Below are 139539 nucleotides of genomic sequence, written 5' to 3' on the forward strand. Positions count from 1 at the left end.
AGCAGTTAAGAGCTGTGGCCATGCAGTTGGGCAGGATAAGGAGTCTGGGATTAAATGCTGAGCCCACCACTCCTTATATGCGAGCTCATTCTCCAGCTAGTTAACCTCTCCCTAAGCATGTTTGGTTTGCATGAGCATAAACGTTATGGGGCTATTTATGTCATAGGGTTGTTGAAGCGGTTTTGTCCATGTAGAGCGCTCAGTCATGTCTGCCACCGAGAAAGTTCTCAATAAATACAAATGAGTGGGCCAAGTGTAAATTTGAGAAAGGGCTGCGCTTCTCCCTCCTGCTCCCATCCCTCAATGCCTATCACACTGCCTGGAACGCAGTTAGGGGACTCAGTAAATGACTGTTGAATGGATAGTTTTGCTATGAAGCTTGTTGTCAGTCCACGTGGGAGACAGACCCTGGCCAGGACTACAGAAGACTGAAAGAGCCACGCAGCAAGAGGGACGCCAGGGGGAGCCAGAACCTATGCTCGCCAGATATCGCGAGAGTTCCCGCGGCGTCGTGCGTTCCGTTCTTGGCGGAAGCACAGGGCGGGAAGGAGAAGCTACCCTAGAGCGTGCGACCTCGCTTGTGGTGTGGCTGTTGCTTCCGGGTTGTGCTCCCGGAAGCAGGAAATTGGCCCATCCTCCACGCCCGGCGGCTGATGTCCCCGAGGCGGGAGGAGCCCGAGGGGGCGAGGGCCCGCATGTGAGTCGCTGGGGCCCGAGGCCGGGAGGGGGGGAGGCGGCCGTGCGGGTCTGTGACATCCTCGCGCAGCCCCTCCCGCGCCGCTGCTGCTGCCACCTTTCACCCCAGTGTCGGTCCCTTTTCTTTTGAGTCGCGTTTTGCTGACTGACAGCTTTCCCGGACAGTCCCCGCAGGGTTGACTCCCTTAAGACGGCTCTTTCCTTGACCCTGCCGAGGAGAAAGGAGGGTGACCCCGTTTGAGCGCTTCGCAGGCGTCAGAGTGCCCAAGACGAGCGGTGCCTGCCGAGTTTAGATTCTACTGCCCTTTTGACGGATTTCTTGTTTTCATAAATACAGTATAGTGAAAGCAGATCCCCCGCTCCCCGAAACGTCTTTTCCTAATAGTTGCTACGGGGAAAATACTTTTAAAAAAATGTGGACTTGTTATGTGATAAGCCTGGCATGTTGGATTTTACCAAGGAATAGGTGTTGGTGCATGGACACGAGTAACCCAAGTGTTTGTGATCACCTCCATACTAGTATGAGGAAATTGAGTGTCATAGTATTTTAAGACTTAACCCGCAAGACCACAGTTTCTCGGGGCTAAGAGCCCACGTGGGCATGGTATTTGAGAATGTTTCTTTGAAAGTAGTCGTCAGTCACCTTTATAATAGAGACTACTCCCATGTTCTTAGTATTCCGATCTTTGCAATTGCTCATTTGGTAGTTCCCATGGTGGAATTTTCTAGACATCTCTCCCATTATAGAATCATTTATTTGAATTTGAGTTCTTAGCTTCCCTTTAAGGAACAACATGCCTTAAAACAAAACAAAACAAGTTCACCAGGTGTGGTGGAGCACACCTGTAATCCCAGAAACTCTGGAGGCAGGAGGATTGCAAGCTCAAAGCCAGCCTCAGCAATTTAAGGAGACTTGTCTCAAAATGAAAAACTAAAGAGGGCTATGGATGTGGCTCAGAGGTTAAGTGCCCCTGGGTTCAATCCCTGGTACAAAAGCAAACAGACAAAAAAACAAAAAACAAGTTCAATTTTGCCACTTTGTAGTTTTGACTGAAAGTTCACATAGCCCAACATGCATACCAGAAAGCAGAAAGAGACCCTATTAAGCCTTTTTTGCCTTAAACTAAAACTTTTCAAGATCCAGTTTGAATTCCTATTCCTTTACAGCTACTGTGAAACAAAAAGGAAGTCTAAGGTTCCTAATCTGCTCACTTAAACCCTTGTCAGACTGATGCATTACAAGAAGAAGAAGGAAAAAAGTATTTTAAAAAACCTGTTAGTTACATTTGGTTAGTTTGGGAACAGAATGCTTTCTTTAGGTCCTTTCCATAAATTTGCTCAACAATAATAAGGTTCAATGTCTGAGGTGAATTTTAGTGTCCATTCTTAGTGTTTTTGTGTAGTTGTTTTCTCCCATTTAGTACTGCTTTCAAGGAACTCATAATTTAGTGTAGGAGGTAGACAGGGAAATAGATGTAATACAAAGTGACAGTTGCATAAGGATCAAAGGGCAAAATTAATGTTGGAGTCTTGGAGTTCACTTATTGGACAAAGCACTGGGGGCTTGGTTTTTAAGGCAGAGGAAACTATAAAAGCAAAAAGATGTGAAATAGCACAGTAGTGTAGTATATGAGGAAGGGTTAACAGAAATGAGACTCAGCAGGTAGACAGTGACCAGATCATAAAGGGGTATTGTGAGTAATTTGGACTTCATCTTAAAACAATTATTACTGAGTTTGTCTGGAACAGATGTTTTACTTATATCATTTGTAGTCTTAACATTGTGGGGTAGACATAATTATCCCCGTTTTATAAATGAAAGCTGAAAGGCTTAAAGAGGATAAGTAGTGTCTCCTGCCTATACGGTAGGTGGAAAAACCTAGCATTTGCATCTAGTTTTTATTTTCCAACTCCAGTCCCTGTGTCCTTAACCACCATGCTAAACTGTGCCTGATAAGGACTCTGGAAGGTGTTTGACATGAGCCAGTATGTGTTTCAAGGAAAGAACGTGCACAGGAGAGAGGATAGACTGGAAAGGAGGACTGGAAATATAGAAATTAACATGGTTTTGGTCTGGGGCTGTGGCTCAGTGAGTGGTAGAGTGCTTGCCTGGCACATGTGAGGCACTGGGTCGATCCTCGGCACCACATGAAAATAAATAAAAATAAAATAAAGATGTCCATCTACAACTAAAAAAAATGTTAAAAAAAAAGAAATTAACATCGTTTTTATGATGTCCATAGAAAAGGTATTGAGGGCCTGGCCTGTGCCATTAATGTGGAGCTAAAGAAAAGGTGATGATATGAAATTATACAGGGGGTTGAATCAAGAGGAATTAATGATAGTTTGGTGAGAATGAGGTATGAAGAGGATAATTATTTTTTTTTAATTTGGAAGACTAGTTTTTCTATTAAGGAAAGGAAGATAGTGGGAAGAAAGTGTTGAAGGGGAAATATTATGGACACATTACATATAGGAAACTATGGGAATTTGGGTCTGGATGGCTGGTAGGTAGTTAAATAAATGGGTGGGTCTTGAACTGTGGAGAGAGTTCTAGATTGGAGAAGAGATTTGGAAATCATTAATAGCTGGTGGTTGAAGCTGTGGAGGCAATAAGACAAAGGTCAAGGACAACTATGGTGTCCTGGCCAGTCTTAGCCAGAGAACAAGAGTTATGCCAAGGTTTTAGAACATGTGAGGAAGAAAATGGGTAGCCATAACAGCTGCTGCAGAGAGGTTGCATAAATGTCCTTTAGACTTGACATTTAGAAAGCCACTGGCAACCTTAGAGCAGGATCAGTAGAGTGAGGCGGGCAGAAATGTGATTTCAGCAGGTTAATGAACAAACAGACTTGAGGAAGAAGAAATAAATGAAGTGTCCCTTATGCCCCAGGAGCTTATCTGTGGTGAGAGAAAGTTCTGAGAGTACTGGAATTCTAGAGGGGAAGGATTTTTTTTTTTTTTTAAAGTACTAGAAACTGGAAAAAACAAGGAAGGGAGCAGGTGGAGGTAAGTTTAAAAATGTGGCAGCTTCTGCTTCAAATATGTCAATGACATAAAGGACCAAATAATAATAATTCTCAGAATTTACTATAGATTAAATACATCAGACACAATAGCCAGATGATATATGTGATTATTGGTTGGATCTTGGATTGATTTTTTTTTTTTTTTTTTTTTTTTTTTTGCAGTGCTGGGAATCAAACCCAGAGCCTTTCACATGTTAGGTAAGTGCTCTACCACTGAACTACACCTTCAGCCCCTGGATCTTGGATTTTTTAAAAAGCTATAAGGTTGCTGGTAAGATAATATATGCCTATAATCTCAGAAATTTGGAAGGCTGAGGCAGGAGGATTGCAAATTAAAAACCAGCTTCAGCAATATACTTAGGTTCTAAGTAACTTAGTAAGAACTGGTCTCAAAACAAAAAAATTAGGGACCGGGGTTATGGCTCAGTGGTAGAGCGCTTACCTAGCATGTGTGAAGCACTGGGTTCAATCCCTGGAACCACATAAAAATAAATAAAATAAAGGTATTGTGTCCATCTACAACTAAAAAAATATTTAAATAAAAAATTTAAAAAGGATGGGGGGCTGGTCATGGTGGTACGTGCCTGTAATCTCAGTGGCTCAGGCAGGAGGATCACAAGTTCAAAGCCAGCCTCTTAGTGAGGCCCTAAGCAACTCAGCAAGATACTGTCTTCAAATAAAATATAAAATGGGCTGGGCATGTGGCTCAGGGGTAAAGTGCCCCTGGGTTCAATCCCTGGTATAAAAAGAAAAAGCTATAAGGTCTTTGTCTGAGGGGTAGGGGAGGCAATGGGAGGATATGACTATAGGTAGAATACTAGGTAATATTAGAGAATTTATTAATTTTATTGGGTATGATAATAATGCCAGTGGTTATATAGAATAATATCCTTAGTAGGAGATGCATGCTGAAATATATAGAACTGATTTCATAATGTGTTAACAATTAACTCTTAAATAATTCTGGTTAAAAACAGAAAAAACAGATATGGACAAATGTTACAAACTGATAAATGTAACTGAAAGAAAGATGTTCATTTTACTATTTCTGTTTTTCTGGAAGGTTGAAATGTTCAAAATAAAAAGTTTGGAAAGAAATACAGAATTGAGGATGAGTTCATGTGAAGGCTGTTTTCTCTGAACCAGGAAGGGGCATATTTTCAGAGTTAAGAAAGAACTAGGACTGTGGATGTTGCTCAGTGGTAGAGCAGTGGCCTAACATACATGAGGTCCTGGGTTCAATTGCTGGTATTGCAAAAAAAAAAAAAGTAGGGTGCAATGAGGCAGGACTGCAATCTCAGTGACTTGGGAGTCTGAAATAGGAGGATCACAAGTTCAAGGCCATGCTGGGCAACTTAGCAAGACCCTGCCACAAAATAAAAAGAACTGGGGATATTGGTCAGTGGTAGAGAACCCCTGAGTTCAGTCCCTAGTATTGGGGAAAGAAAAGAGGAAGAAAGAAAAAGAACAAATGAAAGAAATATTCAAGTCTCACTGAGCAGAGGTATCCCAAAAGGGGGCCATTAGATTGAAATGTTAAGAAAGTAGAATTCCTTTGGATCATATTTTTAAAAAATGTTCAACTATGTTATTGAGATAAAATTGACATACAAAAAGCTGTATATACTTAATGTATATAACTTTTATGAGTTTGAAGATAAATATACACCAGTGAAACCATCACCATGGTTTGTACCATCAACCTGGGTATTCACCTGCAAAAGTTTTCTCCTGCCTCCTTATTTATTATTATGATTAAGACCATTTAAGATTTACCTTGTTAGCATAAGAGTACAATATTGTTAACTTGAGCTCTGTGCTATACAGTATGTCTCTAGAACTAATTCACCTTGTATAACTAAAACTTTGTTATCTTCAGTTTCTCCTGTCTCCAGCCCTGGAAACCACTGTGCCTCTTTGGTTCTGTGTTTAAACATGTTAGATTAATTATATAAGTTGTATTAATTAATTATTAATCAATATTATATAATGTTGTATTTGTTTTTCTGTGCCTCGTTTATTTCACTAAACAGTGTCTTGCAGGTTCATTCATGCTGTCACAAATGGCCATGTTTCTTTCTTTTAAAAGGCTAAATAATAGAGCTGGGGTTGAGGCTCAGCGGTAGAGCACTCACCTACCAAGTATGAGGCCCTGGGTTCGATACTCGGCACCACATAAAAATAAATAAAATAAAGGTATTGTGTCCAGCTACAACAAAAAAATAAATATTAAAAAAGGCTAAGTAATATTTCATGTATTTACATATCACATTTTCTTTATTCATTAATCCATCAGTGGACATTTAGGTTGCTTCCAGTCTTGACCAGTGTGAATAATGCTGCAGTGAATATGGTGTATAGATATCCTGAGATCTAGATTTTATTTCCTTTGGATGTGTACCTTCCAGTTGATTTGCTGGATCATATAGTAGTTCTAATTTTAATTTTTGGGGAGTGAGAGGGTGATGGGGATTGAACCTAAGGCCTTATGCATGTGAGGCAAGCATTCTACCAACTGATCTATATCCCCAGCCCTCTATTTTTAATTTTTTAAGGAACTTCCATACTATTTTCCAGAGTAGCTGTACCAGTTTACATTCCCACTCACAATGTACCTTGATTGTAAATTTTAAGCACTCAGTACTGTTTTAAATTATTACTCTTTTAAATCATATTAATCATTTAAAAATTGTATCAATTAGTTTTCCTCTAAATATGGTGGATTTTTCTTAATAGTTTTTATTTCAATCCAAGGAACATATTTGTTCCTTAGACTATATCTTCAATTAATGGAAATCATGAGAAAAATACAGTGGAATATATTCATAACCCTAAAGAATGCTCACAATGCTGTGTAATTAGTTGGACACTAAAGACCCAAGTAGGTGAAAAGATCATTTACTGTTACTCTGGTTATGAGAGTAGATTGTTGAAGTTTGGGATATATTTATATGAGCTTTAAAACTTTCTTAACTGTATTGTTTCCCCTTCTGTGCTTTAAAGAATGAGTCAGTACTGTAACTGAGAGTTGCCTCGCTGGCATAGCTGTCCCAAAATTGAGACCCTCCAGGGTAATGTCATATCAATGTTCCAGACATATTAATCGTATCAATAGAAAGAAGTATTTATTCTCTATTAAACAGTGCAAAGGTGAAATTTGATCTCCTAGTCTGATTTCTGCTTTAAATACACTTTTTTTTAAATCAGTAAGTTCTATGAGTTATTATCGGGGGGTTGTCCGTCAGCATCTCACTGGGGGTTCTTCTTCCTGCCTAGGAGGAAGCCTAAGCCACCCTAAAACTTAAAATCTCAAATAATTAGTGAATAACAAAACACAAATACTCAGAAATATATTTACAAAAGGTGAAGCCCCTGATAGATCTAGTGCACATAGGTTCTGGAACTAGAACAACAACAACAACAAAAAAGGCTCCGGTCGTTTATATAAGGGGGTACATCAAAGGCAGGAATAAGGTTTCAAGGGCAGAGTCTTCCTTCCTGCAGTTTTGCAGTCAGCTGGTTGATTGACATCTTGGCTGGTCACACCCATCTCAGGTGCTGTTTGGGCCACCAAAGAGCAGGATAAAGATTCACATTGTCCCTGGACAGTTGACCAGAGAAAATATCCACTGGTCCTTCCCAGACACTAGATGTCTCTATCTACAAGGCTTCCAAAGCTCCTGACAAGTAATTCTGTTAGATTTGCCCCTACCCTGTTTCTTCATAGACGAAACCAGAAGGCATTGAGTAGGACATCTCATTGAAATGTTCATTGTTCCCTCCTATTCCTGAAATACTCCTTTAGAAGTGAAGCAGCTCTCTGGCTTACCTCCCACAGGCCTCTTTGGGTTTTGTTTATTTATTTTATTTTGTTTTTGAGGTACTGGGAATTGAACCCAGGGCCTCTTGCATGCCAGGCAAGTCTACCACTGAGCTGCATCACCAGACCTTCACAGGCCTCTCTTGAAAGCAAGATTTTTCAACCTCAGCTTTTTTTTTTTTTTTTTAACATTTTCAGCAGGACAGCTTTTTGTTGGGTGAGGGTTAGGGGTGACTTTCCTGTGCATTGTATGATGTTTAATCTTTATCCACTGGATACCACTCCTCCAGTGTTGACAGAATATTTCCAGACATCACCCAATGTCCCCTGATGAGCAGAATCACTCCTAGTTGAAAACTACTGTTCTAAAACAGTACTGTACCATTAATCAGTGAGGAAGAGGCTTAAAAGCTTCTGTGCCTGAGTCTACTAATGGAGGAACTGGCAGTTCAGTATAATAGTCCCTGTTCTGGCAAGTTCAGTTACTTGTGATCTGAAAATATTAAGTGGAAAATTTCAGAAATAAATAGTTTATGTTTTAAATTGTGTGCTGTTCTAAGTGCTGTCCTAGCCAGAGTGTCAGTCGTCTCTTGTTTAGTATATCTAATCTGCACATGCTACCTGTCACCTACCACCTGCCCATTGGTTACTTGGTAACCATGTAGGTTATCAGATTGTTGCAGTATGGCAGTGCTTGTGATCAAGCAGCTTATATAGTAGCCTAATGCTATGTTACAGTGCCTGTGTTCATTCTCACTTAATCTCATCATGTAGACATGTATCATTCACATCACCACCAGAAGGGTGAGAATAATCCAATAAGATGTTTTAAGAAAGAACTCATTCGTGTAACTTTTATCACAGTTTTTTGTTATAATTGTTCTATTTTAATATTAGTTATTATTGTTAATATCTTACTGTGCTTGATTTGTAAGTTAAACGTTATCATAGGGGAAAACATGATATATATAAGGTTTGGTACTATCCATGGTTTTAGGCATCCACAGGGGGTCTTGAAGTGGATTCCCCACAATTTAGGCAGAACTTCTGTGTGTCCAGGATGATGCGTGATACCTTGAATTCGTAACTCCACTAGTGATCATGCCTGTGCCCTTTCAGGTTTAAGCCACTGTTAAGAATCAAGCTCACTCTACTGAACTTCCCTCTGTGGCAAAGCTTACTTCTGCCATAGTTGGACCTTCTTTCTGGAGGTAAATGGACTTCCATTAAGCCTCAGCTGATTTCATTCAGTCCTCTCATGCTTGATGCTTAGCCATGATTTTGTGTTGTTGTTTAATAAAAGAGACAAAAGATTTTGTTGTTTAATTAACATCACATCCTACAAAATGCCAATAGCATCCTTCTGGATGACAGTCAGAAATGTCTCCAGTTTTATGTAGAGGTGTGACTCAGTGGTGGAGCACTTGCTTAGGGTATGTGATATTCTGAGTTCAATCCCTAGCACTTGGGGGGGGGAATCCCCAGTTTAAACAAACAAACAAAAAAAATGCTGCCTCTGGGATCACTGGTCACAAAACCAAGATGTGAAAAATACTGTAATGATTTATCACTTTACTCTTTTTGCGGGAATCTTTGTAGCAACATATAGCCCCACAACTGTCTGTTGTCAATCTCTGACTCACTTTGTGCCCAGTGATGTTCTTTAAGAGTAGCTGTGGTGTTTTTTTTGGTTATAAAATTAATACAGGAAGTTTAGAAAATATGAAAAAGCACCCAAAAAAATCAGCTATAATCTCATCTCCCAGAGATCTTCTCCTGACTTATTAATTGGATATATATTAATTTCTGGGGTGTTTTGATTGGTGGTGGTGTTGGTATGACTCTTAATGCTTTGCCATCCCTTCTGACTGCTAATCCAGAATAGCTTAGTGAAAAGAATGTAAGGTCCTGTTGCAGCTCAGGTGACAGCTAACTGGATGGTCTCAGATAAGTTACTCCCCCAACCTCAAAATCAAGATATTGGAACCTAAAGTGATTATCTAACAAAATAGTTAACAGTTGCAATCGACAGTTGTTAAGCATATGCATTAAGAAACTTTCTATTGGGGGAAAAAAACTCTAATAGATGGATTTCTAAATCCTTTGTAGCAGTTTCACCATCCTCTACCCATTTTTTTTTTTGTTATCTTTATCAACAAGTATATGCAAATACCTTTTTTATTCAAGACAATTACCATAGTAAGGATACATGAGCTATTTCCTGCTTTCATAGACCTTAGAATCTAGTGGCTGGACAATGGGTGGGTAGAACATAGGAAAATAGTAGTGTTATAAATGTTGCAGTAGGGATAGATTCAAATTCTATAAGTACACATTTTTAAAGCATATTTTTTGAGATGTAATTTATATGTCACAAAATTCACCCATTTAAAATGTATAATTCAGTGACTTTTAATATATATAGAAAGTTGCGTAGTCATCAATGCAATTTAAGTTTAGAAACATTTTTGTAACTCTGGAAAGAAACCCTGTGCCTATTACCAGTCATTCTCCATTCTCTCCACTATTTTCCCCTAGGCAACTATTTATTAATCTTTTTTTGGAGTACCAGGGATTGAACTCAGGGGCACTTGGCCACTGAGCCCCATACCCAGCCCTATTTTGTATTTTATTTAGAGACAGGGTCTCACTGAGTTGCTTAGTGCCTCATGTTGCTGAGGCTGGCTTTGAACTCTGAGATCTTCCTGCCTTAGCCTCCAAAGCCACTGGGATTACAGGCATGCGCCACCACGCCTGGTTTATTAATCTGTTTCTACATTGATTGCCTATTTTTAATTTTCCATATAAATGTAGTTGTACAATAAATGGTCTTTTGTGACTGTATTCTTTCACTTAGCATACTGTGGTTTTTTTAAAGAGAATTTTAATATTTATTTTAGGTTTTTTTTTTTTTAAAGAGAGTGAGAGAGGGGGGAGAGAGAGATTTTTTTTTTTTAAGAGAGATTGTGAGAGAGGAGAGAGAGAGAGAGAGAGAATTTTTTTTTTTAATATTTATTTTTTAGTTCTCGGTGGACACAACATCTTTGTTGGTATATGGGTGCTGAGGATCGAACCCGGGCCGCACGCATGCCAGGCAAGCGCGCTACCGCTTGAGCCACATCCCCAGCCCGAGAGAGAATTTTTTTTAATATTTATTTTTTAGTTCTAGGCGGACACAACATCTTTGTTGGTATGTGGTGCTGAGGATCGAACCCGGGCCGCACGCATGCCAGGCGAGCGCGCTACTGCTTGAGCCACATCCCCAGCCCCTATTTTAGTTTTTTTGGCAGACACAACATCTTTGTTGGTATGTGGTGCTGAGGATTGAACCCAGGCCGCACGCATGCCAGGCGAGTGCGCTACCGCTTGAGCCACATCCCCAGCCCTAGCATACTGTTTTTGTTGTATACACTGGTACTTAATCCTTTTTTTTTGGGGGGGGGTAGTTGTAGATGGACAGAATGCCTTTATTTCATTTGTTTATTTTAATTTTTCTTATGTGGTGCTGAGGATTGAACCCAGTGCTTCATGCATGCCAGGTAAGCGCTATGCCACTGAGCTACAGCCCCAGCCCACTTAATCACATTTTGTTTATCCATTCATTGACATTAGGTTTGCTTTTGTTTTGGAAATAATGCTGCTATTCATGCAATATTTTTTTTGTGTATGTGGTACTGGGGATTTAATCCAGGGATACTTTACCACTGAGCTACATTCCCAGACCTATTATTATTATTATTGTCATTATCATTTTTAAAAATTTTTATACCTTTATTTTTTATTTATTGATTTTTTTTAATGTGGTGCTGAGGATCCAACCCAGGGCCTCGCACATGCTAGGCGAATGCTCTACTGCTGAGCCACAACTTCAGCCTCTGTCATTATCATTTTATTTTATTTTTATCCAAATGTTATCTCACTAAGTTGCTGAGGCTGGCCTCAAACTTGCCATCCTCCTGCCTTTGCCTTCTGAATTTCTGGGATTATACATGTGTGGATTATAGACATGTGCCACTGTGTCCAGTTTTCTTTCTTTCTTTTTTTTTTTTAGTTTTGGTGGTACTGGGGATTGAATGCAGGCCAGGCAAGTGCTCTACCCCTGAACCACATCCCCAGCCCCACACAGGTACAAGTTTATGTGGGCATATTTCAGTTTCTTCAGGTGTATACCTAGGAAGTAGAATGGCTAGGTCATATGTTAATTCTGTGTTTAACTTTTTGAGAAATTCCGATTGTTTTCTGTAGCAGCTATATTGTTTTACATTTCTACAACAGTGTACTGTCCACTCACATCACATATTTCATACCAGAAACCTGAAAAAGCACTGACATGGTACACGTGTATTTTTTCAGTAAGGTGTCATCATCTGTAAGGTAGAGGACAACAATCGTGTTGCTCCAAGAGAGAAAGGGAGGCCTGAAATGTCACAGCTCAGCACCCATCAGTGTATCTCCTGTTCCAGCAGAGCATCTCTCAAAGACCCGTTCTGTTTGGTCCCCTTTATGCCTTTAAACGTTTGGTTTGGGTCTTAACTTGGCCTGCACATTAAAGAGCTTTAATAAATGCTCATACCTGCCCATACCACTTAAATCAGAATTGCTGTACTAATGATAGACTAACAGGCATGTAATCTAGACTTGCATGCAAGTTCCTGTCGCTCCATGTCCTCACCAACACTTAGCTGATTTTTTTTTTTATCATAGCCATTCTGAAGTGGTATCCCATTGTGATTTACAAATACTTTTTCCCAATATGTGGTTGTCATTTCACTTTCTTCTTTTCCTTTTCTTTTCTTTTGATGGTGCTGGAGATTGAACCCAAGGCCTCACACATACTAAGCACTTGCTAAGCACTGAGCTATACCCGAGCCCCATTTCATTTCTATGATGTTATCATTTGCAGCATAGACATTTTTAATTTTTTTGTTGAAATCCAGTTTCTTTTTTCTTTTTTTCTTAATATTTTTTTAAAGAGAGAGAAATTTTTTAATGTTTATTTTTTAGTTTTCGATGGACACAACATCTTTATCTTATTTGTATTTGGTGCTGAGGATCGAACCCAGCTACGGCTTGAGACACATCCCCAGCCCCTTATTGTTTCTTTTGCTGCTTAGTATGCTTTTGGTGTCATACCTAAGAAACCAATATCTAATTCAATATCATGAAGGGTTTCCCCTATGTTTTCTTCTCAGAGTTTTATTGTTTTGGCTTATGAATTTAGGACTTTGATCTATTTTGAGTTAATTTTTGTTTATAGTATAAAGACGGATCTAACTTCATTCTTTTACATGTAGCTGTCCACTGGTTCCGGCACCATTTGTTGAAGATGCACTCTTTCTTCTTTTGGTTCTGGAATTGAACCCAGGACCTCATGTATGCTAGGCAAATGCTTTTCCACTAAGCTACATTCCCAACCTTTTTTATTTTTTTATTTTGAGGCAAATTGTCTAGGCTTACCTCAAATTTCCAATCCTCTTCCCTCAGCCTCCTGAGAAGCTGGGATTACAGGCTTATGCCAGCATGCCTGGCCAAAGATACACATTTTTAAATAGCATCCAAAATGTCTTTTATGCAAATGTTAAAATGAAGGCATAAATGGTCTGGAGGGAAAAAAAAAAGAACTTTGTGCTGAGGCTATAGTTCAGTGGCAGAATGCTTGCCTAGTATGTGTGAGGCACTGGGTTTAATCCTCACTACCACATAAAAATAAATATATAAAATAAAGGCATTCTCTTCATACACAACTCCAAAAAATTTAAAATAAAACACTTTAAGCAAAAGCAAAGTTGTTGTGAGGCACTCAGCTAGAACACAGGATGCCTGATGTATGTCCAGGGTTGTGAGATTTCAGGCCTCCTTTTCTCTGCTGAAGCAACTATACTGTTGTCCTCTACCCTACAGGTGGCAGCATCTTCTTACTGAAAGAATGCATGTGTGTCATGTCAGAGCTTTTTGAGGTTAGAAGCACTTTGGGAACGAAGTATGTGAAACACAACAAGAATCTAATTTCACTTTTCAAATGGTACAGAGAGGTTTTACCATTTATTGTATGGCCACTGAACAATCTGGCTTTAAAATAGTACAAATCAAAATTTGAAATTAGTGAAAACCTTAGATTTTTTTAAGTAAAGTACAAATGAAATGCCATATATTGTCTAAAATCCTGTTTATGGAATGCCACAGGCCTGAAGCTGCAAGATGTGAACAGCTCCCATGCCATGGATTTTGGTTGTCTGAAACCCTTGCTCGGTTTTCAGATCAGTTCCTCCTCTTGTGTTGCTTAAAGATCAGCCTGGTGGAATTGTATAGAAATAACTGATCAACATCATTGTCCGTATTCCATTTATGTTTATTTTGGTAAACAACCAGTAGGATATCTTCTGGGATTTGTTTCAGAAATCTTTTAGGATGTCATCGTGCTTCAGGGTCCCATTAGGGATTTATTATGCTCCAAACCAGTGCTCCTTAAAGTGTTTGAAAGCTAGTGAAATTGTTTGAGAGAGATGCTGCTATGTAGGATGTTACTAGCCCACAGTTGAATAACATTGAAAAACTTGCAAAAAGCCAGGTGCAGTGGTGCATGTGTATACTTCCAGCTACTGGGGAGGCTGAGACAGGAGGATCACCTGATTCCAAGAATTCAAGATAATCCTGGAAAGCATAATGAAATCCCATCTTAAACAAACAAATAAATGTAATAGTTTGACATTGTCTCATCTTTCTTACTATGTTTAATAAGAGTATCTATAGTAGATTGGGAATAACATAAAGCTGGTCCTTTATCTCAGAGGGTGAAGAAACACTGCTCTAAAGGAAGTAGCCTTGAGGAGGAGTACTTTAATGAAGCCACCTTTATTTTACATTTATTTTTCTATTTCTCAGGGATTTTGTATTGGAAGACATGGATCTTGCTGCTAATGAGCTCAGCATTTATGACAAACTTTCAGAGACTGTTGATTTGGTGAGACAGACAGGCCATCAATGTGGCATGTCAGAGAAGGCAATCGAAAAATTTATCAGACAGCTGCTGGAAAAGAATGAACCTCAGAGAGGGCCACCCCAGTATCCTCTCCTTATAGCTGTGTATAAGGTAAAAATAAAATCACTTCGAGTTTGATTCTACCATTTGAAACTTGATTTTTCTATGAATAAATTGGCCTTTGCTCTTGTTGTTTTGTTACTGGAAAATTTGACTATGTTGTTCATCATCACAGATGAAAACTGTATGTTTATAGTGAAACTATTTGTGTATATTTTTTAGTGGTAGACATAACCTCTGATTGTATGATAGGAACTTGGTGAGCCTTCGGATCCTCCTAGTTCTCAAACTTTAAATGCTTTCAGAAATGAAAGTAAATGGCTTGTTTATGAAAGCAGATTTATTCTTCTGGAAGTATCAGAAAAGGACTGTGTTTTTTCTTGGCCTTAAGGTATTTTGTTGTTGGGACAATTATTAATCTTTTTCTAATCTTTCCTTGTAGGTCCTTGTAACTCTGGGATTAATCTTGCTCACTGCCTACTTTGTGATTCAACCTTTCAGCCCATTAGCACCAGAACCAGTGCTTTCTGGCGCTCATACCTGGCGCTCACTCATCCATCACATTCGGCTGATGTCCTTGCCCATTACCAAGAAATATATGCCAGAAAATAAGGGAGTTTCTCTGCGTGGGGGTGATGAAGACAGACCCTTTCCAGGTAGAATGCTGCATCTACCTATGTAGATAGTTTTCCTGACAGTATTTGATGGGAAAGGAAGTAACATTTATTGAAACCTAATGAGTGACATCTTTCCTATATTGTCTTATTTAATTCAGTCCCCACTAAAACTCTATAGGATGGTGTTTTAGTCAGTTTATTCTCTTCTGTGACTAAAAGAACTGACCAGAACAATTTTAGGGAAGGAAAAGTTTATATGAGGGCTCACAAGTTTCAGAGGTCTAAATTCATAGAGAGTAGACTCCATTCCTTGGGGCTCCACGAGGGGCAGAACATCATGGCAGAGAGTGTGGCAGAGGGAATCAGCTCACATGATGACCAGGAATCGGAGAGAGAGATGTCCCCTTGGATACCAATAAATACCCCAAAGCCATACCCCACGTCCTCCAGCCACACCCCACCTGCCTCTAGTTACCACTCAGTCGATCCTATTGGGGATTAATTTGCTGATTGGTTTAAGGCTCTCATAACCTGATCAGTTCCCCTCTGAACCCTCTTGCATTGTCTCACTGTGAGTTTTTGGGGGACACCTCACATTCAAACCATAACAGATGGGTTTTGTTATCTCTGTTTTGCAGATGGATAAACTGAGGCTCAGAGAAATTAAGAAACTTACCAGAGAAACACATCTATGTGGTGTGTTTTCACTAGAAAACACACATCTTGAGAATGAATGTTTATGAAGGATTTGACTGATTTTTTTCCCCTGCTTTCTGTCCTATGGTCCCTATCCATAATGGATGTTTAATATACAACTATTAATTTACTGAAAGTGTCAGAGTTCAGCTTGTTTTTTTCTTTTAAATTTTTTTTGTAGTTGTAGATGGACAGAATGCCTTTATTTTGTTTATTTTTATGTGGTGCTGAGAATCAAACCCAGTGCCTCACACATGCTAAGCAAGTGCTCTACCACTGAGCTACAACCCCAGCCCCAAGTGTATCAATTTTGATACAATCAAGTTTAAGAAACACTTAAATTTAGAAACAGTGCATCAATGACAGTGTAGGAATTTCTAGTCTGACAGGACCATTTGAAGGGTTTCTTTTTGAGATAGTGAACATGTGATAAGACTTAAAATTTATTTTTTGAGAAAGAATAGAGGGATCTTGGGAATTTTTTCAGTACCAAAGTTCAAGCCCAGAGCATTGTGCACACCAGGCAAGAACTCCACTACATTGAGCTACACCCTCAGCCCCTTCCTCCTTTTTTGTGTTTTTTTTTTTTTTATATTATTTGGATATATAGGAAATGTGTACATTAATATCACAAATGTAGGATTTTTTTGTGTGTAACTGTTTTGAAACCTGTAGGATTTAGGATAACTTTTAGGAAATATGTTTTCAGGAAAAAAAATTATTAGTTTAAGCCAAGCTTTCTAATTATAATACCATTCTTTAAGCCAAAACCTAATCAGTCATAAAAATTATCTCTTGAATTGGGTTTCCTTTAAAAGCTATTTTTGTACATTTGAGGAAGTCATGAAAAGATTTCCAAAATTAATCAAAATCAGAGGAAGGAGCCAGGTGTGGTGGTACATGCCTGTTATCCCAGCTTCTCAGGAGGCTGAAACAAGAGGAGCATAAGTTTGAGGATCACAAGTTCAGTAACTTAGTGAGACCCTGACTCAGAATAAAAAAGGACTGGGAATGTAGCTGAGTGGTAGAATGCCTCTGGATTCAATCCCCAGAACCATGAAAAATAAGTAAAAATACAAAATTAGGGGCGGGCCACTGGCGCTGTAGCTCAGTGGTTAGAGTGCTTGCCTTGCTTAGGTGAGGCATTGGGTTCTATCCTGAGCACCACATAAAGATAGATAAATGAATAAAGGTATTGTGTCCATCTACAACTAAAAAAAAAAAATTTTGAAAAAATACCAAACCAGAGGAAGGGAACATTGTAAGATAAAAAAGTGTCTTGGGTTTTTGTTTTTTTCCTTTTAAGTCAACAGCTCACATATTTAGTTTTTAAATTCTAGATATAACTTTCTTATATTTATTGGGAAGATTATTTTTGAATGTCATCAATATAACTCAAAAATTAAGTTTCCAATTTCTGTCAGGAAGGTCCAGGGCATCTGGAGAAAAGAACCAGAGAACCTTGTCAGATAGCCCAGACACATCCTTCTCCTTTGTTGACGGTCTTCCCCTCACAGCCTCCGCAGAGGTAGCGTCTGCTCTTTGGCACGTGGGATGAAGTAAACAGGGCCTGGTTGATGGTTCTTTCTCCTGCTTCATTAGAGAAAGTCTTCATAGACAAGCTAAAAAATGAGAATTGATCAAGGGACAATGATTGCTCCTTCTCTAAATTATAGTTTAAAAGTTTAAGAAACTTCAGTGTCTTGTCAGAAATCCTAATTATTTGGTCCATTTAAAACTAAAAAAAAAAAATCTATTTTTTTTAGTTTTAGGTGGACACAATATCTCTATTTTATTTTTATGTGGTGCTGAGGATCAAACCCAGGGCCTCATGCGTGGTGCAAGGATTGAACCCAGTGCCTCACGCATGCTAGGCGAGCACTCTACCACTGAGCCACAACCCCAGCCCCCATTTAAAATTAATATTTTGCCCTGCAGATTGAAATCCAGTGAGTCCATGGAAGTATATGGTTTTAGCTCATTAATGTTGTTGATTCTATAAAAGTACTGACTTGACTTAGAAGTGTAGATACTGACTCACCATATTTTCCTGTGTGGTAGTTCTGCAAAGTTGTAAACATTAAAACAACAGTGTTTTGCAGGATATTTAGAAGGAAAGTTAAGATGGCATAATAATATGAGGGGTAAATAGAATTGGGTGTGAGAAGTAGGAACCCCTGGGCCTTTAGGAGGGCTGGAAAAGTAAAACTATAATTCTTAAAGTCTGGCTAAAAAAAAAACAAAAAGGGAAAACAACCAACAACTGTTTTCAGCTAAGGATCGCTAGCAGTACCTTTGAAATAAAGGCAGTAGGAGAATGCTCTGGCAGATTTCCCCAAGGAAACCCTGTGAGCATATTGTTTCTTTAAGCACGGCTTGTCTGATGCTCCCAGGGTCAGCTGGTGCTCCTTGCAGTGGCACCTTGGGAACGAGGCACGACCACCACCAATGGTAAGAGGTTTCCTCCTGAGCTCTGGTGGGTTTTCCTCCTGACTCCACCCAGGGAACAAAAAGCCAACAGAAGTGGGGTTCTCTTTCTAGGTTTCAGCCTTGGGTAGGAAATCCCACCCTCCTCCTACCTCTTGATGAGGAAGATGGAAGTGACTTTGTAGTGAGTCATGGGAACAATACACTCCACAGCAGAAAATAAGTAAAGAAGCTGCTGGTTATTTAGTACTCACCAAATGCCAGTCCAGTTTAACAGTATTTCCATATGTTGGCTCATTTAATCTTTACAACATCTTTATGAGGTAGATTCAGGTTTTATGCCCATTTTACAGATGAAGTCACAGTAAGATGAGGTCATTTGCTCAAGATTCTAAGACTATTGTTTTGGAGCCAAGATTTGAACCCAGGCAGCCTGTCGTCCATCTGGGTTCTTAACCTCTGATGTGAATAGTTCATAACTGTACAGGATGACTGAGGAGTCTAGTTTTCAGTTTGATTTTGGAAAGTTCTTTCTTCTTCAAGTCTCCAAATGCTTTCTCTCTCAGCTCTCAAGTCCTTGAAGAAACAGGGTTCTTTCTGACTGATACTGCAATTCAATGATAAATGATCTTTTAAATTATTGACCCGTTAGAAGTTTCCTGCACTGGTGTTTTCCTAGGCTTTCAGCCCAGCTTATCCTCCCAGTCTGTACCGTTATGGATAATGTTTGACTTAATATTTTCTCTTATTAATCCATAGTTTTCTCTTCATATTTACATTCTGTTCTTTTTTTTCCTCCCAGACTCATAATTTTTATGTCTCCTTTGCTTCTGCCCATTATCCTCGTGACTTTCATCATTTTCATTGAATCATTGAGTCTTTTTAAAATTTGTATTTATTGGTGGTACTGGGGATTGCATCCAGGGCCTTGTGAGTGCTAGGCAAGCAAGTGCTGTTCCACTGTGCTGTGTCTGCAACTCAAATCATTGACCCTGAGAGTTAAAAAAGGAACTTTAGAGTTAGTCTAGTATATACCCCTATTTTATAAAAGAGGCCAGGAGAGGCGAAGGAACTTGTTTACCCATCTAAATGTGGCAAGCTAGCCGGGTGTGATGTGGCAAACTAGCTGGGTGTGGTGTCATATACCTATAATTCCAGATACCTGGGAGACTGAGGCAGGAGGATTTCAAGTTCATGGCCAGCCTCAACAATTTATTGAGGCCCTAAGCAGTAGTGAGACCCTGTCTCAAAAATAAAAAATATAAAGGGCTGGGTATGTGGCTCAATGGTAAAGCTCCCCAGGGTTAAAAAAAAAAAAAAAAAGTGGCAAACTAGCTCTTGAACACTAGTTCTTAACACTATTCTATCATTCTGCTCATTATACCACTCTTTATCTGCCATCTCTGGTCTCACTAAGCCAAATTCCAAGGTTATATGCCCAGTTATTTTGTTTACTTCAGGCATTTTCTGGCCAATTTTAAATTAAAACATCCATTTATGCTGAGGAGACCTGGATAGCCTCACATATGGTGAGACGCTGTGTCTGCACTGCACAGCAAGAACACTATGTATATATATATATAGGGGCTGGGGTTGTGGCTCAGAAGTAGAATGCTCACCTAGCACATGCAAGGCACTGGGTTCAATCCTCAGCACCACATAACAATAAATAAATAAAGGTATTGTGTCCAACTACAACTAAAAAAATATTTAAAAAATAACTTAAAAAGAAAGAATAGAAATCTAGCATTAAAAATCCTGAGGATATATTTATTGTATGTATATATTTTAATTGATACTAGGGATTGAACCCAGGACCTTTTTGTTTTATTTTAACATGGTCTCATTAAGTAAGCAGGCTGTCCTTGAAGTTGTGATCTTCCTGCCCCAGCCTCCCAAGTAGCTGGGATTATAAATTGGTGCCACCACATGTGGCATTTAATCCTTATTTTGAGGTTTCTGTGGATTCACACTGCTCATTTGATTTTCCTCTCCATGGACTTAATCTTATTGTTAAAGTTTCTGAAAAGTCAGGAGTGGCCTCCCTCCCTTCTGTTTCTAGAAACCCTACTATGTGCCAGGCACTGCTTTCGACAGAGCAGTGAACAAAACAGACTCTCTGCTCTTGCACAGCTAGGATTAGCTTTGGGCCTTTCTTTCTACTTCACTATCCTTGTTACCCAGAGGAAGAATTTTGTCCAAAAAGATTTTTTTTTCTTTTGCCAGGTTAATAATCTGTGTGAAAGGAGTCTCCCTACTGCGAATTCCAGGGTATGCTGTGGTTGTTCGCAGTAAACCAGCCTACATGAGTATTCTTTGTCAGTCACTCTCAGGCACCAGAAAGCCTTTTGACAGTCAGATCTTGACCACCCAGTTTTCTGCAGAAGGTCCAACTTGTAGAAAAGAGTGGGAGGTTACAGTTTCTGTACCTAGACTTCAAGGCTATGTTTGGTCTAGGAGATTGTTTTTGACTTTCAAACAGGGAAATAATTCCAAATCATGGTGAGAATTTGGACTGCAGGTCGTGACTTTTATTAAACTCATATATGTACACAGAGTTTCTCTTTTCCTCCCTGCTTTTTTTTTCTTCTCTGTAAATAACTGATATGGGAGCATATCCGGAGTAAAACTATTATTGGCATTGTACTTTTCTTCCTTATCTTTGTTACCTAGAGGAAATTTTGAAAGAAAAATGGGCAGTTACTATGTTCCTTCCACTGGCCTTTCTGTCTGGTGCTGTAGAAAGAATGAGTAGAAACAGGGACAGAAAGAAGCAAGTTGCAGCAACTCTATATAATTGAAAAAGTGTTGTGAGCTTGGGTTCCATGGGATGGTCTGTCTGTGTGCCCTTGACTGTTTCCCAGGATGGAGTTTTGCTCATTTTGTGGCATGATGGCTCCTGCCATATGTAGAGAAAATATCACATGAAACGTTTGCAGGTAGACGCACAAAAGCCCACTGTAATCTGGTCACATCTCTGTTTCGGGGGATTCTGTAGAAGGGGAGGAAGAGCCTACACTGTTCCCCCACCCCATCCCCAAATAGTCCTCTGCCTGCCCATTCCTTATGCTCTTTCCATTAAATACAAGCACATACTTTATCCATCTTGGTGATCTCAAGGCTAAGAAAGCAAAAGTAGCTCTTGAAATTTGGATGGCATAGGCTAGCCCATTCCAGTGATCCTTCTCCCTCATTTCCCCTTTTCCTTTGCTGGCACCCTCCTTGCCACATGCTTCTGCTCCTCTTGGGTGCCTCTTCAGGGGACTGATGCTGCCTCCTCCTTCTTTTTTTTTTTTTTTAAGATTTTTTTTAGTTGTCAATGGACCTTTATTTTATTTATTTCTACGTGGTGCTGAGGATCAAACCCAGTGCCTCACACATGCCAGGAGAGTGCTCTACCAGCCCGGGACTGCCTTCTGATATGACTCAGTTCCACATTTCAAACTTGATATTCTTGGCTTAAGTTTTCATGATCTCCAAAGACATTTTTTACTCGGAAGATACATAAAACAACACATACATACAAAGAAAATAAAGTGGCATAATGTTTTGGTTCAAAAAAAATTATTTTTGAGGGGTATTGGGGATGAACCCAAGATCTCTCACATGCTAAGCACACACTCTACCACTAAGCTACACCCCCAGCCTTATGTACTTTATACACACAAACACTTTTTTGCTTCACAGTCACATAAAGGGGCTTATGTAGGTATTATTTTTGGTTAGACTCATGGAATTACTTTCTTAGGCTGCTAAACCAAAGTACCACAGGTTGGGTAGCTTAAGACAACATAATCTGTTCTCTCAGTTCTAGAGACTGGAAGTCTGAAATCAGGGTATTGGTAGGGCTGTGCTTCCTCCTGAAGGTCTTCAGCTCCTGGTGGTTGCCAACAACCCTTGGTGTGCCTTGGCTGGGGCTCCAGTCTCTGCTTTTATCTTCACATGGCTGTCTTCCCTTGTGTGCATATCTTTTGTGTCCTCTACTCCTCCTCTTCTTTTTATTTTAAATATTTTTTTGATCGTCAATGGACCTTTATTTGTTTATTTATTTATTTGCTTCTTTGTTTGTTTATTTATTTATTTATTTATATGCAGGGCTGAGGATTGACCCCAGGGCACACCTCCTCAAGCCATCCTGCACACCTTCAGTTACCACTCAGTTAATCCCATCAGGTGATTAATTCACTGATTGGGTTAAGGTTCTCATAACCCAATCGTTTCCCCTCTAAACCTTCTTGAATTGTCTCACAAATGAGCTTTTGGAGGACACCTCACATCCAAACCATAACAAAGACACCATTCAGATTGGATTAAGGGCCTATACATCAGTATGACCCCATCTTAACTAATTGCATCTGCAGAGAACTTATTTCTGTGTAAGGTCACATTTTGAAGTCCAGAAAGGTCATAAATTTTGGATACTATTTAACCCAGTATATAATTTGGGGGAATTTTATACTCTATTCTGAGAATAGTCCATAATTTAACAAGTTTTGCTTTCCTATTATAAAAAATATACCTGACATATTTATAAACATGTATTTTGAATACATGTACTGTATTTCTATAAGATATACATATGTGTGTGTATTTATTTATTTATTTTGTACCAGGTGTTAAGGTTAAGGTTAGAGTTAGGGTTATACATATTAGATCTATTTCTACATTCTTTTTTCTGTTTTCTTAAGCTTTTTGCATATATATATATATATATATATATATATATATATATAATGTTTTTCCTCTGTGCAGAGGAAGCACATATAGCTTCCTCTATCTGTACACAGTTGATTTTCATTATTTATTGTAGTTAATGTCTAGGGTCTGAAGTTTCTGAGAACACTAGATTAATGATTGCTAGATTACTGCCTTTACAGGAAATACAGGTTAGGTACCTGCAAGCCTCTCCCACAGTTTTCTAATCAGTGCACACTTTGTTTTGTATATGTTTCTGTTTAAAGGCCCCTTGTTGAATATATATTGTTGCTTCATTAACATTAAATTCATAGTCAACATCATTATAATTTATGAACAAATGCATATTTTTTCTGCAAGGCACATCACAGCCTTCTGGCACTAAAGAAGACCAGGTAGCACTTTAGCATTATACTTGAGAACTTTTTTTTTTTCTTTTCATTAATTAACTTCATTTTTTAGAGCAGTTTTGAATTCACATCAAAATTGGGGAAGTACAGAGAGGTTGCATATGCCCTTTGACCCCATACATGCACTGTCTCTTTTAGGGGTCCTTTTAAATACAAAATCACTCAACGAAAAGCACAAAAATGCCAAAAAACGTGGCATTAAAATAGGTTATGAGGGGCTGGGGTTGTGGCTCAGTGGTAGAGTGCAAGACTAGCATGCTTGAGGCACTGAGTTTGATCCTCCACACCACATAAATGTGAAATAAAGATATTGTGTCCAATTAAAAAACTAAAAAATAAATATTAAAAAAATAAAAATAAAATAGATTATGAATAGGATGCTTGTTTATAATATTGGAAATGGGGAAAAAACAGTAAAAGATGTTACTATGTTCTACCTCAGCTGGGATTTGCTGCTCTGCAAATGATGCAAAAAGTATCTTGGGTATTGATTTTAGAGTATTAATTTAGGGAGTAGAGGAATTTGAAAATAGGAATTCTAATAATGAGGATTAACTTTACTATTTTAATTATTGTAACAATATAGAATGCTCTAATGTCTGGTGAACTAAATCCCTCATTTCGTTTTCAAGAATTTATTGTTAACTGGGTAAGGTGGTTCATTTGTGTAATCCCAGCTATTCAGAAGGCTGAAACAAGAGGATCATAGGTTTGAGACCATATTCAGCAATTTAGTGAGTGTGCAGGGTTTAGTACTGGGTTCAATCCCCCATACTAAAACAAAAAGAATTTCTTGTTTATACCTCTTAAAATCTAGTTCTAGAATAGGACAACCAATGAAAAATTAGCAAGGAATTTGAATAGACATTTCTTTAAAAATATACAGATGGCCTGTATATACATGAAAAGATCCTCAATATCATTAGGCATCAGGAAAATACAAATCAAACCACAATGAGATGCTACTTCATACCCATGAAAACGGCTGTAATTTAAAAAAAAAAAAGAAAAAAACAGACGTTTAACAAGTGTTTGCTTGAACATGAAGAAATTGGAACTTAATCTGTGCTGATGGGAATGTCAAATAGTGTGGCAGTTCCTCAAAAAGTTAAAACAGAGTTACTATGTGACCTAGTAATTCCATTCCTGGATAGATACTCAAGAGAGGTAAAAACATATGTCCACACAAAAGATGTAATAGAAGCATGAGTCATAGTAACCCCAAAATAGAAACCACTAAAATTTTCACCAACTGATGAGCATGTAGACAAATGTGGCATACCCATGCAATGAAATATTACTTTACATTAATTAAGTGCAACTGGCGGAAACCCAGGGACATTGACAATTCGGTGTGGAGAAGATTCAAGGGCCAGATCTTGATGCCCAACATTAGTTATAGGAGCAACAAGAAAACAAAGCACACGCTGCCTAGTGGCTTCCGGAAGTTCCTGGTTCACAGTGTCAAGAAGTGGAAGTGCTGCTCATGTGTAACAAACCTTACTGTGCTGAGATTGCTCACAACGATTCCTCCAAGAACCACAAAGCCATCCTGGAAAGAGCAGCCCAGCTCACCAGTTTCAACACCAAGGCTGAGCAGTGAAGAAAATGAAAAGATAGTTGATGTGCACGTTTTTTGTGTGCTTAATCACAAAAACTGCCAAAAAAAAAAAATGAATGAAGTATGGATACATGCTACAACAAAGACAAGCCTTGAAGACCTATGCAAGCTGGGCATGGTGGCACACACCTGTAATCCCAGTGGCTCGGGAAGCTGAGGTTCAGGAGGCTGAGGCAGGATTGCGAGTTTGAAGCCAGCCTCAACAATTTAGCAAGGCACTAAGCACCTCATGGAAGCTAGGTCTCTAAAATATTTTAAAAGGTTGGGGAGGGGCTAGGGATGTGATGCTCAGTGGTTAAGTGCTCCTGGGTTCAGTCCCTGGTTACCAAGAAGAAAACTTATGCAGAATGAAAGAAGCTAGATATAAAAGGCCACATATAGTATGATTCCACTTATGTTGTTCAGGGTTGGACGGAGGTGGCAGGGGATTGGACATCCGTGACTGCTGATTGATACAGAGTTTGTTTTTAGAATGTTGAAAATATTTTTAAATTAGTAATGAGAGTTACACAACTAGGAATTCACTAATATTCAGTGAATAATATGTTTAAACTTTTTAAATTTGTTTTTCTGGATGAATAGTCTATCTTCTGATAAATTATACACTTTAAATGCATACATTTTATAGTATATAAATTTTATCTTAGTAAAGCTTTAAAAAAGAAATGTATTGACAACTACTTAGAGAAAGCAAAATCATGTTCTGCCCTTCCAGTCCTACCCACCTCTACCCAGGTAGATACAGGCTCGAGCCTGTTAATAACCCATGGGCAGTCAGAGGTGGGGGTCTTTAAGTCGGTCATTTGCCCAGTGTCTGTCACATAACTGTGTTCTAACTGTTCCTGTGCCTGAGGGGAGTGTCCTCCATCGATTTTAGCCAATGTCCATACTTGGGAAGTCATTATGTTGTCCAGGATGGTTGGGAGGCTGGATTACTGATTCCTGCGTCTTGCTATTCCACACATGCACTTTATAGGTGAACTTTAGAACCCTGTTGTGACAGCTTCATCCCACCCCTGCCTTCACTAGTAAGAAACCTGATGTGATTCTGTCCAAGTTATATTAAATTTGTATGTATGGTTTTGGGACACTCGACATCTTGTGTGTGTGTGTGTTACTGAGGATAGAACCCAGAGCTTCCCACATGCTAGGCAAACACTCTACCACTGAGCATCCTTAGCCCGAGATTTGACAAGTTTATATCTAGTCTCCCTACCCAGGACTATAGTACATGGTTTCTTTCTTTGTTTTGAGATCTTATTTTTAAAAATATTTTTATTTGTAGATGGACATGATACCTTTATTTTATTTATTTCTATGTGGTGCCAGGGATTGAACCCAGTGCCTCACACATGCTAGGCAAGCGCTCTACCACAGAGCCACAACCCCTCTATTTTTATTCATTTACTTTTATGTGGTGCTGAGGATCAAACCTCACTTATGCTAGGCAAGTGTTGTACCACTGAGCCAGAACCTTAGCCCTTGGGATCTTATTTTTATGTCCTTTAATAAGGTTCTATAGTTTTGGCCTTTTTTTTTATGGCGGTGGTGGTACTGGAGATTGAACCTAGGGGTTCCCTACCATTGAGTTACATCCCTTAGTACTTTTTTTTTTTTTTTTAATTTTGAGACAGGGTCTCATTAAGTTGCAGCTTGCCTTGAACTGGTGATCCTCTTGCTTCTGCCTCCCAAGGAAGGAGGTGCCACTCACCCAGCTCCTAGTTTTACCTTTCTTATTAAATTTATTTCTAGTTTTTATGAATTGGATCATTTTTAATTTCAGTTTTTAACTAGTTAGAGTAATAAAGCTATTGCTTTTTACATATCAAGGTATCTGCATCTTACATTATTTCATCTTATATTATTCCTTTAGTACTAGCATTTGTTTACATGTGTTTCTTGGACTTTCAGGGAAAGTCACCCCTAAGTTTTTCTCTTATTTCCCAAGATACTGTCCTATTCTTGCTTTCTTTTCCTTTCTTGATTTTCCTTTACTGGGTCTTCTTCTTGCACCTGTGTTTCAAGGAATCTCCTCCTGGAAATACCAAGAATATCTAAAGCTCATAATAAAATTAAACAAGTTACACTTAAACCCTTCAGAGCTGCTTGCTGCTAGACAATGTAGCACATTTGTACAGATTAGAGGACGGCTCCCCTTTGTGTTGATGCTTTACTCTCACCTCTTGGGAAGACTATCTTAATTAACTGATTCTGTTGAAATATGATACATCACTGCAGAAAATATCATAACAAGTCTGCGGCTATCCAGGGTCTCGCAGGTTGGTGCTCTTTAGATGAGGAGTCCTGCGGGGTGTCATCCAGCCAAACATTCACAGCAGTGCCGCCCCCGTCTATGAATTTGCCATTAGTCTCATTGTTTCACATCTCTTCACAGGACCCCAAAAGGGGAAAGTCAGAATATAACTAGGTCTTCCTCTTCCCAGTCTCTCTTAGGGCGCTCTCATCCCAACTCAGAATAATGTCCCTAGAACATCAGGAAACCCCTGCTGAAAAGCCTCATTGATGGATCAAAATGATGGTTCCTCATTTTGCTCTCGAGTCAGATGCGCTTCAAGCCCTGGAAGCCCTATGGCAGCGTTCCCTTGAGCCCCTTGCCCGGCGTCTCCTATCACACTCTTAACTTTTAGTTTTTATCTGTAAGGTCAAAGTAATGAGGCCTCCTCCGCAACCACATGATACACATCAAACAGTATAGTACGCAGAAATGGCACATGCAGGGCCAGGCTCTTGTTGCATTAGCTTCCTTTTCTTCCCAACTACTTTGGAAACTGAAACGTGGTGTGTAATGGTAACGTGTTGGTATAATTATTTGTGCTTCATGGTGTGTCCATTATGTGGAGTTCTTGTATTTTGGCAAGAATTCATTATTTTTGACTCCTAATAAGGAACATTTGAAAATATTCCAGAAGGAAAAAAGTGTACACTTTGCAACCTTAGTGTATCACAGAAACAGGTGACACTATAAGTTTATTCCACTGGCCCTGGAGGCCCCTGGTGAGCCCTGTGGGAGGAGAGGCCCCCTTGCACCTGTAGTTGTCTGGTTGATAGATTGACCAGGAGGAGAGCTCCTTGAGGATGCCCAGTGCTATCTGTGAGTGATGTGCTAGTCACAGACCTTCCCTAGTGGGGATTCCCCGTCCCTCTGCTACTGCCTTAACGAACACCAAGATGAAGTGTTTACTACTGATTACAGGAAATGTTTGGTGAGGGCTGGGGTTGTGACTCAGCGGTGGAGCATTCACCTAGCACATGCAAGGCCCTAGGCTCAGCACCACATAAAAATAAATAAATAAAATAAAGGTATATAAAAAAAGAAAGAAAATATTTTGTGAATAAGGGTCAGTTTCTAAATGAGTTTATTAGTTTAAAAAATTCGGTTCACCTCACACAGTAGGGCACACCTGTAATCCCAGCAACTTGGGAGGCTGAGGTAGGAAGATTGCAAGTTCTAGGTGAGCCTGGACAACTTAGTGAGACCCTTTCTCAAAGTAAAATGGTTGAGGCTATAACTGAGAAGTAAGGTGCCCCTGAGTTCAATCTCCAGTACCTAAATAAATGAGTTCATTCCAGCCACATTTGGTTGTCTCTTGCTTTTTGTTCTAGGCTCTCTCTGGATTCATTTCTACTAGGTTTTAATCAGAACCATGTTGTGAAACATTTTGGATTCAAATTAGAGTTCAAAACAAACAACTCTGAGAGAATACAGATGAAACCCAGAACAGAAGATAAACAAGAAATAACATAATAGCATTGTGAAAAGGATTCTGTCAGAGGGAAGGGACAGGAAGAAGCTGGGGAGGTTATATAGAAACAGCCCCCTCAGAGAAGGAGCCAGCCAGGGAAAGGTTTCAGGCAGCCAGTGAGTACTCATATCAGGGTCTGGGTTGGGGTCCTTCCACTTCTGACCAACCTGTGGTCCAGAAACAAGGGTTAGTAGTGGCCCTGCCTCTTGTGAGATAGGGTGGAATAGTTCTTATGGGCAGATGCAATTCACTGTATGCCAAAAGGGCCCCTAGGAAGTGCTGTCTCTCCTCTGCATCCCTTCTGTTTTCTGTGCCCTTTCCTCACTCTTCCTTCCCAGAGTTGTCCTGGCCCCCACTTGTTCTTGAGAGCCAGAGGTCTAGATGCTCAGAGTGTGCGAGAAGACATGTATCAGGGGTATGAGGCCACCCTTTCCATCTGCCCTCCCCGTGTGCTGTAGACATTTCAGACAAGTGGTCATGGGTTAGAAAATGTTGAGAATGTTTTTGCCAACTGTTATGTTTAATTTATTGATTTGATTTAGGAAATATATGTACATGTTAAAAGACATTTTTCATAAAGTGTAAGAAAGTATACAGAGAAAAGTATCCTTCCCATCCCTGTCCCCTGGACCCTCTACTCGTCCTCAGAGGGTACTTACTTCACATGTCTCTCTTCAGAGGTCTTGTGCTTATCATTGTTTCCTTTGAAAATTATGTTCCTTTCACTTTCGTTCCCAGAGTACTGGATCTACAGCTGTGTTATTCCTGTGTCTAACTCTTTCTCCATATCTCTACCCCTCTCAGATTTTGACCCCTGGTGGACAAATGACTGTGAGCAGAATGAGTCAGAGCTCATCCCTCCCAACTGCACTGGCTGTGCTCAGAAATTACCCCTCAAGGTAATACTCCTGGAAGATACCCCCAAGGAGTTCGAGAGACTCCATCCTCTGGTGATCAAGGTAAGAAGACTGAATCTCAGTCTGGGGTTGTGGCTCAGTGGTAGAGCGCTTGTCTAGCATGTGTGAGGCGCTGGGTCCAATCCTCAGCACCACGTATAAATAAATAAGTAAAATAAAGGTACTGTGTCCCTCTATAACTAAAAAAACTGAAAAAAAAAATCCTGATTCTCCCACTGAGTGATGGTTTGCTTTCTGTCTCACCAAGTCTGGACAGCCCCTGTTGTCTGAGGAGATTCAACATTTTCTGTGCCAGTATCCTGAGATGACAGAAGGCTTCACTGAAGGGTTTTTCGCCAAGTGGTGGCGTTGCTTTCCTGAGCGATGGTTCCCCTTTCCTTATCCATGGTGAGTATGGAAGGGCACTTAGCTTGTGTGTGGGGAAGAGGTGGGCTAGATGTCCGAACAGTGGGAGCCACTGAGCCCCTGCCACGTGTCAGCACCGAGTACTCACTTGACAGCATACAGCCAAGGGAGAGGAGTTCTCTGATAAACTAACCAAATGGAGCATGGTCAAAAGAAGGGCACCACCATGGGGTGCCTAATAGAATCATGATTTATTTCTAAGTATGTGTTAATAGAGACGTGTCTGGAGGATGGGTCCTGAGCACCGGGGCCAAGGAAAGAGCGTGAGGAGCAGGAGGAGAACTGCATTTCCTGGCACTTGCTTGTTCTAGGCAGAGTGTTTTGGTGCTTAGTGTCTGTTGCTCATTAGTGACACAATAGCTCTGGGAAAAAGAAATTATCATTGTCATTTTTCAGATCAGAAGAGTGGCAATCAGAGAGGCTCAGTAACTTGCCCAAGCACACCCCATCAGGACTGACACCCATGTTGGTTTCCCTATTTCTTTCTGTGTCCTACAGAAGACACTTCATGGCTTCCAGTCCTGAAGATAGGCTGGCTGGCCCAGTCGGGTCCATTCCTTGGGTCTAAGGTTGCTCTCTAACAAGAAAACAAAAGCTGGTTTCTATCCTAGAACTGTTTCAAAGGAGAATTAAAATAGCTTTCTCAGAATTCTTCCGGATAATTTCTAAATACATCCTCCTAACTTTATTTATTTATTTTTTTTAAAAGAGAGAGTGATAGAGGGAGAGAGAGAGAGAGAGAATTTTTCAATATTTATTTTTTAGTTATCGGCGGACACAACATCGTTGTTTGTATGTGGTGCTGAGGATCGAACCCGGGCCGCACGCATGCCAGACGAGCGCAATACCGCTTGAGCCACATCCCCAGCCCCCATCCTCCTAACTTTAAATTTGCCATCTATTTTTGAGATAGAATGCCCAGTTTAACAAGCTCATCAGGCCTCCCACTCTGCACTGAGAAGAAGGGTCATGCTTTTTTATCCCCTCCTCTCTTCTTCCCTCCCCCACGTGGCCTGCTATTTTCGTGATCTCTTTACAAGGTAGAATGAATAGATCCTTTCTTTTCTTCGTCTATACATTGTTTTAACTGGACTTTCTAGACATACCACCCACTCATAGAAACCATGGCCATAGGGTTTATGCGTGTGTGTGCATGTTATAATTCATTTTTTCAGCTTGACTCTTCTTCATGGACCTAGAACTTAAGATATTATACTGTTTTCTTTTCCTCTTTACCTACCACCCAGTTCCCCACCCTTGCTTAGTCCTCTGTTAGTAGATAGGCTGGATGGCCCAGTCTGATGATGTTTTTCTGTTACAAACTTTTACAGGAGAAGACCTCTGAATAGGTCACAAATTTTACGGGAGCTTTTTCCTGTTTTTATCCACCTGCCATTTCCAAAAGATGCCTCCTTAAAAAAGTGCTTCCTTCTTCACCCGGAACCTGTTGTGGGGAGCAAGGTAGGAAATTTTGAGAGGACTTGGATCTAGAACATTCTTCATTTGGGATCTGGATTGGTGTCATAATCAAGGCCTTTCTGGTATATTGACTTAGAGGGTGAATTGAGGGAACACCTACATAATCCAAAGGTCTCCCTTCTGCTGCTAGTCAAGAGACCTACAGTGTCCCACCCTGTTATAAAGGCATGTTTCCAGAAAGTTTAGGTATCTTAAAAGCCTGTTTCCTGTCCTTAACATGTAGGGGCAAGCTACTTTTCTATATTGAAGGGAGTAGAATTGTAAATTTTGAAGGGACTTGAATGTGCAGTGAGTCTGACTTCTCTACCCCAAATTATAAAGTAGGCAAGCCATAGATGAATAGTATATAAATGAATAGTCCAGTGTTTCCATTTTGTAAATAAGGAAACTGAGTCCCAGAGAGATTTTAAGTGATCTGTCCAAGGTCGTGGAGCAGATTAACAGGAGGATTCCTTCAACCCCCGACTCCCAGGATAGCTGGCTTTCCCCAGAAATAAATAAGAAAGCCAGGCATCATAGTTTATGCCTATAATCCCAGCTACTTAGGAGGCTGAGGCAGGAGGATGGCAAATTCAAGGCCAGACTGGACAACTTAGCAAGACCCTGTCTCAAAATACAATAAAACGAATGGGAAAGTAGCTCAGAGACAGAACATTAGAACATTCCTGAGCTCAACTTCCAGTACCACCAAAATAAAATAAAAACAAATGAGAACATTCAAGCCGGGTGTGGTGGCACACACCTGTAATCCCAGCAGTTCAGGAGACTGAGACACGAGTTCAAAGCCAACTTCAGCAACAGTGAGGCCCTAAGCAACTCAGTCCTGTCTCTAAATAAAATACAAAATAGGGCTGGGAATGTGGCTTAGTGGTTGAGTGCCTCTGAGTTCAACCCCTAGGATGTTCCTCCCCCACACAAAAAAAGAACATTTAGGTAGAGAACTGGAAAGGCAAAAGCTTGGGAGCCTGGGGAGGATCTGCTAGAAACTTGGAGAAAGTAAGTGTCCCACTCAGGGTGGAAAGGCCCACTCTGCACCCAGTGTTTCCCACCTTGGTCCCTAGCCAGTAGACTGGGAGAAGGTATTCTGTGTTTGTGTCTATTTACTTTTCTCTGAATTGTTCTTTTATTGAGTTTCATTCCTAAGGAAGATTTTGAGCCTTTATTGATTTGGAAGAATTAAAAGAATGAATTTTGTAAAAAAAAAATTAGGGATGGGGGTACATCCCCAAGGTAAAGCTGAGCTTAGCATGCTTGAGGCCCTGGGTTCAAACCCCAACACCACTTAAAAAAAAATAACACAAAATTTAAATATCCCAAACTGTGACTACCTATCAACTCTTGGTTGTGTCTTCAACCTCCTGATACTCTTGTTTGGCTCCAGATTTGCTGAATTGTGTTGGAAAATTTTAAAAACCTATAAAAACAATCATTTTGTCTAGAATAAGAACTTTTGTCTGCCAGCAGTGGGGAGGTGCTGGGCTCTTGCCTCAGACTTTACCGGAGTTTATCCTGCTGTCCTTGACTAGAACTTTGGCCATAGGATGATTTCATCTTCATAATTATGATTTAATTCTGGGCGAGGGCCTTTATCTCAATTTTCCCACTTGAATATTGAAGATAATTTCACCAGCCTGCTTAGCACCAAGGAGCCCAGCCAACCAAGTAACTTGAGTTACTCAAATGGCTATTGAAATCATCTTATTGTGGTTCACAAGGATGTTTTGGGAAGGGGAGTGGCCCCAAAAGGCAAAAGTCCTGAGTCTGGTTTCTTGGAGTATCTGTTTTCCCACCCTGGCCCAAGCTTTCCTTTTTCCCAGCCTTGTTACTCCACCCAGTTCTCCACATCCCTGTTCCTGGGCTCTGGTAAAGTCAAGGTCTGCGCCCAGCATCCCAAAGCAGGCTTAGGATAGAAGAGGGGATCTGGTTCTTAGAGTCACTAGGGGAAGAGATTAAGTCTAGCTCCACCCACTCCACAGTGCTACCTGAGGCTGGCCTGCATCTCCTGTCTCTCTGTTTCCACTCTAGGTGTGAAGGAACATGACCCCACCCCTCTCAGGCCTATGAAAGAAGACTACACCCACTTGCTTTAGGTCTTTGGGATTTTTTTTGTAGACTACAGATATCAGGGCTTCTGTGGTGTTAGCACCAGTCAACTGCAGGCCAGCTCAAGGTACCAAGCTCCCTCCTGTCACTACACCATCTCACTGAAATGGCTCTAATATGTCTTAGAAACAAAATCATAGCCAGGGTTGGACCCAGAAGAAGATGAGACCCAAACCTAGAGTCCTGGAATGGAAAAGAAAAACCAAATCCAGGGAATCCAGCTTGTGCCATCTGTTTTATGTAGGCAGGAGCTCTACTCTGAAGGGCAAGAGCTTCAGTTGGGGAGGCGAGGAAGAGGAAGCTCTAGGGGTTTTTTTGGAGCTAGGGAGAAAAACCAGAGTAAGTCCCACCTCTCCATGTCCCTATTCCCTGCCCATCCACGGGCTTCACAACTCCTTGCCTGGAACACAGCAGGTTGTACTTAGTGCATATTGCTGACAGTAGTTACCTCTGCAGGTACATATCTTGATTGTCTCTCATTTTCAAAATCAGAGGCCAGGCTAATTGTCATTAGGTTTAATTAGTAACATGGCATATCTGCTTACCTGGGTCTTGCCAGATAATTTGAACTTGCTGCTATGCAATTTTTATCAGAATCCTAATAGTAAGAAATGAGAGGGCTGGGGATGTGACTCAAGCGGTAGCGCACTCGCCTGGCATGCGTGTGGCCCGGGTTCAATCCTCAGCACCACATACAAACAAAGATGTTGTGTCCACCGAAAACTAAAAAATAAATATTAAAAATTCTCTCTCTCTCTCTCTCTCTTTAAAAAAAAAAAAAAGAAATGAGAGTCCATAGAAGAGTGCCTAAAGGATATGCATACCTGTTTATCTAAAATATCTGGATTAAATAGTACCCTTAGAAGATTGTATACTTAAACCACCACAGGTGGGCCTCAGACAGAGCCACTTTAAAAAAAAAAAAATATATATATATATATATATATATATATATATATATATATATATATATATTTTAGCTGTAGATGGACACAATATCTTTATTTTTATTTCTTTATATGCTGTGTTGAGGATCAAACCCAGTGCCTCACACATGCGAGGCAAGCGCTTTACCACTGAGCTACATAACCCCAGCTCAGAACCACATTTGTTAAATTGTGGTAAGAAGATAGAGGATGTAGCTGAGTGATACAGGGCTTGCCTAGCATGTGCAAGGCCTTAGGTTTGATCCCCAACTCCTATCTATATTTATATCTTTATGGATATCTGTATATGTATATGTGTGTGTGTATGTGTGTGTGTATGTGTGTGTGTGTGTGTGTGTGTGTGTGTGTGTGTGTATATATATATATATATATATATATATATATGGCAAGAAGATATTTTGCCTTTGACCTACTTTGAAACTGTGGATCAAAATAGTTGCAAATTGTGAAGCTCATTGTTTTAGTCAGCTTTTTCACAAACAAACAATTAGAGTAGGAAAAGTTTCTTTGGGGCTCACAGTTTCAGAGGTTTCAGTCCATAAAACAGCCAGTTCCATTCCTCGGGGCTTGAGTGAGGCTTAGCATCATGATGGAAGAGTGTGGCAGAGGAAAGTGCTTCAGACATGGCCTCTGAGAAACAGCTCTGCTCGACAAAAGGCAAAATATATACCGGAAAGGCATAGCCCCAGTGACCCACCTCCTCCAGCCAAACCCACCTCCCTTCAGTTACCATTCAGTTAATCCCTATGAAGGGATTAATTCAGTGATTGGGTTAAGGCTCTCATAAGCCAATCATTTCACCTCTAAACCTTGCATTGTCTTCTTACACGTGAACTTTTGGAGGACACATGTCTACGTCATAGCACTCATTCAGCAACTGCTCTGGGCTGTCATTGAGGGTGTTGCTGAGTAAATTACATAGTGTCTCTTTAGAAGAACCCATAGAAGACATTTTATCCTGGTTTCAGTACCAGGATATGCCATGCATAGGAGAAACTGTTTTGTCTTTTGGGCATAATTATGAATTTTTTGTTGGTTCTCTTTTCCTCTTTGCTTAGGCTGCTAGGAAACTCAAGCCATATGTGTGAGGATTTTCATGTTCTAATCCTCAGGTTTTGTTTTCTTTCCCTCCCTGCTCTTTCCTCCAGATGCATACGGTGCATGACCTATTTACCATTGGCAGCGGTGAGGCCATGTTGCAGCTCATCCCTCCCTTCCAGTGCCGAAGACACTGTCAGTCTGTGGCCATGCCAATAGAGCCAGGGGATATCGGTATGTAGGGTCTCAGGAGGGTAGGATCAACTGAGGAATCTTTAATTTTTAACTCAGAAAAAAAGAGTTAAAATATTCTAAGTATCAAATACTGCCTTCCCAAAGTTTTTATTAAGTAGAGTCAAAAATAACATTCTTTTATTAACAGAGTCAATATGTTTTAGAAATAAACTTATGTAGCAGAGAGAAATGTCTTCTACATACCGTACTTAGAATGCACATGTCGATTGGTCATAGAACCTTCCAGTTAGAAAGAATTCTGGAAAATGTTTAGATCAATCCCTCATTTTACAGATGAGGAGGTTGAGACCCAGAGAGGACGCCCCACTAGAGTCAAGCAGAGCATCAATTCTTACATGTCATTTCAGGTGCAGGCAAATTCTAGGGAGGGACAATTCAAGATGCCAGGAAACTATATACCTATTTTGCAAATAAAACAATGCAAAGCAGTATACAAGGGTCACACACTCCTGTGTGGGTTCCATAGCCAAGTCACAGACTCACACCAGTGACTCACTCTTGACTCTGGCTTCATGTTTTCCCAGATGAGACTTATCCTGTGCCTTATATTCTAAAAATCTATTCCAAAGAAACAGGTTTGCATCAACTACTGTCAGTAGCAATTAGTGTGAGAGCAGTCTTGTTGGCAGAAGCCACTAAAACAGCAAGTGTCATCATTGACCTCTTTGTTTTTCCTGCCTCACAAAACCTGGGTGAGGCCAGCAGTCCTCGACAGAGCCCAGACTAGTTTTCCAGTTGATTTCATTTTATTCATTCAGAAAACCTCAAATTCCTACAAACATCCCACCTCATTTGTGGGGAGCAAACTATACCAAGCTTTACTCCAAGTTACATAACCCTTATTTTAGTTTAGACATGGAAAATAACTAAAATGTACAAATTAAGCATCAACTAATAATGGAGCACAGCTGGCCTGGTGCTTGGGAAATGCTTACAAAAAAAGAGGATTCCTGAATGAAAATTGTTCTGAACCTATTTCCTATACTACAGTGACCCTTACACTAAGGGTGATTATTGCAGAAATCTGTGTATTGTGTTTGGAGTTGGTGTTTGTGCTTGAATAGGTGTCTTATGTTCTACAAAGGCCTAGCAGTTGAGACAACTATAGAAACCCCTTAGTTATCCACATTCCAGATTTTCAACTCCCACAAGCATCCAGAGTGCCAGTTATAGAATTAATTTTCAAGGGGGGAATAAGGTATCTAGAAATAATCAAAGAGACTTTGAGCATCAAATGCTGCTGGTGCAGATAGACCAGAATAGCCTAAAACCAGAACAGTTCACCTTCCAAGTTGTGATAGGCCAGTTTGTAAACCAGAGGGAAAGGAACCTTGTGGTTGACTGTGTCTGTAAAAGGTCATCCACATGACTGGGACATGGAAAAGGCACAGGAGACTGAGGAGAAAAACAAGCTTGGGAGAAGAAGGACGGGAACAAGGTAGGGAGGACAATGAGTATCTGAGATATGGCAAGAATAGAAGCAATGGCTACAGCTGCCACCATTCAAAATAAGGACAGAAAAGCAGCCCTGACAAGGGAGAATAATTCAATGGTTGTAGGATAGTGTCAACTTCAGTCCCTTATAAATTCCAAAGAACGGTACTATAACAAGAAAGTTCTTTGATTTTTTGACAAAATATTGTCCTATGGAGATGGGCGGGAATTAGGTCACCAGTCACCACAAAACCTTGACTTGGAGGCATTTTCCAGGATGACACACAGATCAGGCACAGCATTCGCAGTCACTGTATATAGTACAGCTCATTGTGATCTTTACTGAGTCATCAAGTGTAGATTAAATTCTATTCCGTTTTCTTAAAGATGAGTAGGAACCGTACTCTAGAAAATTCTTCATCAATAAGGTTTTTTGCTTGTTTCTTCATGTTATTGTATTATGGTAAAAAGAATTAACATGAGATCTAACCTCTTAAATTTTTAATTGTAAAAGACTGTCATCTTAATCATAGACACAGTGATGTTGGCATCATCAGATTATCAAAGTGTCAAAGGTCTTAAGTTTGCCTTCCTCATCCACTCAAACAACATGGGTTCATGTGTCTTTGGATTGCTCCTGACTCCAGCAATGGGAATGGCAGTTCCTGGGGAAGGCCCTTGGCAAATAGGGTTTTTGAGTCAGTAGAGTCCACATGCAGTATACATCAGTGTACCAAAGACTGAAAAGCCTTGGAGGAATCTGCTGTTCCTCAAACTTACTTGACTGTGGAACCCAGTTTCTTTGGAGTGTCTTATAAGACATTACTGTTTACAGAATACAATTTGGGAAATGCTGATTTAGGGTAATCTGGACATGCTATGATGTAATCATGTCATAGATGGCCTGAGAAAAACTGAATAGTTAGGTCCTGCCCCCTCTCAGACCCATCCTATCTTGCTAAGAAAGCTTGAGCTCAATCTGAGGCTGAGAATTGATTGCCCAGGGGAGGGTGGGGAGAGAAAGCCTTTTGGTTCAAAGTAGCACCTGTTGGATGTCAGGTTACAGCGAGGAGCGAACAATACTTACACTAGGAAGAGTTAAAGATCTTCAGTGTAAGATCCCCGTGGACTCTGCAGGTGGCCCGCCTGGCTCTGCCTGTAGGTGCGCTGGTCTGCTGATATTCACGCTGGTCTGCTGATATTCACGTGCTTTCTTGTTGCTGTTTCCCTTCAAGGCTATGCTGGTGCCACCCACTGGAAGGTCAACATTATAGCCAGAGGGGTGCAGCCTTTGGTCGTCTGTGATGGAACCACTCTTTCAGAACTATAGGAAACAGAACTATATACAGGAACAGCTCTGAGAGCTGAAAGTGGGGGGAATAAAAACAAAAACGATGAAACCACTTTCCAGGGGCTGGTTACTTAGTTCCTGGCCCTTTGCATGCACATGCTAGTCACTGCTGTGCTGGAGACCAAGGCCAGGGCCTGACCTTCTGGACTCACCCAGATGGCTTAGGAAGGACTCCAGCCTGGCTTCTTTGCCTGGACTTTGCCAGTACCCATCTGTGAGAGACTGGCTTTTCCAGGCCTGGAGGCTCCCTCACAGGCAAGAAGTAGGGCTGCTGCCTCCCTCCATTTGTGTGGACACGGTCCCCTCTGCTGGCTCCGGGCAATGGAGAGGGCAGCCAGTGGGTCCTGACATCAGAGCCATTCTTCACCAGGTGGGCCTGCTCGTCTGCTGACTGCCCGGCTACATTAGCCTGAACATCTTTTGGAAAGCCATGGCTGATTAAAGAAATTGCTGCAGTTTCTCAAGCAAAATAGAACTTAGAACCAATGAAAAAAAGGTCAGATAATACCAAATTACATTTACGAAGAGCATCTCTTTCCCAGTCTGCATGGATCTGGACGTCTCAGAGGTGCCAGGCTGCATTATGATTAAAATTCCAAATGAGTATTCCTAAGGTGATACTTTTCTCCATTTTATCAGGTTGTTATCCTACCCCACCTTGCCCATCTGGATGGTTTCTCAGAAGTTGGGCTCCTAGTCCCCTCCCTTGGCTGGGCCAGAGCCCTTCCTGCTGATGCAGCACTGCCCCTGTTGATTGTTGCTTTTACCAAGTGTCTTCAGAGGGGAATGAGTTAGAGTCGCTGGCCTGGGAGAGGGTGCCTCCCTGGGTTTGATCTTTAGGATCTGACTTTGTACAGAGATGTTTTGCAGATGCGTCAAAGCTGATGTTGTAATGTGGTCGGGGAAGGAACTCGAGACCCAAAGTGTTTGCCAGCTGGGCTGCAACTGATTTTGTGATCCTTGGTCCTAAAATGAGCTCCCTTTGTACTGGGAGACAAGGTGAGATGTTATTTTTTGTAATGCTATAAAGCTGTGTTCTCATTGGATGATTTGCTGTGCTCATTGTTTTCCGCCAAGTGCTTTTGGTATGTGTTAATCAAATAGTATAAATAAGGACACTTTTCTTGTTTCCTTTTCCCCCTTATTATTCCTTTATTGACATTGCTAGATCCCTGGCCACTGGTCACACCTCCTCAATGACAAAAAACAAACCACACTAAATTGCAGAAATCAAGTGGATGCACAGTAGATGTCTGTCACAGAGTTATGGACTTGAGGCAGATGGAGATGGTGGAAAGCAATTGTGCCCCTTTCTGGGATCCTCCTCATCCTTGGAAGACTCCTGCACCTCAACTCCCAGGCCCCCTTTCCTGCACATTCCATGAATTCTGAGCCCTTGAATGGCCTCTGTGTCAGTGGTTTTGTAAAGGACGAGCAGAGTTCACAGAGCTTTGGATGGAAACACTGGGAGCCTCCTCCATGGGTTTAAATGAAACCAGGATGAGCTCTATGTACCTGGGGGAATTTTTCCTTAAAAGAATTATCCCCTTGTGTGGGTGAAGACAGGGAAAACAAACCTTTTTGTACATATAAAAGTCAAAGACTGCTAAACAGTTATGATTTAAGAGATTTTAAATGAGGGATCATCTAGAGGCCAGCTTGGTGCAAGCCCTCCGAGCTTCTGCAGGGTCCCCACCCCTGCTGCACATGGTGCATGATTATATATAAACAGGTTCTCAGAGGCCTCTCAGAAAATTCTTAAATTAGACCCTTTGAGTTAACAAAAGAGAGTTCCTTAGGAGGGAGCAGAGGGATGGTTTTGATGATTGAGACCTGTGTTGTTCTTATTAATTATCTTGTGTTTTATTACTCATTTTATTTCTGCCTTTCATATCTTAAATATCAATAAAATACACACTTCAGCTCAAACTTTGATAACTAAGAAACCCTTGCACATGTTGATGTTGGAAGGCATCCCCTGAGCTGTTCTTCAGTACAACAAAGAATGATTATAGCCGAAGACAAGCAGCAGCTTTATGCATGTACCACTCGTTCCACTCATTTTCAGCCAAGACCTTGAATATCGATTTGTGTTAAGTGAGAAATTCTCCAAAGAGGATTTTCTGCTCTTAATTACTGGGTACATTGAAGTAATTCACTTTCTTGTCAAGGTAATTCTCATAAGTAGAATCTACTAAGCTGCCAGCCCTACAGGAATGGTGGGGTTGCCAGCCAGCCGCTTCCTTGTTATTCACGGCTTTGTGTAGGATGCCATGGGATTTCCCCACCAGTTAGCGCTCAGCCACTAGACAGAACTAGCAAAAGCCCCTCTGCATGACCCAGTATGGAAAGGAGGCTCCTCAACATGAGAAAGTGGGGATAGAGGGACAGGGTAGGACCACTTAACCCACGCCCCACCACCCCAATCACAATTTTAAAAAACTCAGAACTCCAAAAACAGAGACTTGTTCACAGGTTTGTCAGGTGTTTACTGGGAGGTGACTCTGCACTGGGTCGGGTTCACTTTGATGTAGGTTCCCAGCACAGAAATGTGGTCCTAGGAATTGGCTCTCTGGGGAGGCAGGCTGCTTTGGTGCCATTTTGAAGCACTTGTGTCCATATGTCCTGAGCCTTTCACCAGTTAATGAGTGGACTACACACCTATTCTGGTTTATGAAAAAAGGCAGAGCCTGGGGCTGGGGATGTGGCTCAAGCGGTAGCGCGCTCGCCTGGCATGCATGCGGCCCGGGTTCGATCCTCAGCACCACATACCAACAAAGATGTTGTGTCCGCCAAATACTAAAAAATAAATATTAAAATTCTCTCTCTCACTCTCTCTCCTCTCTTACTCTCTCTTAAAAAAAAAAAAGAAATATTAAAAAAAAAAAGGCAGAGCCATCCTCCATTTTATCAGGGAAGGGAGGATGTAAAATAGTAACTGTTTATAGAAACAGAAGTCTACCTATTTGGTGAAATACAAAGCAGTCCGAATCAAAGGGGCAGATTTGGGCTTATTTTCTCAGAGAAAGGACTCCTAATACTTGTCCTAGTCCACTCCAGCTTACAGGGTGCCTCTAGATACATAATCTCCTTTCTTCGCTCAGTCCTATAAAATGGATAGTAGATACTTCTTCTACAAGTAAAGAAATTTGGGTGTTAACTGCTGGTAGGTAGGTAGGTGGGTGCTTGTGCAGCACATTATTTTTCTGCTGCATCGTAGTGTGGTGCCCAAGAAGAGAACTGTGAGTTCCATTGACTCCAGTGTGCCCCATCGGGGTGATCCTGAGGATGAGATTCAGCAAGCAGGAACCCTGCAGGGTTTGTTTAAAAACTCTTTTGGACAGAAATGGAAAAGAGAAGAATCTAACCATGTGATTTTTATAAAAATCCTTGCACTTTTTCCCTTCCCACTTGAAAACTCTTTAAAAAGAGTGAGTTGTAGCTGGAACACAACTATGTCCAGCCATTTTCCTGTCACCACGTGTTTCCAGATGTGTGACCAGGGGAGGCACTCTGCCCAATTCCAGTTGTGGCTCCCCTTGGAGTTACATCACTTGTTTTTCAGTTCTCAGTTTTCTATTCCCTTCTTCTAAAATCCAGCATAGGCCTCAGTGTAGGAGCAGCTATTCTAAGGTAGTCTGGATGAGTCTGTTCACTCCTCAGTTGCTCCCACAGTCAGTGTTCAAACCCCAAAGCAAATGGCCACTTCTCATTATCTCCAGCAGGAGGACATATGATAGAGGGAGAGGGAAAGCCACCTGGTGCAGGGGGGAGGGTGACTTTGTTCATCTTTTTCAGGTGTTCAACAGAAGGGTCTTGTAGGCTTTTGAGTTCTTCCAGCAATGGAAGGAACTCCCAAGAACACAGTTCCTCATTACCTTTCAGTGGTGACCTGTCCCTCAACAAAATTGGTTGAAAGAAGAGAGTGTTGGAGATGGACTTTAAAATAGTGCTTCAGGCTGAGATTCTCCCCGTGCTTGCACCTGCAGATGTTGTGTGCAGAGACCCTGTGTATCAGGACCAGGAGGTTAGGAAGGTGAAGGCATGTACAAAGGAGGCCTCGTAGCCAACGAAAAGTAGGGTGCACTAGGAAAGTGCCAGGTCCCCAGGGCACATAGAGCCTTGTCCTCCTCACCACCAGCCTCCAGATATCCAGCAACAACTTCCAAAAAAGCACCTCAGGGAGCCAGACAGGTGCTCTTCCCCGGCTGCACCACATCCAAGCCTGCAGCCCTGGGTGCGGTGCCACTTTAAATGCGGGTGTGCAGGAGAAAGCCTCCAGCCGGCTTGTCTGCTGGCCAGGTCCCTCGGTGTCTGGTTTCTCTGCCCTGCATAATTTAAGCATTAGAGCTAAATACATCTGTCATTCTCCTCTCCCTGGAGACCGTGAAATGTCCAGACTTTTTCAGACTAGTGCGGAGAAGGAATGTTATGTAACTAAGCAGAGGCCTGGAGCTGTGGAGAGGCACCAGGGCGGGCAGGAGACCCTTCCCTCACCACTGAGTGTGTTCGTCACTTAAGCAGCTATCACCAATCAAGAGTGAACCTCGGTTCTAGCACCAGTGCAGAGAAGTGGGCCTAGCTGAGTTTTGAGTTCCAAGCAGAAATGGGACACCTGCTTTGTGCCAGGCTCCATTTACCTCATGACAGCCCACAACAGCTGGGTAGGTGGGGGTCATCCTGGGCAGCCATCTTGCCTCACAGCTTAGCTGCAGCTCTGCAGAGCACTTTTGACCCTTTTTAAGAAAAACTCTCGGTCTGGGGATGTGGCTCAAGCGGTAGCGCGCTCGCCTGGCATGCGTGCGGCCCAGGTTCGATCCTCAGCACCACATACCAACAAAGATGTTGTGTCCGCCGAGAACTAAAAAATAAATATTAAAAATTCTCTCTCTCTCTCTCTCTCTCCCTCCCTCCCTCCCTCCCTCCTCTCTCACTCTCTCTTTAAAAAAAAAAAAAAAGAAAAGAAAGAAAAACTCTCACCTGTCTATGAGAATTGGTGACAAGAACTGTCAGACACCTGGCACTAGCAGGTGTCTCATCATAGGCAATGTTCTCCTTCACCCTTCTTTCTGCAGTTCTACTCAGAAAAATGCTGCCTGTATGCTTCTCCTCCTCTCCTCCCCCCACAGGAGAGGCGTGGGCAGGCCAGGACTCAGGCAGGACTCAGTGCCAGCCTCTCCCTGCCAGCCTTGGGGACAGGGGCTGGGAACCAGCACAGTTCATCTTCAGGGAACCAGGTTGTGGTGGGTTCGGGTGGCCCCAGTGAGCAGAAGTAGACACCTGTCCCAGGTATGGGTGGTCAAAATGGTCTGAGCTGTTTATGTGTGTCAAGTGCAGAATGTGGACAGTAATTCGATATACTGTGAACTCGTAAAGACCTCACCATGTAAAGAATGTATGTAAATTAAAGTTTTATGTGATGAAAGTTTTTACTTTTTGTAATTAAAAGTGTGTATGTTGGTTGGTAAGAACTCTCCTGTTCTTGGTGTCATTCTTTATTTTTTTTTTTAAAGAGAGAGTGAGAGAGGAGAGAGAGAGAGAGAGAGAGAGAGGGAGAGAGAATTTTTTTAATATTTATTTTTTAGTTCTCGGCGGACACAACATCTTTGTATGTGGTGCTGAGGATCGAACCCGGGCAGCACGCATGCCAGGCAAGCGCGCTACCGCTTGAGCCACATCCCCAGCCCTTAGTGTCATTCTTTAATTTCCTATTTTCTCTTGTTTCCTCTTCTCCCATAACTTGGGAGATTTACAACCACATCCTTCTCGTGAGGCAGGTCTGTGGGGCTCTTCTGTGGGCCTCACCAGGGTCACCTGCCTCCATCTGGCTTTGGTCTTCTCTAACAGTCTCACCCACACTGTATTTGGTGACATTCACAGCCTCTTTATTCCCATTCCAGCCTTTTGCCCCAAATGGCTTCTGATCTGTGAATTCCTGCAAATTCCCGAGGCTCAGGTCTCCTGCAAATACCCTCCCCCATCCATGCACTTTGCCCACAAGTCATAAGCCCCCAGGAGCCTTTTTCTTTCTCACTAGCTTCACAGAACTGTGCCCAGATGCCCTTACAGTGGCATCTCACCCATGGGTGTTCTCACAGGGGGACAGCCAGGCTCAGATGGAGGACTCCAGACCCCCTGCTGGCTCACCCCAGCTGCCACCAGACAACAGGCCACTCTCAGCATTCAATTAATTCAGTGTGGATTTAAGTTAAACTGTTTTTACGTGTTCATCTTGTTTCTCATTTTTACATATAGTTTTATATAAATGCATAAACATGACCATTTCTTCCTTTTTTTTTTTAGTTGTAGATGAACACAGTACCTTTATTTTGTTTAGTTTTTTTTTTTTTTTTTAACGTGGGCTGGGGATTGATCCCAGTGCCTCACGCATGCTAGGCAAGTGCTCCACCACTGAGCCACAACCCCAGCCCCACATGACCATTTCTTATATGCTATTTAGTGGCCTATTTCATTTTCCTTTATTGCTTGTGTGCCTCTCCCTCTTTCCCACATTATCCTCTCCTTTCCCTAGTCAGGTAAATGCTGTAGGTACACAGCCATACCTACCATGGGTCATTCCTTAATGTCCTCCATGTTCTCTCATCATAAACAAGTTCTTTGTCATCGCTTTCCCAAAAACGAGCCCTTATTATAGGCACTTTCTGCATTTTGTTTTTCTTACTCAGTGCATAGCTCCACGTCATTCTTTTAAGAGTTAATATTCTTATGTAAGAAAAAAGAATATCGGAAATATTTAGTTATTTGCAATTTATAAGTTTACTATTATTAAAACTCAATAAAATACATGAGAAATGTTAAAAAAAATAAAGAGTTAATATTCTTTGGCATAGATATGCCATCATTCACTTCCTTTCTCCTTGTGACTTCTCCATTAACTATTATTAATTGTAGGTCACATCCCACAAAATGATTTTTTTGGATTATAAGCTGAGAACTCAAGTTCACTTTTAAAATACTTGATTTTACAAAATGTGTGTTCTTGCTTGTGACAATCCTAATGTGTGTTCTTTGGGAATCATTCAACTCCGTAATTATATTTACCTGCTTGAAAATGACTTCAATCCCACCCTCCCCCTAATTTATGTCCACGTTCAAAGGTGGTACAGTTTTCGGTCCTCTTCTTTCTCAGCCCCTCAATTTTTTAGCATTTGATACTGACTTGTGGAGAGTTCCCTCTTCCTCTGTCACCTGTGATCCTTACTACTCCCTGCCTGAACCTGTTTCCACTTCCTCTTTTTTTTTTGGGGGGGGGGTGGGGGAGGCACCAGGAATTGAACCCAAGGGCACTGAACCACTGAGCCACATCCTCAGCCCTTGTTGTATTTTATTTAGAGACAGGGTCTTGCCAAGTTGTTTAGGGCCGCAGTAGATTGCTAAGGCTGGCTTTGAACTTGCAGTCCTCCTGCTTCAGCCTCCAAGCCACTGGGATTAAGGACGTGGGCCACCGCACCAGCTCCTTCATCATTTGCCTGTCTTTGAAATTCAGGTCTCCCTGTAGATTCTGTTAGGGCTCTTCTCAGCTTTGTGCTTCGCCTTCCACTCATGGGGAGGTCATCTCCAGTCTGCATGCCTGGCTATGCCTCTCACCTGAGGGCTGGCCCTGTGTATGCAGCTGTGGAAAGGTCATCTCCACCAGCTCTGAAGCCCCTCTGACTCAAAATGCCCAGACTGACTGTGCAGCCTCTAGGGGCTCTTTTCTCTCAGCCTCTACTTCTGATCAGGACCACACCCTGGAGAATCCTGCCTCCTTGTCACATAACCAGTCCATGGCGATTGTCTTTATTCAGGGCCTTGCTCTTTCTCTCTTAAGATTCTGCTGTCATTGCCTAATTTGTTATTCTGTGCACTTCCCACCATCCCTCCATGTAGCACATGTGATCTTTCTAAAGCACAAGTCTGGTCATTTGTTTCCTTTCTCTGTGTGAGTTCTCCCAGAAGCCCCTGGCCACCCCTCCACCCTCATTTCACTCCTGACCTTCACTTCCTTCTCATCTACTATGCTCACCTCTCCTGGGCATGCATTTCCTTTCATTTAGGTGGCAGTTGCTGTAGTCTGAGGAGTTTCGTAGGAAACCATCCAGTCACATTGCACGTGGCTATTCCGCTCTGCATCCTTGCCAGCCCGTAGTGTCAGTGTTTTGGATTTTGGCCATTCTAACAGGTGTGCAGTGATGTTGTTTTAATCTGTAATTCCCTGATGACATAAGATGTGGAACATTTTTCTCGTCTGACATCTGTGTATCTTCAGTGAGGAGTCTCTTCAGGTCTTCTGCCCATTTTCTAATGGGATTGCTTGTTTTCCTGTGGAGTTTAAAGAGTTCTTTGTGTATTTTGGATAATAAACCTTTATCACATGTGTCTTCTGTAAATATTTCCCTTTGACTTGTCTTCTTGTTCTCTCGACAGTGTCTTTTGCAGAGCACAGGTTTTTCATTTGAAGGAAGCTCTGCTTTTCAGTTCTTTCTTTAACAGTTTGTGCTCTGATGTCGTATCTAAAAAGTCATCTCTGTGCCAGGGTCACTAGGTTTTCTGCCGTGTTATCTCTTAGGAGTTTTGTGCCTTTTCGTTTTACATTTACATTTAAATCCATTCTGAGTTAATTTAGGGGAAGGGTATAAGGTCTGTGTTTCGATTCACTTTTTGGCCCGTCAGTTTCTAGTTGTCCCAGTACCCTTTGTTGGAATGCTGTCTTTGCTCTTTGGAGCTCCTTTGTTGAACACCACTTGACCCTATTTATGTGGATCTATTTCTGGGCTTTCTTTTGTGTTCCATGGATCTATTCATTTATGCTTTAGCCAGTATGATAACATCTTGATTACTTAGTCTTTTTTTTTTTAGTTGTAGATGGACACAATATCTTTATTTTATTTATTTATTTTTATGTGGTGCTGAGGATCAAACCCAGGGCCTCACATGTGCCAGGCAAGCGCTCTGCAACTGAGCCACAACTGTAGCCCAACTTATTAAATCTCTGGAGAGTGGGTACCAGGGATTGAATTCAGGGGCATTCAACCCCTGAGCCACATCCCCAGCCCAATTTTGTATTTTATTTAGAGACAGGGTATCACCAAGTTGCTTAGCGCCTTGCTGTTACTGAAATGGGCTTTGACCTTGTAATCCTCCTGCCCCAGCCTCCTGAGCTGCTAGGATTACAAGCGTGAGCCACCACACCTGGCTCCAGTTTATTAAGTCTTGACGTCAGGTAATAAAATCAGTCTTCCACCTTTGTTCTCCTTCAGTGTTGAGTTGGGTGTTCTGGACCTTTTGCCCCTCCGTGTAAACTTTACTCATTTATTTATTATTAATATTTACTTTTTAGTTATAGGTGGATACAATATCTTTATTTTTATTTTTTATGTGGTGCTGAGGAATGAACCCAGTGCCTCACGCATGCTAGGCGAGTGCTCTACCTCTGAGCCACAAACCACAACCCCAGTCCCCTCCGTGTAAATTTTAGAATCAGTTTGTTGATATCCACACAATAAGTTACTGAGGTTTTGTTTGGAATTACATTGAATCTATAGCTCAAGTTGGATCTGGGTTGTTTTTTTAAAAAAGTTCATTTTTTTATTTTGTTTGTATGTGAGCTGCTGGACCTTGCACATGCCAGGCAGGTGCTCAGCCACTGAGCTACACCCCCCAGCCCCCAGGCTATTTTAATTACAAGTTGTAATTCCTGTCTTATGATAATATTTTTGAACTTTATTATGTCCTTTTGCCTAGTTTAAATTCCGTCTTCTTACTGCACATTCCTCTGACATGACACGTCCTTTAGGCTTTCCTAATAAATCAAACTGACAAACCTCTAGATACCATGCTGAAGACAGATATTTCACCAATCTTATTTTTTTTCATAATAATGACTTTATTTTTGTAAAAATGATATGCTCTTATTATGAAAAACTGAAGGCAGTTTGTGCAATCTAATGAAAACCTCCACCCAGAAATAACTACTAACATTAGGTGAAATGTGTTCTAGAAATCTGTAGGGTACATCTAGCTGTCCTTTTCTCCTCATTCTCTATGACTCTCATGCCTACCTTCTATTTCCACTTGTTTTCTAGCCATATCTATTCAGTGTCTTGCTGTTTCTCTTAGTTCCTTTTTCCTTTTTTATTTCATTGTTTCATCTTTGCTTACTTTCTTGAGTTCACATTATTAAATTTTTCTATAACTCAGAATACTACAGGGAATTTTATTTTGTTTCTCAGATTACATTTTACGTTAGGCTTGGTTGTCATCAGTCAGCAGGTTTCTTTCTTTTGTGTGTTTGTGGTTCCCATGCCATTTCTTTTGGACTGGACCCAGGGCCTCATGCATGCTCCACCTGCTCCACCACTGAGCTGTGCCCCACCCCTGGGCTAGTAGCTCCTTTTGGGGTCTTATGGTTGACGTGGCAACCCTGACCAGACTTTTTTTTTCTTTTTTTGTCTTCTGTATAATCTGAGTATGTTCTCAATTTGAACGGTATCTGTACCCATCACTCAGATTTAACCAGTGTTAACATTTTACAGTATTAAAAAAAGTCCCGGGGGCTTGCTGTGGTGACACATGCCTGTAATCCCAGCAACTCAGGAGACTGAGGCAGGAGGATTGCAAGTTCAAGATGAATCCGGGCGATTTAGCAAAATCCTGTCACAAAATAAAATAAAAAGGGCTGGCAGGGGGCGGGGAGATGTTGTCCATGGTAGAAGTCCCTGGGTTCAATTCAGAAAAAAAATTTTTTAAAGTATTGGTCAACATGACCCATTTTAGTACTTGTCACAAAACTCCATCTGTGTTCTTCACTAAGGAGCCTCCTCACCAGGTAGAGAACCCAGCCTCCCCTTCCCTTCCTGAGCTCACTTTCCCTTTCTTCACTCTGTTCTACTCGGGAGCTAAGGTTTTCTTAACTACCTGCCGTTTCTGTCTTTTGTTTAAAAAAAAAAATCCTTATTCCTGCCCCGACTATGAAAAAGTGCTGAAAACCAAATTTGTCCAAAGACAAATTAGCAAAAAATAAAGTAAGCAAGATAGCATTCATCTAAAAACCAGTGCAGTGACCCCTTCCTTCCAGCCCCTCAGGCACATCCATCACCCGGGACCACCATGCCCCTCGGGAGCACAGCCACCAAAGTCAGGGCCTTGGTACAAGTCCCAGTCCTGGTTTCCTGGGAAAGTGACTTTGGAAAGTGACTGCCATCCTCTCTGGTCCCTGGTTTCCTCATCCCTAATCAGTGTGGCTAACGCTGTCCTCAGGGGTCAGCCCAGAGGCCATGAGGCCATGTGTGGCGAGTGCTTCCCATGTGTGAGTACTGTCCCCTGTCCCTCACCATCAGCCCATCTCCCCTCAGAGCTTGCTTCTGCTGTCCTCTGTCAACAGGCTCCTCCAGCCTCCAGAGCCATCCTTGGAACCACCAAGGCAGAGCTGGACCAGACCCAAAGATGACCTCCCCTCTCCTTCTTTATGAAGAGATGAGAAAGCCGAGACCTGTAGTGGCCACTGAATCAGGAGGGGAACTTTCGCAGTCTCTTAAGTTCATGGAGATGCTGCGCTTCCTCTGCCTGCTCCTGAGGGAGCTGTCTCCTTTGCTCTGCTGGCCCAGTCCCTTCCTGGAGCCTCTGTAGAACTTACTGGAAGGCTGTCCACAGTTCGCTCAGAGCCCCGCACAGGCTCCACCTTCGTGTCCTGTGCTGACCCCCAGCACTGAATGCTTTCCTTCCCTCTTGGGCCTGGGTTTGAGGGGTGAGGCTAAAGCTCCTTCTTTCCAGTGAACTCACCCCCTGGTCCTTCCAGGGCCCAGGCCCTGCATCGCTCTGTGGAGGCCCCTCTGCTTCTCTGCTGCCCTCTCATCAAGCTGCAAGGAGAATGCAGGCAGCCGGGGACTGCGGCAGGCTGGGGCGGCCAGCGAAGGCGGGCTGCAAGCTCCACGGGCAGAGGCTCTGTCTGTCTTGCCCAGCACCACCCGGGGCCAGCCCGCGTAGGTTCTTATGAGTGATTTCTAAATGGATGCTGCAGAGTGACAAGCGGCCCGAGAGGATCCAGAACCCAGAGATCGTAACGGGTTTGAGGAAGAGAAGCAAGGAGACGACCATTCCAGAATGAGGGGGCAGGCTGCTTTCCATGGAGAATGAAGGCACGGGGTCGTCAGCATGACCCGCACAGGGGCCTGCAAAGAGTCGGCCCAGCAGGGCGGGGGACATCGGAGAGCACGGGGAGGAGTAGGGTAGGAGAGATAGTGGGGCCTGGGCTCAGGTGAGGGGCTGGGCTCAGGCGGAACAGGAGCGGGAGCCATTCTGGGTTCCTGGGAAGGAAGGATGTAATCCTGGCTGGGTGGACTGATGGACTCCAGGAGAGGAGTGGGCGTGTGGAGGGGAAGAGACCAGGTAGGCAGGCAGCCAGGAGGCTTCCAAGTGACCCAGGCCTGTGGTCATAGCCCACCATGGTGTGCACTGGAAATGAAGAAATTAGGAAGACACATGGAGATATGTACAAGGATTACTTGAAAGCACCATTTGTAATAGCAAAATAAAAAAAGAAAAAAAATGGAAATAGCCAAATGTCCATCAGTAGGAAACTGGGTAAATAGATGGCTATGTATTCATGTAATGGAATATTATACAGCAGGAAAAATGAGCATCGTAGATCTACACACCCTGACATCAACAAATCTCAAAAAAGAACAAAGCCTTTAGAAGGATCTAGATTGTGCTCTTCAATGTGGTAGCCACTAGCCACATGGGGCTTTTAAATCTCAATGAACTAAAATTAAAAATGTGATTCCTCAGTCATGCTAGCTAGCCACACTTCAAGTGCTTATAACCACATGAAGTTAGTGGCTACCGTACTGGCCCACTCTGATACAGAGCATGTCCACCACCACAGAGAGTTCTCTCAGACAGCTCTGGTGTTTCAAGACATGAAATGCAGGGTCACGTATTGCATATGACACAGAATGTCTAGTGAAATAGAGATCATAGTAGAGATCACGCAGACGACAAACCAGAGACTCAGACGGTGGCTACCTCTGCCAGGGGAGTGTGTTCAGGACCAGAGAAGGAGTGCTGGGCCCTAAGCTGAGTGTGGGCACGTGGGTGCTCATATTACCTGTGCTTTGTAAAATCATCTATACTGTTATATGCCTGCATATAAGGCACATGTATATATATAAGGCATAGGGACACTGTGAGGGACTGAGCCTGGGCAGGCGGGACATTATACTGGCTTGAGTCTCTTACCTGGGAGATTGGCAGGGGTCTGTGTGGAGACACCTGACCCTTCCTTATGCTGACATTGGGCAACTCCCTTGTCATGGTCACTACACAGGACACACTCTTCTCTGGTCCCCAGTGCCATGGTTACCTGACCCAGCCAGCTATGATAAAAGGTCAGGCTCAGATGCCTGTGCAGACTGGGCCCCTGCCAGATACACACACCTCCCCATGTCCCTCCTGCTAGCCCAGCCACAGCCCCGCCATCACTGCCACATGCCCTCCCCACAGGCTCCCACACCAGCTCCAGAACCAAGCCCAGCCACTCACTCTCTAGAAGAGGGCAGTTTATCACTTTGTCCCATTACAGTCCTGTGAGGCCTGGGACAGCTGTACTCAATCAGGAATTTGCGCCACACAGGAGGCCAGCAGCCCAGGAGTCCCTGGAGGTCTGGGCCGGGCGCCCAGCCCTGTGGAGGCCAAGGAGCTGCCTGCTGAAGGCTGTGGGCATGGGCTGAGTTTGGCCTGCCAAGAGCCAGGGCTAGTTAGGACTCGGGACAGCTGGGCAGCCAGCTCTCCTCTTCAGGCCAGAGCCCACCTCACACCCCTCCTCCAGGAGCCCAGCCCTAGGGTCATTTTTAGAGTAGATGGATCTGCTGGTTCTCAGTTTCTGACACCCTCTCTAAACACAAATGAGTTCAAATGCTATTTGTTTCTAAGCCATCACCCTCAAGAATGGCACAGAGCTGGGGGATATGCCAGTACCTTCTACTCCAGACACCATGTCCTCAAGATAAAAGCCATTAAGGGCAGGGGGTCATTGAGGTAGGCCATCAGCATGAAAACCGAAATACTTAATATAGCTGAGATTTCTCTCGTCATATCAAGCCCCAATTTTTAATCATAGGTTCAACTCTGTCCAGTTGCTCAAAGAATTTCTAAATGCTCACACTTTCTGCACCTGTCACACTGAGGCAGTGAGGAGAACCTGTCAGAACAGCACCAGGCCATGGGCCACATTTTTTTAGTTGCATCTGCTCAAAGACTAGAGGCAAATGCTAGATGTAGAATAATTATTTTCCTCTCTGGCTTAATTTTTCTGTGACAGAGTTATACTGTTCAAAATGAAAGCTGGTTTAGGGCTGGGGACCTAGCTCAGTGGCAGAGTGCTTGCCTCGAATGCACAAGGCCCTGGGTTCAATCCCCAGTGCAACAAAAAAATGAAATCTGATTTAAAATAGAAATAATCACTCAGAAGAAGATACATTTTCCCCCAAGTTCAGGTTTATGGATAAGGCACAGCTGATACAAATCAAAGCCATCTTCCACCTGCCTGGTTCTGTCCCCTTCCTTTCCCTCCTGCCTTTCATCCCCTTGTCCCCAGCTCCTGCTCCCATTAATCTTCCGCTTTCCCTAGTGGCAGGTCCTGGACTCTGGTCTCCCTGCTGTCACCATTCCAGACTCCCCGGAAATCACCTGACCTCAGACGTCGGTTTCCTTGTGCAGGTTGGTGATGAGATCCGCCTCAGAGGACTGTCACAGATGTGAGGTCACCAAGAGAGGAAAGCTCTGCAAGTCACCGAGGAATAGGCCCTGAAGAGTGAGCCTGGGCCACTTGCCCTCGGTCCCCCAGCCTCTGGCCAGTTCAGGTCAGCCTCCTGGGCTTCCTGGCCCTTTCGGCCTCTTCTCAGGCAAACCAGTCTTCTCCGCCGCCTGCTGCCAAACAGGCCTTTTCCAGGAGGCCTCTCCAGTGTGTCCCCACGGTGCACACACAGGTGCTTCTGTTCCTCAGAGCCATGGTGGCCCCTCCCAGGGGAAACCCCGCCCAGGCTGCTGGATTTTGTCCCTCCTGACAGCCAGTGGCGGACACGGTCCTACCCTCAGTCTCGATAAGCTTGTCTGCTTGAGGTACCGCATGTAGGGAAATCAAAAGGTTTGTTCTTTTGTGTCCGGCTTATGTCATCTACATGTCTTCAAGATTCATCCACCGTGTCCTGGGCCAGAACTTCCTTTCTATCTACCTATATATTTGTTTGTTTGCTTATTGGTTCTGGGGATTGAACCCAGGGGTGCTAAACCACTAAGCCACATCCCAGCCCTTTCTGTATTTTCTTTAGAGACAGGGCCTCACTAAGCTGCTGAGGCTGGCTTTGAACTTGTGGTCCTCTTGCCTGAGCCTCCCAACCACTGGGATTACAGGCTTGTGCCGCTGCGCCCGGCTCCTTTCTTTTTAAGGCGGAATTATATTCTATTGTATGTACATATCACATTTTGTTCATCTATTCATTTGTTGGTGGACATTTGGGTCACTTCTACTTTTTAGCTGTTGTTTAAAAAAATGTCATTATGAAGCCAGGTGCAGTGGTACATGCCTGTCATCCCAGCAAATCAGGAGGCTCAGGCAGGAGGATTACAAGTTTGAGGCCAGCAAGACCCTGTCTCAAAAATAAAGTTGTTATTTTTTTTTATAATTTTAATATTTATTTTTTTAGTTTTCGGCGAACACAACATCTTTATTTGTATGTGGTGCTGAGGGTCGAACCCAGGCCGCACGCATGCCAGGGGAGTGCGCTACCGCTTGAGCCACATCCCCAGCCCTCAAAAATAAAGTTTTAATAAAGGGTTGGGGATGTAGCTCAATGGTAGAGTCCCTGGGTTCAATCTCCAGTACCCCGCCACACAGAGAGACCTCTAAGACATCGTACAAATGTCTGTTTGAACCCCTGCTTTCAGTTATTTTGACTACATCCCTAGAAGTGGAGTTTCTGAGTCATATAATACTACTGTGTTTAATTTTTTTGCCAACACTTTCTATTTTCTGGGTTTTTGTATTAAAAATATCCATCCTGATGGATGTGGTGGGGTATCTCACTGTGGTTTTTATTTGCATTTTTGTAGTGGTTGGTGATTTTCGAGCATCACTGTGTCTTAGGAAGTACTGGGGATCAAACCAAGGACATTGCATATGGTAGTGCCCCCCTCCTCACCTTTTAAATTTTCTTTAGAGACAGGATCTCACTAAGTTGCTCCAGGGAAGCCTCAAACTTTCGATATTCCTGCCTCTGCCTCTGGGAGAGCTGGGATCACAGGCGAGCCGATAGCATCTTTCCCATGCTTACTGCTCACCTGTATATCTTCAGGGAAATGTCTGTTCAAGTTCTCTGACCACTGTTTAATCAGGTTGCTTATTTGGGGTTGTTGATCTGCAGCAGTTCTTTATATATTCTAAATATTAATTCCTTATCAGATACATGATCAGCAAATACTTTCTCCCATTCCTTGGATGGCCTTTTCGCTCTGTTGATTGTCACTTTTAGTGACACAGACAAGAAATCATGGCTTCACCCAGTGCCATGAAACCTGTTTTCTTTTTCTCATTTCTCCTTCCGCTCCCTTGTCCCTCCTCCTCCTCCTTTTCCCTCCTCCTCCTCCTCCTCCTCCTCTTCCTCCTCCTCCTCCCCAGGGACTGAACGCAGGAGTGCTCTACCTTTGAGCTACATCCCAGCCCAAATTGTATTCTTTTTTGTTGCTATTGTAAATGGAATTGCTTTCTTTTTCTTTTGGATCATTCATTATTAGTACATAGAAACATCTGATTTCTGTGTGTTGATTTTGAATCCTGCAATTTTGCTGAATTGATTAGTGGGTTTTTGTTTTTGTTTCTTGTGGAATCCATAAAACATGTTTGTGTGTGTGTGTGTGTGTGTGTGTGTTGTGGTCCTGGAGACTGAACCCCATCCTGGTATGACAGTGGTTTGACACACCCTCCAGCACTGGACCCCACCCCACCCCACTTTTGTTCAAGACTGGGTCTCTAAATCACCCAGATTGACCTTTAACTGGTATCCTCCTGCTTCAGCCTCCTGCTTCAGCCTCCTGCTTCAGCCTCCAGGGGAAGCTGGGATCACAGGCGTGTGCTACCATGCCAGGCCAGGGTGTGTGTGTGTGTGTGTGTGTGTGTGTGTGTGTGTGTGTGTTGTAGTTGGACCCAATATCTTTATTTTATTTTTATGTGGTGCTGAGGATCGAACCCAGGGCCTTATACATGCTAGGAGAGCGCTCTACCGCTGAGCCACAACCCCAGCCCCAGGCCAAGGTTTTTGTTGTAGTTTTTCTCTTTTCCTGGAGGCCTCGGTAGGGACAGGTTTCCTTGAAATCTTCCAAGTTCCGTGGGTAAGCTAAGGGTGCAGGCTTCACGGCTCCCCACAGATTTCAGGAGTGCCGGTTCCAGCTCCCTGCCCTGCATGGCCACGACAGCACCCTGCTGGGTGGCTGCGCCAGTCTCCCTCTGGTGCCCTCCAAGCCCTCCCCACAGAGCTCCCGCTGCACCAGCTCACGCGCCCTCTGCTTCTCTGCTGTCTCCTACTTTGGAAAGCAGACCCACTCTATCTTCTGACTATGTGACACCTGAGGGGTCCCAGCATCCATTTCCAAATGCGCACCCCAGCACGAGCATTCACAGAAGACACCTGGGGCCAGACCCTGCCCATGCAAGGGGCCAGATGCCAGGACACAGCCAAAGTCGGAAACATCTTGGGCCCTTCTCCCACCACAAGGGTCCTGCCTCCCCTGGCCACGTGGGGTGTTGTGGCCATGCGGGGCGTTGTGGCCTTCCCTTCTAAAGGCTCACGATGCACAGATACCACTTGAGCCACTGAAGGATCTTACATCTCATTACTCCTTCCTCCGGCCCTGTGGGTAGGCACGATTATTGTCACTCAGTACTGCCAGAAACGCAGATGGCAAGGGGCAGGACTGGGATGCAGACTTAGGTTGGACCTTTTACCAAACATCTCATCTTCCTGTGTCCTTCCAAAGCCACCGTGGCTTCCCTGTCTCACCGGATCCATCCTCTGCTGGTAGGTCTGGGTGGTTTCTCTCCTTAGCACCCAGTGGGTGGGGCCCGGGGGCGACCAGCCACCTCTCTGCAGATGTTTTGCCCCTTGAGACTCTGTCTGCGGCTCGGGAGGGACTGCAGAACTCACACAGCCCTTGGCCTGCGCCCCTGTTACCAGAGAAAGGAGGCTTTGCCAAGGACTCAGGAGGAGTGGACTCGCCTCTGTTTGGGACCCAGCCCTCCCCGAGACATTGTAGAGCCACGGGGCCTCCAGACACAAGCCCTGCTGCCCCACCCCAGCCAGGGTGGTGCTTGTGTGGGAAGGACTTTAAATCCAGCCGCCAGACCCCTGGACGGGAGAGGCAGGGAGTGCTGGCCACCATGCACAGCTCCTGCAGTCTCCGGGCGCTGCTGCTGCTGCCACCACTGCTGCTGGTGGCCACTCCAGACCCCACCAGAGCCCTCACGAAGGATGAGCAGCGTGCCATGGTGGAGCTGCACAACCTCTACCGCGCCCAGGTGTTCCCGCCGGCCTCCGACATGCGACGGATGGTGAGTGCGGCTGGGGGAGCGGTGCCAGGCAGGGCCCACGGCCCACCGCTCCTCCCCACTTCCACCCTCCCATGCTGAAGCTGGCTGTCTCTGGAGACTCGCCTCTGGGGCCAGTGACAGCATCCTGACATTGTTCACCTCACAGGTTCCCATGAGCGGCCCCATAATACAGATGAGGAAACCGAGGTTCAGAGGGACATGCTTGGGCTCCTGCAGCTGAGAGAGCCTGACCTGGAAGCCCTGGCTTCCCACTCCAGTGACCCCTCCCAGCACTTCCAAAAATGCATGTGCCTCTATAAGGGGTCACCTTTGTGACAAGAGTCTTTTAGAAGTCCCTCAAGATGATGGGGAAAGGAAGGGCAGCTGATGGGTCTGCACTTGGGGCAGGAGGGAGGTACTGAGGAGGCAGGTGGGAGCAGGAACCAGAAGCAGACGGAGCTCTGGACCCCACAGTCCAAATTCTGTCTCCATCACTAACGAGACCTATGATTTGGGCCAAGTCCTTTCAGCATCTGTCATTTTCTCATCTGTAAAATGGGGTCATAATCTCTCTCTCTCTCTCTCTCTCTCTCTCTCACACACACACACACACACACACACACACACACCACTGATTGAACCTCACAGATATAATTTTGTGGGCAGGGATGAAATCTCAAAAAAAAAAGTACATAAATATACTATTTATGTACCAGTGAGAAACAGATGCAGAAAAGGCACATGCATGTGTGTAAGGTGACAGAAACCGGATTCTTCCAGGCAGGGAGAGCCATTTGGTGGCAGGGTTAGGAGGGATGTCTGTGCTCAAGATTAGAGATGAGGTGAGGAAATCCACTCCCTTCCTGCCCTTTCCCATGGTCCTCTCCAGCCTCTCCCGGGGGCCTGGGAGGTGGGTGGGCAGTGTCCAGGAAGCCCTGGAGCTGGTCTGAGAGAGCAAGGTCACCCCTGGGGAGCACAGCAGTGAGCCTGGGGGCCCAAGGCCTGAATTCTAACCTCAGCTCCGTCCCATCTGGGTTAGTAACTCTGGGTGCCCCTTTCCCTTCTGCTCCCTGATGGGAAGATGGGCCTGGCAACCCCTGTCCTGAGAGTCACACAGGATGAGACGTGTGAAAGCTGTGGGAAGGGCTCTGCCTACACGCCCAACGCCCCATTCACCCCATTCACCGCCCGTTGGCCTTGGCAGCCCGGAAATGCAGACGACAGAGAGCCCCGGATGATGGCCTCCACTCTGCCAACAGCCCCCTGATTGCGGCCTGTGACCTGTTGGGCCTCAGCGTCCCTGTCTGTAGATCCCCAATGCCCTCCAGTCTTGTGGGCCCAGGATGAGGGTCTACGCAGGCTGGGAGCAGTTCCCAGACAAGAGGTGCATCCTGGAGTATGGCCACATGCTGGGAAGCAGTGCCAGATGTCAAAGTGATGTGCTGCTGCCTCCTGGGAAGTGATAAGGTGGAGATGAGGCTGGGCCAGTGTCAGGATGCGTTTGCGACAGGACTCAGGCTCCGCCTCAGTAAAGGGTAAATGCAGAGCCCCTGGAGCCAGATGGCCTGGATTCAAATTTTGGCTTTCTCAATGATTAGCTGTATGACTTTGGCCAAGGTATTTATTTCACTCTTCTGTGTCTCAGTTTCCTCATCTGGGAGGTGGGAATGATAATAGAACAACTCCCTGCAGGGTAGTTATACAATTAAATGAGCAAGACGTGTAAAGCTCTAGGAACGGTGCCTGACACACAGCAGTGCTCAATGAGTGTGTGGGTGTGTGTGTGTGTGTGGCACTGGGGATTGAACCCAGGGCCTCACACATGCCAGACAAGTGCTCGACCATGGAGCGACACCCCCTTCCCACACTGGAGAGAATGGATCCCGGGTGAGGCAGGTTTGACATATCACAGCTGCTCCCCTCTCCCTTAGCCTCCACTCTACTTGTCACTACTTTTACCTTCCAGAAGGTTCCATTGAACCCTACCTACTCCTACCTCCCCACCCCCAGCCTTTTCTCTCTTTGACACAAACCAGGTTCAGTCTTCCATTTTCTGCACCCAGAGACTCCTAGGATAGCCCCCACCTCCTTCCCAGCCACTGGCCTCTGCTACAAGAATGAGAGCTCTAACACATGGCTCTGCCCCTTGTCCAAGACCTTCAGTGGCTCCCACTGGCTCCCGACTGCCTCCTCATTGAGAAAGCCCTGTGTGTTCTGGCCACTGCCTCTGTCTCCAGCCCCCTCTCCCGTTCACCCTTAGCCTTCAGTTACCTGAGCAGCTTGGCTTTCCTCAAGTCTGGGGAGGGCAAAGGCATGGAGTATGAATTGTCCCAAGGGAAGTGGGAATGTCTCAGCTCTGGGCTTTGCATGAGCGCCTCTCCCCGGCTCCACCTGGCCAACACCTCATCTTTGAACACTTGGCTGGGTGTCCCCTTCTCCACCCTCAGCCTGGGCTAAATGGCCCTCTTTGGTGCCTGGTAGTGCTCACTGCTTATGGTATTTACCACATCCTGATCCGGCTGACTTTACAACCCTATGAACTTGGGCTCCTTGGTGCTTGCTGTTGTCCTAGGGCTGACACAGTGCCCAGGAGTATCGAATGAATGGAAGGACTAGGGAACTTGCTTCCAGTTGGTGACCAAGTGGCCAAGGTGGATGGAGCACCTCCACGGGCGCTCTGGATGACTGAGAAGCCTTCATACCCAAAGCAACGACTCTCTAGGACGTCAAGTGTCTAATCAGAATGGAAATTACTCCTGGACTCTGTAGGGAGGCTGCTTTAAGCAGAGCCACTTCTGCCATCAACAGTATGTGTTAAGCACGACTATGCACCAGGACTGTGTCAGACATGGGACACATGACTGCCCTACCCCGAGGGAGCCTTCAGTCTAGCCTGGAGCCTGCGGTCACCCTAGATGGCATCCTGGTCCACCCCCCCCAACTCTTCCACCATTGCTGAATTTGAGAGAACTCAGGGACCAGTGATTTGGGACAAAAATGCCCAGAGAGAGAAAGGGATTCATTGAGGTCCCGGCCCTAGCCTTGTCCCAGCCTGGACCTTCCATCCCCACTCCAGCAGCTGCTCAGGGAGCCCTGAGTGGGTGGGGAGTGGGCGTGGCCACACAGCCCCCTCCCCGGGGGTCACCCGGCTCTTGCTGCTTTATGGGCTGTCTGGCTCTCAAAGCTGGCTGAGCTTGGAGGGTGGAGCAACAGTTGCCGCCAGGACATCCATTTCCAGGAGAGGCCAAGGACAAAGTTTAATGGGATCCAGGCCTCCCTCCCCAGTCCTTTGGGTCAGATGCCTTGCTAGTTCCTCCTCCCACCCACACTCAGTCTGTCCTCCCAGCCAGAAGCAGAACCTCAGAGGCCCTCTATCCTAAAATGCCCCCTCCCAGCATCTCACCTGAGGCCCCCTGGAGAACACTGCCTCTGGGACCCGACAACTGTGGGTTACTAGGGCCAGAAGATAGGCAGCCAGGCCCTTCAGTGAGGGGCCTACTGCATTGTCACACAAGACGCTTAATTTTCTTGGGGAAAGGCTTGTCAGATGACAGTTGAGAGCACTTAGAATAGCACCTGGGAGGGAAGCCTGGAGAGGGTAAAGGCATGGGGCTGGACCGTCCCAAGGGGAGTGGGGACAGAGGGAAGAGGAGGGCGAGAGACAAAATGGACTGAATAAACACCCCAGCCTTGGCCATCTCACTGGACGCCTTGTGGGCTTCAGAGCAGTTTAAATGCCCTGAGAAGGGTATCACTGCCCGCCTTGTACATAGGAGATTAATAACTGTCACAGACACCATATGGGTGACTCAATCTTCCCGCTATCTAGGAGAGTTCTCTCAAGTCACACAGGTGGTGAATGGTCCCAAGTTCGAGGAAATTTTCTGCCTGGGGTGGCCCCCTCTCCCCTTCCCACAGAAGCCCACCAGGAGCAGAGAGCTGCTACAGGTCATGACTCAGGGTCACCTCTCTAAGGCGAGTGGGTGGCTGGATGAGTCTCTGGACCCCTGAGGCCCCCAGGACACCCTCAATCTTCTGCCCTGATCCCTGCAGGATCTGTGGGCGCCCTCACCTCCCTCTCCCACTTCCACTGTGCCCAAGGCGTCCTCACCTCCCTCCCACATGCCCTGCAGAGGTGGGACCCGGAGCTGGCCGCCTTCGCCAAGGCCTACGCACAGCAGTGCGTGTGGGGCCACAACAAGGAGCGCGGGCGGCGCGGAGAGAACCTGTTCGCCATCACGGACGAGGGCTTGGACGTGCCGCTGGCCATGGAGGAGTGGCACCACGAGAGGGAGCACTACAACCTCAGCGCCGCCGCCTGCACCCCAGGCCAGATGTGCGGCCACTACACGCAGGTGCGAGGCGCGGCTGGAGGGGCGGGGCTCGGCGGGTGGGGCGGGGCCAAGTGAGCGAGGGCGGGGCGGGGAGGGGTGGGGCCATGGCGGGGGCGGCCACTTCTCTCACCTGCCGGGAAGTCCTCTGAGCCTCTCCACCTCCCCAAAGTGGGTCCGCAGCACTCTAACCCCTAGGTGCTCACTAAGACTCAACACTGCACAGCCAGTATGGGCTGCGGAGGCCTTTGACGAAGTCTGCTTCTCAAACTGTCCAAACCATCGTCATTTCACTCCTTAAAACCCACAAATTTTGTCGGGTTCAGTGTCTCCGGAGGCTGAGGCAGTAGGATCTCGAACTGGAGGCCAGCCTCAGCAATTTAGCGAGGCCATAAGCAACTCAGCGAGACCCTGTCTCTAAATAAAGTATTAAAAAAAGGGCTGGGGATGTGGCTCAGTGGTGAAGAACCCTGGGGTTCAATACCTGATACCAAAAACAAACAAAAACATAAAACCATCTTTTGAAAACCCAGACCACCCTTTTTGGCCTAATACTGGCAAGACATAAGTTAGGTGTCACAGAGCCAATTTCATGGGTGGTAGTTATTGTCATAGGAGAAATTTGGACTGGGCTTTGAGCAGTCCTGCCCTCTCCTGCTTTGACTAAAATATGCAGGGCCATTTGCCCCCGGCAGCAAATGCCCCTTAACTTTGCTCTTTTCTCCCTCTCTCTCTCCTGATGTGTATAATGATGCTTAATTTGCTGAATCTAATCCACCTGAGACTGAAAAAGCAAATAGACAATCTTATTTAAGTTTTGCTTTAATTAACCATGTGTAAGAGCAAACTGTCTCTGTAAGCGACTCAGGAGGCTGAAGCAGGAGGATTGCAAGTTCCAGTCCAGCCTTAGCCACTTAGCAAGACCCTCACCAACTTAGCGAGACCCTCACCAACTTAGTGAGACCCTCACCAACTTAGTGAGACCGTGTCTCAAAGTAAAAAATAAAACGTTCTGGGGATGTGGCTCAGTGGTAAAGTGCCCCTGGGTTCAATCCCCAGTGCCAATAAATAAGTAAGGCAAATTGTCACTGAAGGAAGATTTCGGGGGCCTTCTGACACCATTCCCTGCCTCTTACAATCACCTGTTGCTCACGGCTGTGTTCTCACTGCATCTGAAAGTTTGGACTGACAGTTAAGAGACTTGTGTGTATACTGAGGGGTGGGCGGGGGTGGCGGTGTGGACCTTCGAGTTGAATCCTTTTTTCTTTTCTCAGTGCTTATTTGTCAAATACAAATGACAACATGACAAAAATATTCAAAGAAAAGGAAACCAAACATCTTCCCACCACGTCCTCCAGTTCCATTTCTTTGTGCCTCTTTTAGGTGGTATTTGTAGTCTTGATCTTTAGGGAAGGAAATCCCAACAGCACCCACCCAGATCAGGAAGCTGTGAGGCCCCAGGACCCTCCCAACCCTCTTCCCTCCGGCCCTGCCACCTCTCTCCCTCTCCATGCACACACAAGCTCCCAGAGGGACTGTTGGCCGTGCCCAGCAGGATCGTGTATGCCCAGCTCCACCCCAGCTTTCTCTGGGCTGTGGGAACAGGCACTGTGTGTCATTTCTGCATTGAAGATCTTCAGCTGATAAGCAGAAAGACTCCTAGGCAAACTCCTCCTAGAAATAGCAAGGGAAGGTTGGTGGTTCCACCCATGGCAGCACACAGAGGTCATTTGGAAAAAAAAAAAAATCTTTTTTTTTTTTTTTTTTTTTTTGTGGTACTGGAGATTGAACCCAGGGCCTTACACATGAGAAGCAAGCACTCTACCAACGAAGCTATATCCTCAGCTCCTCAAGAATTTTATACTTAAGATGGAATGCATTCTAGCAGCTAGGAGACCCACACCTAGAAACAGGAAGAGCAGGTCCTTGCCTCTGTGGTTTGGGAAAAGTTCCACTTGCAGAGTAACTGCACCTGCGCCCCTCCTTGGACTTCTTGTGGTTGATGTCTAAGCTTCTTCCATTTAAGATTCATTTCTTTGTATAAAATGCAAGGAACTTTAGGAATAATCCACAGGAAAAATTCAAGAGGCTATATCAGAACTCTGGAACTGCAGGAAGATTTAAAGAGGGAAGGAGGCACACCTGTAACCCCAGAGGCTGAGGCGGGAGGATCACAAATTTGAGGCCAACCTCAGCAACTTAGTGAGACCCTGTCTCAAAAGAAAAAAAAAAAAAGGCTAGGAATGTAATTCAGTGGTTAAGCAACCCTGCCTTCAATCCCCATTACCTCCCCCCAACCTCCATGCATCAGGAAAAGAGGCCCGGGGAAATGGTAGGTTTGGCAGGGAAGAGTAGACTGTTAAGGAAGAACTCCCCCACCTCCACCTTCTTGTTCAAAAATATTCAAAGAAAAGGAAACCATAAGCAGGGCCATTTGCCCCTGGCAGCAAATGCCCCTTAACTTTGCTCCTGAACCAGTGATGGGCCGGAGTGAGGGTACCGAATCCTCCCCTCCAGCACCATCCTCACCTCTTGCAGGGGGAACGTGAAGGGACAGAGGTCCGATCAGGAGGGAATTCCGTGCTTGCAATGTCCCCCTGACTTCCACTTCTTGTTCAGAGTGGTCAGGGAATTGATGCCTGGTGTAGGCTGGTGCAGACAGACACCAGTAAGGGACCGTCCCACCCAGTTCAGGGCTAAGCTGTCGGGTTGGCTGTCCTTCAGGTGGTTTGGGGCAAGACCGAGAGGATCGGCTGTGGTTCCCACTTCTGTGAGAAGCTCCAGGGAGTTGAGGAGACCAACATCCATCTACTGGTGTGCAACTACGAGCCCCCGTAAGTGCTGGGGAAGCCCCAGGGATGGGGGGAGGTGGGGAGGCCGGAGTGGGCAGAGCCAAGGAGATCTGAACTGGGTCGGGCCTGAGGAAGTGGGAAGGGTGTCAGTCTGGGGCTATATTCTCCAGGGAGCTGAGAGGGTACCAATGGGGTCGCCCCTCCTTGGCCATAGAAGGCCACAGGGAGCCCGAGGTCGCCCAGTGATTTATTAGTGGGGGCAGCAGACCCAGGGGCACTTGTAGACCGAGTGTGTGAACGAGTGAAGGGACGGGGTGGGGGTACCGAAGCCTCCCCCCAGCACCATCCTCGCCTCTTGCAGGGGGAACGTGAAGGGACAGAGGCCCTATCAGGAGGGAATTCCGTGCTCGCAATGTCCCCCTGACTACCGCTGCGAGAACTCTCTCTGCGGTGAGCTGGGGCGATCTGCGGGGCGGGGGCGGGGAAGAGGTCCGCGCCGCTGGACGGTCTGGACGGGTGTGGCAGGGAGGGGCGGGATGCGACCGCCAGGAACCCCGGGCGGTTCGCTTTGCCCTTAGCGCGTCCAGTTTGGTCCGGTCATGCCAAGTGACCAGATTCCAATCTTCCCACGGTCGCTACGGAGGGCAGAGCAGAATCCCGTGGCTCTCCGGCACCGCGCGAGAGGTCAGCTGGTGAAGGCGGGAGAAAAGGGCTGGGGCCGCGCCAGTGGGCGTGGCGGAGGGACTGGGGGCGGGGCCTGCGGGGCGGCAGGTGCCTTAGGAACCCGCGCGCAGCTGGAGGATGTCCCTGAAAAGCGGCGAGGACGCAGGGGAACTGGAGAGAGGTGGATGAAGGAGCAATTGTGCCAGTAACAAGAAGGGAGGGCCGGGCGCGGTGGCGCGGATGTGGCGCAGTGACCGAGTGTCCTGAGTTCAATCCCCGGTACCAAAAAAAAAAAAAAAAAAGTGACATTATCAGTGAGGGTCATCCCCGAGGGACATACCCGCTGGGGAGGTGTCCCTATCGCTGTCTGTGCGTCCTGCTAGCCATGGTTGCCCCGCGTTGGTTGCGGTGGCGGAGGGAGGCGGGGTCCGGTTTGTGGCACTGACACACGGCCTTGGGTGTCTTATCAGAGCCCATCAGTGGCCCGGAAGAGGAGCAGGATTTGCCCTCCCTGGAAACTGCGGCCCCGTCCACTCGGGCCACGGAAGCCTCAGGCTCCAGGAAAGCCGGCGCTCCTTCCCCGGCGACAGAGGTCGCGCACTCCTGGGTGACAGAGGTCTCGGGCTCCCCGGCCACGCAGGCCCCGCCCACTGTGGAAACAAAGACCCCGTCCTCCTCAGCCACCAAGGAGCCCTCCGCGACGGCCACAGAGGCTCCGCCTTCCCTAACGAGTGAGGTCCCTTCTGCGTGGACAGCTCATGATCCGCTCTCCTTGGATGAAGGGCCGGTCACCGTGCCCAAATCGACCCATGTTTCTGTTCCAAAATACACGGGCAAAGTAGAAAGCGAGACAAGAGCACCCTCCATGAGCCCAGAGAAACCTCTTTACCCTGAGATGTCCCTGACAGGGACAAGGGAATCCCTACTCCATGCACAGGAAGACGCTGAGGCAGAGGCTGAGGCAGAGGCTGAGGCAGAGGCTGAGGCAGAGGCTGAGGCAGAAGCCGAGCTGCTTCCTTCCAGTGAGATCTTGGTGTCAGATATTCCAGACCAGGCCAAACCAGATGAGTTGCAGGCCACCCTGGACCACACGGGACGGCCCTCCTCCAAGTCCCGGCCCAATGTCCCCAATGCTTCTGCTGCTGCTAATGCCAGGGGTGGGCGTACCCTGGTCCTGCAGTCATCCCTGCCAGGTAAGGGCAGTAGCCTCCTTCCTTCCCACCTGCCTCCAGCAGAGGTGGCCTGGGCTGGCAGGGCCTGCACCCGCAGCAGGCACTTCCTCCCTGGCGGTGGCTCCCTGCTGGGGGTGGGCTGGTGAGGCCAGTAGCAGCTCTCTCCAGCTGAGCCAAAGCTCCTTCCTTCCCACAGGTACAGAGAGCAGGGAGCGGAGGCTGAGCTCCGGTCACATGTGGGGTCCTTCCCAGGGACTATTGCTGCTGCCTCCCCTGATGTTGGCTGGACTCTTCTGAAGGGGACAACATTCAAGGCAAGCCTGGGGGAAGGGAGGGGAACCCTGACCTCCTGCTCACTCAGGTTGTCTTTTTCCAAGAAAGAGGTCCCCATTTCCTGGGAAGGTCCTGCTCTGTGGCCCAAGTGCCTCCTCTGCACCCCAGGTTCTGACCAGATCCCAGGCCAGCTCTGATCCCCTTAGGAGGCCTCAACAGGACTAGCCCGACTGCCTCAGGAAGGAGTGCCTCTTCCTGGGGTGTGGGGGACACAGACTCCTGAGCAGTCTTCCAGTGGCCACTTGTACCCCGTATCCAGTTGTCTTGTGGCCGCAGGCTGCTCTCCTGGAGCCAGAGGATCTCAGGTTTCCCAGGAGCCCCTTGACCCCTTCCAATCTCCAGGCCTCTTCCTCAAGCCATTTGAGTACAGGGCTGTCCCCAGACGTGCCTCCTGCCTTCCCAGGTCGCTGCTCAACTGCCATCTCCCCACCCTGTTCCCAGCCCCTCAGCTTCCTGGCTGAAGGCCTTTGGGGAGGGAAAGGCTGCCAGGCCTGTGCCTCATCGGGAGCATCTAGGCCACACCATCCCAGCTGGCTGCCAGTTCTGGGACCAAGATGGCTGCACTCCAGCCAGGACCCTTCCTGCCCCAATATGGATTACTGCAGGGGGTGGGATTCTGGGCGCGCCCCTGTCCAGCAGGGCCGCCCTGCTCTGTTAGGCTGTGGCTCCGTGTGCCCATGCGGCTGGGGAGGCAGGGGCGGAGAAACAAGCCCTACCCAAGTAGGGTTCTCTGGATTGGGAGGCAGGAACCAGAGGAGGCCCCCTGACTCCTGAATAAAGCCTATTTGGGAGCACCCAGTGCCCCAGGGCTTATGATGGCTGAAGGCAAGGAGGGCGATGTGGGAGGCCCTGCCTAGGCTCTCCCCCAACAACCTGTGACCTTGGAGTCCCCCTTCACATCTTCTCACCCCAGATACTCCATCTGTTCCCTTCCTGTAACTCCCCGCCACCCACATCACAGGCCACACAGGAAAGGGCAGGCCCGATCTGGTGACTCCCAATGGGGCCTCGCTGGTTTGAGGCCCAGGGTCAGCAAGGTGGCTGACCTTTACAGAGGGTGCTGCTGCCCAGGCCCCCTGGAACGGGTTAGGAGTGCACTGCAGGCAGGGCTTGGCTCTGGTGCTGGGGGAGCCCCCAGGATGGATTCTGGGGTCCCAGATGCTTTTCCAGGAAAACAGAGCAGGCTTTTTAAGAAGTGCTGTGGGCCAGGAAAACACAAGCAGGGGCAGCAGCAAATGGGTGACCAAGGGTGGTGGGGGAGCAGAGCAGGCCAAAGCAGGAGGGCAGGGATGGCAGGATGGCCTGGTTACAGGCCATCTGGCTATAGGCCAGGCTGGTTACAGGCCAGGCTGCAGGCTTGGCCTGTAACCAGAGGTCCTGCCCCTCATTTTCTTTATATACATTTTTAGCTCTATTAATAACCCACATAACCTAAGATTTGCCACTCAACACAATATTTTTAGTATATTCACAGGACTGTGTAACCCTCACTTCTAGCAATTTTAGAAATTTTCATTATCCCCAAAGAAACACTACACCTGCTACCAGTCACTCCCCATTTCTAGCCAAACCACTCCAGCTAAAGTAACCACTAATATACTATCTACATGAATTGACCCATTCTTGACATTACATATAATTTCCTGGTAAATCATATATAATTTGTGATTGATTCTTTCACTTGTCTTCAAGCTCATCAATGTCACATGGATCAGAACTTCAACTTCATTCTTTTTTATGGTCAAGTAATATTCCATTCTATGGAATTTTTTTCCCTCAGTGTTAAGGGTTGAACCCAGGGTCTTTTTTTTTTTTTTTTTTTTTTTTTTTTTAAGGCAACAGACTCTTTATTTAATGTGGTTTAAAATGCATCAATAAAGTTCCTGGCTGTTGTGAATACCAAAAGGAGATTAACTCCCCCCCCCCCCCCCCGCCCAAACCCAGGGTCTTGTGCATGCAAGGCAAATGCTCAACCACTGGGCTATATCCCCAGCCCTCTGGAATGCATTTTATTCATCCATTCTTAATTCATTCATTCAGGTGTCAGCTGGTAGACATTTCAGTTCTTTCCACTATTGAGCTATGAATAATGCCACATTAAGTATTCATGTACCAGTTTTTTTAACATGAGTTTTCGATTTGCTTGGGTATATACATGAAATACCTGGGTCATAGTTAACTTTTGGAGAAACCCTGAACTGCTTTTACATTCTCACACCAAGCATGTGAGGGCCTCAGGACTTCTTGACATCCATGCAGACCCTAGTTCTTCTCTCCACCACAGGCACCCTAGCAGGTGAGAAGTAGTATCCCCTGGTGGTTTCAATTTGCACTTCCCTGATGACTAACCTGATGGCTATTTGTCTTGGGCTGTGTATTTGTCCTTTTCCTGAGTTGTAGGAGTTCTTTATACATTCAGTACAAGTCCTTTATCAGATTCGCAATCATTTCCTCCCATTCTGTGGCTTCTCATTCTTGATATTCTTTGAATATAAGTTTTGAATTTTGATGTCAAATCTATTTTTTCTTTTGTTGCTTGTGCTTAAGATGTCATCACCTAAGAAACCATCACCTAATCCAAGGTCGTAAATATTTATACTTGTGCTTCCTTTTTAGTTTTAGTTCTTAAAATCTTTAATCAACCATTTTTGGTTTATTTTCCTATGAATCCAGCTTCATTCTTTTACATTTGAATATCCAGTTGTCCCAGCACCTTTTGTTGAAAAATTATTCTTTTCTCATTAAATTGTCTCAACACTTTGTCAAAAACCAATTGACCATAAATTTGTTTATTTCTGGGCTCTGAATTTTATTCCATGTGCCAGAGTTTAATTAAGCAGCTTTTGTATTGAAGTTTTGAAATCAGGACACGGGGTTCTTGAACTTTGTTCTTCTTTTTCAGGATTGTTTTGGCTATTCTGGGCCCCTTGAATTTCCATATGAATTTTAGGATCAGCTTGTCAAATTTCTGCCAAGAAGTCAGCAGAGTTTTGTTACAGACTGTGTAATCTGCCACGTTAAATCAACCATGAACATGGGCTGTCCCTCCACTTAATGAGCCCTTCTTTAATGTCTTTCAACAATGTAGTTTTCAAAGTTTTGCATTTTTTTGTTAAATATTCCTAAGCATTTTATTATTTTTATGCTACTGTAAATGAAATTGTTTGTTTTTTGGTTTGTTAGTTCTATGTATAAAAATAAATTTTTTCAAAATATTGATCTTGTATCCAGCTTCCTTGCTGAACTTATTGATTAAATGCGTTTTTTAAAAAATGGATTGTATAAGTCATGTCATCTGCAAACAGGTCATTTTTTACTTCTTACTTTCTAATGCATATGGTTTTTACTTCATTTTTCTCATGCAGTTTCCCAATGAGAATCTCCTGTACAATATTGACTAGAAGAGGCAAGAATGGACATTCTCCTTCCTGGTCTTGGAGGAACCCATTCACTAATGCACCAATCTGAATTCTGGTTTTTCCTAGTGCACTGAATGTTTGTTTTGTTTTGCTTTGTGGAGCTGGGGACTGAGCCCAGGACCTCACACATGCTAGACACTCTACCACTGAGCTGCGTTCCAAGGCTTCCACTGAACCTTTTGATCCTGAAGGGTGTCCGCTTCTGTGTTGACTATGTGATTTTGCTTTGTCTAAGGATAAGAGTGTGTTCCATTAACTGACAGAGGTTCAACCAGCTGCCTTCCTGGGAGGTCCCTCGCCTGTTTTCTTCAGCTAGTGCCAGGGTCTCCTCTTGGACCAGTTCTTGATCTACTGCCAGGGCCTGGGTGGTGGTTGGGTCAGGGGTCCCCTGGAGCAGGACCCATAGAAGTCCACCTTCTCTAGTCTGGGGGTGGCTCTTCCTGCCTTTTGCAAAGAAGGAGCATCTGCTGAGAGCCCTCAGGGAACCTGTCACATGAAAGAACCTGCCTAAGTAGGGACCCAGGAAATTTATTTTTTGGGGAAATACAAGGACACTGGGCATGATATCCGCACCTGTCAGGCCAAGCTGTGACAGACACAGGTAGGTTAGGGGGCGAGATGGGCAGGGAGGAGGCTAGTCAGCACAGGCCTTGAGCATAAAGGGCTTGTTGAAGCAGAAGAGGCGCCGGCACTCTCGGAGGCCGTGAGGCCCAGAGGGGAAAGGTCTGCTGCAGCACTGCCACTCGGCTGCTCGGCCTCTGGGGCTGCAGTGACAAGGGCTGCAGATGGGCCAACAAAGGACACCCCTGTCATCTCAGGCTTTACTACGAGGGGGTCCCAAAAAGCCCTTCCCACTTTGCCCATTAGAACAAGACTATGCGGCCTGCCTCTGGCCCTTGTGGTGAGTCGGCCTCCTTTCTCAGGTCAGCATCCGCCGTTCCAGTTTCTACGACTGACACAATACCCTGAAACCTAAAAGACCTCAGGATACTGCCTCAAGATGGCACTGACCCTGCCCAAGGTATTGAATGGCCAAGTCCATGGGCAGCCTCTCCAAATATCCAGGAGGATGTGGCTATCAGAGGGAAGGGCTCTTTCAGGGCCAGCTCAGTCCAGGCTCCACAGATCCAAGTGCCCCTAAATCCAGGGAATCACAGGAAGTCATCAGTGCAAAAACGAATTTGAGGGTGGAACTGCAGAAAGAAAAGTGACCCTGGAACAGTGGTCAGGACAGGGGCAATCACAGGGCTGGAGAAAGGGAACAGCCGACTTCCCTCTGAGGACGCGAGGCCTGACTGCTCTAAGGAAATGGTGCTGCCGAGGCCTGGACTGACTCCCCCCCCACGCCCTCCCCTTCCCACCAGGGAAAGGGGGTGTGGGACCCAAGTCCTGAGGCCTTGGGAGCCTGGAGCACTAGCTGTTTCTGCAGCAGCTGCACAGGCACAGTTCTGTGTCCTGCCAATCAAAGACAACCACATCAAACTTCCCCTGAGTCAACTGTCACCAGACTACTGCAAAAACATCCCAGGGCCTTCCCTGGCGGGGACAACCACCCCATGCTGTGAGGGAAGAATGACCTCAGTGCTAACAAGCCAGGTGTCCAGGAGCAAAGGCAGAGAAGCACTGTGGGAGCACAGCTGGACCGCAAGACACCGTCTGTTTACAGACCCTGGTGCTGGGCAAAACCCAATGGGAAGGGAAGGGAAGGGAAGCTTATCCCCTGTGCTGCAATCATGTGGCCACTGAAACAATCACTCAGCAGGACTTGAAGACAGGCCATCTTCCAAAGGTGCTGAGAGTTAAGGGTTGGCAGGAACACGTTCGGGAAGAGCCGTCTCACTGGCAAAAGGTCTGACACCAGCTGTTGTTCTGGGGGCTCATCTCACCCTGAGACTGATCCCCACCCAGCTTCACACTCCTGCTCCTGGGCGATGCTCCCCCTGCCTGCTGTCCCTCTGTCCACACCAACATGACGGACAGAGAATGACTCTGCTTAGATTTTTTTTTTTTAAATAAGTTTTTTAAGTTGTTGATGAACCTTTATTTTTTTAAGTTGTTGATGAACCTTTTATTTATTTATATGTAGTGCTGAGAACCGAACCCAGTGCCTCACATGCTAGGCAAGCTACAATCCCAGCCAGACTCTGCTTAGATTTTTAAAGTCACAAAAATAAGAAACTCCCCACAAAACTCCAAATCACCACCAATACATTTATTTGAGGGAGGTGGGGTCAAATCTTACCATGAACTTTTATACTGGGTAGGGCTAGAGACGATGATCTGCCTAACTTTTTCACACTCCCACAACTGCACAGGTAACCGAATCCTGCACATGAGGTGTCACCATTAAACAGACAAGCGTTAGATGAGGGGGACACATTCTGAAGAGTCACATGATTTCCAACTCAGAAAAAGGCGCTGCCCTCGAATCAGAAAAGTAGTGTTGAGAAAACGAAGGCAGAACCTGGCACTGGCCTTCTAGCCTAGGCCCAGTCATGCCCTATTTACAAAGCAGGAGAGACACTCCCAGCCAAGCTGCAGAGTGAGAGCCAGGCTCCCTGGAGGGGTGCAAGTGGGTGGGACCGACTCCATTAGGCTTCCCTCAACCACCCTGGCTCCACAAGCCTTTCTCTGGCTCTGTACAAGGCCGACTCTGGGAAGTCAGGGAATGACGCCTCAACTCCCCACCCCCCCACCCCACCTTCTCCAGGTCTAACAGGTGACCCCACCCACTGGGTGTAGCCCACCCCTGCGTAACCCCACACCTCAAGAGACACATGGCCAATAAGAAAACTGTAGCCCAGCCGGGCTGGGGTACACCTAGGTGTCGCTGGGCTGCAGTCTCCCTACAGGTATCCCGAAATGATCGGCCTCACCCGAGGGCCAGGCTGAGACTAGGAGTTTGGTCAGGGGGTTTAGGTTACTCCAGGGCAAAACACGATCCTGATGACACCCGGCGGAAAAGCAGGCTGGAGCCGCGGAAGAGCTGGCCCTGGAAGGGAGGGAACGTGACCGTGAGACAAGGAGCTTCCCCATGGCCTCAGAGAAGAGGCACCACGGCTCTGAGGCCCCAGTGCAGGCAGAGGATCAGGTCTGCATTCTGGGAGGACAAGGTCAGCCTGCCTGTGCTGAGGAGCGAGCAGGCCACCTCATGCCTGGGAGTGCCCAGTGTCTCTGGGCCTCCTCAGAAGGAACTCCCAAGAGGAGGCTGGTACTCTTCTGGCCTCAGAGCCCAAGGGAACTGAGCCTCAAGGGAGGAGTACGATGGAGACCGACTGTAGTGCAGGACCGGCTCATGGTCCCCCTCCCTCTCTCCACCCTCTTCTCACCCAGAAGCCAGCCAGCACCCTGCTCTCCCCAGGCCAAGGCCACATTTACCGTGGGACAAACCAAGGCTGAAAGAAGGCAGGTCTGCCCTTGCCTAGAAGCCTGGTCCCTGACCGCTGGGTCCGGGAGCACCAGTCGGCAGGAGGCAGCTTCAGCACAACACCCCAGAACCCAGGCCTGCCTCCCGTCTAGAGAAGGGGACCTCCCGCATGCCATGTCCCAACACTGGTTCAGCTACCGTGGTCTCGGGCCTCACATTTTCAGCCCAGGTGCCTTGAAGGACAAGTGCTGAGGCTTAACTACCCACCCCAGGGGCCAGGACATCCTCATCCTTGCCCTAAGTCTTTAAGAGTCAAGTGAGACGGGACCTTCCGTGGAATTCTTACTTTGTTTGTTGTTCTTACGGCACAGGGGCTCACTGTGCTGCCCAGGCTGGCCTCAAACTCCTGGGTGCTTCTACCTTGGCCTCCAGGGACCAGGACGATGGCCGTATGACACCACACACAGCTCTGATGTGTGACTTTTTAATGAATCCAAACTGAGCCACCTCAAAGCCTTTCTTAAATTAGGTGAAGTGCAAATTTAACTTAAAAGCCTTAAACCAAGTGTCTGTATTTTCTCTATTCACCGTACTCAGGGGAGATCCATGAGACCCCTTAGCCGCCCCTACAACGAAGAGCCCACAAAACCATTCAGGGGACAGTTGTGGCAAAGAATGGGAAACGCCTCCAGCTTCCCGGGCTCACTCACCTGCACACTCAGGTACTTCCAGCAATGAATCCAGGATTTGAACACTGGGGAGTAGGGGGGGAGCCCAGCCTGCAGCCTGTGGGAAGGACAGTGTGTGAGAGCCAGAGGACAGAGGGAGGAGGTCAGCTACACCCTCAAGAAAACAGCCTTGGGCTGCCACCTGCCGACATCCAGAAATCAGGTTTACCCCACAGAGCGCTGGTGGATCCAGGGGAACTGTGTACATGGGCAGGTGGGAGGGGGCAGAGAGCCAGGAAGGCCCGGCTGGGGAAGCCCGCAGTCGGCAGGGCCGCAGAGGGCTGCACACCTACCCGCAATTGTTCACAGCCATGAGGTCTCCGACCAGCAGGAAGGGGTAGGTCAGCATGCTCACTGCGATCTGAAACCCAGAGAGACCTGAGAGCAGGCGGTCTGCCCAGCCCAGCCCTGCACACGCTGCGCAGCACCTTGCACTAAGACCCGCCTCCCCGTCCCAAAGCTGCCTGAGCCCCACCCCGCCCACAGGGAAGACCAGGGCAGCTGGACTTACCCCCATCACAAACTTGGTGTAGCTCCGGATGGCCAGGGCCTGGCTGAACTGAGGAGACAGAAAGGGAGTGCGGTTTGCCTCGGACAGCTCAGGATGCAGACTTCAGCCCTGCAGACCCCGCCTCGCCCTCCACACCCTGACACACCCACGCTGCACAGGCTGCCTCCCTCTCAGGGCCCACTGTGTCCATGGCCTAGAAAGGCCACAGAAGACCTGAGGCAGAGGTGCAGGAACTGGGCTGAGGACTCCAATGAAGGAGATGGGAGCGTAGGGTCACCTGCTGCTGGCTTGTGTGACATCATGAGTCAGCTCCCAGGACATACCTGCCTATACCTGCCTGGCTGCGTCCAGGGCCTGGGCTAGTCAGGGCTCACTAAGTGAACCAAAAGACGGAAGCCTGGCCCTGGGCCTAAGGAGAGGAAAGACTCAGGCGGCTGCTACCTCCACCTCACCAGGGCGAAGCCAAGAGCCCCACTCCTAAAACTCTGCCCTGGGAATAAGCTAACAAGGAAAGTCACTGCCCATCCCCCGGCTTCCTGTGGAGTAGCCATCCCACCAGGGGATTCCCTGACCTGGGCAGAGATTGCCCAGCCCTCTGCCTGGGCGGCTCAGCAGGTCGGCAGCCCCACCTGAGCCTGGAAGCCCACACAGAAGATCCCCTACATGCAGCATCTGACTCTGCTGCTGCTGCTGAAGTGCAAGCAGCTGCCCAGCTGGACCAGAGAAGCCAGTCCGAAGCCTCCACCAAGATACCCAGCTGCCCCCGGGCTTCTCTGCATAGGACAGCAGCAGTGCACCACCCACAAGGTCCCCAAGGAAGGGCAGAGCTGCAGGCATGTGGGACGGGGGTCTTCATGGAGCTTATACTGAGAGGCCAGTTAAGACTCACCCAAGTTCAAGGGCCAGCCAGCCTTGCTATGGGAGCAGAGCTCTCATCTGGGGCCACAGACCTGTGCCCAACACCCCCCACCCCCAGCCCATACTGGGCCCACACAGCCCTGCGACCTTGCCCCTCCCCGACCAGGCTGATTCTGGCAGGCGGGTCCCCAGGTCCCTCACAATCCTCCTGGGCTTGGCTGTCCCTACAGCTCCACAAAGAAACCACATTGCCTAGGAGATGAGGGATTAAGCCACTAGGAGTTCCAGCCCCTCACAGCTCTCTAACCCTTGCCTTAGTCCAACAGAACCCATATCAGGCGCCCAGAGCCTTTCCTCACCAAGCGCCCTGCAGAGGGACCAACGCTCTCACACCTGACCCGACCTGCAGAGGCCTGTGTGCACCAGGCTGGGAGAGCCCTGCCAACAACATGGGGGAGCCTCCCGCCCGGCTACAGAGGTCACCAGAGAATCCCGGGGAAAGCACCCTCAGTTTAGCAAAGGGAAGGACCCTGGCCCAGTCTTGTTCCAGCCCAGTGACTTTGGAGCGCTCATTTAACCGCTGGGCCTCAATTTCCACTATCGGTGTCATCCACCTGTCCTGTTTCCTTGACAATCAAGGCTGGAGGACCAAAGGTCGTAACCTTCACAGAGGACTTTGAAAGCATAAAATAAGAAGCAAAATCTTCTGATTTCAGAGTCCTGGTTGAGCCTCTGCCCAAAGCACCCTGAGGAACACTGGAATGGTAAAGCTGCCCAGGACAACGGCCCTCCCAAGTCTGGGTACCAATCTAACATTCCATCTTTCCCCAGGCAAAGCCGAGACACCAGGACTTCTAGGGGCCTGTCACCCTCAGGGCAAGGGAATTCCAGAGTCCTGGACCTGTCTCAGACCCTGGGAGTCAGGAGTACATGGAGGTAAAGAAGGACAAGTCCTTGTTCCAACCAACCTGGGAACCTGGATTCTGGTCGTTTCCCAGCCCCCCTGGGGTGTCACTCACGCTGTCATCCACCAGGTAGGCATTGATGAAGTGGGCCAGCAGGTTACAGCCCCACAAGAAAACCACATCGCCCAGGAGATGAGGGATTAAGCCACTAAAAAAACAAGGTGAGCAAAGTGAGGGGGGAGCGAGGGGCGAGGTCCTGGGGCTTCACACCCAGGAAGCAGGGAGGAGGTTCCAAGCTCAACATTTTAGCACCCCCAAGAGCAAAGCCTCGGAAGGAGAACCCACAGGCCCCTGTGAGCCAGCAGCAGCCCACCAGAAAGGCCGGGGTCCTCGTCCCTGAGGTGTTATAGGCCACTTCTAATGCCACAGACTGTTAGTGGTCTCACAAAGCAGTTTTTAAACCACAGAAGCCAGGCATCAAGATTTGAGAGTTGCACATCTCAGATTTTCAAGTGCAGATGATGAAAGTATCCACATGTTGGCAGCTTTCTCCTGGCCTTCTCACCAACCGTGTTCAGTATACCTCTTCACCCCTAGAACGTTTCACTGGCAGCATCCCATGCAAATGTTTCCAAGGAGGCCACCTCATAGACCGACTCATAACGTGACGACCTTAATGGCAAAAAGCTCCAAAGAGCCCACAGGGAAGGCTCCCGAAGGCAGTGCTGAGGGCGCTAAGCCCACAAGTGCCACTTGGGTCTTTGTAGGGTGTTTTGTTTCCTTCTGCAGCACTGGGGATGCGGTTCAGGGGTGTCGACTATGAGCCACAACCCAGCTTTACAATTTTTCCGTTTTAAGACAGAGTCTCGCTAAGCTGCCCAGGTGACCTGAACCTTGGAGCCTCCTGCCTCGGCTTCCCAAGTGTGTGCCACCGTGCCCGGAGGCCACTTCTGCTCTCCACACTACGCTTATTTGCTTATAGAGGAACAGAGTGCCTCGGGAGGTGCTCCAGGGGAACGGCTGTCTCTTGGGAAGGGAAGCAGAGTCATTTCTGAATTTTTAAAAAGTCTAACTAATATTTGGAAAGCTCAAAAGAATGTACGGTAACACATGTATGAGGACTAGCAGTCAAAGGATTCTTTTGTGATGCGATTCCTAACGGGGCGTCCCTGCCCGTGCTCAGGTGACCATGCACCGGAGCTCTGGGACCTGTAACAAATGGGTACTGCCTACTCCAAACCCCCGGGGAGAAGGAACCCAAGGGCTGGCGTGAAAACGCCAGAGGTGGTGACACAGTGTTTCAAGGCTTAAAGTACCAAGTACACAGGCGAACACGTACTCACATACTTATACACGTGTGTGCATGTATGTGTGAATGTGCGGGTGTGTACATCAGCGCGTCTCAGCCTCGGCGCTGTTGCATTTGGAGCCGAGTGACGCTTTGCTGTGTGCTGCTTCCATGCTGCAGGACACCCAGCAGCACCCTGGTCCCTCTCCACTAGGTGCTGGGTCTGACAATGAGATGACTCCGAGAACCCTGATGACAGCCACATGTGCTACATGTATGCACACAGACACACACCCTCTCACAGGAACCCCTTGGCTAAAGAAATGCTATAAATAAAACCCTTGGAAAGGGTTGGAAAACCGTAATATGAGACATTATATTAATATACTATAACCATAGAATATCATTAATATATGATAATATCACATAAGTAAAAAATATACTAACAACACGGGACCCAATACTAGTACCCTATACATGGAACAGCTGTGTCACCACCTAGATCTGGAAAAGGAAGACAAAACACATACTTGTCAAGCCTGGCTTCTGAGTTCTGTTTGTGACTTTTTTTTTTTTTTTGGGGGGGGAGGTGCTGAGGATGGAACCCAGGGTACTCCATCACTGAGCTACATCCCCAGTCCCCTTTATTTTACTTTGAGACAGGGTCTCTCTGAGTTGCCTGGCTGGCCCAAGCCTCCCGAGGGGCGCTCTGGTGGGCGCGGCTTGGACTTTCTGAACAGCCCTCTCGGCAGGTGAGTAAGGAGACAACCGAGCGCAGGAGGTCGGTGGCCGTCAGGACATCATGTGCCCTCCCAGAGACGAAGCCCCTTGGGCCCCAGCCAATGGCTGCTCTTAGAAACAGAACCAGAAGGGTCAGATTTTCTGACTTTTCAAGAGAAACCAGAAACACGAACTGATTTGCCAGGACAGACACTACTGGCTAGAGTTGGCCTGTGGCTCTCAGCACTCGACCCTCAGTCCAAGTCACAGGGTTTCAGGCACTCCTGGAGTGAAGCCAAGAACTACAGGTGCCGTGGCTCGTGAAGACCGGTGCCAACGCCCACTGCAGCCCCCGGGGTGAATGGCCAGGGCCTCGCAGGGCCACTCAGCTCAATCTCCCCTGTGCGCTGGGTAACAGTCCCTGTTTGTTTGTGGTGCTACAGATTGAACCCCGAGCCTGGCGCGCTCCGAGCCACCCCCCAGCCCTACTCCATTTTTATGTAAACTGTGACCTGAAAAGGGCCGAACAGCTTGGTCCTGATGCTCTATGGCCCAGACCAGAGCTGGGCCGCAGCTGGTCGGACTCGGGCAGAGCCTCGTGGTTAGTGTGAGGGGGCAGCTGTGGCCTGGGAGGCCGGGAACACACGTGTTAGCTGAGCCATGGCCATGGCCGGTTACAGGGTGGATAAACTCACGTACACAAAGAATCCCAGCAGGCCCTCCTCTTTGAAAATCTTCCCAATGGAGCTCAGCACACCACTGTGAAGAAGGCAAAATAGGAATACAAGGTCACCTGGTCACTTAGCAGCAGCCCACCCCACCAGTCCCCCCAAATCCAGCCAGCCCTAACCTAGATGGGGAGGAAGAACCCAAGAAGAGAATCGACCCAAGAAGAGAATCGTCGAGAACTCTGGTCTGGGGCGGTTTGGTTTACACAGTCGTGAGGACGGAGGAAACCAACACACCCCAGGGGCACGGGACCTTGCAGTCCTCTCCTGCCACGTTCCCTGGGATCTGATTCAGGAATGAAACCCTCACCGGGGACACTGCAGCATCAGCAGCAGGCCCTCTCCCACCTGGCCCTGGTACTTATCTCTGGTCACACAACCTCCTGGCAGAGAGCCTGCAGGCCACCTGACAGGCACAGCAGGGAAGGGGTGGTGAGCAGAGGGGGTCACCTCAGAGTAAGAGGAACCAGAGCCTTGAAATGGGACCCCGGACCAGCCTAGGAAAAGCCATCTGGCCCTCCATGGAAGGCGCCTGGGCACTAGTGTCTACTGAAGACCAGAGGACAGGCTGTGGCATCTTGCATGTGAAATGCAAAGAAGGTTCAAAAACCTCCTCTGTGACTTGTAGCTAGAATGTCAGCTGGCTCTCCTGAATGGCAGCTATGAAGGAAAAGTACAGGAAAAAGGAGCAGGTGCAGAAGACGGCGGGAGAAGCCCCGGCCAGCACACGTCCCACCAGGCCCCACCAGGCCCCACCAGCCTTCTCAAACAGGCTGCCACTGGAATTCTGAGACAAGTTGTCCTCTCTGGTGCCATTTCCCACCCTCACCTTTTAATCTGGGAACAGGCCAGTTCTCACTAGTGAACCCAAGATGAGGGGACACAGCAAGCAGGCTTTATGGGGTAATGGCCCATGGGATAGCTGCACAGAACAAGTGACCCAGGGAAATGAGATTCAGAGGGAGGCAACCCAGAAGTGTCTATGGGCCACAAGCTTCCAGGACCTGTACCCTGTGGGGCACCTCCAAGGGGCAGAGAGGGCAGCAGTCCTGCAGGGAAGACGGTGTGGGTACAGGTGCCACCCATGCCCACATCCAGGGAAACTTCTAACACACAATTAGTGGATGAGTCCCAAGCTTCTCAGGACTGTGAAAAGAGCTGCGAGCCAGGCTGTAAACAACCGGAGAAACCTTTAGGGCATCAACTGAAGAGTCCAGAAGGAAACCCTGGGTCAGTCCTAAGCGGCAGAATCAGTGCTGGTCCTGAACACCTGTCCAAGCAGAATCCACTGCCCAGCACCGAGGCCCGTCTAGCACAACCCCCGGGAAGAGAAAGAGAAGAAAATGGCCAGTGACACAGACCACAGATGCCACTGCCACAACCTTCTAAAGTGATGCAGTGGGCTGAACTAGGGCACAGAAATGGACCAGAAAAGGTGTAGCACTGACCCCAGCATGGCTTATGCTGGGTGACTCTGAAGGGTCACAGGGCCACTGCAGCCAAGAGAAATTACCCACCTGTATTTGGCCTCCCGTCCCACAAACTGGACCATGCAGCGCATTGAGATGACTGAGGAAAGAGCAAAGGCACACAGGTGACTTGGTGGGCCAAAGCCCATGACACCCTAGCCACATGGTATCCAATATTGAGTGATCACTGCACAATGTGGCCGAAGTCAGAGTGCAGGAGAGGAGAGCCTGAGGCTCTGGGACCACAGCATCCCATTTCTTCTTCCTGCCATTGCAAAGGACTCTTGGCCAATCTCTCCTTAGTGGGTTCCAGTGGGAACTCCTACCCCCACCACTTCCCAGCCATGCCACCACTGCCTGCCTACAGCACACAAGGTGCCGTGCCACCCCCCTACTTGGGGATAGATGCAGTCCCTCAGGGCGGCTCACCATGCAGGGGGTGGGCCAGCATGCGGGACACGCACTGCATCATCATCTCGTAGGACGTCTGGAAGAGAGAGGTGGGGGACTCCATCAGGCCTGTCTCTGGGACTGGCACTCGTGGGGAGCTGTCCTTCTGGGGGAAGACTGGGGGACCCACGGACCTCACATGGGGCACTCCACTTCCCAGGAGAGCTGCCTGGTCCCCAGTGAGGCCCAATGGCAGCTGGGAAAGCTTTCCAAAATTCCCCAGGTCCCAGCAAGGGCTCCTGCATGCCATGCACCAGGCACACACAGGGCCAGCTGTTCCTCTTTAAGAACCCACCCACCCCAGGATGAGGCACAGCAGACACCCCTCCACCCACCCCCTCCACCCCCACACCCACCTCCTTCACTACTTTCTTCAGGGAGGTCTTCATGTCATCCTTATTGGAAACCTGCTCAATCTCATCGGGAGGGAAAACCTGACACACAAAAGAGGGACAAAAGCAAGGTACAGTCATGCCTCCTCGGCCTCTTAAGGGATGCAGATGGCAGAAACCAGCCCCTGATATTTCCTCTACAGGGGCTGCTAGCTGGGCCACCCCAGGGGGCAGGATGAAAGCAGCCACTGTCACAGATGTAGGAAAGTAGGATCGTGGGGCAGGAAGCCTCCAAATCACACGACCAAGGGTCTGACCGCCAGGGTCTGGAGCCCAGCCATGGCTCTTGGGTCCAGAAGGGGGGAGCAGGACCAGGGCACACGGGCTGGGGGCAACTCCAGGCAACCGCTCCTGGCTTCGCCCCGGATTCACCTTCTTCATGCTGCCCCGAGTCACAGTGGAGAGGGCGTTGGACATCAAGCGGGGGCTCAGGCCCCGGAACAGCCCGATCTTTCCGTCCACTTGCACAATGTACTTGGCTATAAGAAAGCAGAGGGAATAGTGTCACGTCCAGCCCAGGAGCACCCACTCCTGGGCACACATTCCCAGACTAGCTGTGGCTTGTCCCTCAAGTCCCTGCCTACTCCAGCATGCAGGGAGCCTCCAGCCAGGGCCTGCAAGTAGTCGGGTTCCATTCCCAAATGTCTGGCCTGTTTCTTTTTGCAAAACCTTCGCAATGTACTTTAGACAAACAAGCTCACACACTTTGCGTTTTCTTTTTGGTTTGAGAACTACTTGGCAAACTCAGCTGTGATTTCTCAGTGTAGTGACCTAAGAGCTGCAACCCAAAACCAATTTCTGTTGCTTATAAAATGTTTTTCTTGGGGAAAAGAAAAATAAAAAAAAAAAAGAAAGAAAGAAAAATGATGATGTTCGTAACCTAAGGAGGAAAAAGTGGAAGAGGAAGGGCACTAAGAAGACAGGCCTAAACACCTGCTCCCGTGCTGCACCCTGGACACCACCTGGCACTCGCCGGTAGAGGAGTGATTGAAGCAGAACACACACAGATGATGCTAGGAAGCCCCTGGGTGGTCAGTGAGCTGAGCCTGTGGGGGCCATGTTTTGCTAGGCCTCTCCTTTTACAGAGATTCGTTTCATTGTTTTATTTTACATCAACTTTTTACTTTTTTTTTCAACTTTTTAAACATGTTCAAAAAAGCCATGTATTTTTATAAACCCTCGACCCTGGAAGCTAGCAGAATGTTCTCGCAGCCAATCAGCTCCCCTTTCAGACCCACGCATTAGCTCTCTAGCACCGCACAGAGGCGGTGACGAGCAAGTGCACCTTCTCCTCAGCAAGGTCTGCCAGCATGGGGACTGGATGTCACAGTGGGAAAGGGCTTCCACCGGCTTTCCAGAGCACCTGTCACCTGCACAAATGGATTTCTGAGATGGGAGTGAGCTGGAAAGAGGAGCGGGAGGAGGGAAGGGATGGGTCATGGGGCCAGTGCCCTACAGCACAGAGGGGAGAGCCCCACCAGCCTCATTTTACCTGATTTGCCCACGGGTGAGAGGAGCGAGGAGCTGTACCTCCCCACTCCAAAGATGAATCACGGAGAGAGGGAAAAGTGCACAAACTGTGTGGGAGGCCCTCATGGACTGGCCAGGGCCCTGTACTCCAGAGCCAGGAAACCTTCTAAGAAATTTTTCCTTTTACACAGAGAATGTCAGGACAGCTGTGCTGGTCACCAGGACACGGCAGAGCAGGAGAAACTGGCCACACATTTCTGGACATACCTGATCTCCCAACTGAGAGCAAACGTGGTGTCCAGAAGTACCCAACAGACACCTGCTCACATCTGGACTAAAGGGACATTTATATCAACAGGTGGGGTGCCTCGGAACTCTCACATCTTTGCAAAGAGCCACTAAGATGGAGGCCAAGACTGCTCTACCTGGAGTTGAGTCCTTTGTAATGGCTATGTGACCTGAATGGAGTCATGACGTGGGATGTGGTGTCAGCCCCTCAGAACAGCCAACACGTGGAGGCAGACCCGAGAAAGCTGATGAAGTGCGATCCCAGCACACTGGCCCCACAGAAAGGTGGGACCGCCTTCCTCCTCCGGTGACCTACCCTCCCCCTGACATTTTTAAAATAAAAATAAACACAAATACATTTTCCCATAAAATGACACATTCTGCCTGGCTCTAGCTTTTCAATGGACAAGCAGGGGTAAAAATGGAAAAGAAAAATGATTCTGACAGCAGTTAGTGTGTGAAATAAAACAAACAAAAAAGTGACCCAGAGGCCAAGCCCCAGGTTACTCAGCAGCAGGAAGATTTTCAGAAAACATTATGGACCAAACAGGCAGGAAGAGCAGAGGTGGGAGACATTTGGATTAGTCTCGAGTGGAATTCTGGCCACGAACAAGGAGAGAAGGGCACATTTAAAGCAAGTGCCATCACAGTCACCCAGCAATAGGGGGGACTGGGAAAGGAACAGCTATGATGGACTTAAAAAGGCCCTGGACGGCTGACACCTTGGGCCAGCAGGAGCAGTATGACAGCAGGTGACATCTCGGTGGACAGACCTCCAGCAGGGCAGCTAGGAAGGGACTTGAGGGCTGAGGCACAAAGTGGTGTGGCCAAGCTCAGGGACACCCGGGGCAGAGCCGTGACTCTTCACAGTTCTGTAACCAGTGGCGAGAGGCGCCAGAGTGACGGGCACTTGTCTCAGGAATGCTGGGGAGCAGGACAGCCAGTTGTCATGAAATAAAGGAGCTCAGGAGGCCACTGTCAGGCCTCCTGCTGGGACAGAAAAGTAGGAAAGCTGCTCAGAAAGAAAACTCATGCCCGCCCTGCTCCTGGCAGAACTGGCTGGCAGAGGTTGACAGGGACTAGCGTCCCGGCCTGGCCCTTGGCTCAGGCATCTGTCTGTCCTGCTGACTGCGCTGGCGGCTGGCAGATGTGAGCAGAGGAGGTGGACCAAGGCCATAGTGCTCACCTGCTCCTGCCTGACACCCTGCCGTGTCTGGCAACTCTCAGGTTCCCTTCTTAGCGCCAGCACCAACTGTGGGTGCCAGGCGGCCTGGCAGGTGCCCCAGGCCCTACTGATGATCTCTCTTCTGTTGACATGGGCTTCCTGGCCTGGGCACCATACTCACCATAGGTGAAGAAGCTTGGCAGGTAAAGGACCTTCCTCCCCAGCACATTGGTCCCAAGCGTGGGGGGCATCGGCTCATGCCCCACCTTCAATATTAAGAGAGAAAAAGCAAAGTTCTTCTGGTGATTCCGGCTCACTGCATGCCCTCTTTCCCACGCCTAATTCCTCTAACGCTGCTCCTATCTCCCACTCACACACCCCAGAGAGCTCACCTGCGTTGACCGCCATCGGCATCACATACTCTCCCAGCCTCAGCAGCATCTAGTCCTGGCTACTACCCTGACCACAATGCCCACCCCATCCGGGCCCCAGCATCCTGACCCTCAAAGCCCAGGATTCCCAGTGCAGAAACGCCCCTTTTAAAGTACTTCAAAGTCCATTCTCATCTGAGGAGAAATCTCAGTTAATTTTAATCTCCAGGTAAAAACTTCATTTTCCAATTGCACTCCCAACTGTGCCAGCGCTAAAACACGCCACACCTGAGTCTCAGTCCCACACTTCAGACAGCTCAGCTCTGTCACCCGGTCCTAAGTTCCCCCCACCTTCCCATCTCTTACCAAGCCTACTGCAGACACCTCCACGGGCTGCCCTTCCATTTCCAGCTTTAGCAAACTTCCTTCGAATCCTACTCTTCCTCAAACCCATCCTCAACTGTCCTGTAACCTCTATTGTCCCATATCCCTGTGACAAACTGACTGCCCTGGGCTCCACAGGCTACTGTCATTCTTGCTGCACAGAATCCAATTATAACCAAAGTATCTGTCATGCCGTCCACACCCCGAGACTCTGCTGGGGTGGGGGGCATTTGTTATCTGCCCGTTCATGGGCAGAGACTCTCTAATCCAGGCGGAAGGCAAGGTACAAAGGAGACTTGTGCCCAGGTGGGGAGTGAGAAGGCCTGCCTTCCCTTGGCAGGGCCAGGACACCAGCCCAGAGGACCAGCGCGACAGAAGCAGCGCCTTGCAGATTGCACAGGGAGGGATTGGAGCCAGCAGGTCAGGAGGCCCTGCCTCGAAAGCTGTGGCAGGTGTGCTCCAGCCCAGGTTAGCCAGTGTCTTTGAAAGTTCAGGTTGTCCCTTCTGAATGTGATTCTGAGACATGACAGATCACTGATTATAAATCTTAAGCCCCCCCACCCCCATTATGGGCACTGTCTTAAAAACAAAACGAAACCCACATTCCAGCCCAGGGGACAGACGAGGCTAGAGGCAGCCCTGCCCTGCTAGACATTTTCCCTTCTGGGTGAACCCGAGGGTTTGGAATTTAAGTTTAGATTTTGTCTTTAAATGCAGGTGATGCTCTTTATACACTCAGCTACTGCTCTGTGCTGTCTTAGTCTAGCCACTATCATTTGGGAGTCCCTTTGATTCCAACTTTACACTTAAGTTTGTGTCCCTCCACCCCACATCCCCATGGCTTTCAAATCTGTTGGGTCTATATCTTAAACTACTCAGGATACCAAAAACACACTGTCTCTCCTGCTCATTCCTCTCACCTGCAGGTTTTAATTATCTGTTCCCAAGTCACTGCATGCCTAAATCTGTTAATCCAGTCCTAACCACAGCCTACACTGTGGTCCTGTATCAGATACTCGAAGAGCCAGTCAGCCATCTTTAAACCCCCAAAGCCCCAATCTTGACACTAAGCATTCATTTAATCTATTTCCTGCTCTCCCAAATAGTAATCTGATCTACCTTTTTGCAAAATTTTCTTCTTTTTGGTACCAGGAACTGAACCCAGAAGCACTTAGCCATTGAGCCACATCCCCATCCCTCTTTGAGACAGGGTCTCACTAGGTTGCTTACAGCCTCACTAAATTGCTGAGACTGGCTTCAAATCTGCAGTCCTCCTGCCTCAGGCTTCCAAACAGCTGGGATTCAGGTGTGTGCCATCAAGCAGAGGCTTTTTGCAAGATTCTACTCTGATTCCCAATCTATACCCACTGAGATCAGATCCCGAAGTATGTTACACCTAGCACCAACTGCCACCCTAACTAGGCCCACCCATCTTACACACCCACCATCTACTTCTTCTCACCCTTCGGGCTCCCCCATTCCCCAATTCTTTTTCAAACCACCCTATTTCAATTTTCTTTTCAAACCTGTACACCAAATCACTAACTCCACCACTGCCCAAATGAAACCACTTCCATTTCTCTCACATGAGACACCCATTCCTTACATCCCAGCAGCTTGCACCCCAAAGACTCTACCACCTGCCACTCTAAAATTCCAGCCCTCATTCAATCTCACTCCACTGGCTCTGGCTCCCAGCACCAGTTTCTCTCCCAAGCCTGCAATCTCTATTGCTGTAAATACTAATCTTATAAGTAAAGAAGTCCTCACTCCCAAATCATAACCAAATGCCCACCAGTCTCAGTGTCCACTGCCCCCTCAGCCATTTCTTTGGTACTGGGGATTGAACCCAGGAGCACTTAACCACTGAGCCACATCCCCAGTCCTTTTTATTTTTTATTTTGAGAAAGGGTCTTGCTAAGTTGCTTAGGACCTCGCTAAATTGTTGAGGCTGGCTTTGAATTTGTGGCCCTCCTGCCTCAGCCTGCAGAGCTGCTGGGATTTCTGGCATGAGCCATTTTGTCCAGCCCCCTCAGCCGTTTCTAAACCTCAGTCACAATTAGTTACTCCTGATTAGATGTCCTCATTCCTTGTCATATTTCTGGGCACACCCAAATGTATTACCCCCATTCCCTGGATTTCAATTATGCCCCCCACCCCCTGACACTGGGGATTGAACCCAGGATGCTCTACCACGGAGCTACATCCACTGTCTTTATTTTTTATTTTGAGACAAGGTCTTGCTAAATTGCTAGGCTTGGCCTCAAACTCAGTAACCCTCCTGCCTCAGTGCTCTAAGTTATGGGGATTTCAATTACTCTCATTCATAGACCTTCTCTTTTCAATGGCATTTGACATTCACTCAGTTCAATCTCAGGGATGGTAAAATCTGACACCCATTTGCATTAAATCAAACCTCAAATCTCTGTTTTGTCTCCATCTCAATTTTTATCTCCAACCCTCTGCTTGCCCTTCTGAATTGGAAAATTCTAGCCTACATCTTCAGATACCACTTTAGGCTTGGACCACGCCCATCAAAATTGTGCCTGTCTCAGTCACACCCCCCCCACACACACCTCTTTCAAACTGGACCTTTCCCTTTCTCAAGCAGCCCTTTCATCATTACTGCATTGCTGGCGGCCACCAAACATGTCCAGTGTCTAAGCATCCCTGGAGTCCAGAGACTTTGCTACCTGGGTATCAACTTTGGCCAACCCCTACCTATCTTGCCTTGTCTCCACTGCGCCTTTTGCCAAATTCCAGTACTCCCAGACCCCTTTGGCCTGTCTCCGCAGTTACGGCCTGCGATTCCATTTTCTCCTACAAATGCGTCATCCCCTTCCCTCTAAAAGACTCCTCCTGCTGCCCTCTCCAAACACATCACCGCGGCTCCCCCAGTGCAGAGCCCTATCTGTTCCCCTCCCCCCCAACGCGTCACCCGGTCTCCTCCTCCCACCAAATCTGTCGTCGCCATCAAATCCAGAGCCCCTATCTCCTGTAAACCGATAGCTCTCCCCTGCTGAATTCTTTACCTTCGAACTTAATCCAAAACCTACGTCTCCCCTTCCCCCAAGTCCCATGCCCTTATTTCCCTCCTAAATTTGTGGTCCGGCGCCCACTCCTTTGTTCCCCAAAGCCTCCTTTAAATCTATCTTTGTAAATTCAGTCCTCGTTGTCTTCCACCCCAAATGCGCTCCTTGGCCCCCAACCCTTCCCCTACCCACTCACCCAAACTTCTCGCCCCTCCCCCAATTCTGTTGCTTCTTCCTTCACCCCGAATCCGATGTCGTTCTCTATTCCAAACCCATCACTTCAATTCTTTAACCTTCTAAACCCGTCCCTCCATCCCGTCGCCTCCTCCTCTATTACCTGCTCCCCTGCACCCCGGTCCCCAGTTCCTTGCTCGCCCAAATGTATCGTTCAGACTCCTTCACCCCTTTTCTTGCACCCCCAAACCCGACTCCTGCCGACCCAAGCCCTCACCGCTTGCCTCCTCTCCCACCCCTTTTCCGGAAAACCCACGGTCCACACTCCTCCCCAAATCCGTCGCCATTGACCCTCCCGCTCCACTCCTTCTCCAGGTCCCGGCCTGTCACCTTCACAACAGCTTTCCATCTCCTTGCTGCGCCTTTGCCCACTCACCTGGATTAGCAGCTTCACATACAGCAGCGGGTGGCTAAGCGCCGTCACACCCGCGCCCAGCGCCACGAAAAGAGCCTCGGTGGTCGGGGCGTTGTCCCCAGAGCCCAGACCCCCGGACGCGCCGTCCATCCTGCGGGCGGAGGGCTGCGCTGCAGGCCGAGGATGGCGCGGGTGTGCGCGGTGCGCGGGCGGCGGATCCCGAGCCCGGGCCTCGACCCCCGCCGCCGCTCCGCCGCGAGCTCCAGCTCCAGCTCCTGCTCCCGCCATCCCCGCGGCACCGCCGCGAGCCCCGGGCGCCACTTCCGGGTCCAAAGCCCCCATGGCGCCGGGAGGCTAGGTCACTCCCCGTCACGTGGCGTTGAGAACCACGCCCCTCGCGGGCGTCGGAGGCGGGGCCGGGCCGCACCACTCGCAGCCGCGGGGGAGCGCTGGAGTGCGGCGCCGTGGTGGGGCCTGCCGGACGTGGCCTCTGGTGGTTGGGGTTGCGGCCTCGCCGAAAGCTGGACCGAGGACTTGGAGTCAGTGGTCTCAGGCAGCCGGGGCTGCAGGTTTGGGAGCCGCGAAGGCCGCGGCAGGCCCGGGCGCTCCCCTGGGAGCCCCAGAAGACGACGTGGGCGGGGCTCAGCCGCTCTGGCATCCAGACGCCCCCAATATGGCCTGAGGCACTTTCAAGCCCCCTCCCGGGCTTCGGGAGTTTTCTCTGCAGTTCTGGGCCCGCCCCTTTGCGGCCCACATCCTGGTCGCTGCGGCCTTCGCAGGGTTGGGGTGACAGCGGTGGGAGACCCAGGCCTCCTGCCGCAGGCAGAGCCCCCCCGGTGGGCTACAGCAGCCCTTCTTACCCCTCCCATGTCCCATTTGCCAGGAGTGACCTCCCGCCAGGTCACAGCCAGAAGGCCCCCCCACACACCCACACCGGGGTCCACGCTCCCGCTGTGAACCTTTGCACACCCACCCTTAGAGCCCCAGTTACAAAACGTGGTTTGCTCTAAGGTAGTTGAGAAGATCAACTAGTCCGTCCACGTAAGCACACGCAGCCACTGTGCTGCGGGCCCTTAGTGTGCGTCAGGCACTTCTAAGTGCGTTACACCTGTTAAATGGGATCCAACAATCCTGCCAGGAAGATATTTATTTCAGCAAGTGCCCAGTTCCCGTTTGTAACCTCGCCCCACCCCCAACACCCAGACACCAGCACCCTGCTAGTTATGAGGGTGCTCAATAAAAGTCGCTGTTAAACTGATCTTAAAGTCGGCAGGGACAGACTGGGACGGCAGTCCCTTGGCCTGCATTTATGTTGCTGCTTGTACTTCGTGAGAGTTCTTTAGAATAGTCAGACATCTGCCTTCTGATCGCTTTTGACTCCCCTCCAAGCTTACCCTTTAAAAGCCACTCCCAGTCAGCACTCAGGAGGACAAACACTGTATACTTTCCTTGTTGGAAACGTGCGGGTCTCTGTCCCTTCACAGAGGGATCCATCTTCCCTCCCCGATCTGACCTCCTCATCTCAGACTTGCCCCGATGGAATCACTACAATACCTTCCAGCCCTTCCGATTTACCAGGTTTTCTCTTTCAAACCCAACTTTCATTAACCGCCCCCCCACACACACCCTCTCCCAAGAGTGCTTTAAATGATTTCCTTTTGCCTGAATCCCGATTTAGCTTTTTCAGTATGGAAAATCAAGTTCATAGGATAATAGTGAAGCTAGATTTACAGATAGGTAGTTAGGTAAATCGGGTCTAATATCCAGTAAGATAAATAAAATGGAGGCCAGACCATTATAGAGAAAGGAGTCCAGGAAACCAGAGCAGCACTTGGGTAAATTGAAATGTTAATGTCCCCAAGGCCCCAGCCCATCCTAAGGAAATGTTAATGAAGCAGCTGCAGCAAATGAGGTGGTGCTAATCAAAAGCTGCCCCAGGCCCTTCCTGCCCACCTATCTCCCACCTTTTAGGCCTTCCATTCTATCACTAAAAGATAAGGGGAAATAAAAGATCTGAGTGTGGGAAAGCTGAAAAAAGAACTTAGCTATAAAAAAGGAAAGACCTCCCACTTCCACCGATTCTGCCTTTTGGGTCCTCTTCTTCCTCTGGGGAGAAGTCTTTTCTGCTGTCCTTTAATAAAGCTTCTGCTTTCCACTCTCCACTTGCCTCCGCGTGCTTCTCTAATGTTCAAACTTCCACACGTGGGGAAGCAGGACTCGTCACCGATAACCATCGGTATCCACAGGTTTCCAGCTTTCTAGGCAGGTGTCAGAACAATGTCATCTGGGCACTTGGTGATGACACATTTCTAAGAGAAAATGGAATCACCATGCTTGTACCTTCGGGATGGACTGATGGGTATCGGGTGAGGGCTGTGATTGGCCTCACCTTCCTCCTGACACCTCCTCACGCAGACCCTTTCCTTGGCTGGGTGTTCCTCTCCATTTTTCCTCCATCTGTCTATGTTTCCTTCTGAACTTGTCTGTCCCCACCAGACCTTGTGTAGATTTGGCCATTTCCCACAGTGATTCCGTGGAAGGGAGCTATGTTGTATTTTATTTTATTTATACATTATTTTGTGTCTTCCATAGCAACAAATAGGGATACACATCTAGTAAATGTTCAATAAATGGTTTCCGAGTAATTCAAAAATTTCCAAAACTGGTAGGGGAGGGTAAAAATAGGTCAGTTAAACCTGCTAGACCGCTAGGAATACCAAGCAGACGCAAATGTAACACTGGGCTATAGCTGTATCTCTACAACTCAGGGCTCACAGGGACACCAGGAGAAAAAAGTAAAAAACTTGATATTTTAAAACTGCAAGCCAGGCACAGTGGCACACGACTGTAATCCCACTGACATGTCAGGCTGAGTCAAAAGGATCGCAAGGTCCGGACCAGCAACTCAGTGAGACCATGTCTCCAAAAAAATAAGTAAAAATAAAAACAACTAAGGATGTGGTTCAGTTGATAAAGTACCCCTGGGTTTAATCTCTAGTACCAAAAACAAAACAAAAACTTCAAGCCATTGGAAGCTATATCCCATCAGCAGAGTGGACAAAACAGAAGGACCTAAGATAATACAGCAATTTGAAAGAAAGTTTAAAGCGGGGGCGGGGGGGGGGAGTTTTCAAATGAAAAGAAAGTACTAGAAAAAAGAACAGGTATATTTGAAAAGAAAACAGAACCTCTAGAAGTGAAAAGCATGCTCACTGAAATGATTGAATGAGGAAAAGTCTTGCTGGGCATTCATGCTCCTGAGCCAACCAACAATGTGTCTCCAGAGCTAGAAAGCAGTTGGCTCTGGGCTGGGTTAGTGCCCACTGACCCAGCTACCTGCTGCTCTGGCCACCCCACAGCACTTACCACACTGTAGTGGGCAGCATCACCCTGAGCCCTTGCTGTTCTCCCCTGGTAGTCTATCAGCTCATTGGCACTAGGCACCATCCATTCATGGCTGAACCCCAAACTTGGCACATGGTAGGAACCCAACAAATGTTCACTAGGAAATACATGGATAAGCCGAAATGTGTTGTGTTTTTTGTTTGTTTGTTTGTTTTGTTTCTTGGTATCAGGAGTTGAACACAGGGGTGTTTAACCACTGAACCACATTCCTATCCCTTTTTATTTATTTATTTATTTTATTTTGAGACAGAGTCTTGATAAGTTGCTTAGGACCTCACTAAATTGCTGAGGCTGGCTTTGAATTTGGGACTCTCCTGCCTCAGCCGTCCTAGTTGCCAAGATTACAGGTGTGTGCCACCACACCTAGCTAAAATGTGTTTTAGAATTATACAGTGTTATTGATGGTAGCACCACCTGAGGAATTAAAACTTTAGGAAGACGCATATGCCCCCAAGCAGTAGGATAAACTAATAGAAAATTAGCAGGAAATCAGCTGGGCACTGTGGCGTATGCCTGTAATCCCAGTGGCTCAGGAGGCTGAGGCAGGAGGATCATGAGTTCAAAGCCAGCCTCAGCAACTTAGTGAGGCCCTGAGCAACTCAGAGAGACCCTGTCTCTAAAATAAAATATTACAAGGGCTGGGGATGTGGCTCAGTGGTTAAACGCCCCAAGGTTCAATTCCCTGTACAAAAGAAAAGAAAAATTAAAAAGAAAGAAAATTAATAAGAAACCAGACTCTTGTAGACCTTGAGAATTACAAGAATATAGACCATCCCAGCTCCCTGGGATCCAGTGGGGAACTACGTTGCAATGAAAAGAGAACAGAAAATCCTAAGAAGCCACCATTGCAGTTAAGTTGACATCACATTAATCGGGTCTGGAGGGAATCTGGGGGGGGGGGGGATGTCAAGGTCTACGTGGGAGTTTAGGCCTCACTGGGAAGACCTGCCGGGGAGGACCAACCCCAGTGTAAGACGATGACCACACATGGCCGCAGACCTTCTGTTCACCTGTCCACTTGTCCTGGGAGAGAACTTCCTGGCTGCGCCTCTACTCGCCTTCCTTGCTGGAGTGGGGGCCTGGGGTGGAGAAGGCTGCATCAACCTTTGGGACAGACCTTTATTTCAAAGCTTCAGGGATTCTTGACAGTGCTGGGAATCAGCTGTGAAACAGCACGTGGCTCTGGGGGAAAAAGCCATTTCCTATGATCTTGACTGTGACGGATGACAGGAAGGAAGGGACTCTGTCCTCGAGAGACGGTTTGGAGCACTGACACCACTGTGAGACATGTGACAGATGGGTAGCTGGGTAGCTGAGGCCAGCAAGCCATTTGTAACAGCAGGATTTTGAAGCAGAAATATGGATTATTTCATTTTAAATCCCTGCACCTGAGTTTATCTTGGGGAGAATAAGGAAGAAAGAGGTCGTGTCAGGGAGCCTGCGTCCCCTCTTGGTAATAGCAGGTCCTAAAAGACCAAGGCCACCCCCCTGAGAAGGGCCCAGACTGTCCACCCATGATGCCCACATTTCCACAAACACTTCCTGCAACCAATTTTAGTACCTGTGTGGTTCTAGTTCGCATTTGAGTTTGGAAATCCTGGTTTCAATTCTACCATCCCCGAGAACTAGTTTGGGGTGTGCAGGTGTGTGTGTACGTGTGTGTGTGTGTGTGTGTGTGTGTGTGTGTGTAAACAGTTAACTTCTGGGTGAACTGAAGTCTAACCGTGCGGACCCACAACTCTGCTTGGCATCTTGGGGTACCCCTGCTCACTTTGGGTGCTCCATGGGAACTGGGACACTAAAGCTCACCACCAGGCCAGGACATTGCCTGGACTCCCAGTCCCCAACCCCAGCTGAACGTTAGAATCACAGAAGAATTTAAAAAGCGGGGAGCTGGGGTGGTCGCTCAGTTGTAGAGGGCTTGCCTGGCCTGTTTATGGCCCCAGGTTTGACCCCCAGTACTGCAAAAAATAATAATAATAATAATAACCTCAACCCTCAGCTCAAAGGGTAGACTGGGACTGGGTTAAAATGTTGCTCAGACCCTCTCTGGGTGATTTCGGTGCTCCAGGCTGGGGGCGATGGGATGCTCAGCGCACACCTGTGCTCAGGTGGGTGGATGGGTATCTCCCGGCTGAGGGGGTCACAGAAACACAGAAAGTGGCCCTTTCAAAGAGAAGCCAAGGAAAGCGCTGTTTTCAGTTCTTTTCCCGGTGTGTTTTCCTGGGAGTCAGCAGAGTCGCACACACACAGCATCCAGTTTGCAGACTATTTTCCTCCCCAGGGCCAGAGTAGTAAGGGAAGCACCCCTTGTTGTACCGCCGCCCCTCTGGGTACCAGCTGAAAGTGGCATCTTTTTTTTGGTAGGGGGGGCAGGAGGGATGCTGGGAATTGAACCCAGGGACACTCAACCCCTGAGCCACATCTCCAGCCCGTTTTATTTTTTTTATTTTGAGACAGGGTCTTGCTGCTATGATGCTTAGGGCTCAATTGCTGAGGCTAGACTCTAACTTGCAATCCTCCTGCCCCAGCCTCCCAAGTCATGAGGATTATAGGCACGAGCCACCCTGCCCAGTGGAAGCTGCATCTTGTCCAGACTTGGGCCTGAAGTTCCAGCAGTGCCAGAGGCACAGCAAGTCTTAGCTTCCAGTGAAGCAGAGCTCCTGAGCAAGCTCAGGAGGGACAGAAAGCAAATTCCTGTGGATTCCTTCAAGCACTACTTACTGAGCATCTCCTAGGGCCAAGCATGGCCGTGACACTAGGAGTATACAGTAGGCAAAACACAAGAAACCACACTGTCAGGAAGCTGGTATTCTAGTCTGGGGGACAGATAACACGATAAATCAGCCTAAGTGATAAAAAGAGGACAATGAAGCAGGGGAGGGCCTGGGAATGTGTGAGGATGTTGCAATTTGGGGGAATCTGTGAGGGTCAGGAAAGGCCTCTGTGAAATGGTGACATTTAAGCAAAGATTTGCTAGACGGGGCCGGTCCAGTGGTGCACACCTGTAATCCCAGTGGCTTGTGAGGCCGAGGCAGGAGAACTGCAAGTTTGAGGCCAGCCTGGGCGATTTAGCAAGATCCTGTCTCAACATAATAAAACCAAAAAGAAAGCAAGAAACTCAGAGGTGAGGCGTCCCTGGGTTCGACACCAAGCACCAAGACAAAACAAACCACCTCCAAGATTCAGCGGAGGGGTGAGGGGAGCCATGGGGCTGTTCGGAAGAAGAAGGTGCCCGATAATGGAGGTACAAGTCAAAGGCCCTGCAGGAGGAGCCCAGTGAGAAGGGACAGGGGCTGAAATGAGGCCAGGGAGTTGGACCTTGTAGGCCTTCGCTGTGACCTTAGCTGGGACAGCAGCAAGGCACAAGCTAGATATATTTCAGAGGAGGGGACCCTCCCAAAGGAAAACTGAGGCCAGCTCGTGGGTCTCCAGCCGGCTTTTCCCCGGGTTTTCCTGTGGGGGTCTGGGAGTGGGGGGAGCACGGAGCATGGAAGAACCCTGAGAGGCTGGGCCCTGGGGCCTGGGGGACCCGGTGAAGGTGAAGGCGTGGGGAAAGGTCACCAGAGACCGGGCCACATGGTGTACAGGAGCAATCTGTTCCCTCTCTCTGCCTGGAAACCCGGCCACTCATGTCTCTTCCTGAGCCGTCGGGCAGGACGAGCAGTCAAGGCCCAGAGGAAGGCCCACAATTGTCTGGAGATAAAAGAAGCCCCCCCGCCCGTCCCGGGCTGTGAGGCCCTGTGCTGCTCTCTGGGCACCTTCTCAGGGCACTGCCTGGCACCACCCGGCTCTGGCCTCGCCTCTCCAGCTCCCCTCTGGTGCCTCCCGCCTCAGCGGCTCTGCAGGCCTCCCCTCCTCCCCTGGACACACAGTGTCTCCTTGTGCCTCCCCGGGCTCCCAGGGGCGTCTCCCCTGCCGGCCACACATCCACCGCCAGCCCAGCCCCGCTGCTCTTTCATCCCGCTGCCCAGGATGCCTCCCTGGTCACCCCTGCTATCTGCCTCTGGTGACCTTGAGTCCCTTCTGAACAGTGGGAGGGCCTGGCAGGAGCCTGGCCCAGTCCCCCGAGTGCCAACTCTGAAACCAGATCTGTCACACCCTGAAGAAGAAAAGGCTGTTTATGTTCCTCCTTGACGTCCTCCAGCCGCCACCAACGTCAGGACCGACACTTACTTGCCAGCTGGGCTTGCTGCCATCCCAGTGGGCTGGGGCAGACTTCCACCTGCAGCCCAGAGAGTGTGGACACAGGCAGGTCCCGCCTCCCCGGGTTCCTCAGGGGCCTCAACAGTGGCTCCCGCTCGATGGACAGTGACATTTAGAGACACCCCGGCTGCCGGGGTCGGGAAGGGAAGGTGGCCTGGCTCCTGTGCTGGCTGGAGGGGTCAGGCCCGCTGGCCAGCCGCTCAGCGCCCTCCTGCAGGAAGCCTCAGCAGATGGCGAACTTCTGGCCCAGGGACAGGGTAGAAAACTCTGGCTGCTTGTGGGAGGGGACAGGAAGGCTGGTCCCTGAGCGAAGCTGGCTTTTCCTGTCCTCCTCTCTCTAAGCCAGGGACGGACTTCTTTGGAGCCCACCTCTCACACTGGCACCGCTGGTGACCTCTGCCCACTGCATGGTAACCCAGAGGGTGGCCCACCAGGACTTCCCAAAGACAGGGGGTGGAGGAGGGAGCAGGACAGGGACACTGGAGGGCGGCAGCAGCCACAGGAGCAGTTTCAGCTGGCTGCCTGCCTCTGCCCCAGAGCCCTGTCCCTCCACCACAGCCCTGTCATAGGCCATTAGGCTCTCAGCAGGTGCCCTGTGCTCGCTGGAGGCTGGGAGCCGGGTTGGAGGTGGACCTGGAGACGTGCCATCCCCCCCCACCCCGGCCTGGCACTGTCAGGGCTCAGAGCCCTTCTGGGAGGCTCAGGGCACTGGTGGCCAAGTGATGAGATAGTCCTTTGCCACTCAGGGTGTGGCACTTGTCCATTCCATCCCACACGCCTGCGGAGGCCCCACTGGTGGGAGACACGGTACTGGGCTGGGCCCCGGCTAGGAGGCCGCGTGCTCAGGCCCTGCCCTAGCCTGGAGCACCAGGCAGGGAGGCTGCCCTGGCCCAGGAGGACATGCAGGAAGAAGTGGCCTTCAGGGCTCTAGGCCTAACCTACGCTGACAGGAATCAGGGGACAGACAGCACCTCAATGGCAAGATTCCCCCCTGAGACCAATGGAGCCAGTAACGCGTGTTCTCAAGAACTGTGACGCGTAGGAGACGGACCGGACGGACCTGTGGACACCAAGTGAGTCCAGGCCGAGGTGGCTCGTTGGAAATGTCGTGCCTTATTTGGGTCCCCTGATCTTTTTTTTTTTTTTTTTAATGATGGCATTTATAAGGAACTGGCACTCAGAATGTTTTCTAGATATTCAATTAGATTGAGGGTTGTTGCTGAACCTCTGTTGGGGTAGGATGATGTAGTATCTTTCATATGTACACACATGATCACATGTAAAACACATGTACATGTAAAACGGTGTTGCTGTGATCAATAGGTATGCATATACACTTGTGTGTATGTGTATTTTTATTTATTTACTGAATTATAAGCCCTTATCTTTTAGATACACACTGAAGTATTTGTGGGGAAAGCATGTGATGTCAGGGATTTGCTTCAAAATGACAAGAAAAGGCACAATTGAGGTGGCTTGGGGAGGGGACTGAAGAGGTGAGGGTTGCTGGTCTGGGTGGTGGGTTGATGGGTGCATTAAATTATTTTATCTAGTTTTGCATCTGTTCTACATTTTTTTTTTTTTGTACTAGGAGTCAAACCCAGGGGTGCTTAACCACAGAGCCACATCCTCAGCCCTGTTTGTATTTTATTTAGAGACATGGTCTCACTGTGTTGCTTAGACCTCACTAAGTTGCTGAGGCTGGTTTTGAACTTGTGATCCTCCTGCCTCAGCCTCCTGAGCTGCTGGGATTACAGGCATGCGGTCACCGAGCCCTGCATTTAGATTCTTTATATAAAGAATGCTACTAGCTACTGGGTTGTGTCTTCCTGCTACAAGCATGCTGGGTCGTGTCTGCCTGTGTGTGTGTGTGTGTGTGTGTGTGTGTAAATTGTAGGTGGACACAGTACCTTTATTACATACATTTTTATGTGGTGCTGAAGATCAAACCCAGGGCCTCACACATGCGAGGCAAACACTTCACCGCTGAGCCACACCCCGGCCCTAGATTCTTCATAATGAAAAATAAGACCAGAAACAGAACAAGCAGGGGTGGGGGGGGGGGGTCAGTGGGATGTAGGGCTGGGGGCGGGGCCAGCTCTGTGAGGAAGCAGCTCCTGCAAAGCCCTGAGGGAATACATACAGCTGGTGGCAAGTGAGGCCCCAGGGTTCACAGTCGCTGTAGCGTGAAGCTGTGCCAGGCGCTTCGGGTACTGAGATAACTAAGGCTCAGTCCCTATGCTCCGGGACGAAGACCAATCTCAGTGGAGGGCCCTGGCTAAGGCCACAAGAGACCAGAACCCAGTGGGAGGGGCCAGGAATGGCCTGTGCAGCTTGATTGAGAAAAACAGAGGCAGTGGCCATTTGTCTAGAAAAACTGGTAGACCAGGTGGCCCAGGAGGCATCAGGCAGACACAACCCAGCATGCAAGCGCAGGAGGCCTGAGGATGGAGCTGCGAGGTGTTTATCCAGGCTCCCAACACATCTTTGCTGGAACCGTAGAACTTTTTTTTTTGTTGTTTTGAAAATCTTAAATTCTCTTGTGTTCTTCCTGGGTGACCTCAAGCAAGTTACTTAACCTCTCTGATCCTCAATTTCCTCTTATAGAAAATGGGGATAGTCACTGGACTCATCTAAGATGATTATGAATTAAATAAGAAAATACTTATAAAGCATTAACAAAGTGCTTGTGTTAGCTATTATTACCTTCCAAGTTTCAGGGCGGAAGCTGCCCTCCCTGGGGGCCACGAGGGGAAGACAGTGAGGCTGATCTGAGAGCACCCGGTAAGGAGGTGGGGGAGCCAGGAGCCCCCCCCCCCCCCGCCCCGGGCAGCCCTCGGCAGGTTTGTGATCAGTTCTGAGGAAAAGCTGTTTCCTTACAGCAGTGAAGAGGGACAGATCCAGAGAAAAAGTTGCTGGAAAAGGGGCCAAAGTGAAGACCCCTGGGGTCCATTAGGGCCAGCATGGCTGGCTGGAGCCACTCCGCACAGAAGGAAGCCGGGGGTCCAGCTCCAGGAACCACCCCTGACCCTGTTGCCCCCTGCAGGTGGCTTTTGGACCTGGGGTCCCCAGGAGGGGGACATCAGCCCTATGGGGAGGGTGGGGCCTGCTGGCCCCTCCCACTTGGGGACAGGGCCTTTCCCTGCAGGCGGCCCTGGGACCACTTCCTCTTTCTTCATTCTGAAGCCAGGAGCTGGCCTGCTGAGCCCGTGGGAAAGACGGGAGCCCACTCCAGGATGTCCTAGCCCATCAGCGTCCCCAAGCCAGGGTGGCTGAGTGTGCTGCTAGAAGTCCCCGTCCCTACTTCAGGACCACCCTGCAGGCCGGCGGGATGGAGCCTGCAAATGAGGAGAAGCTGGCCTCCGTGCCCAACCTGGTGACTGTGTTTGAGAACAGCAGGTACTGGGCTGCGGGGGAGGGTCTCGGACAGGCAGGCAGCCCTGGGTCCTGTGCCCAGTGGCACATGCTCCAGGCCCCAGGCCAGGGCCTCCTGAGCCCCCTCTGCGAGCAGCGCTCTGGGGGGTCCTGCCCTGGGCATCCTCCTGTCTGGGCAGCACCCACACCCTGGGTCATGGGTCCCTTGGAGCATCGAGAGTGCAATTGGGGTCCGGGAACACGGCTCGGTGACAGAGCCATGTGTGTTGGAAGAGTTAAACCAGTGTGAGCTGGGCGTGGTGCCACAGGCCTGAAATCCCAGCTGCTCAGGAGGCTGAGGCAGGAGAGTCTTGAGTTCAAAGCCAGCCTCAGAGATTTAGCAAAGCCCTGAGCAGCTCAGCGACACCCTGTCTCTAAATAAAATACAAAAAAGGGCTGGGGGAGTGGCTCAGTGGTTAAGAACTTCTGGGTTAATCCTTTGTACCTCCCCCACCAAAAAAAAACCCCAAAACCAAAAACCAGTGTGGTTATGGGGGGAGTGGACTAAGGCAGTGTCGGGGCTGCAGACCCCACCCACTGCCCTTCTTGCACCTCCCAGAAGTAATAGCTAATCCTTCCGAGCATCTCCTCGCTGTGGGTAGGGCAAACCTATAGCTGGTCACTGCCACAGGACACATCGAAACTGAAAGTGGACGTCATTGAAACGGAGAGAGAAGCGGGGACTGTGCCCGGCGAGGCAGGGTGGACGGACGGGCAGCCTGCCCAAGGGCACCGTCTGCGCCCCCTTGGTGCCGTGTCATATGTGATCATCCTAACGGCCAACCAGGATGGCACAGCCTCTGCTTCTGTGTCCACCTTACAGATGAGGAAACGGAGACCCCGGGATGCCCCTGCTTTAAGTCCCTGTGTTTGCTGTGCTTTGGGGCAATGCTGAGGTTTCTGCTGAAGGGAACAGCAGGACCAGATGTGTGAGTGTGTGTGTGTGAGTGTGTGTGAGTGTGTGTGAGTGTGTGAGTGTGTGTGAGAGTGTGTGTGAGTGTGTGAGTGTGTGTGAGTGTGTGAGTGTGAGTGTGTGAGTGTGTGTGAGTGTGTGTGCGTGTGTGAGTGTGTGTGCGTGTGTGAGTGTGTGAGTGTGAGTGTGTGTGCGTGTGTGTGTGCGTGTGTGTGCGTGTGTGTGAGTGTGTGTGTGTGAGTGTGTATGTGAGTGTGTGTGTGCGTGTGTGTGTGCGTGTGAGTGTGTGTGTGAATGTGTGTGTGTGCGTGTGTGTGTGTGTGTGTGTGTGTGTGTCCCTCACCACTCAGCAGACATTCCCCAACCCCAGTCCTGTGTTAGCATCAGCCTGGGGCGGGTCCCCTGGAAGGAGGCTGTGAGATAGGGATTTGCCGCAGGAGGTCTATTGTGGAGAGCTCTGGGGACAACCAGGGGAGAGAGGAGCAGGAGGGAGGGGCTGGCCTGCGCCAGGGAGCTCTGGGATGGTGGCCCTCTGTTGTCCCTGCTGAGGCAAAGGTCTGGTTGGGATTTTACCGCCCCAGGGACTAGTCTGTGGGTCTCCCTCCCAGAGAGAGGTTCCCAGAGGGGGGCTTCCCGAAGCCGCCAGCCAGGGGCTCTACCCCAGCTGGGGGAGGCTGCCAGACCCCCACCCAGAAGGGAGTGGGGCTGAGCACCTTCGGGAACCCGAGAGGAGGAGGAGGGGGAGGCTTCTCGTGTTCGGAGGCCAAGCTCCTGTAGTAACCACGGTGCAAGGTCGTGGGCAGCAGACGTCCTAGGAGGGGCCAGGGTGCTGTACAGGAAGAGCCTCCCGTGGGCTCTGGCAGGGAGGTGGCCTGATCCACCCTGAAGTCACCTGAGCTGACTCTCCCAGGGTCCTGGCCCAGCTTGACCTGTTCAGCACCGAGGACAGCTCTCAGGCACCGCCTTCCTGGCCCACCCAGCCCTGGGGTTGGAGGCCGCGGGCCTCAGCCACCACGCCAGGTGTGGGGTGACCTTGGTGGAGCCCCCAGGCACTCTGCGGCTGCCCAGCAGCACCCCAGATGGAGTGGGCAGCCCTGCGACCGAGGCGACCGAGCAGGTGTCACCAGGAGGGTGACCAGCCTGTACTGAGTGAGGGGCGCCCAGCCAGCGCCTGGCCTGGGCTTCTGGGGGTGCTCCGAGGCTCGGCTGATGGGAACCTGGGGTGAGGAGGAAGCAGAAGCGGGCCTGGTGCGGGCAGAGAAATGCAGAAGCTGAAACCGAGTGTAGAACAGAAAGCCTGGGGCCACCAGGCCAGGCTGCGGGCGAGAAGCTGAGGAAGCAGGCTCTGGGGTGCCAGGGAGGGCTGAGAGTCCTGGGGCAGCAGCCTGGCCCCCTGGTCCCTCTGTCACCCACTGGCTGGGTGGCCTGGGGCAGGTCACCTTGGCTCTCTGGACCCGTTTCTCCTTTACGCAGATGAGAAGCAGCTCAGGGCCAAGGCTCAGAACCGACCCATCTGAGCCCAATTCCACTTTTGTCGCATCTAAGTGGCAAGTCCCTGTCCTTCCTGTGTCTCAGTTTCCATGGCTACAAAATGGGAATCGTAAGAATCCTTTCCTGCAGAGTTGGAGCTTGTGTATGTGTCTGACCCCTGACGCTCCAGCCTCTTTCTCATAACGATGCCTGCTCTGCGCTGTGGTCACAGCCTTTCCACGCCAGGGGAGATGGGGTGCAGCCCATGTCACTGGACATATCCAGTGAGGGTGGATACGTCCCTCATCTACAGAATGTAACTGACCAGCAGACCCAGAACGCAGGGTAGCCAAGCTGCCCTTGGAAGCCCTGCCCTGGGGGAGCAGGGGATCTGCTCTTAGCCTGTTTTTTTCTTCAGTGGGTCATGTGGGGAGCCAAGATCCCATCCGAGCTTTAGCAGGTCTGCCCTCACTTTAGATCACTCCATGGCTCCCACCTTCCCTCCATGTATCAGTTACTGATGCAGAAATTAACTCGGGGGTGAGGCGCAGGGTGATCTGAGAAGAGCCAACTAATAAGCTTTGTCCGTAGAAGGGGCGGGGGGTGTCTTCTGAATTCGACTGCATTTCAAACAGGGAAGTATGTAGTTCCCCAGAGAATAAAACAGGGCACACTGACTCATCTTGAAGACTGAAGTTCCCTCCAAGGTTCGGGAGAGACGTGGAAGTCTTACTTGGCAAGTTTCTCCAGAGTGCCGGGTGCTCGGGAGCCGCTGCCCACCAGAAATGGACAACAGTCACCCCCCGAATCCTCACAGGGACAGGCTGCGGTTCTCCCTGTTCTCTGACAAGGACACTCTTGGGTCTGCTCCTTTCTCAGGACCCCGGGAACAGCGCCCAGAGACCAGGACCAGCCACCAGCCCCAGGGCCATGGGAGAAGCCGCATGTCGGGGAGACCCCTGAGTCTGGGCCCAGGACCGTGAGCAGGAGGTGTCTGAGCTCCCTGAAGAACAAGCTGTCCAGCGGGGCCTGGAGGAGACCTTGCCAGCCTGGGACCTGCGAAGGGACAGTGCCACAGGTAAGCACTGGGCCTCTCCCCTGACCGCCTCCGCAGACGCTCTCTCCCGCCAGAGCCCAGGTGGGGGGCTTGTGTGATCAGAGATTAGCCAGAAGCTGGACGGTCCCCCCTCAACAGCCCGGGATGGCTACAGCCCCTGGACTCTCCCCACCTGCCCGTTATTTCATGCCTCCCTCACCCCCGTCAGAATGGCAATCACCAAGCCCGCGAGAAGCGACCGATGTTGGCGAGGATGTGGGGAAAGGCACACCCTTGACATTGCTGGTGGGGCTGCAAATGGGTTCAGCCACTCGGGGAAGCAGTGTGGAGATTCCCCAGAAAACGTGGAATGGAACCTCCATTTGACCCAGTCATCCCACTCCTTGGTATATAGCCAAAGGACTTAAAATCATCATACTGCAGGGACACAGCCACCTCAATGTTTATAGCAGCTCAACTCACAGTAGTTAGACTATGGAACCAACCTTGGTGTGCCTTCAATAGATGAATGGATAAAGAAAATGTGGTTCATATACACCATGGAATATTACTCAGTGATAAAGAAGAATTAAATTATGGCATTTGCTAGTAAATGGATGGAACTGGAGGCTATCATGCTAAGTGAAATAAGCCAGTCCCAAAAACACAAAGTCCAAATGCTGTCTCTGATATGTGCATGTTGACTCACAATAGCCTGGGTGGCGGGGTGGTGGTGGTTCAATTTTGGTCTTTTAGGCCAGGAAATTGAAGTTTAAGACACTTGTTCAAGGTCACAGGGCTTGGAACAGTCTTCACCTTGTGAACTTGGGATGCTTCACAGCTGTGGCCTCAGTTTACCCTCTGGAGGGGGCAACAGTCTCACACCAGAAATGGAGGTCTGCGTGCTGATTTCCTGTCCTTAGACTAACACTGGGTCTGGTCCCAAGTCGGTCACCTCTCTCCTACAGATTTGTTTCCTGGCCTGTGGAAGGGGGAGGGGGGACAATACATAGGACTGTACTCCAGAGCCAGCTCTGTGGGTTCACACCCTGCTCTTCCTCTTTCTCACTGTGTGACTTTGGGCAGTCACTTTAACCTCTCTGTGCCTTATGATGGATGATTGCAGTGGTGTGTTCTGGTGACCAAATGCTGCGTAGCAGACACCCCAAACATAGTGGCCTAATATGACCTCATTGGGGTGACTGGCATGCTGCAGGACAAGTCTTCTGTTGGTCTTGGTTGGGGGCTGCATCAGTCTGTCAGGCTGTCTCGCCAGAATCCCACCCGCTGTGTGCTTTGGACAACAGAAAGGTGTTTTCCCACAGTTCTGGGGACTCAAGTCCAAAATCAAGGTGTGTGTGTGGGGTGGTTTCTAGGGAGGCCTCTGTTCCTGGCTTGTAGATGGCCACTTTCTTGCTGTGTCCCCAAGTGGCCTTTTTCCTCTGTGCATACACATTCCAGTGGTCCCTTCTCTTCTTACAATGACACCAATCCTATTGGTTTGGGGTCCGTGCTCCTCATCTCACTTGACCTTAATTCCCTCCTTCAGGGCCCCCATTGCCAAATATAGTTACAGCTGTTGGAGGTGAGGCCTTCAGCAGGGAGGTGGATGGAGTATGGTAGGGATGCAGGTCAGTCTTTTATCTTTAAATTAAATAAATAAACCTCCATCAGGTAAGGGGACACAATATCTTTGTTTTATTTATTTATTTTTATGTGGTACTGAGGATTGAACCCAGCCCCTCACATGTGCCAGGCGAGTGCTGTACCACTGAGCCACAACCCCAGCCCTGAGACTTTTATTTTTGGTACAGGGGGTTGAACCCAGGGGTGCTGTACCATGAGCCGCATCCCCGGCTCTTTTTATATTTTATTTAGAGACAGGGCCTCGCTGAGTTGCTTAGGGCCTCGCTGTTGCTGAGGCTGGCTTTGAACTTGCGATCCTCCTGCCTCAGCCTCCAGAGCAGCTGGAATCACAGGCCTGCGCCGCTGCCTCTGGCACCTTAGTCTCTAACAAGGTTTCTTTCACGTGGCCGCAGGCAGGTGGCGCCGCAGGCAGGTGGCGCCGCAGGCTGGAATGCCCAGGATGGCTCAACCTGTGAGCTGCTCCCTGGGCAGGGACAGCCGAGGCTGGGCTTCTAGGAGCTCCCTCTGTCTCTGTGTGGCCTCCAGTCTCCCCGCTTTGGGGCCTCCCCTGGAGGTCCCTCCATCAGGCAGCCGGCTCTCTTGAGGTGGTGACTCCCAGCTCCCGTGGGAGCACAGGAGGAGCTGCTGGGTTCAGGGGGCCCTTCTGAACCCCAGCACGGGCTCAGCCTCCGTCTGCAGGTTCTCTGATGGCCTCGTGCCAGGGCCAGCCCAGATGCCCTGGGGACGGCGGGAACAGCGGAGGGTGCTCCACAGTGACAAACCGAGGGCTCACCAGAGGCACCCCAGCTCCCTTCTCCCCTCTCCTCTTCCCGTCCCTGCAGGAGCCAGAGGAGAAGAGGGTGGTCCGGGAGCTGCTGGAGACAGAGCAGGCCTACGTGGCTCGCCTGCACCTTCTGGACCAGGCCAGTGCCCAGCACCCCTGGCCCAGCACCAGTGTCCCCTGCCCGCCACCACCCATGTCCTCAGAGCAGGGCTAGGAGCCCTGGGTTTGAAGCTACCGAACCCTGTGGTCGGAGGCTGAGAACCCTGGTGGCCGGGCCAGCGCCCACAGATAGTCCTCCTGGCCTGTCCTCCCATCCTGTCCCTCTGGCCTGTCCTCCCAGCCTGTCCCCTGGCCTTTCCCCCTGGCCTGTCCTCCCGGCCTGTCCTCTCATCCTGTCCCTCTGACCTGTCCTCCCAGCCTGTCCCGGCTCCTCACCCACCATACCCCATGGACACCCCGAATTCCTTAAGGAGCCCCAAAGCCACAGGGCCAGATGGCTGACCCTCAGCACAGGGCGCTTGGGCCTGGTGACTCAGGTCCGAGAACTCCATAGACCCCAATGGCCTATTTCTGATGTTCATCAGGCGTCAGACTTTGGCCAAATCCCCACGTCCCCAAACCTGTGAAATGGCAGAGCAGTCTTCCCTGCCGTCCCTCCCCAGGGCCACTGAGGGCGGGAGTCTGGGAGGTCAAGGGATAGAGCCCTCAGCACCCCAGGCCCCTCTGCCCTGGGTGGGCTGGCGAGCGGCTCCCCCCGGCAGCCGGTGACCCAGGGTGGCGGTCCCAGGTGTTCTTCCAGGAGCTGCTACTGGAGGCGCAGGGCAGCAAGGCCTTCCCCGAGGACGTGGTCCGGCTCATCTTCTCCAACATCTCCTCCATCCACCAGTTCCACGCCCGCTTCTTCCTCCCTGAGCTGCAGCGGCGCCTGGAGGACTGGTGAGGCCGCCAAGCCTGGCCTGTGCCCTCTGTGTGGCCATGGTGGGCCCTCCCCGGGGCGAGGGAGGGACAGGCACAGGTGTGCGCAGGAAGGGGTGGCGGGGCTCACTGACCTTGGCCTTGGACTTCACATCTGGTAACTGATCCAACCTTGGAATCAGCGGCCACTCGATGGCCACATTGTGGTCACACGAGAAACCCTCTTTGCTTTCAGAGGTAACCACCATTTCATGGAAAAAGTCACTTGCTTTATATATTTTGCCAAAGAAATGCCATGATGTCCAAGTGTCCTTGGAAGTCTTCGAAAAAGGAGGTCACCAACTGGTGGTCAATACATAGGGGCCTTGTTATAGATATGTGTTTTACTTTGTAATCACCATTAACGTAAATATTTTAGGGGCTGGGGCTCAGAAGTAGAGCAGTCGCCTAGCACGTGCAAGGCCTTGGGTTCGATCCTCAGCACCACATAAAAATAGATAAATAAAATAAAGGTATTGTGTCCAACTACAGCTAAAAAAAAAAAAACCTATAAGCTGGGAGCGGTGATATATATGACTGTAACCCCAGTAGCTTTGGAGGCTGAGGCAGGAGGATCTTGAGTTCAAAGCCAGCCTCAGCAATTTAGCAAGACCTAAGCAACTCAGTGAGGCCCTGTCTCTAAATAAAATACGAAATAGCACTCAGTGGTTAAGTGCCCCTGAGTTCAATCGCTGGTACAAAGAGACAGAGAGAGAGAGAGAGAGAGCGAGCACTGGTGTGGTGGTGTACACCTATAATCTCAGTGACCTAGGAGGCTGAGGCAGGAGGATTGCAAATTCAAGGCCAGCCTGGATAATTTAGCAAGACTCTGTCTCAAAAGAAAAAATAAAAAGGGACATGGATGTAGCTCAGAGGTAGAGGGTCCCTGAGTTCAATCCTTAGTATCCCCCACACACTCACACACACACACATAAGAGAGGGAGAGAGCAACTCTATGAGTCCACCTACCATCATTCCCATTTGTTTCAGAGTAGAAATTGAGGCACAGAGAAGCCATGTGATTGGCCCAAGAACAGGGGGAGTGACTGATGTGGTGGAAATGCAGCTGAGGCAGGCCAGCTCCTGGGTTGGCTTCTTACTGTCCCTGGGTTGAATGACCCCCAGGCCCTGCCTTGGGAGCATGGTGGATACATTCTTATCCCTTGAGCCTCCTGTTCTTATCTCTAAGATGGGCTAAAGGCTCTTTCCACCCGCAAGGTTGTGAGAGTGGAAAGAGCTGAGGTGCGGGAGGGCCCTGGTCATGCTCCACGGCCAACCATGGAGGAGTTGCCCAGCCCTGTGGCAGGCCTAGCGCTGTGGGTGGTGGGGGGCCAGGGGACAGGAGCGCCTGCCCTGGGGGCGCCTGGGGGACCAGCCCCGCCCACACCGTGGGAGCCTCCATCTGTTCAGGGAGCCGGCCTCGCCTCGCCCAACTGGAGTCCACAGAGGAGGTGGCCAGGCTGAGGACCACCCCTGGGTCTCCTTCTCAGGACGGCCACGCCCCGCATTGGGGACGTGATCCAGAAACTGGCCCCGTTCCTGAAGATGTACAGCGAGTACGTCAAGAACTTTGGGCGAGCGGCAGAGCTGCTGGCCACCTGGACGGACAAGTCCCCACCCTTCCAGGAGGTCATCGCCCGCATCCAGGTGAGGCGGGAGCGGGGCCTGGCTGGGGTTTGGGGCGTCTCCCGGCTCCCGCGCGCCCCGCGCCCGCCCACCTGTCCTCCCCGCCCACCTGTCCTCCGCAGAGCAGCGAGGCCTCCGGCAGCCTGACCCTGCAGCACCACATGCTGGAACCGGTGCAGAGGGTTCCCCGCTACGAGCTGCTGCTCCGGGAGTATGTCCAGAAGCTGCCGGCGCAGGCCCCCGACCGCGAGGACGCCCAGAGTGAGGAGCCAGGGCTGGGGGGGGGGGGCACCTGTTTACTGAGCACCTACAGTAGGACTGTAGGATCGTCACCATCAGTAACCGTGGTTGAGACCTTATGGACATTATCCATACCGAGCCATTGTGTGTCAAAAAAGGTCACTGAGGCCCAGAGAGTTGAAGTGACTTGCTCAAAGTCACACAGCCGGAAAGGAGGAGAGCTGCAGGGTGCCAAACCCTGTGCTTCTCCCACTGTTCCGGCTTTGTTCAGGGAACAGGGAGTCACCAAAGCCAAACTGCGCTGCCTTCGGGTCCCTTCTAGTCTCCCTACCCTCGATGGCCTGCACCATCCAGACACCACCTGTGCAGGACGTCCAGGGGCAGTGCTGGAGGTCCCGAGGCCACTTTTCGAGCCCCGAGGGCCTCCCATCCCGGCCTCCAGCCCCTAGCCCCTCCTTGTCAGGGGATGACCCTGGCCTGCCTCCTCTCCAGAAGCCCTGGACATGATCTTCTCTGCGGCTCAGCACTCCAATGCGGCCATCGCCGAGATGGTAAGCGCGACCCTGGGGCGAGCGCGTGGGGGACCCCTGGGCCTGCCCTGCCTCCTGTGGCCCGATCCACGCGGCCCCCACACCTGCCCACTGCCAGCCGCCCGCCCGTCCGGCTCCACAGAGCAGGGCCCTGCTGGCCTGGCTGAGGTGCCCCCTCCCCTAGGAGCGGCTGCAGGACCTGTGGGAGGTGTACCAGCGCCTGGGCCTCGATGATGACATTGTGGACCCCTCCAACCACCTGCTCCGCGAGGGCCCGGTCCTCAAGATCTCCTTCCGTCGAAGCGATCCCATGGAGCGCTACCTTTTCTTGGTAGGGGCTGCTGGGAGCCTCCCACCCTGGGGAGGGGAGCTCCCGGTTCCTCTGGCCCAGGTGGCCTCTGTCTGGCCACTACCTGGCACTGCAGGGGGTCAGGGAAGACCCCGTGTTTTGTACTGTGCTTTGATGCCTGGTGACTTAGGAAGTCGGGAACTACCTCTGGGCTTCAGGAATTTCTAACTACACTCTTCCCAGAGATGCCCCAGGAAACACAAGAGTTGGAGTTTGAACTGTTAATCCTGTTCTAGGACAGGTACAGCAGGAAGGCATTAGGTTAGCTACCAGGAAGAACTGCCTTGTTCACTCTGAAGAAGCCAGGGGCTCCCCTGAGATCTGACAAGGTGGTCCCACCTCACTCCCCCAAGGCCCTGGGCCCTGAGCCCCCTTGAGGACAGCCTAGGAGGTTTTGAGGTTGGCTTTGTTCCCTCGAGGCCCACAGGTAAGGTGACCTTCAGCACCATCCCAGTGGGGCAGGGGCTAGACAGCCCACTTCCTTCTCCTCTGTGATGTCCAGGGAGTTAGGCCAGAGAGTGACAAGAGAGGAGTGGGTTGGTGGCGCCGCCCATCCTGGGAAGCCCCGCCCATTCGAAAAGCCCCGCCCATTCGAGAAGCCCCACCCACGCTGGGAAGCCCCGCCCATGCACTCGCCCCGCCCCTGCGCTCACCCGGCCCCTGTCCCCGCAGTTCAACAACATGCTGCTCTACTGCGTGCCCAGGGTCATCCAGGTGGGCGCCCAGTTCCAGGTTAGGACCCGCATTGACGTGGCCGGGATGAAGGTGAGAGGCTCCGCCGGAAGGTGGGGGTGACCCAGGTCCTGGGCGGCGAGGGAGCTGGTGGTCCTCAGCACGCAGGGCTGGAGGGGCTGGAGGGAGAGCTCACCCGCGGGGCCAGCCTCCTGCAGGGGCCCTTCCTGGGCCCCAGGGGTGGGGCATGGTCCACAGGCTTCAAGGAGTGACGTGCCCTCCAGGCCCCTGGTGGCGTGGTGGCTGCAGGTTCTGAGTCAGCAGGTCTGAGCAGGGCCGGGCAGTGCTGGGGAGTGAGCCAGGGCCTCGTGCTAGGCAAGTTTGCCACCCCTGGGCCACCGTCCCAGCCCTTTAAAACAGTTTTTTAAATATAAGCCAGGCTCAGTGTCGCACACCAGTAATCCCAGCCACCTGGGAGGCTGAAGCAGGAGGATTCCAAGTTCGAGGCCAGCCTGAGCAACTTGGTGAGACCTTGTCTCAAAATAAAAAATAATAAAGGGCTGGGGATGTAGCTCAGAGGTAGAGCCCAGGCCTCCCATGCAGGAAGCCCTGGGTTCAAGCCCTAGCGCTGCCCAAAATAACGATAATGCTGCTGCTGATGTTAATTGCATTCTCTAACAATCAGATAATACATATTTCAAAATCAAACAATATAAAAATATATACAATGAGCAGTCTCCTCCCTGCCCTGTCCCCTTGTTCTCCCTCCTGAAGTCACCTTGGCTTCTCTTTGCACATACATGCTATTACCATGGCCATGGCCCTGCATCAGTAGTATTTTTGGAGAGTGTTGCCCTTGGCACATTAGAGCTGCCTCCTCTTTTTATGAGGCTGCATAGTATTCCACTATGGGTGGGCTGCAATTTACTCAACCAGTGATCTGCTCAGGGCTGTGTAGGTTGTCTTCAGTTGTCAGCTGCAGGAAATAACCTTTCAAAGTCTGAGTGTGAGTGCATCTACTGTTGATCCCGCTGAGAAAGATAAGGAAACCAAGACTCTGTTTAAGTGTCTTGCTTGCGAGTCGCACGGCAAATCCGGGTTTGGACAACCTGGATTCAAAGCCCCAAGCGTCCCTGGGTCTGGAGCCTGTGGTCTAATCCCCACGCTGAAGCTTCCCAAGTGAGGCTTCTGCCCAGAGCCGTGAAGTCTGTGGCCAAATCTCAGACGTGGAGGAGGAGGTGGCAGCCATCTGTCCTGACCGTGGCGCTCCCCGCTGGCTTCTGAGCCCACTGTGTCCTGAAGCCAGGGCTGGACCTGCAGGGGCCTGGCTTCCCCCCACCCTTCCAGGTCCCCACCCCCCCCCACCCCGTCCCGAGCTGCAGGTGTGGTCCAGTCTGGAGCCTGGGCCCTGAGACAGCTGGGGACCCCCTGCTCCATGCTAGATTGTCTGCAGTGGGCACAGCCTGATGGCCCGTGGGGCCCTGGGCACCTCCTGGGGGTTCACAGCCCATCCCCACCCTGAGCTGACTGAGGGATCTAACTTTCCACCCCCAAGTGGCCAGAATGTCCCAGAGGCCGGGTGTGTTCAGGGGTGTCTCTGTGGGATCCTCTGTGGGTGGCATCTTGTCACAGACTCAGGCACAGAGAAAGAGACAGAGATTGACAGAAAGGTCAAGAAACAGGCACCAACACAGACATAAAGAGAAAATACGTAGAAGTGGGGTGCAGCTTGGTGGTAGAGTGCATGTTTGGCATGTGCAAGGTCCTGGGGTCGATCCCCAGCACCAGAAAGAAAATATGTCTGGTGAGCTTTTCTCCCTCTAGCGGCCACACAGCACCCTCTCCTGGATGGTACTGGTATGGCAGGTGCAGAGCTGTCCGCAGCCCCCTGTCTATGCTGGACCATGTTCTGAGTCTTAGGTTTAGAAGAAGCAGTCTGGTCTTGAACCATCAAGATGGCTCTCACTAACCTATTACACTGGCCTCCTTCTGGTGTGTCACTGACTCCACAGTCTCACCTGGTCTTAATGTTTTGCCATCCTGCACAGGGCCAGTCTGCAAAGAAGGAAGGACTATGGGTCCAGCCCCTCAGGGACTCCATGTAGAGCTGTGCAGGCTGTGCACTGCACAAGGATACCTCATCTGAGAGGTGCCATCTGCAGCAGACTGCGTATTGGCCGACTATGACAGTATCGAGATGGCATATTTATAGTGAGAAGTGTCCGGCAGATGGCAGTCAAATGTCTTGTTCCAACAAAATCTGGATGTTATGCCAGTTTGCCAACAGATGTCAGCAAGGCATTTGGAGGAAGGGTGTCCTTTCACCAATGAGGACAAAGGACCGTGTGGACAAGCGGGGCTCCGCAGTGACCACACCCGGGGCTGGGTGGGGCTGGGTGCAGCAGAAGCTCTGTGAGCATCTCGGGGGACCCCAATACCCAGGTCAGGAGTTCCCAGCTCCCCTTCTTTTGGGGGTGTTACAGGGGACCTGACGCAGGGGCACTGGCCACATCCCCAGCCTGTTTTGTCCTTGATTGACCGCAGGCTGCTGGGTGGCTTCCCCGACTCTCTTCCCCCCACCTCGCTTCTCACCGCCTGGCAGCTCCCCGGGACCCAGGGCGGCAAGTCCAAACCTCCGCCGCCCCAGCAGAGGGGACACTGGCTCTGGGGCCGAGGCCAGGCCTGCTGGGAGGAAGGACGTGCTCAGGGTCAGTGCTGTCAGGGATGCGGTGGCCCCACCACCACGCGTGAAGTCCCGGCCACTTCGAGGCATGGCAGAGGGCTCAAGGGTCAGGTGGCATCAGGCCCCAGTTTCCCAGGCGCAGGCTCGGGCTCAGGTGTGTCCAGGTTCTTTCGTGACCCTCTCCCCGGGGCCCGGGAGGTCTGTGCTGCCAGGACCCAGGGCTGGGGTGGAGAGGTGTTCTCCCACCTGAACTTTGGTCCCCCAAAACCTGAGCTGCGACCCTTACTTTGCCATTTTGTGCTGTGTGACCTCAGCAGGTCTCTGTGTCCTCATCTCCTCCTCGTTGAGGATGGTAATGTCTGCCTTCCAAAGCTGCTGCAGAGATTATTTTCTTTCTTTCTTTTATTTTTTTGTACTGGGGATACCCAGGGGCACTTAACCACTGAGCTTTTTTTATTTTTATTTTTTTAGAGACAGGGTCTCACAGAGTTGCTTAGGCCCTCGCTAAATTACTAAGGCTGGCTTTGCACTCGGGATCCTCCTGCCTCAGCCTCCTGAGCCTCTGGGATCACAGGCGTGGGCCACGGCCTCCTTCAGCTTTTTATTATGGACATTTTTAAACCAAGAAAATGGTGCCCTAACCTTCACATACCCGCCTGGTTTGGGGACCCAGTTTCCATTTGGGGTGAAGCTTTGTGGGGGCTGTCACCTGCACTCTACACTGGGCCACCGGAGCTGGGACTCCCAGAGCTTCAAGGCCCCTTGGCTTAGAGGGGGCCCAGCGGCAGGTGCCTTTTGCTGGTTGGGCAGGACTAAGGAGGAGGGGGATGAGCTCCCCAGCCCTGTCCCTCAAATGGGGACTGCTGCTTGGGCACAGCCCATCTCCCTCCTCTCTGCCTGTGCTGCTGCGGAGGGGACAGAGAGTGACAGGGCTGACCGGTCCCCCTGCCTGCAGGTGCGGGAGCTGCCCGACGCCGAGTTCCCCCACTGCTTCCTGGTGTCGGGGAAGCATCGCACCCTGGAGCTGCAGGCGCGGTAGGAGCGGCTGGGGGGCAGGCGGGGGCCCGGCCGCGCGCCTTGGGACACCCATGTGCACCTTCCTTCTGAGCAGGTCCCAGGAGGAAATGGCTTCCTGGATACAGGTATGGGAACGCTCTGGGGCTCCTAGGACTCTGACCCTAGAATCCGGGTGTGCCCAGCTGCTCCTGGTCTGTCTGTGGAGTTTGGAGTCAGCCCTGGGTTCAAATCCTGCTGCCTCTCTCTGCCTTGCTGGAAATCCTGGGGCGAGTCCCTTAACCTCTCTGGGCCTCAGTGTTCACATCTGTACTCGGGCTAGTTTCTCCTTCCTCGGGTCAGCCCCTGTGTGCCTGGGCGCCAGGGCCTGGTGGGCTGGTTCTCTGCTGGGTCTGTGGGTTTGGGGGTGGGTGAGGAGAGGAGCCCTCCCTGCGGCTCCTCAGTGACACCCCCTCTCCGCCCCCCGCCCCAGGCCTGCCAAACAGCCATCGACCAAATTGAGAAGCGGAATGAAACCTTCAAGGCTGCAGTGCAGGGCCCCGAGGGCGACGCCCAGGAGCAGGTTGGTGAAACCTGTGCCCCCTCCTCCCATGAGCTCCCTGTCTGCTCCACCCAGGTGGCTCCAAGGGACAGGGAGTGTCACCCACCAGGAGTGATTTGAAGGGACCAGGGGAAGCTCTCAAACCTCTCTCAACCTCTCCCCAGTCAGCGACTAAGTTTCCCACTAGCAAAAACTGCCTTGGGGGGCGGCCCCCTGCCGTGTCCCTGGGAAGGGGACAGAGACTCCAGCTCTGGCTGCCGGCCAGGTGCAGTTTGGGATTTGAAATTACCTGAGAAACGTAGCCCATGGGACTGGGGAGGCAAGTGAGGTGGGTTAGGGAGACTCTCTGGGACTTGATTTCCTATATGAGCTTGCTGGGTGACTTTGCTGAGTTACTGGACCTCTCTGGGCCTCAGTGTTCTTACTTGTAAAATAAGAAGAGTAGTAAGTGACTCGTCACGAAGGCTTGATGGGTTCCGTCAGTTTCAAGTGGAAGCCCCGGGGACACCCCGCACGCAGACCTCCTCCAGGGCCGCTGCCCCTCCCCTCCTTGCCCCACAGCTGCAGTCTGAGGAGCTGGGCCTCCGAGCACCTCAGTGGGTGCGGGACAAGATGGTGACCATGTGCATGCGCTGCCAGGAGCCCTTCAACGCCCTGACCCGCCGGCGCCACCACTGCAGGGCCTGTGGCTACGTGAGTGCCCCCGCCAGCGCCCCCGCTCCGCCGTCCAGCAGGGCTCCTCCCTGGGCCGGCTGCTGCCCAACGCCCAAGCCTGGCGCAGGTGGCCCCGGCAGCGCTCAGCTGGGCAGCCCCACTTCACAGATGGGAAATGAAGCTCCCATTAGTAAAAGGACCTGCCCGATGTCCCAGAGCTGACCCTGTCCTCCCACCTGCCGTCTGTCCACCATTTCCCAAGGCTCGGTGCTCAGCTGGGCTCAGGAGCCAGGGCAGCGCCCCCCACACCTCTTGCTTTGGGCCTGGTGCACCTGCTGCTCTGTGGGAGCCCGTCCCTGTCACACCATGTCCCCTCCATCTACTCTGCAAGCAGAGAAGCCCAGGGCACCCTCCATCTTTAACAACCTCTGGGGCACAGGAGGAGTCCAGCAGGACAGGTTGGGGCTAGTCGGGGAGGTGTCCCCAAAATACAGGGGACTGCAATCGGGACAGAGGTCAGTTTCTAGGGCCAAGGACACACCTGCCCCAGAAGGCAAGCCCTGAGTCACATGCACCCGCCAAACAGGAGGGGCCTGGGGACTCTGCTGTTCTGTAAGTGAAAGTCTCACCCATCTACACTCGCACCTCTGTAAGGAGTCCCTAAACACAGGGAAGAGGCCCCCAGGGTGGCCCACACCTGGAATCCCAGTGGCTCGGGAGGCTGAGGCAGGAGGATCGGGGTTCACAGCCAGCCTCAGCAATTTAGTGAGGCCCTAAGCAACTCAGCGAGACCAGGGCAGGGGATGAGGCTCAGTGGTTGAGCGCCCTGGCTTTAATGCCTAGTACCACAGGGGGGAAAAAAAAAGAGAGAGAGAGAGCTCCAACCTGCCTGTAGTTTTGAAGAATTGCAAAATTAGAAGTTGGTGAAGCACAAAAATATTTACTAGTTATAGTAAATAATTTAAATCTCTCAACACAAATAAAATACTCCCAGGCCAGCCGGAGCCTCTGTGTGGGGCCCTGGCTGCCGTGGCCTCTCGTGCCCCAGCACATCTCTGCGCCCTGGGAGCCGGTGACTCATCCTTTCGGTGGCCCAGGTGCCTGGTTTCTGTCTCCCCTGCTGCCAGACGGGAGGCTTGCCAGGGAGGGACGCTCAGCACTGCCCTGGGCGCACACCCTCCTCCTGGGCCCTTCCTCCCGCCCCTGCTCCTGCACCCCCTTCCTGGCTGCTGGTCTTGCTGGGTGCTGTTCCTGGGTCTCCCTACGCCCGGCTCCCTTGGTCTCCCCAGGCTGATCCACGGCAGCCTCTGGGGCTTCTCAGTGATGGACTCGGGGTGGGGTGGGGTGGGGGTGCTCCGTCTCTTCCCAGGTAAAACAACTGGCCCATCATTTTTTTCTATTAGAACATTCTGGACTCTGGGATGGAGTAAAAATTTGCATGAGTCCCAAAGCAAACAGGGATTTTGAAGATACACCCTGATTGTGGAGGGTCTGCGCTGCCACTTTGCTGTGTGGCCCTCAACAAGTCATTGCCCCCTCTGGGCTGGCCTGCTGTCACCCTCAAACGAGGACAAGAGCCCTGGCCCCTTCACTTGGAGCACTTTGATAAGTGAATGGGTTAAGGCCCCCAGAGTCCCGCCCCCCTTTCAGGGGCCCTAGCACAGGGGCCAGGCCCCAGGCCTACAGCCTCGGAGCCAGAGCCTGGGCTGGCCCACCCTGAAGCCTCAGGTCCTGGAGCTCAGCCAGCCTGGGGGACCAGCTCTGCTCTGCCCCTGCAGCCCGATGGCTCTCCTGTCCCTGCCCGCTGACGATGCCGTGTCCCCCAGGTGGTGTGCGCCCGGTGCTCAGACTACAAGGCCGAGCTCAAGTACGACGGCAACCGGCCCAGCAGGGTCTGCCTGGACTGCTTCACCTTCCTCACCGGAAGCGTGCTGCCCGAGGACAGGGACAGGAGGCGGGGCCTCCTGGAGGTGGGGCCTCCTGCCCCTTGACCTTGGGTCCCTGCTGGGCGGTCCTGGGTGCTGAGGGGCAGTGCGGCCACACCTCCCCTCCTCTCCTCCCCCAGCCGGGCAGCGGGGGCCTGGCACCACACAGAAGCAGCTCTGTGTCTCTGCCCACGTCCCCGAGGCCTGCCCCACGGCCCTCGGAGGTGTCTCAGACACCACTGGACAGATGGGGACCCTGAGGACAGATGGGGACCCTGAGGCTCCAGGACAGGCAGAGCCTGAGCTCTGTCCACCCCAAGCCCTGAGTGATTGCAGGGTCCACCAGCTGGAAGGGACTTCAGGGACCAGCTGGGCCTCTCCCGTGGAGACCCAGGTCCAGAGGGTGACCTGCTCCACACTTTTGTCACCGGTTTTTTTTTTTTGTACGTTCTGTCCACTGCCTCGGGGCCTCACCAAGCCCCTCCCCTCCCCCACAGAGGCCCCCTATGGGGTCCCAGCTGTTCCACAAATACCATGTCACCCAGCCCGGATCCTGACTGCACCCCCAAAGGCCAGGTGGAGGCCAGGTCCCTGGGAGATGAGAAGGAGCTGTCCGCTCCCAGGTTCAAGTTGGTCCTTCCCACGAACACTGGCTCCCGCCCAATCCCCCTGTCCCTCCAGGCCTGGTCCCTGCCCAGGCCCCAACTCTGTTCCTTGGGGCATCCCACCAGGGGTGAAGCCTTCCTGGCCCCTGGCCCCCATGGGCGCACTCGCTTCGGGTCCCACCGGGGCTCCATGCAGCTCAGCCATTGGCCAGCCTGGTGACTTAGGCACATGGAGTGACATTTCTGAGTCCCCGGGGCAAGGGACCCCTCCTTGCTTCAAAGATTAAACAGGGAGCGTCCAGCCCCAGGCCTGCCTGTGGGTCCAGGACACTGGTGCCACTGTCCTCTCTGCTTCCAGAAAGGCGCCCCGCCCGAGCCCGGCCAGAGCCTGATGTGCAGCTTCCTGCAGCTCCTCGGGGACAAGTGGGGCAAGAGCGGCCCCCGGGGCTGGTGTGTCATCCCCCGCCACGACCCCCTCGTGCTCTACGTCTATGGGGCTCCTCAGGTAAGGCCACCTCCCGCCTGCCCGGGTCTGGCCTCCCCACGGTGAGGGCAGGGTTGGCCCCTACGTCAGATGGACACCGAGGCCCAGAGTCCAATCTGAGCTGGACCCAGACAGCAGCTCGCGGGTCCTTCCCCCTCTGAGGGCCAGGTCTCTATGGGGGACCCCCCTGGGGTCTGAGGGGCAGTGTGTGCTCTGAGTGGGGTGGCAGCCCATCTCTCCCTCCTCCCCCAGGACACGCGAGCCCACACCTCCATCCCCCTGCTGGGCTACCAGGTGACCCCTGGGCCCCAGGGGGACCCCAGGGCCTTCCAGCTGCAACAGTCGGGCCAGCTCTACGCCTTCAAGGCCGAGACGGAGGAGCTAAAGGGCCGCTGGGTGAGGGCCATGGAACAGGCAGCCGGGGGCTGCAGCCCCGGAGTGACTGATGACGGGGACCTGTCTGACTGAGCCACCGCCGGCCTCACGTCCTGTTCCAACATTCAGGAAAGATGGGTCCAGCCGGGGGACGTGGTGCACATCTGTAATCCTAGAGGCTCGGAGGCTGAGGCAGGAGGATGGAGTTCAAGGCCAGCCTCAGCCATTTAGTGGGCTCCAAGCAACTCAGCAAGACCCTGTCTCTAAATAAAAATGTGAAAAGGGGGCTGGGGTGTAGCTCAGTGGTCAAGTGCCCGTGGGTTCAATACCCTTTAACCAAAAAAAAAAAAAAAAAAAAAGTGAGAGAAAAAGAAGAAAATATGGGTCCATTCCTTTGAGAAGGGGGAACCAACTGTCAGAATTTGCGAGGGCAGAAGGGGTCCCTGGGCCATGGGACATTCAATGCTAAAACTGGGAAAGTCCAGGTAATCCAGAGTTGTTGGTGCTCTGGGTGCAGCTCTCAAGCTGGATTGCTTTACCAAAGTACTGGTGAGCCCGGCGCGGTGGCCCACACCTGCAATCCCAGCCACTCAGGAGGCTGAGGCAGGAGGATCACAAGTTCAAGGCCAGCCTCAGCAATTTAGTGAGATCCTCAGTAACTTAGGGAGACCCCGTGTATCAAACTTAAAAATAAAAGGGGCTGGGGATGTGGCTCTGTAGTAAAATGCCCCTGGGCTCAATCCCCAGTGCCAAAATGAAAATAAAACTAAAAATACTGACGAATATATCCACAGGTTGTTAATTTTAAGACTAAAAAATATCAACCAGTACGGGGACTCTCTGTATTTTATGATAAATTTTGTTGAGCATCTAAAACTTCTCTAAAATGTAGAGTCTACTTAAAAGGAAAATAAACTTAAAACAAATTCTAAGAAAAAAAATCAACCAGGAGTACGCCCTGGTGCACACCCCAAGATTCCAGCACCTCAGGAGGTTGAGGCAGGAATATCACAAGTTCGAGGCCAGCCTGGGCAACTTAGCAACACCCTGTTTCAAAAAAAAAAAAAGAGCTGGGGATGTGGCTCAGTGGTACAGTGCCCCTGGGTTCAGTCCCCAGTACAGGGGGAAAAAAACATTTAAAATAAAGATTATCAATGTCTGTGCTCACCACCCAAGATTTTTATTGACTTGATCTGAGATGTGGGAGGCCTGGGTATTTTTTTAGGAGTACCTACAGGAGTCTAGGGTGCAGCCTGGGGTACGTGGGTGAAGATAGCAAGCTAACTACAAAGGAGCAGCAGGATGGTAGCAATACTGATAAGCATCTAGAGGGCCTAGAGATGGGCTGGGTGTTCTATGTGGATTATCTCCTTTTATCATCAAGGATTGCAGTCCCCATTTTTCCCTTGAGGATACTGGCCCAGAGGGGGTTAGTGACTGGCTTAAGGTCACACAGCTCAGGAATGCCAGAGTCAGGGGACTAAAGTCAGAGATTTTTCCATCAGATAGCAGAACAGTAAGGTCGGGAGAGCAGGGAGGAGAGTGGGAGAGGGAAAGGAGGGAGAAAGAGCCAAGAAAAGGGAGGGAGAGAGGGAAAGGCTGAAGAAAGAAGTTGGTACCTAAGAAGTTGGTGCCCCTCCATGAGCCACTCGAGGAGGAAGCTGCTTTTCCACAGGAGACCACCAGGGGGTGACAGTGGTCAGCAGTGGCCTGGGCCCCTCAGCTCTTCCATCTTGCTGGGTTCTGCCCTTGATGGGAAGGGCGTGGGGAGGAATGGACAAGTCACAGGTGTTTGACCCACCCCGGGCCAGCTGTTGGCCTCTGGCCGGAGGACACTTCCCGTTTGGAGGGTGTGTATTTTTCCCTGCAGGTGATTTTAAAAAGCCCAACAAGCCAGGTGCGTGGGACACACCTGTAATCCCAGTGGCTCCTGAGGCAGGGGGGTCACAAGTTCAAGGCCAGGCTGGGCGATTGAGCAGGACCCAGTCTCAATAGATTAAGAGCTGGGGGTGTAATTCAGCGGTAGAGCACTGTGGGCTCCTTCCCCAGGACAAGAGCTCAGTGGCCGACTCTCGGGGCCAGCCACGGGCCCCCTTCACTTGTTCACCCAACAATACCAAGCATCTTGCAGGAACCACACGCAGTTCCTGCACCATTCAAGCGTCCGTGCCCTCATGGAGGTCATGTTCTAGGGAAGGACACGGGCAACAAGACAGAAGTGAAATAGAGAGCACGCCGCGTGAGAAGTGCTCCCCTAAGGGGCCCAACCAGCCTGTACTTTCAAACTTTAAAACTGAAAGTCTTCAGTTCCAGGAAGCCCCTCCCTTTCCAGGCAAACGGACAGCTGCTCACCCGGCAGAAGGAAAAAGTGAGAAAGAGCAAAGATCACGTGTATGCATGTGTGCGTGTGTGCATGTGTGTGTGTGTGCGTGTGTGTGTGCATGTGTGTGTGTGCGTGTATTTATTTTTTTCATTGCTTTTATTTTTTAAATACACGACAGTGGAATGCATCACAATTCTTATTACACATACAGAGCACAATTTTTCATATCTCTGTATGTAAAGTATGTTCACACCAATTCATGTCCTCATACATGTACTTTGGATGATGATGTCCATCCCATGCCACCGTCCTTGCTAACCCGCTTGTGTGTGTATTTAAAAGGAAAATGAAGGAAGGCCTTAAGAAGTCAATGTTTAGCCGGGCACAGCGGCCCAGGCCTGTAATCCCAGCAGCTCGGGAGGCTGAGGCAGGAGGATCTGAGTTCAAAGCCAGCCTCAGCAACAGAGATGTGCTAAGCAACTCAGTGATCTCTAAATAAAATACAAAATAGGGCTGGGGATGGGGCTCAGGGGTCGAGTGCCCCTGAGTTCAACCCTGGTACCCCCCCCCAAAAAAAAAGAATCTGTGTCCTCCTACCTCAGCCTCCCAGGGAGTGGGATTATAGGAGTGCATCATCACTGTGCCCGGCTTCAGGGGGACATATCTGGTGGCCCTGAGGGACCTCGAGTCAGCTGGGAGAGAACCTTACCCCCCACACCCCTCCCCACTGCCTTTCTCCTGGGACATCTTTTCTCAGCCACCAGAATCCTGGGGCTCTGGGAACAGGCTTCGTGCCTTCATTCACCCGTCTCTTCCTGTGATCGCTGGGCTACCGTACTGTTTACTATGCACTAAGTGCTGGTCACTTCCTCCCCAAACAAACTTTTTTTTTTATGCTGGGGAGTGGGGCATGTGGCATACTAGGCAGGCGCCCCACCACTGAGCCACATCCCCACCTCCCAAAACAGTTTTTTGACATCCGTTCAAGTGTCCCCATTGGTAGATGAGCAAAGTAGTCCAGCAAGGTTAAGTAACTGGCCCCAGGTCACCCAGCCTGTAAGTCATGACCTCAGTTCACACCTGGGCCCCGCTGATTCCCCCAGCTGGCACTAGGGGGCAGTGTCTCCCAGTGGTTGGGGGTCCAGGCCACCACCAGCCCTGGGCAGACCCCACCCAGCAGGGCCTCTTAGTGGCTGTGGGGTCTTAGAAGCTCCATCGCCCTTGCTGGGTTTCTTCTCTAAGGGCTGGGGGAGGAGGGTGTTAACTGAATGAATAAGTGTCCAGCACTCCACAGCGGTGGCCGGTGGTAACTGTCCCAAGTCACTGTGGTGACCATCTGCTCTCCAGGCTGTGCGGCTGCCTCTGGTCACACACTGCAAGCATTTACCGAGTATCTAGAAACACAAAGTTGAATAAGTGGTGGTCCCTGCTCTTGGGGACCTCCGAGTCTAGGCCTTTAGAATGCCCTGGAAAGGTGAGGGGTGGGGGGGACACTAGGGACTGAACCCAGGGGCGCTCCACCGCGGAGCCCCATCCCCAGCCCTTTTCATACTTTACGCTGAGACAGGGTCTTGCTCCATTGCCCAGGCTGCCCTTGAACCTGAGATCTTCCTGCCTCGGCCCCTGGAGTGCTGGGACTTTAGGTGTGATGTGAGCCACTGCGCCCGGCTCCCTGGAAAGCTTTTGGGGAAAAAAAAAAATCCCAGTATCCAGGCTGCACCCATGCCTGTCACCTGAGAAGCCCCAGGCACGAGCATGTCTCAGCACACCAGAGACTCCAGGGCAGTTGGATCAGCGGGGACAAGCCAGCTCTTGAGCTCTGGTCCCTAAATTTTTCTAGAGGGTTTAGTCTGCGTGGGAAGTGGCTTCACTGCGGAGTTCAGGGAGGGGAGGGACGGAGGCACTGAGCTTGGGGCGGTGTTGGGCGAGTGGAGGGTTAGGGTTAGGGTTCTAGCAGAGCTCTCAAGTGGTGGTCCCTGCTCTTTGGGACAAGAACAGGTTTGGAAAAAGGGCACAGCCACTAGCCAGCACCGCCATCCTGCTGTAAGTCCCCCACACTGCCCTGTGCGGCCATCCCAAGCCTACCCCTTGCCTCTTGGCAACCTCTTCTGACCTATGATTTTGGCCTGTCCAGTGTCACGCAAATGGGATCCTGGTGGCTCGAGCCTGGCTTCTTTTGCTCCGCATTATGTCCTGAGACTCCGCCATGACGCGGCCTCTACCTGGATTCACCGCCTCCCACGGCTGAGGAGTCCTCTCCCAGGGGGGGACACTGGGTTCCTGCCCGTGTCAGCTTTTCGTCTCTGTGACAAAATGCCCGAGAAAGCAGCTCCAAGCGGGAAAGGTTTGTTTCGGCTGCCAGTTGCAGAAGTTCTGATCCGGGTCAACGGTCTCCATGGCTTTGGGGCCCGAGGTGAAGTAGCAGGAGCACGTGGTGACGGAGAAGCCGAGAAGGAGAGACAGAGAGAATGAAAGTCAGGGATCAGGGACTAGATGGACCCTTCCAGGGCACGCCCCCAGCGACCTGCTTCCTGGAAGTAGGCCCCATCTCCTAGGGTTGCCAACAGTCGCCTTCCAATAAGACCATCAACAGGGACCCCCAGGGCTGAAGCCATCGGTGAGGTCAGAGTCCTCAGGAGCCAGTGGCTTCTGAGCCCCTCCATAGTCTTTGGAGGCTTCAGATCCACACCTGGACACTCGCCCTGTGGGGATTATGAGAGATGCTGCTTTGAGCTAGAAACATCCTTGTCCGGGTTTTTGTGTGAGCACAGTCTCTCTTCTCCAGGGTAAATGTCTAGAATGGCCACTGGGCTGCGTGGGGAGCTCATGATAAACCACCAAAACCACCAACCTGGAGGTTCTGCATTGGTGACGCCATTTGCATTCACACCCTTGATGCATGAGTGTCCCTGCTCACAGTGTTTGATGTAGCCAGGGCTGGGGGGAGGGGGTGTTTTTATTTTATTTATTTTTGGTTCTGGGTTTGAAGCCAGGGCGCTCTATCATGGAACCACATCCCCAGCCCCTTTGCTTTTTTATTTTGAGATAGAGTCTCACTCTGTAGCTGAGGCTTGTGATCCTCAAGCCTCAGCCTCCTGAGTCGCTGGGATTACAGGTGTGCGCCACCACGCCTGGTGATTTTTGTTTATTTTAGAAATGTTGGTGCCTATGTAGTGCTCATGAGTTTTTCAAAGCTTATGAATATAAAGAAATAAGCACCTTTAATAGTAAATATTTTGCAAACAGTGATCATTGAAGCACCGACTGTGTGCTAATACTTTCGAAATCCCAGGGCTGGTATGGTGGGGGGGGCACCCTATGGACGGTCAGGAAAGCTGGAACCCCAGTGCTGTAGAGCGCTCCCCCTGACCTCCGGCAGAGCCCACATGGACTCTTGGTCAACTGGTAGCAAAGCCTTTTTGCAGGATTTGGTGTGAAGTCAAACAAGATAATGCACACAGAGCCCCAGGCCCACTGCAGGAGGCCGCAGCCCAAGTCCTCACGTCCTTATGCACATTCCAACATTCCTGGGATAATTTGTTCCAGTTGCTTCAACCTTCAGGAAACATTCCAGAGTGGCCCCTCCTCACCTCAGCCTTCTCTGATCCCAGCAACTGTTTTCTCCAGGGCTTTGGAGGCCTGTTTGTGTGTGTGTAGGTTAAAGCCTCCCCCCAAAAAAGTTTCCCAAGCTCCGTCCCCCCCAGCACACCATGGTCCTTCTGCACACAAATTCTTTTAAATCTGAAACCTGATCCAGTGGCCTGTTCTCAACCCTCCAGGGGCATCCAGTTAGAAGTCCCTCTGATGTCCTACTCCTCTAGTCCCCCAGGCCCCTGGCTGTCTGTCAGAGCTTGGTCCTCTCCTTACCCATCTCTCTCTCCCCTCAGCACACTCCTGCCCCAGGACCTTTGCACCTGCTACTCCTGCAGCCTTGAAAGTTCTTTCCCCAGAAATCTACAAGGTGTGCTCCCTCATTTCACTCAGGCCTCTGCGTCAGGGAAAGGTACTTCTTGTCCACCTGCCTTTCCTAGTGCCCTTTGCCACTCTCTGTCCCCTCTGCTCCACTTTATAATCATCACACCAACATTAGACTGCCTTATCTATTTTCTGCTTATTTGATTAATATCTGTCACCACTACTAAAAAACGTCAAGTCCCTGGAAGGCAGGGACTTTGTCTCTGGTTCACTGCTGTTTCCAGTGTCTGGCCCCTGGTCCCTCTTCAGTGACGATCTGGGGACAGTCAGAAGGAATTGTGGGGCTCAGACAGGGCGAGGTGAGCGTCTCATACCAAGGGTCACCGCTGTCACTGTGGGTGAGGTCACAGAACCTGCCTGCGCCTCTTTTATTCATCTCGGCCTCCCAGAATTCAGCACTGGGCAGGCGCTTGGGAAGGACAGCCTGGCCAGTCCTCTCCAGGCCGGCGGCCACCAGGCGCTCTTTCCTTCTCTGGAGGCGACTGGAGGTCAAAGAGGTGAAGTGGAGTATCTGAGGTCACAGAGCAGCTCTGGACTCTCTCAGGCCTCCTACTGACCCGGATCTCAGGACCTCACCCCTTGGTCCCTCCCGGGTGGCTGGACTCCAGGACCTGTTTCTCTTGAAATCGGGAAGAGTGGGCGTATTTACACCATGGAGATGGGCAACGTAAGGATTGGCAAATCAGCGCCCTGACTCTCAGCCCCCATTTTATTTTGTTCAAACATCAGTGTTTAGTCGTACAACACATAAAGTCTAGCAACCTTTACACAACCAGTTTGAGTGTCTGTTGGCTCGTTTTCAATTGGGAAATTTAACCAGAATGTCACCAAAAGGTTGACTGGGACTGGTATCATTTAAGAAATGGGTCGGTCTTGCATCCCCTAGGGTTGGGCCTCTTGTTCCATCAGGACTTGGTTAGAGATGAATGGCCCACAGGTCACCAGCCTTTGAGCAATTTGTGTCATGGTGGAAATTGGGAGTTGGAGGGGGAAGTAGAGTTCAGCCCCCATTTTTAACAGGCCCCTGGCCCCAGGGCCCGGGGTTCTCAAGCCTCCGGTCACAGGGTCAGCTCTGGACCTTACAACCTGACCACCTGCCCCTCGAGGGCGGTGAGGACCCTCCGCATCTCCCTCTCTCACCTGTCCGCACTCTGTCCTGGGCCAGCTGCCAGCTAGACTGGGCCTGGGGAAAGAGCTTCTGCAGCTGAAGCCACGGGGCCAGGGTCCTTTCCTACTGGGCTCCTGCACTGACCCTGGCCTCTGCCTGAACATCGTTCTTTCTGTTACTGGCAGGCCCGGGGCTGAGCGCTGACTCGCTGGGGACTTTTCTACCTCCAGATTTTTCTTCTCCCCATGACCCTCACTCATATATCTCATCTTTGCCATTCTCCTCAGTTCCCGCTCAAAAAACAACATTAAGTTTTATGGATTGATTGATTTGGGGTACTGGGGATTGAACCCAGAGTCACTTACCACTGAGCCATGTCCCCAGCCTTTTTAATTTTCTTATTTTGAGACAGAATCTCACTAAGTTGTTTGGGCTTCTCTAAATTGCTGAGGCTGGCTTTGATCTTGCGATCCTCCTGCCTCAGCCTCCTGAGTCTCTGGGATTATAGGCGTGTGCCACGGAGACCAGCAAGAGCTAACGTTCAGTGAGCACTTACTAAGTCCTTTCCATGTGTCCACTTGTGTAACCCTGAAAGAGTAAAGGATGTGACTTTTCAAAATGTGCCATGTTGGTCTACTGATGATTCCAAGCTGAAAACACAGGAGGAATGGTTACTTTGAGAGCCATTTGGCCTGTCTCTCCTTCCGGGAGGCAAGCCACAGAGATTCTTTGGGGAGGGGTGTTCTTCTGACACCAAAATCGGAAAACAGCCTTGGTCACCAGAGACTGGTGCTCAGAGTTGCAGTGAAGCTGAATAAACAAACCCTTTAAGGAATGCTCACCTTCACTACCTCCTGTTTATACCTCCAATATCTCTCTTAGTAACATCCTTAGAATTGGCTTTCCTAGTCCAGGGATCCACTTCTCCTGTATTTCCATCAACGTCAGTCATTCTTTTCTTTTTTGGTACCTGGGATTGAACTCAGGGACACTCGACCACTGAGCCCCATCCCCAGCCCTATTTTGCATTTTATTTAGAGACAGGGGCTCACTGAGTCGCTTAGGGCCTCCCCTTTGCTGAGGCTGGCTTTGAATTCGCGATCCTCCTGCCTCAGCCTCATGTCAGTCATTCTTTATCGAAAAAGTATAAAAACATTGTGCTTCGGTCCTTTCTTTGAACTTTCTTGGGGAGAGCCCCATGTTTGTGCAGATTTAATAAAACTCTTATGCTTTGCTCTTGGTACAGAGCTCTTGTGTTAATGGGGTCCCTAGAACCAGCCAAAAGGACCCCAGAACTCAGGGGTGGCAGGTGGGGATCCGTCTCCCTGTGGTCTTCAAAGCAATGCCGCCGCACGGATGGGGACAGGGAGCCACAGAGGTTCCAGGAGACGCCCCATCTGCAGCTGGTGGACGGGAAGCTGGGCTTACGGGGCGCTGGCGGGAAGCACATAGCACACAGGCTTAGAACTTGAAACCCTGGGTCCAGTTTGGGCTCTGCCACCTCCTGTGACTTCTCTCTGGGTCTCAGCTTCCTTCCTCATTCATAAAATGGGCTGACCAACAGCTTCCCTGTCCATTCAGAGGGTTGTCCAGGGGTCAGCTGATGTCATGGGCACCGAAGGCTTTGAAAATGGCAGAAGCTTAGCAAGTGAGTGGCTATTAGTTCACCAACATTATTATGGATGAGGTTCCCGATTTCCGTTTTCTGCTGCCTCTCAGGAGATCTTTTTTTGGGGTGGGGGGGGCCTGGGGATTGAACCCAGGGGAGCTTAACCAGTGAGCTACATCCCCAGCCCTTTTTAGGTTTTTAATTTTGAGACAGGGTCTTGTTAGGGGACCGAGGGCCTTGCTAAATTGCTGAGGCTGACCTTGAACTTGGAAGCCTCCCACTTCAGCCTCTCAAACTGCTGGGATTTTAGGCGTGGGATACCCCACCCGGCCCAAGGATTTTCTGTGTGTCTCTGGTGCTGGGACCTACGAAGCCCAGCCAGCTCCCAGGCAGGGACCCTTTCTTCCCGTCCTCAGCTCTCAGCTGGGCTCTGATTCCTCAAGTTGTGGGGAAACTCAGCTCCCCTGCCCTCCTCTCTCCCTCGCCAACACCAAGGCCAAGACCAGCACTGCCGCTGTCCAGCTGGAATAACGCACAACACGTCTTAGACATCAGAGTGGAAATCAGTCGGAAATGATGCTCTACTTTCTAGAAAGAGTAAAATTTGCAGAGACCTATATTTTTGTGAATCAAGGCAATATACCCTGGTTTGACCTCTTTCCCTCTCTGCCCCCTTCCCCTCCTCTTTCTGAAGTACTGAGGGTTACACCGGGAGTACCCTGCCCCTGCGCTACATCCCCAGCACTTTCTGTTTTACTTTGAGATAGGGCCTCACTGAGTTGTCCAGTCTGGCCTCAAACTCTTGATCCTCTTGCCTCAGCCTCTGGAGTGCAGGTGTGCGGCACCATACCTGCTTTTATTTTATTTTATTTTTTTTTTTAAAGAGAGAGTGAGGAGAGAGAGAGAGAGAGAGAGAGAGAATTTTTTTAATATTTATTTTTTAGTTCTCGGCGGACACAACATCTTTGTTGGTATGTGGTGCTGAGGATCGAACCCCGGCCGCACGCATGCCAGGCGAGCGCGCTACGGCTTGAGCCACATCCCTAGCCCCCATACCTGCTTTTAAACATATTGCATAGTTTTAATATATTTCTTTTTTTTTTTTCCATTAAAAGACATTATCCTTTTGGAAGCATAATCATGGTAAGTGTTCAGCTGGGCGACTTTCCCACAGGTTCACCCACATTACCACAAAGACCTTGAACATTCCCAGAACCGTAGAGCCTCCCTCTTGCCCCTCCCAATCAATACCTGCCCCCGCAGTATTGATCTATTTTTTGATAGGCTGTAGTACACCTAGTACAAGATTCAAAAGGTACAAAGGGTGAATTCGAAACTCTCTCCCCTCAGGTCTTGCTGATAATCGCTCCTTTTTCTCTCCCCACAGTCAGTATTACTGGTTTCTTGTAGATGCTTCCAAAGAAAGGGGTATACACGCATTAAACGTTCTCCCCTTCCTACGCAAAAAGCACCTGGCTCTTCAACTGTTGTGTATGTTGCTTTCTAAAAAAAATGTCCCCCTCTTAACACAGATTACAACACTATAATTAGATCCAGACATGGTGGCACATGTCTGAAATCCCAGCTACTCAAGAGGCTGAGGCAGGAGGATCACAAATTCGAGGCCAGGCTCAGTAATTTAGGGAGATCCTGTCTCAAAATAAAAATAAAAAGTACCTTAGGCTGGGGTGGTAGCTCAGTGGTAGAGTGCTGGCCTACCCAGCACACATGAGGCACTGGGTTCGAATCTCAGCACCACACAAAAATAAATAAGTAAAATAAAGGTCTTGTGTTCATCTATAACTATATAAAAAAAGTAACTGGGTAGCTGAGTGTGGTGGTATACACCTGTAATCCCAGAAATTTGGGAGCCTGAGGCAGGAGGATCTCAAGTTCGAGGCCAGCCTCAGCAATTTAGCAAGACCCTAAGCAATTTAGGGAGACACTGTCTGGAAATAAAAAATATAAAGGTCTGGGGATGTGACTCAGTGGTTCAGCACCCCTGGATTTCATCCCCAGTACAAAAAGTGGGCACTGGGAATATGGCTCAGCGTTGGAGCATTTGCCTAGCATGTAGGAGCCCTGTGTTCAGCCCTTAGCGCCACAGAACAAAACTCACTAAAATAATTTGAATAATTAGCAAATTAATATCTTTTTTCTTTCTTGGTACTGGGGATTAGAGCACAGTTGCTCTGCCTCGGAGCTACATCCCCCGTCCTTTTTATTTTTTATATCCAGACAGTGTCTCCCTAAGATGCCTAGGCTAACCTGGAACTTGAGATCCTCCTGCCTCAGTTTCCCCAGTTGTTGGGATTACAGGAGTGGGCCACTCCGCCCAGTTTGGTTTATTTTAAAAATACAAAATTCAATCTACCAAACAATTCTATGCTCTGCCTTATGGCCCTCAGAGAGTGCTTGGGCAACAAGTCCTACTATTATATCCAAAAATGTAACTCAACTAGGAAAAACATAGCACATGGTAACTTTTTGATAGCCCTTTTAATACATGATTATGCCAGGTTCTGCCTTATTGGTACCATCTTTTCCTTTATCATTTCTCTCAATAACAGGAGCATGAATTTATAGTCACAGTAACTCTTGAGCCATAAAGGGCTTGTGTAAAAGAGAGAGTCAGGCGTGGTGGTGCACACCTGTAATCCCAATGACTTGGAAGGCTGAGGCAGGAGGATCCTGAGTTCAAAGCCAGCCTCAGCAACTTAGCAAAGACCCCAAGCAATTTAGCAAGACCCTGTCTCAAAATAAAAAAGGTCTGGGATTGTGGCTCAGTGGTAAAACACCCTTGAGTTTAATTCCCAGTACCAAAAAAACAGAAAAAGAAAAAAAAAATAGTGGTGAAAATTTGAAGTATAGATTGTGGAATTTCTCAAAGGCCTGACTTACAGAGTTGACTGGGTTGGGGTGAACAAGGAGGGAAAGGACTATTTTGTACTTTCAGATGTATTCAGCAGTGCTCCGTGGAAATGGGTCAGGAGACTCCAGGGTGCTGATGGACTTCCTCCTAGGGAGGGCGGGTCAGGCCGGCCAGAGGGCAACTGGGGGCTGGGGCTTGGGCGGGGAGTTCCAGGAAGCAGGCCAGGGCGGGCGGGAGGAAGGATCCTGGAGTCAAAGTCCTCAGGAGGCTGAAGGGCCTCTAGGCTCCAGAGTCATGGTCACGGGGCAGGGTTTCCAAGTGGGGCCATGGGAGCCTAGGGTGAGGGGCACGCTGGGAGGCACCAGGTCATTTCTGAGAGTGAGGTCAAGGTTCACTGGTCTCTGGGTACATGTGTGGGGGGTGCTAGCTCAGATGCAGGTAGGTCTGGCCCAGGCTCCCTGGGGAGAAGGGCTGAGATAACAGCCCCCTCAGAATCGCACCCTCTGTGTACCTGCCCCTTTATCAGGAGACTTTGCTGCTCTGTGTAATGGATTTCACCTCCTCTCAGATCTGGGCGACTCCTGACTTGCTCTAAGTAACAGGCGGAAAGGAAACGGAGCAACTTAAAAAAAAATTTTTTTTTTTTGGTACCAGAGATTGAATTCAGGGGCACTGGACCCCTGAGCCACATCCCCAGCCCTATTTTGTACTTTATTTAGAGACAGGGTCTCACCGAGTTGCTTGGTGCCTTGCTAAGTTGCTGAGGCTGGCTTTGAACTCAAGATCCTCCTGCCTCAGCCTCCTGAGCAGCTGGGATTATCTTCGTGCATCACTGCATGGGCTGCTGTGCAACTTCTGAGGCTGGGTTTCTGCCTTTGCTCTTTTGGAACGCTTCATCCTGAAAAGAAACCCTGCGAAAGACCACGGGGAGCCAGAGGCCCATGCGTCTGGCTATTCTAGACAGTCCAGCCCAGCCAACTTATTAGCAGACTGTAGCTACAGGAATGAGACCAGCGGAGGAGCCCTCCAGCCACTGCTCAGAACTGCAAAGAATAAAAAAATGCTGTTTTATTTATTTTTAAGTTTTTATTTTCGGGCTGGGGATGTGGCTCAAGCGGTAGCGCGCTCGCCTGGCATGCGTGCGGCCCGGGTTCGATCCTCAGCACCACATACCAACAAAGATGTTGTGTCCACCAAAAACTAAAATATAAATATTAAAATTCTCTCTCTCTCTCTCTCTCTCTCTCTCTCTCTCTCTCTTTTTTTCATTTTTTTTAAAATTTATTGTTGGTCGTTCAAAACATTACATAGTTCTTAATATATCATATTTCACAATTTGATTCAAGTGGGTTATGAACTCCCATTTTACCCCGTATTCCGATTGCTGTATCACATCAGTTACACTTCCATTGATTTACATATTGCCATTCTAGTGACTGATGTATTCTGCTGTCTATCCTATTCTCTACTATCCCCCTTCCCCTCCCCTCCCCTCCCCTCCCCTTTTCTCTCTCTACCCCCTCTACTGTAATCTCTCTCTCTCTTTAAAAAAAAAAAGTTTTTATTTTCATTTTTCATATTTACATGGACACGATACCTTTATGTTATTTATTTATTTTTATGTGGTGCTGAGGATCAAACCCAGGGCCTCGCACCTGAAAGGCAAGCAGTCTGCCACTGAGCTACAACCCCAGCCCCTAAACTGCTATTTTAAATTATTATGTTCTGGAATGTTTTGTTACACAGCAGTAAATAGCTGATACATCCCTCTACCCTATACACTTCCTGCTCAAGTCTACAAAGGATATCTTTCTATCTCATGTCAGGCCAACTCAGAACTTCTTAGGTATTAATAATTACATCCTCTAACCAGGCACAGCGGCACATGCCTGTCATCCCAACAGCTCCGGAACCCAGGGCAGGAAGAGCACAAGTTCAAAGCCAGCCTCAGCAACTTAGCAAGGCCCTAAGCAACTCAGTGAGATCCTTTCTCTAAATGAAAATATTTAAAAAGGGCTGGGGATGTGGCTCAGTGGTTAAGTGCCCCTGGATTCAATCCTTAGTACCAAAAAACAAAACAAAAATGAATAAAATGCCTGGAGTGTAGGTTGGTGATAAAACGTGAGCACCTCTGGGTTGGGTCCCCAGCTCTGCCAAAAAAAGAAGAGACACCAAAGATTCATGTCCGTAAAGGAAAGGCCGTGGGAGGGCACCTTGGTAAGGCCGCCACTGAGCAGCCAAGAGAAGAGGCCTTGGGAGAAAACCAGTCTGCTGACGCCTCCATCTTGGACTTGCAACCTCCAGAAATGTGAGAAGATAAATTTCTGTTGCTTAAGGTCCCCCATTGGTGGCAGGGGCAGCCCTAGCAAATTAATATAGATGTCAACGCTCAGATTCAGGTCTCCTGCTTTCTTAGAATCTTCCTAAGACAACGAGATATCCCTCTTTTTTTTAAAAATATTTTGTTTTAGTCATAGTTGGGCACAAGACCTTTATTTTATTTTTATGTGGTGCTGAGGATCGAACCCAGCAGCCGCATGTGGTAGGCGAGCGCTCTACCACTGAGCTCCAGCCCCAGCCCCAGCCCAATATCTCTTCTTATATATTGAACTGGCAAAGATTTTTAATAGATAAACACACAGATGTGGAGAAATGAAATTTCTCAATCACTGCTGGTGGGAGTCTAAACTAATACAACTTTCTACAGGGAACTTGGTAATGCCTATGAAAACTCTGAAATGTACTTACTGCTGGGTGTGGTGGTGCATGCCCGTAATCCCAGCAACTCACGAGGCCAAGGCAGGAGGATCCCAAGTTCAAGGGCAGTCTCAGCAACTTAGTGAGGCCCTAAGCAACTTAACAAGATCCTGTCTCAAAATAATTTTTTTTTTTTAATTTAAAGGACTAGAGGGGCTGGGGATGTGGCTCAAGCGGTAGCGCGCTCGCCTGGCATGCGTGCGGCCCGGGTTCGATCCTCAGCACCACATACCAACAAAGATGTTGTGTCCGCCGAGAACTAAAAATAAAAAATATTAAAAATTCTCTTCTCTCTCTCACTCTCTCTTTAAAAAAAATAAATAAATAAATAAAAAAAAAATAAAGGACTAGAGATGTGGCTCAGTAGTAAAATGCTCCTGGTTTCAATTCCTGGTACTAAAAAAAAAAAAGAAAGGAAAAAGAAAGAAAAAGAGAAAGGAAGGAAGGAAGAAAATGCCTGGGGGTACACACCTGTTATCCCAGTACTAGAGATGATGAGTTAGGACAATTGCAAGTTTGAGGCCACCTGACAATTTAGCAAGATCCTGTCTAAAAAAAAAAATAAAAAGGGCTGGGGATGTGACTCACTGGTAGAGCACCTCTGAATTCAATTCCGAGTAACACACACACACACACAGTACTCAGCAATATTTTTTTTGGTGGAAGCAAAATATTGGAAATGACCTATGGCAGATTGTACTTTCTAAAGATGGAAACATCAAAGTATTCCATTTCCCATGCTCTTTTCTTTTCTTTTTTTTTTTAATTTTTATTTTTGGTCCTGGGGCTTGAACTCAGGGGCACTTGATCACTGAGCCACATCCCCAGCCCTTTTTAATTTATATTTTTATTTAGAGACAGGGTCTCACTGAGTTGCTCAGGGCCTTGCTAAGTTGCTGAGGCTGGCTTTGAACTCACAATCCTCCTGCCTCAGCCTCCCAGGTTGCTGGGATTACAGGTGTGCGCCACTGCGCCTCTCTCCCCATGCTCTTCTTACAAGGTGATGTTGGCACCTCCCCTGAGAGGTAGGGTCTATTTCCTCTCCTTGAACCTGAACAGAGTTCAGTAGTTGCCACAGTCCACAGAATATAGTGGAAGCCGAGGTGACAAACATATTGCTAGGTTATGAAAGGCAGGGCCTCTGGGACAGCTTGCACTGGGGAAAGCCAGCCACCACCTCCTGGGGACACCCGGGAAGCTCTGTGGGAAGGATCCATGTAGAGCAGAATTGAAGCCCCAGCCTGCAGCCAGCACCCACTTTCTAGTCACATAAACAAATCACCTTCGAAAAGGACCCTCTGGTCTCAGGTGAGCCTTCAGATGGCAGCAGCCTCTGACTGCACCTGGCTGCTGCCACGTAAAAGCCCACCAGGGACAGGTGTTTAGCTGGGTCCTTCTCAGATTTATGACCAGCAGAAACCATAAGAGGAAATAAGTTCCTGTTGTTTTGCTTTACTAAGTTTTGGGGTAATTTGTTACACAGCCATCTATGACTAATACACAACTTATATGTCCATCAACTGGGGATATATTATGGTACATGCATAGAATGAAATTCTGTGCACTACTGACTTGGAAAACTCTTCAGAATAATTTGTTAAGTGAAAAATGCAAAGAACAGAATAGTATAGAAGATACTATCATTCGTGGAAGAAAGTTCGAGATGCGGGTGTACCTCAGTGTTAAAGCATGTTTATCATCTCAGTGACTTGGGAAGCTGAGGCAGGAATTTGAAAGTTCAAGGCCAGTCTCAGCAACTTAGCAAGACTCAGTTTGAAAATAAAAAATAGAGCGCGCTTGTAATCCCAGGGGCTCATGAGGCGGAAGCAGGAGGCTCTCAGTTCAAAGCCAGTCTTGGCAAAAGCAAGGCGCTAAGCAGTTCAGTGAGACTCTGTCTCTAAGTAAAATACAAAATAGGGCTGGGGATGTGGCTCGGTGGCCAAGTGCCCCTGAGTTCAATCCCTGATCCCAAACAAATAAATAAAATAAAAAATAAAATGGGATGGGGATACGGTTCAGTGTAGAACATCCCTGAGCTCAATCTCCAGCACCGCAGAAACAAAACAAAACGTAAAGTTCAAGTGCATTAAATAATGTTTTCTCTTCAACTCAGAAATCTCACTTCTAGGAATTTATCATTAGTAAATAAACATAGCAAAGATTTAACTAAAAGGAAAAAGGAACCTAAGTATTCAACCGTAGAAGTGTTGACCCTCCCAGGGCCCTCTCCTCCTCTGCCCGGCTAGAAATAGCTTCAGAGAAAATGATTTCATACCCTGTGAAGTGATCTAGATAGAGTAATGGATAAGAAGTTATGAAATGGCACTAGGTAATCTTATCTTTCACGTCCATAATTATATAAATGGAGATTAAGATGTAGATGAAGACACAGAAAAAGCTAAAGATAGAGCTAGAAAACCAAATGTTAACTGATGATCTTTTTTTTTTTAATTTAATTTTATTTTTTTAATTTTATTTTTTTTATTGGTTGTTCACAACATTACAAAGCTCTTGACATATCATATTTCATACATTAGATTGAAGTGGGTTATGAACCCCCAATTTTACCCCAAATGCAGATTGCAGAATCACGTCGGTTACACATCCACAACTTTACATAATGCCCTATTAGTAATTGTTGTATTCTGCTACCTTTCCTATGCCCTACTATCCCCCTCCCCTCCCCTCCCCTCTTCTCTCTCTACCCCATCTACTGTAATTCATTTCTCTCCTTGTTTATTTTCCCATTCCCCTCACAACCTCTTATATGTAATTTTGTATAGCAATGAGGGTCTCCCTTCATTTCCATGCAATTTCCCTTTTCTCTCCCTTTCCCTCCCATCTCATGTCTCTGTTTAATGTTAATCATTTCTTCCTGCTCTTCCTCCCTGCTCTGTTCATAGTTGCTCTCATTATATCAAAGAAGACATTTGGTATTTGTTTTTTAGGGATTGGCTAGCTTCATTAAGCATAATCTGCTCTAGTGCCATCCATTTCCCTGCAAATTCTATGATTTTGTCATTTTTTATTGCTGCATAGTACTCCATTGCGTATAGATGCCACATTTTTTTTATCCATTCATCTATTGAAGGGCATCTGGGTTGGTTCCACAGTCTAGCTATTGTGAATTGTGTTGCTAACTGATGATCTTGGGGAGGTTCCCTATCATCCTTGACTTCCTTTTCTTCTTTTTAAGCGATCTCTTTTCAACAACAAACATTCTACTTTGTAAAAGTGCAAGCACTAAAAGTTTGTCTTTAAGAATTCACTAAGGGGCTGGGAATGTGGCTCAAGCGGTAGCGCGCTCTCCTGGCATGCGTGTGGCCCGGGTTCGATCCTCAGCACCACATACCAACAAAGATGTTGTGTCCGCCGAGAACTAAAAAATAAATATTAAAATTCTTTCTCTCTCTCCCTCTCTCGTGCTCTCTCTTAAAAAAAAAAAAAAAAAAAGAATTCACTCAGGTGCAGCCAAGGTGGCAAGCACCTGTAATCCAGTGGCCCTGTCTCAAAATAAAACACAAAATAAGGGCTGGGGATGGGGCTTAGTGGTTGAGTGCCCCTGGCTTCAATCCCTGGTATAAAGGAATGAAAAGGGATCTGGGATGTAGTTCAGTGGCTGAGCACTCCTCCAGCATGCTCCAGGCCCTGAATTCAATCCTCAGTTTTAAAAAGTAAAATAAAAGGGTTAGGGATGTAACACAGAGTTAGAGAACCTGTGAGTTCAATCCCTAGTTAAGAAAAGAAAAGAAAGAAAGAAAGAGCAAGCCAGGGACACAGACTCACACACACAGACACACACCCTGGGTCCCTATGTAAGGACACAGGACACAGGGGGAGAAGATGGCATCTACAAGCCAAGGAGAGAGGCCTCAGAAGAACCCCACCTGTGACACCTTGATCTCAGGCTTTCAGCCTTCAGAACCACGGGAAAACATTTCTGTTGTTCAATCCGCCATCTAGGGGCCCTTGTGTGGCTGCCCAAGCGCACTAAGATGCTGAGCTTCTTAGGGACACTTTTATCTATACTTTACATAAGATCAATAAAATGCCCATTGTCCAGAGCAAAGAATAGTGCCTTCTGGTGATGACATGGAGGGGTGTTGCTGATGGCAATCGTGGGGGACCTTGGGCACCTCCCTGCAGACTGCAGCTTCCTACCTCTGGCCCTCCCAGCAGGCACAGCCTGGAGCACCAACAGCCTGCAGCACCCAGGGCTGCTCCTGATGTGGCCCCCAGCTCCCCATGTGGACCTGTAGCCTGGCCTGAGGCCCTGGCCCTCCCTGTCTCCCAGTTCTCTCCATCCCCAGAGATTTGGGTACCAAGGATAGCACCTGGAAGATGGCTGCTGGTGTGTTCAAGAGACTGTAAGGCCCTGAGTTTCTCAATGCTCAGGTCACAGGCTTCAAGGTGAAAATTATATTAAAATGAACCTGTTGCCGAAAGCTGGGTCCTTGTCCCCCTTGCCAATCCAATAACAAGGACATTATTTTGAGAAAAAGAAGGTTCATTGCTTTGTTAGTAAAGGAGAAACACTGAGGACTCCTGTCCCAGAGGTGTGATTCTGCCCATCAGCAGGAACAGGGGGCTTTTAAAGAGGTGATTCAGAGGCTACATTCCATGTGTTCTCTGTCCAGAGTTGGAATTCACTGGTTAATTTGGGAGATAGTCATTTCTGAGATCTTCTGGTGCCATCCCTAAAGTTTGAATTACTTGTCCCTGAGGTGGGTGTGTGCTCCAGGACAGATAACTCTGCCTAGGATGGGGAAGAAGGGTAATCCTGTTCCCCTGAGATGAGGGGGGGGGAGAGATTAGGGAGGAGCAGGGAGAGAGGAAGAGAAAGAAACACGTCCATTTAAAAATCAGTTGGGGTGGTACAGGAGCAAGCCATGTTCAGAGCACAGAGTGGACACTGGTACACACCGTAGCACATTCAGTTTACACAACTGTAGGAGTTGGGTTGCAATTGCCTGGTTAACATTTGGTGGGCATTTAATAATTTCATTCTGACTATATACTTTTCTAGTTTGCGAGGTATTTATGGCTGTCTATGGCTTGGGGCCCTGTGATCCACAGAGACGCTCCCAGGATCCCTTCCAAGGAGGTCCCAACACACAGTATACTCCTGGCTCAAGGGGAGCCTCCAAAGTACCCAGGGTCCAGGGCAAGGCCCCACCTCCTTCGGCCAATGCAGGTGGCAGGGACAGCTCTTTCCTCTGTAAACTCCATCCTTGGTTGACTCTCACCTCTTGCTTCTTGTCCACAGGACCAGAAAAAGACCAAGGGCTAGGAGGATCACTAGCCATTGCCGAATCCAAACCTTCTCCCCATTGCCAAGCTGAGAAAACTGAGGCCTTGAGAAGGCAGGGTGACCTTCAAGAGCACCCTTGCATTTCTCGTGGAATTTGAACATGAACTCTGCCCTGGGCTGAGCTCCTTTGATTGCTCAGGTAGAACCCCAGGGCTGGGTGTCTCTCCACCCTTCCCTGATGGCTGAGACTCCCAGGTTCAAGGTCATCCCAGTCAGCCTGCTGTCTTTCTCTCAGCAGCACTTTGCGGAGGCCAGAGGAAAGGCCGTGGCTCTGCTCCAGGTGTGGAGAGAATCTCGGGCTGCCAGAAAAAATACAGGTTACCAGTTAAATTTGAATTTCAGATAGACAACAAATAACTTTTTTTTTTTTTTTTTAATTTTTGAGACACTAAGTTACAAGGCCAGCCTCTAACTTGAGATCCTCCTGTTGAAGCCTCCCCAGTAGCTGGGAGTTCAGGCGTATGCCACCACACCTGGCTAACAGATAAACTTGAAGCTTCCAGATGTTCCAAGTGGAGTTGTTCATCTGAAATTCAAAATTAGCTGGACTTCCTGTATTTTTATTTACTCAAACCGGCCACCCTGTAAGGGTCCCCTTTGGTTGGGCCAGCCCCTCCCCACCGCAGCTGTGAGTTTTCTTGCCACCTCAGCGGCGTGAGTCACCCAGCTGTGGACCTTCAGGCAAATGTTTTTGAACTGAACAGCATCATGGTTTGGGGGAATCCCCCACTGTCCCCAAAACATGTGTTAGCATAGCAGAAGCCCTAAAATAATGTTGTGGGAGAAAAACAGAAAATAGAAAAGGTGACGAGAATTCAAAATGCCCTGGGGAGGGCTGGGGCTGCCTTAGCGGGACGAAGACAGCCATGACTGGAGCCCTGATCTTCTGCACAGCTGGCTTCGAGCACCGTGGGAAAGCGGGGACCAGACCTTCCCAGGCACCTCCTGTGAAGGTCCAATATTCTCCCACTTTTCTGCGAAGAGGTCTCCTAGGAAGGACAAGCCAGACCAGGTGGCTTGACTTCAAGGATACTGATTGTATCTTCCCCCTTGGGATCATTGTGAGGATCAGAGGAGGAAATTCATGCAAAGTGCTTGGCACGGAACATGGCACACAATGAGTGCCCACAATCAATGGTGGCTATTGTTCTGAGCACGGAAGATCATTACCCCCAAGCAAGTGGGTTTTTGTGGGGTTTTTTTTTTTTCTTTTTTTCCTGTGCTGGAGATGGAACCCAGGGGTGCTCTACCCTTGAGCTACATCCCCAGTCTTTTTTATTTTTTTTTTATTTTGAGACAGGGTCTCACTAAGGTGCCCAGGCTGACCTTA

At 49.1% G+C, this 139539-nt stretch overlaps 4 protein-coding genes and 1 long non-coding RNA gene across 22 annotated transcripts; 3 read left to right on the forward strand and 2 right to left on the reverse strand.

Moving 5' to 3' along the window:
- The first annotated feature begins 518 nt into the window (after window positions 1–518).
- Window positions 519–55306, forward strand: LOC308648696 (bombesin receptor-activated protein C6orf89 homolog). 12 transcript variants are annotated; one of them, XM_081293653.1, is made up of 10 exons: window positions 3545–3705; window positions 3888–4228; window positions 5815–5921; window positions 14428–14635; window positions 15027–15240; window positions 29619–29773; window positions 29979–30118; window positions 31468–31597; window positions 35814–35937; window positions 50127–50426. In XM_081293653.1, the coding sequence occupies exons 4-10, from the start codon at window positions 14447–14449 to the stop codon at window positions 50369–50371; spliced, it is 1197 nt and encodes a 398-aa protein (XP_081149779.1). In that variant the 5' UTR covers window positions 3545–3705; window positions 3888–4228; window positions 5815–5921; window positions 14428–14446; the 3' UTR covers window positions 50372–50426. The 12 variants fall into 12 exon arrangements, 11 of the variants coding, with proteins under 11 accessions (XP_081149772.1, XP_081149773.1, XP_081149774.1 ...); XR_014021903.1 differs by lacking the exons at window positions 3545–3705; window positions 3888–4228; window positions 5815–5921; window positions 50127–50426 and adding exons at window positions 522–697; window positions 38628–39742; window positions 39912–41699; XM_081293656.1 differs by lacking the exon at window positions 3888–4228 and having other exon boundaries at window positions 3498–3602.
- Window positions 43709–48685, reverse strand: LOC308648701. The gene is made up of 2 exons (XR_014021904.1): window positions 44420–48685; window positions 43709–44214 (listed from the first exon to the last, which is right to left on the reverse strand). It is a non-coding gene; the product is annotated as an uncharacterized lncRNA (long non-coding RNA).
- A 1679-nt stretch (window positions 55307–56985) lies between the features above and the next one.
- On the forward strand, window positions 56986–69831 carry PI16 (peptidase inhibitor 16). 2 transcript variants are annotated; one of them, XM_081293658.1, is made up of 7 exons: window positions 56986–57344; window positions 61457–61678; window positions 64379–64488; window positions 64808–64896; window positions 65580–66302; window positions 66478–66595; window positions 69517–69831. In XM_081293658.1, the coding sequence occupies exons 1-6, from the start codon at window positions 57174–57176 to the stop codon at window positions 66576–66578; spliced, it is 1416 nt and encodes a 471-aa protein (XP_081149784.1). In that variant the 5' UTR covers window positions 56986–57173; the 3' UTR covers window positions 66579–66595; window positions 69517–69831. The 2 variants fall into 2 exon arrangements, with proteins under 2 accessions (XP_081149784.1, XP_081149783.1); XM_081293657.1 differs by having other exon boundaries at window positions 57151–57344; window positions 65580–65840.
- A 2393-nt stretch (window positions 69832–72224) lies between these two features.
- Window positions 72225–89714, reverse strand: MTCH1 (mitochondrial carrier 1). 2 transcript variants are annotated; one of them, XM_081293778.1, is made up of 12 exons: window positions 88770–89714; window positions 84554–84638; window positions 81822–81928; window positions 81414–81491; window positions 81037–81094; window positions 80656–80707; window positions 79110–79169; window positions 76466–76610; window positions 74640–74687; window positions 74422–74489; window positions 74111–74186; window positions 72225–73025 (listed from the first exon to the last, which is right to left on the reverse strand). In XM_081293778.1, the coding sequence occupies exons 1-12, from the start codon at window positions 89088–89090 to the stop codon at window positions 72954–72956; spliced, it is 1170 nt and encodes a 389-aa protein (XP_081149904.1). In that variant the 5' UTR covers window positions 89091–89714; the 3' UTR covers window positions 72225–72953. The 2 variants fall into 2 exon arrangements, with proteins under 2 accessions (XP_081149904.1, XP_081149905.1); XM_081293779.1 differs by having other exon boundaries at window positions 76517–76610; window positions 88770–89713.
- A 5721-nt stretch (window positions 89715–95435) lies between these two features.
- Window positions 95436–119039, forward strand: FGD2 (FYVE, RhoGEF and PH domain containing 2). 5 transcript variants are annotated; one of them, XM_081293776.1, is made up of 20 exons: window positions 95436–96769; window positions 97106–97432; window positions 99074–99143; window positions 99546–99758; window positions 103036–103234; window positions 105661–105741; window positions 106390–106538; window positions 108047–108203; window positions 108305–108443; window positions 108915–108973; window positions 109137–109283; window positions 109974–110066; window positions 113612–113691; window positions 113768–113798; window positions 114143–114232; window positions 114773–114904; window positions 115860–115962; window positions 116692–116835; window positions 117754–117900; window positions 118132–119039. In XM_081293776.1, exons 4-20 carry the CDS (start codon window positions 99691–99693, stop codon window positions 118323–118325), a joined length of 2013 nt encoding a protein of 670 aa, XP_081149902.1. In that variant the 5' UTR covers window positions 95436–96769; window positions 97106–97432; window positions 99074–99143; window positions 99546–99690; the 3' UTR covers window positions 118326–119039. The 5 variants fall into 5 exon arrangements, with proteins under 5 accessions (XP_081149902.1, XP_081149899.1, XP_081149901.1 ...); XM_081293773.1 differs by having other exon boundaries at window positions 95436–97432; window positions 99080–99143; XM_081293775.1 differs by lacking the exon at window positions 99074–99143 and having other exon boundaries at window positions 95436–97436.
- Window positions 119040–139539: the final 20500 nt, after the last annotated feature.

This window comes from Spermophilus citellus (genome assembly GCF_964194105.1).
Source record: "Spermophilus citellus genome assembly, chromosome: 5".
Lineage (NCBI taxonomy): Eukaryota > Metazoa > Chordata > Mammalia > Rodentia > Sciuridae > Spermophilus > Spermophilus citellus.

What these genes read in the sequence shown, in the direction of transcription:
- PI16 (XM_081293658.1), top strand. Translation starts at nt 57,174, where the DNA reads ATGCACAGCTCCTGCAGTCTCCGGGCGCTGCTGCTGCTGCCACCACTG. An exon ending in CCTCCGACATGCGACGGATG is followed by an intron (nt 57,345 to 61,456) that starts GTGAGTGCGGCT and finishes CATGCCCTGCAG; the next exon opens with AGGTGGGACCCGGAGCTGGC. An exon ending in GTGTGCAACTACGAGCCCCC is followed by an intron (nt 64,489 to 64,807) that starts GTAAGTGCTGGG and finishes CGCCTCTTGCAG; the next exon opens with GGGGAACGTGAAGGGACAGA.
- MTCH1 (XM_081293778.1), bottom strand. Translation starts at nt 89,090, where the DNA reads ATGGGGGCTTTGGACCCGGAAGTGGCGCCCGGGGCTCGCGGCGGTGCC. An exon ending in CTCGGGGCAGCATGAAGAAG is followed by an intron (nt 81,492 to 81,821) that starts GTGAATCCGGGG and finishes TTTGTGTGTCAG; the next exon opens with GTTTTCCCTCCCGATGAGAT. An exon ending in GGCCTGCTGGGATTCTTTGT is followed by an intron (nt 76,611 to 79,109) that starts GTACGTGAGTTT and finishes TTGTTTTTTTAG; the next exon opens with TGGCTTAATCCCTCATCTCC.
- LOC308648696 (XM_081293646.1), top strand. Translation starts at nt 654, where the DNA reads ATGTCCCCGAGGCGGGAGGAGCCCGAGGGGGCGAGGGCCCGCAT. An exon ending in GAGGGGGCGAGGGCCCGCAT is followed by an intron (nt 698 to 14,427) that starts GTGAGTCGCTGG and finishes TCTATTTCTCAG; the next exon opens with GGATTTTGTATTGGAAGACA. An exon ending in TCCTTATAGCTGTGTATAAG is followed by an intron (nt 14,636 to 15,026) that starts GTAAAAATAAAA and finishes CTTTCCTTGTAG; the next exon opens with GTCCTTGTAACTCTGGGATT.
- FGD2 (XM_081293775.1), top strand. Translation starts at nt 99,691, where the DNA reads ATGGAGCCTGCAAATGAGGAGAAGCTGGCCTCCGTGCCCAACCTGGTG. An exon ending in TGGAGCGCTACCTTTTCTTG is followed by an intron (nt 109,284 to 109,973) that starts GTAGGGGCTGCT and finishes CTGTCCCCGCAG; the next exon opens with TTCAACAACATGCTGCTCTA. An exon ending in ACCCTGGAGCTGCAGGCGCG is followed by an intron (nt 113,692 to 113,767) that starts GTAGGAGCGGCT and finishes CCTTCTGAGCAG; the next exon opens with GTCCCAGGAGGAAATGGCTT.